Here is a 144,179-nt window from a genome sequence, read left to right on the forward strand (position 1 = left end):
CCCATGTTATTTTTTGTAAAATATACTACAACAAATACAATATTAATAGTGAGACTTTAGAAGTTTACCATTAGTGATACCTGATAAAATTGCTGGCTTTCCTCACTTCTGTTTTCTAGCATTGTACTGGAGGATTTAGCCAGAATAAAACAATAATAAGAAATATAAAATGAGAAAAATAAAACTTGAAAAAAAAGATATAATCATTTTTAGATGGTATCATTGTCTACATAAAAAAAAAAAAAAAAAAATCCAAGAACATCAGCAGACCACTGGAATTAACGAGAATTCAGCTAAGTTACTAAGCATAAAACCAAAATACTAACATAAATATAGGTATATAAAAATCCGGATTCTCACAGTATAATAAAAATAAAGATTTAACAATAAAATAAGAAATTAAGAAATGATTCTATTGATGTTAGCAATGAAATATATATGAAAACTAAAAATAAATGTTAGAAAATGAGGTCTAAAGAGAAAAAAGAAAAAGAAGCATTGTTGAAAGACATCGAAGTAGATCTAAATCAAAACAGAGTTAAATTCTGCCTATGTTTAGGAGATATTAACCTATAAAAATAAAATTTAAGTCAAATAAAAATTAAGTATGAAATTGAAGAGGCTAAGCATAGAAAGGAATAAACAAAAGGAAGGAGAAGAGACAAAGATAAAAGCTGGAGTTGTTCTAATTGAATATAATGTCCTCCATTTCACAAACACAAATACATTTGTAAAAAATGGGAAAGTTGCCGGGCGCGGTGGCTCAAGCCTGTAATCCCAGCACTTTGGGAGGCCGAGACGGGTGGATCACGAGGTCAGGAGATCGAGACCATCCTGGCGAACACCGTGAAACCCCGTCTCTACTAAAAAAAAAATACAAAAAAACTAGCCGGGCGAGGTGGCGGGCGCCTGTAGTCCCAGCTACTCTGGAGGCTGAGGCAGGAGAATGGCGTGAACCCGGGAGGCGGAGCTTGCAGTGAGCTGAGATCCGGCCACTGCACTCCAGCACTCCAGCACGGGCTACAGAGCGAGACTCCGTCTCAAAAAAAAAAAAAAAAAAAAAAGGGAAAGTTCCTATTCCTATATACACACACACACACACACACGTACTCCAAATCAGCTGTCCTAGCTTGCTCTGGCATGCCTGGACAGCACTAGACAAGCCCCAACCCATAGTGCATGCCATTCCTTATTTGGTGATGCTTCCTTAACTATCCTTGGGCAACTTCCTTTTCTTTCTTTCTTCTGTTCCCCTTACCTAATTAAGAAAGTTTTAAACTAATAGCCAATTGGGTAAAGTGTAAAATGTGAGATCCTATTCCAGTCAATGGAAACTAGAGTCAATGGAATCCTATTCCAGTCAATGGAAACAGTAGGGTAGATGCAAAAATACATACGCATTTTATAAATAACTCTGTCTCTTTTGTTCAGTGTGCTCTCATGGCTGGACAGCTACTGAGTAGCACCCTCTCTGCAGAAAGTAAAGCTCGCCTTGCTGAGAGATCATTTGTTCCAGCAATTCAGCATTCATTCTTTTTTTTGTGACACCAAAAACGTCATTCCCAACACATTTTATAATATAATGGTCAATTTTCTAGAAAAACATTACCTATAAAAATTGTCTAAGGAAAGGTAGAAAACCTGGATACAAAAATAATTGTGGAAGGAATTGAAAAGTTAGTAAATTATTCATGTCCTTCAAAAGTCTCCAAATAATGCTGATTTCCTCTGAAAGCTCTATCAAGCAGATAGTTTCTGTCATTGAGATTCTTTCAAACTCTGAAAAAGATGAATCTCTTAACAAAGTATCATCACAAACTAGGGTAATCTTGATGCACTCTCCTCATAAGATTAACACAAAAGGAAATTATAGGCCTGTGTTTTTTAATACTACAATCTACTTTCCCCAGAACTACATTAAGTTTTATTTTTAAAATTTATATTCCTAGCCTCCATCCTACTTCTGTAGAATCAGAATCTTTGGGATGGATGAGAATGAGTAGCTGAGCAGGGGTAAAGCTCAAAGAGATATACTTTTTTAATAGGCTTTTAAATAGGTTTATTATTTTGTAACAATGTATGCATACTGAGTTTTAGCACCACTGCTATAAACAAGTTTAAGTAATAAATACAGTATACATTCTATAAAATGTATGAAAACCAAATACAGCATAGGGAAAGCTCTGGAAGAATACATAATAAAAATATAAATAATGATTACCTCTAGACAGTGCTATGAGGAATTTCCAAAGAACTCCAATAAATTGTTTATGTATTGCTTGGGGTAGAATATTAATATAACCCATATTGTTATTATTAGTCAGTCCTAAGTTGAAGCTTGAAAATACATTTTTACCCTGGGTTTTATATAATAATATTGATTGTAACTTAATTTGAAGTGTCTAATATAGACTGAAACAAAACATTCTTGCATTTCCACAGATTAAGGTTATATAGGGGAGAAAAAATATTGGCATTTTGTGGACTTTAAAATATGTCAGATCTAATTTTTTCATTCCCATTTTGTGGAACTAGAATCAATAATGATCTATGTAAATTGACTTAAGTCAGTCCTGTAGCAGGGGAATAACGAAAATGACATTCACCATTTAAATGCCTCTTCTGGCTCCAATTAAAAAATTTCCCATTACGTTTAAGGTTTTACCAGCAAATGAGAAATCTCTGTATATTATTGATTGGATTGTATACCTTCATAATGAAATGGAATAATTTACATTCTCAAATGTTTTGAAGTACCTTGAAATAACTATGATGAATATTTGCCCAATCAATAATTATTTCAGATTCTTCTTCCTGTGTTTCCAATGCAGATTTTTTGTGCTGATCTCCTTGTTTAGCTTGATCATTCGGAGAGGGACTGAAGCTGTCATAAGAAGAACTGATACTGGTCTCTGGGCTAACTATCTGCAACCCGCCATTTACATAACAACTAAGAAGCCCAAGATAGTTAAAATTGCGTTCACTTTACTTATTACCCCATTATTATTTCCTAATTGGGCAGCATATTTTAGTGAAATATTTACATGCTTTCTATTAGATTTGCATATAGCCCCCTCCTACTCCCTCCTTTCCACCCTGGCTACCCCCAGCACATTATAGTAAAGATGACATTTTACTACCTCCGGAGTGGTTAGAATCACTGCAGATAATCTAGTCTGTAAATTGTCATCTTTACAAAAACGATTTGAAGAAACTTGTAATTTAGGGTGGGTTGGAATAATTTGTTTCTTCTAAAATCATAAAGGTATTTAGATTCTTGTAAAGTGTATAAAAAATTGTCACTATCATTTTGCCTAGACACATGGCTTTCTGAGATCACCGTTATTTGGGGGAGTGATTACAAAGGCAGTTATAAATAAGAAAATGAGAGCATTAAATGTCGTGAAAGAAAAATGACTGCAATGCCAATGCAAGAATAGGTGTTGCTTTGGGAGATAGAAAAAGACTGATTTTTCTGTTTTAGGGGGAGGCAGCAGGTATGAGACAGATGAGGCTAACAAGGCCAAGTCAGGTTGCTCTAGAGGGCATGCTTGGTATTAACTTTATGAGCAGAGACAAGGTTATATAACTCTACAGATTGGTGAAGGATTTGTAGAAACGATCCTGAGTACACACAAGTTTTGCCCTGATTACACTGGGCTTTCCCCTGATTAACTGGGCTGAGTGTGTTTATGTGTGTACTTCTCTGTTTTCCCTCTCTCAAATATACAGTACAATCTTTATCTGAACAGCAGTATTAGAGCCCCCAGGAGAGTCAGGTGTCAACGTAGCCAATGATGCTGACTAACCAACCATTATGCTCATCTAACAGTGAAGTAGGTGATTTTGGAGCAGCAGACTTGCAAGTATCACATCATTTAAGTTTACAAGGCAGCAGTAGTCAGGAAGATATAAATTACTCTAAGCTAGGCATTTTATATGAATTTTCTTTGATTCTTACAACAATCCTGCGAAGTAAGATTTTCCAAGTTGTATAGATAGCTTAGAGAGGTTCAGTAAACTGCTTAAGGTTACACAGACAGTATGTGGTAAGATTAAAATTCAGACTTGTCTTTTGCCAAAGTCTTTGTGTGTTTCATTCTTCAACACTGGCTCACCCCTTTCAGTGAATTATTTAATCAATAACTTAGTATCCAAGCTTTTTTATTTTTAATAAACTTATAAAGTGCCTGCAATATTGCTCAATTGTAACATAACTGTCATATATTTTAGTCTTTGAGGTAAACTTTCACAGAATTATTAGCAGTTATTTAAAGCAACACGTTCCAAAATATATATTAGATTGCTCATAATTCAAACTAATGTATCTTGTTAAAAAACCAATATAGGCAATAAAAAGAATCAACATTGGCCCTTCAAACTTAACATGCATAAATATAAGTAAGACAGACGATTACCAGATGGGAATGCAATCTTAGCGACATAATTGAAGCACAAAGCAATGTACAAAGCGCATCTGACTTTGTAATTCATTCAATTTCATGACTCTCAATGTTTCAGTCACACATATGTAGCCAATCACACATAAGTCACAATGCTGATTTTCAAATAACCTTTTTTTGTCTACACTACTAAACCCAAATTTTGAAAATTATTATTAGATCTCTTTTCATATTCAATTCACATGTGAAAATAAAAAATGATTTTTTTCTCCTTATATGTGCCTAGTCATTAGCCCAATTGAGCCAGAGAATATATGTGAGATTGGTTAAATTATCAAGGAAAATGATCCTTGGCATATGTGGTATCAAGAAAAGTTTTGAATTTGTTTTAATCACTTGCTTTCTTGATTATAATTATATAATGATTAAAAAACCCAAAAAGAAAATAGAAATCATCTGGAAGTCTAATCACTAAGATTATAATTTTACTTGTCATTTTTTTAACCTATGCATGTCTGTGTATAATGCCATGTTTTATGACAGAAGTAATGTATTTGTAGATTATGTTGCATTTTTCAAAAAACTTTGCCTCAAATTACAAAGGTCTAAATGATGGACTTAGAAGTAATGTGAATGAAACGAATGGATAAGTACGGGCATACTTATCACCTGAACACAGATGAGGTGGAAAGGGAACCATGTATGAATCCCAGGTCTATGATTTAATGAAGTGCATTGATAGTAATATCACTCACTAGAAAGGGGAAGTCTAAACTGAGTGGTGACAATAGGTCCTCGGGTAGAAGGACCTATGAAATAAAGTGAGAAGTAGTAGTAGGAGTTTGGTCTCATAGAAGACAAATGTGTTGAACATGTAAATTTGGTAGTTATTTGCATTCAGAAGACATTAAAGTATGAAAATGAGTATTATCAACTTAGGTAAGAATGTAGAGAAAGAAGCGACATTGACAAAAGATACTGAGAAAAAGGTACCAGTGGAGAAGGAAAATTAGGAGAGAGCATTTTCATAAACATGAAGAAAGGAATGTTTCAGGAAGGGACAAAAGAAAGTCAAGGCCTTTGAATGCTGTTGATAGCTCATGTGAAAAGATTACAGAGTAGCCCCTGATCAGATTTAACACCATAGGGATTGAGATTAACATCACTAATATGCATAATCCTAGTGACTAAGCACTTTTAGTTCTATCTATGTTATATACTAGATAATTTTAAAACACTCTTCCTGTTAATGCATGAAATTACTACATAAAATATTACAAAAGTAATTAAAATACAAATGTGAGTTCCAAGAAAGTATGATGCTGGAAGTATCTAGAAGTCATGGCAATGAAACTGAATCACAAATTGAATTGTAAAACTGAGTACACTCTGCAGTTGCTCTGTGTGTGTGTGTGTGTGTGTGTTGTGAGGGAAAGAGATTGTGTTAATCTCAAGTATAAAAGAGTTTGAGTCTGGGAATTAAGGCCCTTACACATAGCTAGAACACATGAAGTAAAAAGGTACACTAATAACAATCTGTCAGCAGCAAGAAAAGTAAAAAAACTCAGTTGCTTATTTATTTGCATTAGCCACATTTTTGCATACAATAAAACCCTCTCAGAGAAGTCTCACCCACAGGTCTAATCCCTACAGAGATTTGTATTTCAAATTCACTACTGTATGTTCCAGGAACAAGAGGGTGAAGTTAGTGATTAAGTTTGGACCCTGTTAAGACAAATAGGCTTATTAAAATAATCAGTAACAACAACAAAAGTACAGCAAACAACTAATGTAATAGAAAATGAATGGGAAAATAAAATGTAATTGAATAAAGGGAGAAAATGAGAACAATAAAAAATGAAAATAAAAAAAGTAAAGAAAAAGCACAGTAAACTAAAAGTGAAAAAACAGAAGATAAAAAAATAAATTCATGTATATCAATAAGTAAACATGTTAATTAATGACCATAAATTTTCAAGTTATACAAAAACAAATAAAATCTTGTTACATGCTGCTTGGAAGAGACAATTTTCAAACCTAAAGAAAAAGCTGAAAGTAAATTTATAGGAAAAGATATTGTTAAAAGAAAAACTTCGGCTGATTAAATTTAAAGTAGTTTGAGCAATGAACAATTTGCTAACTGGGCAGTCCCCAGAAATTACAGCAGATTCAGAGAGACTCCAGTGCAGCCATGTGGTGGAAAAAGATTTATAGACAAAACAAGGGAAGTGACGTACATAAATTGTAAATGAGCTACAGAAACAACTGGATTGGTTACAGCATGGTATTTGCCTTATTTGAACACTCAGCAGTATATGAGTGGGTGAACTATGGCTGCTGAGATTGGTCAAGACTCAGCTATTGTTGCAGGTGTATACTCCTTAGTTAGGTTTTCAATCTTGTCTACCTATTAAGTTAGGTTGTAGTTCATCCGCAAAGACTCTAATATAAAAGTAGAGAGTCCCTCTCAGGCCATTTTAGTTTGCATTAACAATTTCCCTCTTTTGGTCATTTTCTCAATTTTGAGAAGTTTTAGTCATTGATATCACTACTACCATCGTAAATGTACTTACTTGTTATTGAAACCCAATAGGAAACAGCAGAACAGCGAGTTTTGCAAAGGTAAGAAACAGGACTGAGTAGAGGGTATCTCCTTGCTGGAATGTCCCACTTACAGGAGAAAAACAAAACTTGATCTATGTAAGGGTAAACTGAGGCTGGAGCCAAACCGGGAATGAAGACACAAGGCAAATGGCAGTGAGAATAGCTTTTATTAGGGCTTGTGGGCGAGGTTCCTCGGTCTAAAGGTGTGGGCCGAGGAAGTCACGCTGAGGGAGGAGGGTAGGGGCTTCTTATAGCCTGAGAGGTAGGGAAGCTGGTTGTGCAAACAGGGCCTGGGGGGTCTTGAAACTACTAGGGCAGGAGTTGAGTAAGGGTCATGAGGAAGGGGTCTTTGGAAACTGTTAACCGAAACTGCTGTTTACGAACTTGTGGAATTCAGGTGACCTGCAGGTCATGGGGGAGTGTGGTTGCCCAGCCGGAACTCTGACGCATGTAAGTCTGTGGGTGTGTACAAGGGTGAAGGGAGTCTTTAACAAAAGGCCTGTTACGCCGGGTAATGCCGCCATGTTGGGTCTAGATTCCTGCCTAAAAATCTGCACTAGGTTTTATGTGTTTCCTTAAAGTCTTAGTTTGATTACGTCACATTTAGCATGAGCAACTCCATTTCTGTTTGGTGTGGTCTGTTGGGGCCTAGTGCATGAGCTCAATCCAAAATAATAGCCTTCCATAATTTTGTTTTAAAAAATTCCCCCTTTTTATTAAGGTCCTCACGTAGGTGAGAGAGTGATCAAAACATAGGGTCCTAGCACCACTCTCAGTTACCATCATTTTGGGTTTCCAGTCTCAGCATGTCATTCATAGGTTATGGGGTCCTCATGATCACACATTTCTACAACTGAATGAAAGATATATTATATTGACAACATTTTTTAAAGCCTGAATGCATAAGACCATGTAAATTTGCATCCAAATACAGGAAATGAATCTGGTAATACTGTAATTATAAAAACAATGGACTCACACTAGGAAATCTTATCCAAGTAAATGACATGTAAAAGCTACAATTAGCAATTATTGTCCCTGAATCTGCTGTGATTCTGAGGGCTGCAAGATTATTGACTATTTGAATAAAGAACTATTATGCTTGCTTGAATAAGCATACATATATATGTGTGTGTGTATGCATACATATGTGTGTGCATATATATATAATACATTTATTTTATAATTATAATACATATTTTTATTATATATATACAAGTGCACACATACTCAGTAATAAGAAAATGTACATTCTTCCTGAGCACACATGGATTTACCAAAATTGGCTTTCCATCAGGCCACAAAGAATATATCAAAACCACAAAATAGTATCTGTCATACAGACCAGTTCCTGTGTCAAAGCTCCCTCCCCTCTAATATTTTCTAGTAAAAGAATGGCAATATAACTGTGAGGACCAAGGAAGGGCTTTCTCCTTGGCCCTCTGAAGGGCCTCTGAAAAATCAACTTGCCAAGGCAGTAAGAAAAAAAAGCATACAAATTTATTTAAAGTGTATACAGGGGAAACTTTGGATGAAGACCCACTCCCCAACAAGGTTCAGAAGCTTATATACCATCTCGAGGTTACAGAAAGAATGCAGACTCAGAGCATGGCCAAGGCAGAGAGGGTTGGCTGGCAAAGGTGGCCTTGTTCTGTGACTGAAGCCTCACAGGCAGTAGCCCTCAAAGAGAATCGATGGTAAATATTTCCTTTCAGACATGTAAAGATGTCAAACTCTCAGTCTTTCCTAGATCCTGGAAATGCCTGGAAAGGAACATCCAGGCTGCATTCATGAAGGTTATCTACAGATGCAAATTTCCTCCACAAAAGACAGCTTTGCAAAGCCACTTCTGTTTGCTTCTATTTCAAAATACTTCGAATAAACATATTCATCACTTCTCAGCCTTTTGGCTAAGATCAAGTGTCAAATAAACATTTTCTGGGGTAAAAGTTTGATTTCCTTCCTAACAAAGGAAGAATCATGCTAGATATTTGGAAATCTTTAACATATATATGTATATATAGTTTAAAACCAACAGTGGGTTAGAAAAGGTAATACTATGGGTATTAAATATTTAGAAATGAATAATATAGAGATACCGATTTAAGTATTTGAGGAAACTAATAAGGCAGTAAAAACAGGAAAATTTATAACTGTAACTATAGCAGAAAAGCAGAAAGACTGAAAATGAATGAGTTAATTGTTTAAATCAGGAAACTAAAAAATGATCAAGTGTAAAGTATAAGGCAAGAAATAATGAAACAAATATCAAATATTCTGAAAATGAAAACAATAAAACTATTTGGATGATCAAGTAAACCCAAATGTGATTCTTTGAACAGACTCACAAAATAGTCAAATATCTTAAGATTCATAATGAAATAACAAAGAGGCATGAATATGTGTTATTAGGGTGGGAATAGGGAACAAAGCTACAGAGTTACAAAAATATATAAATACATTTATTTCATGATTCCCAAAATTTGAATAAAATTTACATGTTCTTGGAAATCTACAACTGATAATGACTTGCCCAAGAAAAAGAAAATCTAAATGTAAGTTCTGTCATTACAGACATTGACTCTATATATAGTCAAAAAGTTAGTCATAAAAATATACATATGAACATCATCGTTAGAGTTTTACAGTCAATAACTTCCAAACATTGAAGACAGAAAACTTCAATTTAACACACAATATTTCAGGTAATATGAAAAGAAAGAACACTTCGTAACTTATTGGGTGAGTCCAGTGTAATCTTGATAACAAAGACAAAGACCATACAAGAAAGGAAAAGTGTACTCTGTCACATGCATCTGTATGAAGAGACCACGAAACAGGCTTTGTGTGATCAATAAAGCTTTTTAATCACCTGGGTGCAGGCAGGCTGAGTCTGAAAAGAGAGTCAGTAAAGGGCTGTTGGATTATCATTAGTTCCTAGAGGTTTGGGATAGGCAGAGGAGTTAGGAGCAACTTTGTTGCGGGCAGGGGGTGGATCTCACAAAGTACATTCTCAAGGGCAGGAAGAGTATTACAAAGTACCTTCTTTTTTTTTTTTTTTTTTTTTTTTTTTGAGACAGAGTCTCGCCCTGTCGCCCAGGCTGGAGTGCAGTGGTGCAATCTCGGCTCACTGCAAGCTCCGCCTCCCGGGTTCACGCCATTCTCCTGCCTCAGCCTCCCGAGTAGCTGGGACCACAGGCGCCCGCCCCTGCGCCCGGCTAATTTTTTCTATTCTTAGTAGAGACGGGGTTTCACCATGGTCTCGATCTCCTGACCTTGTGATCCGCCCACCTCGGCCTCCCAAAGTACCTTCTTAAGGGCCAGGGAGGATATTGCAAAGTACCTTCTCAAGGGTGGGGAGGGTGTATCCTACAAAGTACATTCACAAGGGTGGGGGAATATCACAAAGTACATTATCACAAGGGTGGGGTAGGTGTATTGTCACAAAGCCAATTGATCAGTTAGGGTGGGGCAGGAACAGATCACGATGGTAGAATGTCATCAGTTAAGCCAGGAACTGCCTATTTTCACTTCGTTTGTGGATCTCCAGTTGCTTCAGGCCATCTGGATGTATATGTGCAGGTCACAGGGGATACGATGGTTTAGCTTGGGCTCAGAGGCCTGACATATTCCAAATTTATTTGTGAACCTAGATACAATAATACTTTTAAAACAGGTGTTAATCCATGAATAGTAATTTATTACATTTAATAAATATTTGTTCTTGGTCATGTAACTGAAACACAGGTTCAGCTACTCTCCACTTGCAGAGTCTAATTAACAAGAGTCAGGACTGTTATAAAGAAAGTGACTTTTTATTCCAAAACTAGCTTAAGAGAAGAAGTACAGAATTCCTGACTTAAGGTTACCACTTTGCCTTTGGAGCAGAAAGTGAGGATTTTGTAAGGGGGGCTTGGAATGCATGGCACGCAGTGGAAGGAACAAGCAAATAGGGGGTTCATGTAACTCTGTTTGGTGCTTTATCTACCAGGTGGTCGAGCTGGCGCCTTCACGGGCAGAACTAGGTTGTAAAAGTGGCTGAAACTCTCCAGATGGGAGAGCATTTCATGGGGAGCATATTTTGGGTTGTAAATTGACTGTTGTCTCTCAAGGGAATCTCCTGGTGGGAGGCAGTTCTGCTCTGGAGCTTCTAAGCTCCTAGTTAGAGGAATTTGCCTTGTAGGGAGTTGTCTGGTAGGTTAAAAGGTTATATTTGCATTTGTAAAGAGCTAAGTATGAAGTGGGGAACAAAGCAAAAGGAGAAAAAATAAAAGTCAAACAAATAATTTAAAAAACCCTCATTCTCTATCTCTTAGAAACATGAGAAAACTCTGTTACAGTTTGATGACTAAGTACAACTTCTCTTACCAAAGTCCTTGGGCTTAGCTTAGAATTAATGATGAGTGTAAGCTAGCCTAAAGCTTTTCATGCTTTCCCAATCAGAATTTGAACCCTGAAATCGTTATTAAGGTTGAGATTTGTTTTCTACAATATTGTTTAATAGGCTATTTTCATCTCTGGCCCCTGCCTCTTGGAAAAAGGGAGGTTTAGTGGAATCCTTCTGGGAACTTTGTTCATCTGTGTATATGAAGTAATGACTCACAGACCAGCTGATCTCTTCCTCCAGTGCTTTCATCTTCCCTGTGTCTTTCAGAAATCAGTAATTTACAAATATCCATTTGTACATATTAATTTGAAATCCAGGGGAGTTTGAGTTAAATTCATCTTGAAATTAATAATTATTGGAATCCTTAGCATATAGACACATGCAATTTATTTAAAAATACTTAAATATAGACACTGCCATGGTCTGTATGAGTTAATGAGTTAGTTAAGTTTACACCAAATTCTAGGTGAATTTGAATGCCGTAATCAGAATGATCACCTCTTGAATATTGTTGCATCTGCTTTGAGTGAATCTTTTGATGTAGTTGTGTAACCTAAAAACAAAGAGCAGCCAGGCGCGGTGGCTCATGTCTGTAATCCCAGCACTGTGGGAGGCCAAGGCGGGTGGATCACGAGGTCAGGAGTTCAAGATCAGCCTGGCCAAGATGGAGAAATCCTGTCTCTACTAAAAATACAAAAAATTAGCCAGGCGTGGTAGTGGGCACCTGTAATCCCAGCTACTCAGGAGGCTGAGGCAGATAATTGCTTGAACCCAGGAGGCAGAGTTTGCAGTGAGCCAAGATCGCGCCACTGCACTCCAGCCTGGGCGACAGAGCAAAACGCCATCTCAAAAACAAAATCAAAGCAACAAAGAGATAGAATTATATCGCGTTCATGGAAAGATTATGCTTACTGTTTTGTGCTTACTTGATAGCAAATGTTTTTAAAATAATTTTATGTGACAGAATTTGTTATGTGACTTGCTTTCCTATGGTTATCACACTTTTAAATTTCTGCCATTTAGTTATCAGAAAGAATGACTCAATTGGCATAAGCCAGTCTGCAAGTCTGGCCTTCAAAGAATAGTAACATTTGGATTTATTGAAAGGTAAATAGAAGTAATTCCTGATAAACAGAAGGCAAAAGTAAAAGCTAAGAAGTGTACATATGTTTTTTGGATTAAATAAGATTTACCTTTATTCTTTTTTTTTTTTTTTCCCCTTTTTTTTGAGACAGAGTTTTGGTCTTGTTGCCCAAGCTGGAGTGCAATGGTACAGTCTTGGCTCAACGCAACCTCTGCCTCCCAGGTTCAAGTGATTCTCCTGCTTCACCCTCCTGAGTTGTTGGGATCACAGGCATGCACCACCATGCCCGGCTAATATTTTGTATTTTTAGTAGAAATTGGGTTTCACCATGTTAGCCAAGCTGGTTTTGAACTCCCAACCTCAGGTGATCTGCCTGCCTCGGCTTCCCAGAGTTCTGAGATCACAGGCATGAGCCACTGTGCCTGGCCTACCTTTATTCTTAAAGGTTATTTTAGTTGGATATAGAAATGTAGTTTGAATTGAAGTGTTTCATTTGTTTCTCCTTTGAAGGAGGTTTTTTTTTTTTTTTTTTTTTTTTTTTTGGAGTATGCTTTTAAGTTTATTTAATTTGATTTTTCTGTTTCATAATTTCACTATGGTATGTCTGAGTGTGGGATTTATTTTCTCATTTACCTGGGTTTGTTGAGTTATCTAAATCTGTCGGTTAGTATTTCCCACATTTCCTGGAAAATCTCTGCCTTTATCCTTTCGAATATTCTTCCTGCAAAAGTATTTATCTTTTTTCTTTTTGGGGATTCCAGTTGTAACTTCTCACTGTTCTTTCTTGCACTCTCTCTCTCTCACACACACACACACACAAGCACTTGTTATCATACTCACTCTCTTCCTCTTTTTTTCCACTCTCCATATTTTGTAGTTCTGTTTCTTTTGCGTATATTTTGACTTATTTTATATTTCACTCATTTCACATTAGCTGTAAGTTCCTGCTGAACCCACCTACTAAATTGTTAATTTTGTTAATACATTTTTTTCAGTTTTCTAATTTCTTTTTTGTTTGTTTGTTTGTTTTTTCGAGAAGGAGTCTTGCTCTGTTGCCCAGGATAGAGTGCAATGTCGTGATCTCGGCTCACTGCAACCTCCGCCTCCTGAGTTCAAGCGATTTTCCTGCCTCAGCCTCCCAAGTGGCTGGGATTACAGACACGCATTACTACACTTGGCTAATTTTTTGTATTTTTAGTAGAAATGGGTTTCACCATGTTGGCCAGGTTGGTCTGAAACTACTGACCTCGTCATCTGTCTGCCTCAGCCTCCTAAAGTGCTGGGATTACAGGTGTGAGCCACTGCACCTGGCCTGGTTTTCTAATTACTGTTTAGAGGTTTTTTTGTCTCTAACACTTTTTATAGTTTCTGATTTCTTGTCAACGATTTTATTTTCTTGAACATAAAAACATCATCATTTTATATTTCCAATCTTTAATAACTCACTCTCTACTAAAACATTATTTCCTGCTTCTAAGTATCATCTCTCCTATCCAAAAAAAAGAGCCTTGTTTTTTTTGTTTTTTTTTTTTTTGAAGTCTTTTTTTTTTTTTAATACGTTAAGTTCTGGGATACATGCGCAGAGCATGCAAATTTGTTATATAGGTATATATGTGCCATAGTGGTTTGCTGCACCCATCAACTGTCATCTACATTAGGTATTTCTCCTAATGCTTGGGGAGTTAGGGGAAGAAACTCTTTTTTAATCATCCTTTTCCTTTAAGCATCACTCTATTTTTAGCTCACTGTTAAAATTTGTAAACTTATACTTTATATTAATCACATTTGTTTATTTCTCAAATAATTATTTTTCCCTGCTTTCAAGTTTATAATCTTACTGTTTTTAGTTCTACTCTGAAAACTCATTAATAAAATATTTATAATGGAAAATATTGATGTTTAAAGAAAATGCAACAAATGATATTTATATTCTTGATTTTTGGATTAATTCTATTGATTTATTTAAAGTAAAAAAACACATATGGTTGTTTAGCAAATTAAAGGATAAATCCATTATCTGCAGCCAGTACTCAAGTGGCAGAGGAGCTCACACCCTAAAAAAACTGACAGGTAGCATGGCTGCAAATGCAAGTAAATACAAAGGATCTGCGATGCTGAGCAAGAGCTTACTCATCTGTGATTATGATTAAGCACCATCTGCTGGGTGCTTAGGTGGGAGAGAGAGCAAGAAATTTGGAAACATATTTGAGAATATTATTCATGAAAATTTCCCCAATCTCACTTGAGAGGTTAACATACAAATTGAGAAAATTCAGAGAACCCCTGTTAGACACTATACAATGTGACCATTCCCAAGACACATTGTCATCAGATTCTCCAAGGTTGAAATGAAAGAAAAACATATTAAATGCAGCTAGAGTGAAGGGGCAGGTCACTTATAAATTGAACCCACCAGGCTATAGTGGACCTTTCAACAGAAATCTTACAAGCCAGAAGAGATTGGGGGCTTACATTCAGCGTCCTTAAAGAAAAGGAATTACAAGCAAAAATTTCATATCCTTCAAACTAAGCTACATAAGCTAAGGAGAAATAAAATCTTTTGTAGACAAGCAAATGCTAAGATAATTTATTGCCCCCAGGCCTGTCTTACAAGAGATAATTGAGGGAGAGCTAAACTTGCAAATTAAAGACTGCTGCTGACCATTACAAAAATATATTCAAGACAACAGACCACTACCACTATAAAGTACACAAACCAAGTCTACATAGCACCCACCTAACAACATGATGACAGGATCAAATCTGCACTTACTGATGTTAACCTTGAACATGAATAAGTTAAATGCCCTACATAATAGGCACAGACTGGCAAGTTGAATGAAGAAGCAAGACCCAACTGTATGCTGTCTTCAAGAGATACATCTCACATGCAAGGACACCCATAGGTTCAAAGTAAAGGGATGGAGAAAGATCTACCAAGCAAACAGAAAACAAAAAGAAGCAGGAGTCAATGTTCTTAGACAAAACCAACTATAAACCAACAATGATCAAAAAGAATAAAGAAGGACATTACATAATGATGTAGGGTTCAATTCAACAGAAGACTTACCTATCCTAAATACGTATGCACTCAACACTGCAGCACCCAGATTCATAAAACAAGTTTTTAGAGACCTATGAAGAGACTTAGATAACCACACAAGAATAGTAGGAGGCTTCAATACCCCACTTACAGTATTAGACAGATCATCAAGGTAGAACACTAACAAAGATATCTGGGACCTCAATGTGACACTTGACCTGACAGATCTAACAGATATCTACAGAACAGTCTACCCAACAGAGGACTACTATCCAGAATCTACAATAAACTCAAACAAATCAACAAGATAAAAACAAACAATCACATCAAAAAGGGGGCTAAGTACATGAATAGAAATTCTCAAAAGAAGCTCTACAAATGGCCAATAAAACATATGAGAAAATGTTCAACATCACTAATTATCAGGGAAATACAAATCGAAACCACAATGAGATACCACCTTACTCCTGCAAGAATGGCCATAATTAAAAAATTATAAACAGTATATGTTGGTGTGGATGTGGTAAACAGGGAACACTTCTACACTGCTGGTCGGAATGTCAACTACTACAACCACTATGGCAAACAGTGTGGAGATTCTTTAAAGAACTAAAAATAGAACTACCATTTCTCCAGCAATTTCACTACTGGCTATCTACCCAGAGAAAAAGAAGTCATTATATGGAAAAGATACTTGCACATGCATGTTTAAAGCAGCACAATTTGCAATTACAAAAACATGGAACCAACACAAATGCTCATCAATCAATGAGTGGATAAAGAAACTGTGAAATTATATATATATAGCATATATATGTATATTTAATATACATATATATATGATGGACTACTACTCAGCCATATAAAGTAATGAATTAATGGCATTTGTAGCCACCTGGATGATGTTGGAGATTATTATTCTAAGTGCAGTTGGAGATTATTATTCTAAGTGCAGTAATTCAGGAACGGAAAAACAAACATTATATGTTCTCATTTATAAGTGGGAACTAAGCTATGAAGATACAAAGGCATAAGAATGACACAATGGACTTTGGAGACTCATGGGGAAAGTGTGGGAAGGGGGTGAGGGATTAAAGACTACAAATAGGGTACAGTGTATACTGTTCAGATGATGGGTGCACCAAAATCTCACAAATCACCACTAAAGAACTTAGTCATGTAACCAAACAACATCTGTTCCCCAATAAACTACAGAAATAAATAAGGAAAAAAAGAGAAAAACTCAAGACCAATATTCATGATGAACATAGATGCAAAAATCCTCAGCAAAATACCAGCAAAACAAATTTAGCAGCACATCAAAAAGCTAATCCAGCATCATCAAGTATGCTTTATCCTTTGGTGCAAGTTTGGTTCGATATATGACAATCAATCTACATGATTCATTACATGAAGAGAACTAAACAAAAACCACATGACCATCTCAACAGACACAGAAAAGGCTTTGATAAAATTCAACACCCATTCCTGTTGAAATCTCTTAATAAACTAGGCACTGAAGGTAGATAACTTAAAATAATAAGAGCCATCTGTAACAAACCCACAGCCAACATCATACTGAATGGGCAAAAACTGGATGTATTCTTCTTTAGAAGCAGAACAATACAAGATGCCTTCTCTCACCACTCCTATTTAACGTAGTAATGGAAGTCCCAGCCAGAGCAATAAGGAAAGGTAAATAAATAGAGGGCATCCAAATAGAGAGGAAGTCAAACGATATCTCTTTATAGATGATATGATACTATACCTAGAAAACCTCATAGTCTCTGCCCAAAAGTTTTTAGATCAGATAAACAACTTCAGCAAAGTTTCAGAATGCAAAGTCAATTTACAATAATCAGTAACATTTCAATGCATCAGTAACATCCAAGCTAAAATCCAAATTAAAAATGCAACCCTGATGGTCATGGTGTCTCATGTCTGTAATCCCAGCACTTTGGGAGGCCATAGTCGGAGGACTGCATGTATCCAGAAGTGTGAGACCAGCCTAGGCAACATAGTGAGACTCCATCTCACTGAGAATATGAAAGAAATGAAACATTAGCTGGACATGGTGGTGTATACCTCTAGTCCCAGCTACTTGAGAGACTTGGGACCCTGAAGTGGGAGGATTGCCTGCAGTGAGCTATAATCATGCTATTGCACTCAGCCTGAGTGAAAGAGAGAGAACTTGTGGGGGGAAAAAAGCAATAATAATAATAATAATGCAATTTCATTGACAATAGCTACAAAAAAGAATAAAGTACCTAGAAATACAGCTAACTTAGGAGGTGAAAGATCTCTACAACAAGAATTACAAAACACTGCTAAAAGAAATCAGAGATGACACAAACAAATGGAAAAGCATTCCATGTTCATGGATAGGAAAAATCAATATTATTAAAATACTACACTGCCCAAAGCTATTTACAAATTCAATGCTATTTGTATCAAACTAGCAATGACATTTTTCACAGAATTAGAAAAAAAAATGTAAAATTCGTTTGGAACCAAAAACGAGTCTGAATAGCAGAGCAACTCTAAGCAAAAAGAACAAAGCTGGAGGCATCACACAATCCAACTTCAAACTGTAGTACAAGGCTACAGTAACCAAAACAACATTGTACTGGTCCAAAAGCAAACACATAGACCAGTGAATAGGTTAGAGAACCCAGAAGTAAGGTGACACACCTATAACCATATGATCTTTAAAAAAGATGACAAAAACAAGCAATAGGAAAAAGGCTCTCTGTTCAATATATGCTGCTGGGATAACTGGTTAATCATACACAGAAGATTAAAATTGGACTCACATCTTTCTCCATATACAAAAATCAACTCAAGATGGATTAAACACTTAAATGTTAAGCCTAAAACTATAAAAACTAGTGAAGCATATCTAGGAAATACCACTCTGGACATCGGCCCAGGCAAGCAATTCAAGACAAAGATTCCAAAAGCAATTGCAACAAAAACAAAAATTAACAAGTGAAAACTAAATAAACTAAAGTGCTTCTGCACTGGGGAAGAAATTGTGAAGATAGTAGGCAGACAATCTACAGAATGGGAGAAAATATATACGAACTATGTCTAATATCCAGAATCCATAAAGAACTAAAATCAATGAGTGAAAAATCAAATCACCCCATTAAAAAATTGGCAAAGGATGTGAATGGACACTTCTCAAAAAAAGATATACATGTGGCCAGAAGCATATTAAAAAATGTTCAATATCACTGATCATTAGGGAAATGCAAATCAAGACCACAATGAAATACCATCTCACAACAGTCAGAATAGTTATTATTAAAAATTCAAAAAAAAAATAACAGATGCTGGCGAGGTTGCAGAGAAAAATGGAATGCTTATACACTGCTGGTGGGAATGTAAATTAGTTAAACCACTGTGGAAAGCAGTTTGGTGATTTCTTAATGAACTTAATACACAACTACCATTCAACCCAGAAATCCAATTATTGGGTATATACCCAAAGGAATCAAAATTGTTCTCCCATAAAGACACATGCAAATGTATGTTTATCAGAGGAGTATTAACAATAGCAAAGAAATTGAATTAATCTAGATGCCCATCAATGAGGGACTGGATAAAGAAAAGGTGGTACATATATTATATATTATGTGATACATATATTATATACTCTGCAGCTATAAAATAATGAGATTATGCTCTTTGTAGCAACATGGATGTTGCTGGAGGCCATTATCCTAAGCGAATTAATGCAGGAACAGAAAACCAAATACTACATGTTCTCACTTATAAGTGGAAGCTAAACATTAAATATATATGAACACAAGGGAGAGAACAATAATAGTGGGGCCTAATTGAGGGTAGAGGGTGGGAGGAGAGTGAGGATTGAAAAACAACCTATCAGGTCCTACGTTTACTAACTGGGTGGCAAAACAATCTGTATGCCAAACCCCCATGACACACAATTTACTCATGTAACAAACCTGCACATGTACCACTTTAACCTAAAATAAAAGCTGGGAAGAAAACTTTTTTCAAAAGGATATAGAAATATATAAATATAAAGTTACTTTTCTTAAATAAATCTTCAATTTGGTTCACACTCTCATAAATCTATGGGAAAAATGTATACGTGCACATACTGGTTCTGCAAAGGAACATTTACTAACAAAATACAATCATTTGCTTCCCCAGGTATCCTAGCTGTCTTGCAGTTTGGCAGGCCTTGTGACTCATTTGAGACAATAGGATTTGATTGACAGTGAATTGTTTGTGTCGCCTACCTACTTTCCCATGCTGCTGTGGCATGTGTGGAGGCTGCAGTTTGTGATGGAGGACAACTGCACTGAAAAGCTGCCAAATTAAAGTTTTACTTTTGTTTATCCTAACACATTTCTCACATTTGTGTTATTTGTTATTTAGCATGTCACAGCAGAAATGCAACATTGATAACAATGTAGAAACTATACGTATACAAAATGTTATGTACGTTAACAATCGTACTAACTGTTCAGTGATTAAGATAAAATATTTCCAATATAATATGCTATATTTTGTATCCAATACACACACATATGCATACACACATGTGTGTGTTTTACTGTGTTTTAGTTACATTTTAAGAACTTGTTAAGTTTTTGTTTATTGTTTAAACATTATGTTCTTTCATATTTAAAATTATGGGATAGAAGTTCCTGTTTAGTGCCTTCATAGATAACTTCTGATTTTGAGAAGTAAATTATCAATGTAAAATGAGGGAAGCCTTTATATGCAGACGTATATAATTCTTTATTATCAATTCCAGTTGAATGTCCTTATTGTTCAGAAACCCAACATTTCTTGAGTTTCTGTCTCTATAATGTGCCCATTTTAGGTGGACATCAACCTTTGACCTTTGTAACATTGCTCTCTTGAGTTACCTCTACATAGCTCTGGCTTTTTTCTCTTTCTGTCTTGTCTTCTAGTATTTTCTTCATCTCTTTCCATCTAAAACTCAGCAGCGCTCCAAAGGTTCTTTTCTTAACCTTTACTTTTTTTCTTTCTTTGTTTAGCAATAGCCTCTGCCTGAGATATCAGCTGTATATGTACAATATAATGATATCTATTTCCTTCATATTTGCAGCTGTCTTCCAGACATCTCTTCCAGATTTCATAAACCCTTCCTTCCTACTTGCATGTAAAGCTCGGTTATCTGTTAGATGCTCATGATATTTTCTATGAATTTCTGCAACCACGTATAATGTTTCATCTGATAAATCTTTAGAATATTTAAATATTTTAAAATATAAAGTATCATATATTTTACCTAGACCATGAGCTATAGATATAATAAGTGTACTTTTTCTAGAACTTTGAGGATAGAATCTTATTTGTTCATACTTCATCCCAAACCTCCCAGTATATAATACAGTTTATAAATGACACAGTCAGTGCTCAGTTATGATTAAGTTATACATAAATCATTAAGTTTAAAATCATCATAAAACATGGTTACACAAGGTTTGTTGAAAATTTATATATGAAGACCACTATGTCTTAGGTTCCTTGGGACTTTTCTAGTGTTAACATTAAAAGTTCAGGTTTAGGGAAACTTCTGTATCTCAGGCTAACAAAGACTGTTGGTCAACCATGGTATGTTTGTGTGTGTGTATGTGTGTGTGAGTCGTATTTACTTTGTTTAAAATTGATAGTAGGCCAGAATTGGGGAGGCAGAGATAGCTGAAACTGAAAAATAGGGAGCAGAGAACATAAATTTATTTTTCTGAATTAAGGCTCAAAAGTAAGAGATAATGAGATCAGAGTGAATGGAGCATGGTATCAAGTGTTCAGATGGCTGTTGGTCTCCATAGTTTGCTAGAGACAATAAAAAAGGAATGAAAGACTAAAAATAAAGAACAATTCACTTAATATAGCAGTAGAGACTCCATCACTGCTTTATCAAAAAGTTATACATGGCTGTAGCCCTCAGATGTTCAGGAAGCAGAGATCTGGAAAGAAGGAGTTTCCAGGAAGACCAATATTGGCATAGATTGAATTAAGAATCTTCTTCTTTGTCATATGGAAATACCTGATGTTTTTCCTTATAAAAGTGATTTAACCCTGAAATCTATGGTAGAAGACTTCTATTTCTATATTTCTACATCCTGTTGGAAAGAACTATCATAAAATCCTTACTGACTTAAATTGTCTTGACTCAGTTATAGACCGGGTCAATTCCAATTGTGCAACTGTTTTTAGTGAGCAATGGTGGCACAGGGGAAAAGCCAGCAGATGTACAAACTAACAAATGACTTTATTGGCATCGAGGTAATCACTGCAGCAGGTATAAATCATTAACACCTAAACTATTGGCCTTATTGAGATCTAGTATTCTCAACACTTTTTCTGTTGTCCTCTTAACTTGCTCTCCTATTTGCATAACGAGAAAATCTGTAAAAACAAAACAAACAACAACAACAACAAAAAACTCCATTAATTTCCTAGCTGTAGAGAGTAGAACACTTATGTTGGCTGAGAGAACAGTCTATTCTCAGTAAGGCAAAATATTCTGGGAGGAGTTCAGTAGGTCAGGGCATGACGGGTAAATTTGATGGCTTGCCAACACCCACGGATACTAGCAGGGTGAGCTCTTTGGTGAAAGCAGGCTCCAAGGCTGTCAGAAACAATCATATTCAAATACAAAAAACAAAATTTATTCAGGACCAATTAGATTAGTTATCATTTTGAAGTAACATGACAAGATTTACAAAACTTGCTGGCATATACAGGCCAAAATGAGTATCGCCTTTGAAGATATTCCCTTCCCTCAATTATGCTATTGTACTGAAAATTTTCCTTGGAGAAAATTCAATCATACTTTAGCACAGTCTTTAAAAGAAAAAACACCAATGCTGATAGATCTTCATTTAATTCACACATTGATATTGTTAGGATCCTGAGATCAAGCCTGACTAAATCTGGCTTGCTAAAATTATTTGCTCTAAAGCAGGGCTTCGCAAACCTCAACACTCTTGACAATCGGGGATGAATTATTATTTGCTGTGTGGGGCTCTTCTCTTCATTGTAGCATGTTTAGTGACATCTGTGGCTTCTACACCTTTGTTATAGTAGCACATGGAGTACCACTCGGTTGTGATAAACAAAATGTCTCCAAACATTTCCAGATGTCTTCTGGAGAGCAAATTTACCCTTCGTTGAAAAATCACTGTTCTCGTAGAATAATCTTTCATGTTGAAATTAAATCAATCAATCAATCAATCAAACAAACATTAAAAAAGAGTCCTCCTGTCATCCTTCTGATTAGGCAGTGGGAACAGATCTGGTTTTAAGAGACCTGAATATAACACCCAAGAGTAAGAAGTAGTGACTTCTAATTAAGTGAAGAAGTGAATATTTACTTAGAAGGAGAAAATAAACCCCTACGAATTATAAACTTTAAGTAGCTGTCGTATACCACAAAAATCACAAAATCTAAATAAAAATACTATATTTATTAATTTACAACCTGGCATACATCTGTAATATACTATTTTTAAAATATTTTGGCTGAATAGTTAGCACTTCAGCTGGAACTTTTCACATGGCAGTAATTCTTTTTTTACTATAAAATAATTGTTTATTGGCAACAATTGTTTGCTATAGAGATAATAGGGAAAAAAGTAATACTTTACCAAATTTATTTTCCATTATCTAGATATTTTCAATGCTGAGAGCCTTAATACTTGCTCATATTGCACATCTCATTTTGTATTTGTCTCATGCAGTTGGGTGAGTCAGCACACTGAGTAGTAGTAGAATTTCTGAAACTCATTCCTATATCAGCATGGCTAGCAATAACTTAAACATGCACACAAGTAATTGGAAATCATAATGGAAGTCTATTGATTTAGAATGCTCAAAATATTTAGCATTTTCAGAGTAGATTTCTGTCTTTTTTTATTTTTTAGACAGAGGTCTTGCTCTGTCACTCAGGCTGGAGTGGAGTGGCAGCATCTCTGCCCCCTGCAATCTCTGCCTCCCAGACTCAAGCCATTCTCCAACTTCAGCTTCCCAAGTAGCTGGGACTACAGGTACATACCACCACTCCTGGCTATTATTTTTAAATTTTCTTTGTAATTTTTGTAGCTACAGGATTTTACCATGTTTCCCAAGCTAGTCTTGAACTCCTGAGCTCAAGTGATCTGCCCGCCTTAGCCACCCAAAGTGCTAGAATTATAGGTGTGAGCCACCCTGCCTGGCCAGAATAACTTTCTATTTCTTCTGGTAGCAAATCTCTCTTTGACGAGGAGAACCTGTTCCGTGTGCTTTATATATGAAGCATATTCCCAGGATAGAAACATCAGCTAGGATGTGGAAATCAGAATGTTCCACTCAAATAGCCAACATAATTGATATGAGATAGACAAAGGTCACAGGTTAGATTTTTGGAAATTAGAGGATCCTATTAATTAGTACCTCCTTTTCTTCTAGATTCAAAAGCAAAAGAGAGATAGACCAAAGGTTATTGTTTTTTTCTTCATGCCTGTCTTCAATACAGAGTAAATGAGGGGAAAGAAAGAAGTCAGGAATGTTACCATCTTTTAATCACATTGAGCTCTAATAATTCTGTCAACAAAAGCAAAGGCAAAAGAAAAGGTGTCCAGAAAAGCAGATCTCAACCTTGGTTCCACATAATGAGTGAGTACCTAGGCTATGGACATACTGATTAAATAGATGCGGTGAAGTGCTGATATTACCTCTTTAATCGGGTGAAGGAGTCAATATGAAGAGATACTGGATAGGTGTTCCCTGTGGTGAGGTCATAAAAGTGACACATTTTAAGGTGGCCTGCCATTGAGGTTCAGTTTTAATTCATTATGCATGCAAATTGCTGTCATACTTCTATCAGATAACTGGGGCATGGTGTGGCAAGAAGAAAATGGCTTTATTTCTGTAGGGTGATATATGAATTAGAACATACTTTCTCATTTTATTGTATAGATAATCATGCAAATATCAGGTGAGCAAATTATCTTAGCAAATTTATGTGGTAAATTTGGGAGGGGGCATCTATCAAAGTGAGTGGCAAATGATTGTTCTGTTGTTGAATAAGTATGCTATTAAGAAAACCTTACAAGGTTTCAAAGAAAGTGTTTCTCTTTAGTTTTCATATGTAGCATTCATATCTCAATCCAGGTGATTATGCCACAGTCCGGTAATACTGAGAAGCAACCATCAATTTTACTCTGAGTCATGTGATGTGTGGTAAGAGATCATCAACTCTGTGAACGGGTAGGTAATTTTACTTCCCCTTTTCCATATCTGGTCAAATGGTTTAAGTGAAATTCTGTCAAAATTAAAGGATGAAGCATCATGAAACAGTGGAAAGATTATAGGAATGGGAGGTGACAGAATACTGTTGCAATTTTGCCTTTGATTTTAACTAGATTTATGAATTTAATCAAGCCATTAACCATTTTGAGTACAGTTTTTACCTATAAAAATATGGTATTAGATATCAAGATGTTTAAATTCTCTTCCAACTCTTACATCTTCTACTTTTGACTTATTCTATAAGATTTGCCTAACATTAACATATAGCTTTATTCAAATAATAAAAATAAGATATTTACACTTACAGAAAAGTTTATAGAATCATAAAATGAGATCATTTTCCCCATCATCACTTTCCATAACTACTAGTTTTGCTTATTTTTCTCCAGAACTTTTAAATTTTGGCTTTGAAAGTCTTTTCTTTCAAAATTATATGTTTTATGTAGCTGTCAAATTTATTGGCATTAAGTTATTTATAGTTCCATTATTTGTAAAATCTGGATTGTAGTTATAGTTATATTCAGCTTTTTCAACAACACTTGTTTTTAATCCTTCCTCCTGCTGCTCCCCTCCCCCCCAACTTTGTACTGACAAAGGTTTGACTAATTAATTGTTCTTTAAAGTATCACAATTTGGTTTTATTGATTCTCTTTATTTTTCCTTTATGTTTGATTTATCTTTCCTTGAGTTTATCCTTCTGCTCTTTTGCTTGCCTGTAGAGTTTACTTGTTCTTAATCTGTCTTCTTTCTAAAGAAGAAGACAGATCTTCTGTTTTCCTCTTTAAGACCCCTTTAACTATATTCCAAAACTTCTGATTTGTAATATGTGAGATATGTTATTATTCCCAATTATTTGCCCCTTCTTATAGAATAATTTTATATCTTCACCCACTTGTATGTGATTTAAGATGATTTCATTTGGGGAATATACCTCTGTTCCAATGATATCAACTTGTCCATGAGACTTACTGTATTAGCCCATTTTCACGCTACTAATAAAGACATACCCCAGACTGGGTAATTTATAAAGAGGTTTAGTTAACTCACAATTCAGCATGGCTGGGGAGGCCTCAGGAAACTTACAATCATGGCAGGAAGGGAAGCAAACATGTCCTTTGCATGGCAGCAGGAAGGATCAGTGCCAAGCCAAGGGGGAAAAGCCCTTTATAAAACCATCGGATCTTGTGAGCACTCACTGTCATGAGAACAGAAAGAGGGTAACCGCCCCATGATTCAATTACCTTCCACTGGGTACCTTCCATGACATGTGGGGATTATGGGAACTACAATTCAAGATGAGATTTGGGTGGGGACACAGCCAAACCATATCACTTGCTAAACAATTAATTAGATATTGCCTCTCCTAAACTTCCAATGTTCTCATCATTTCTCTTATTTCCCATCTCTTTGCCGCTTTGTCTACTATCCTGAGAGATTCTGTCAAGATTTTCTTCAAACCTGTCTGTTGAATATTTTCTCCCACTTACGCTATCTTTCAGTATTTTATCTAGGGAATGTAAGCATGCTTACCTGCATTCTAAAAGCCCAGTAAAGAAAAATTCTGGATTTCCCAATATTGATATATTACTTTTCACTCAGCTGCTCAGTTTTAGTACTATAACCCTGCTTTCCACTATACCTGCTGTGCCCCAATCTAGAGATTTTTGTTTTACAGTCTTTAGAGAATAATTTCAGGAAATCTCTCAGATATTCTTTCAGGTGATATTCGATGCCATATGTTGCAAATGAAGTTACTTTTCTGCTTCCCCACTGCTAAGTCAGTTATCTCTGTCCCTGCTGTTTTATGATTTCTAAAATGTTGACATTGTCTTCTTTCTTATTTGACATGTATACAAATCATTTTCGGGGATCATTGGAAAGAAAACTGAGTAAAGGTGTGTGTTAGATTTGCTATTTAACAGTAATTAGGTAGGGAAGAGCGAAGCAAGATGGTAAAATAGAAGGCTCTACGAATCATACCCCTCCCCAACGAGGATACCAATTTAACAGCTATCTACACACAAGAAAATTATATTCATAAGAACCAAAAATTGGGTGAGCACAAATAGTACCTGGCTTTAACTTTGTATTGCTGAAAGATGCACTGAAGACGTAGAAAAAACACTCTTGAATTACCAACACCACCCTCCCCCCCTCCCTGGAAGCAGAGGCACGGTGAGGAGACTATTTCTGTTGCTGGGGAAGGGAGAGCTCAGTAATTGTGAGGCATTGAACTCAGTGTTATCCCGTTAGAGTAGAAAGGAAAACTGGACCAAACCCGGCCGACACTCACCTACAGAAGGAGGGTTTAGACCAGCCCTGGCCAGCGGGGAATTGCCGATTCCGGAGGTCGGAACTGGAGTTGCAGCAAACCTCAACACTGGGTAAAGTCTGGTAAAGTATGCTGGGGCTCTAAATAAACTTGAAAGACGGTCTAGGCCACAAGGAATGCAAATCCTAGGGGAGTCCTAGTGTTTACTATTGAACAAGGTTGGGAGACAGTGGACTGTGGGGACACCTGACCTACTGAGACACCAACTGGGGTGGCTAAGGGAGTGATGGTATCACCCCTCCCCTACCTAACCCTAGATTGCACAGCTTGCAGTTCCAAAAGAGATCCCTTCCTTCTGCTTGTGAAAGAGTGAGGAGGACTTTGTTTTGCATCTTGGATACCAGCTAAGTCGCAGCAGGATAGGGCACAGATCAGAGTCATAATGCCACCTTTCCAGACTGTAGCTCACGGACATATGTAGACACTCCCTGGGCTAGAAGGGATCCCACTTCCTTGAGGGAAGAAATTAGTCCTGGCAGGACCACCTGCTAACTGAAGAGCCCTCAGTCCCTGAATAACCAGTGAGGGAAGAAATTAGTCCTAGCAGGACCACCTGCTAACTGAAGAGCCCTCAGTCCCTGAATAACCAGTGCCAGGTACTACGCTGAGGACCTTAGGTGAAATTCTGAGGCTTGGTGGTTTTAGATACCAGCTTGGCCATGGGGGTGGGAGTGGTTAGAGCACCGAGCAGACACTTGGTGTCCTGATTCCAGGACTTGATTTTTGGATGGCCTTTGTAGACCTGTACTGTGTGGGATGGGAGCCCATTGCTCTGAAGGGTGAGTCCCAGGCCAGGTAGCATTCACCACAAGCTGACTGAGGATCCCCTGGGACTTAATGAAGAATGGGAGAAAATATTTGCTAACTATATTTGTGACAAGGCTAGTTATCGTCATCAGATAAATGACCATCAGAGAAATGCAAATCAGAACTACAATGAGGTATCATCTTACCCCAGGTATAATGGCTTATTTCCAAAAGACAGGCAATAGCAAATGCTGGAGAGGATGTGGAGAAAAGGGAATCCTCATACACTGTTGATGGGAAGGCAAATTACTACAACCACCATGGAGAACAGTTTGGAGGTTCTCTTAAAAACCATGAAGAAGAGTTTTCTTCTTTCTACTTAGGATAGCTTGGGTTATTCGGAGTCTTTGCACAAGGGATTAATAACTAGAATATATAAGGAACTCAAATAATCCCCTACAAAAAAACTAATCATCCAATTATTAGCTTTTGGGCAAAGATGTGAATAAGAAATGATTTGAAAAAAAATGGGAAAAAGATTTGAATAGATATTTCCTAAAAGGAGGCATGCAAATAGCAAACAGGTATACGAAAAGGTGCTCAACATCACTACTCATCAGAGAAATGCAAATCAAAACTACCATGACCTATCATGTCACCCCAATAAAGCCAATAAAATGGCTTAATTTCCGAAAGACAGGCGATAACAAATGCTGAAGAGAACGTGGAGAAAAGGGACTATGTGTACACCTTTGGTGGGGATGTACATGAGTACGACCACAGTGGAGAACAGTTTGGAGATTCCCTATAAACTACAAATACAGTTATTATATGATAGAGTGATCGCACTGCTACTCATGTACCCAGAAGAAGGGGCATGACTACGTGGAAGAGATACCTGTTCTCCCATGTTTGTCGCAGCAGTGTTCTCATTAGCCAACATTTGGAAACAACCTAATAGGCCATCAACAGAGTAATGGATAAACATAATATGGTACATATACACAATCGAGTACTATTCAGCCAATAAAAAAGACATAATTGTTGTCATTTACAACAACAGAGATGGAACTGGAGATGATTACGTTAAGTAAAATAAGACAGGCACTGAAAAATATTGCATGTTCTCATTTATTTATGGGATCTAAAAATAAAAACAAATGAAATCATAGACATGGAGAAGAGAATAATGGTTACCAGAGGCTGGGAAGGGTAGTTGGGGGTTGGAGTTGGGGGGAGATGAGGATGATTAGTGGGTACCAAAAATAGTTAGAAAGAATAAATGAGACTTACTTGATAGCAAAACAGGGTGGCTAGAGTCAATAATTTAATTGTGCATTTTGAAATAACTAAGAGTATAATTGAACTGTTTGTAACACAAAGGATAAATGATTGAGGGGATGAATACGCTATTCTCCATGATGTGTTTATTATGCTTTGCATGCCTGTATTAAAACATCTCATTTACCAGATCAATATATATCACCTACTATGTATCCAGAAAAAAATTTAAAACCGCAGCAACTAATTAGTTATCTTCTTCTCCAATATTTTTTAAACACATACACTTACTTTACGTTATCCCCAAAGCAGGGTCTGAGAAAGGATTTGTGTAAAACCAATGTAAGTAAAAGATAAAACCGTGAGGACAGAAGAATGGTCACTACTTGTTAAGAAATCATGAGGCAGGAGAGAGGGACAAATGGCAGAGCAGTGGATATTTATTGCACAGTGCATCTACTCTGTATGACACTATAATGATGGATACATGTTTGGTATATTTGTTAAAGCCTATAGAATGTACAATACAAAATATGAACCTTAATGTAAACTATAGATTTTAGATAATAATAATGTACCAACATTGGTTCATCAGTTGTAACAAATATACCACATTAATTCAAAATGTTAATAATATGGAAACTGTGTGCTTAGGGGAGAGTATGAATAGTCTGTGGGAAGTTTGTACTTTTTAATTAATTTTTCTGTAAACCTAAAGCTGCTCTAAAAGATTAAGTCTATTAATTTTTAAAAAGGGTACACAGATCGGCCAGGCACCGTGGCTCACGCCACTTTGGGAGGCCGAAGTAGTGGGTGGATCAGGAGGTCAGGACATGGAGACCATCCTGGCTAACACAGTGATACCCCATCTCTACTAAAAACACAAAAAATTAGCCGAACGTGGTGGCACGCGCCTGTAATCCCAGTTACTCGGGAGGCTGAGGCAGGAGAATCACTTGAACCCGGGAAGCAGAGGTTGCAGTGAGCCAAGATCGTGCCACTGCACTCCAGCCTGGGCGACAGACAGAGTGAGACTCCTTCTCACACACACACACACAAAGGTACAGATCTTGTTCTGGCAGGTGGTTACTTGTGAATCATTTTGCGATTTATTTTACACTTTCTGAGGAAGTCCAGATTCCTCCAATCCGTAGCTTTTCAGCAGTTTTTACAAATGCTGTTGGTCTTCAATGAGGCTCTCCAGTTTAGCAATTCAGAACCGAAATGTCTGAGCTTCATGTAAGCTCTGGTATTTGTTTTATTTGTAGCTTCCTTGCAATTACTTTCCCTGTAGTATACTTTATTTGACCTTGTGAAGTCTGACTTTACCCATATGTAACATGTTACTTAGACAAAGTTTCAAGGTTACCCCTCTTCAGATTCCTTAACTTCTTTTTGTGATTATTATCCATGGTGTGCCAGATTAAAACATCTCATGTACCCCATAACAATATACACCTACTATGAACCCAGTGGAATTTTTTTTTTTTTGAGACGGAGTCTCGCTCTGTAGCCCAGGCTGGAGTGCAGTGGCCGGATCTCAGCTCACTGCAAGCTCCGCCTCCCGGGTTCACGCCATTCTCCGGCCTCAGCCTCCCGAGTAGCTGGGACTACAGGCGCTGCCACCTCGCCCGGCTATTTTTTGTATTTCTTAGTAGAGACGGGGTTTCACCGTGTTAGCCAGGATGGTCTCGATCTCCTGACCTCGTGATCCGCCCATCTCGGCCTCCCAAAGTGCTGGGATTACAGGCTTGAGCCACCGCGCCCGGCCGAACCCAGTGGAATTTTTAAAAAAGCAAACAAAACAAAACAAACAAACAAACAAAAACCAACTAATTACCTCCCATTACTCTGCACCACACATTCTAGCCACCTTCGCCTCCTCAAACATTGCCTAGGTGTTCTGAATGCTTAGGTACCTTCTCCTTGTGTTATGGCATAAGAAGTACCTCTCGGTGAAAATCTAGGGCAATAATAGGGTTCAACTATTTCTTTTCCTTCTCTAAGGAATCAAATTTATGGAGTTCACATTATACTTTGTTCAATGTTATACATATCTATTTGATGGCAGGAGGCCTAGTCTAATATACCTACTTCATCTAGGTTGGCAGAATAAGTTTTAACAAGTGATTTACATTTTAAATGGATGTATATTTTAATTCATAACAGTTATGATACTTTTTTTCTTATCTACTTGTTTTAAAATTATTTGTATATTTTGTTTTTTAATATCTTGTTCCATTTTAAAGAATTGATATATCTCTTGGAGCATTTTAGGAACACATTGCAGTTTTATTTCATCATTTCAATATTATGTAGACTAAAATCATCTTCTGGTTGTTGACTATTTTTCATAATATTATATTTTTCTATATGTTGTATTTTATTATCTATTTTAATTTATTTTAGATTCAGAGGGGACATGTGGAGGTTTACTGTATGGATATAATGTGTAATGCTGAGGTTTGGGTTTCTACTGAATGCATCTCCCAAATAGTCAAAATTTTACCCAAAAGGTAGTTTTTCAACTCTTGCACCCTCCTGTCCTCTCCACTTTTTGAGTCCTATTTTCATCCTTGTATCCATGTGTACCAGTTATTTAACTCCTATTTATAAGTGAGAACATTCATATTTGATCTATTTCTGAGTTATTTCACTTAGCATAATGGCCTCCAGCTACATTCATATTACTGCATAAACAAAAACATGATTTTATTCTTTTATGGCAGTGCAGTACTCCATGGTAAATATTTACCACATTTTCTTTATCCAGTCAAATACTGATGGGCAATTATTTTGATTCCAGGAGACTTCGCTATTTTGAATAGTGCTGAGATAAAATATGAGTGCAGGTGTTGTTTTGCTAAAACAGTATCTTTTCCTTTGAGTAGATACCTAGTAGTGGGATTGCTAGTCGAATGGTAGTTTTATTACTTTGAGAAATCTCCATATTGTTTTTCATAGAGACTGATCTAATCTACATTCTCACCAATAGTATATAGTCATTCCCTTTTTTCTGTATCTTCATCAACTTGTCCTTTTTTTTTTTTTAACTTTCTAAATAATAGCTATTCTGACTGGTTTGAGATGGTATCTCATTGTGGTTTTCATTATAAGATCTAATGGTTAATGATCTTGAACATCTTTCCACATATTTGTTGGCTGGATGTGTGTCTTCTTATTTGCTTTTTGCTTGTTGATTTGTTTGTTTCCTATAGATTCTGGATATTGGTAGACCTTTGTTGGATGCATAGTTTGCAAATATTTTCTCCCATTTTGTAGATTGTCTATGTACTCCATTGGCCATTGGCTTTTATTTATTTATTTATTTATTTTTTGCTGTGCAGAAGCTCTTTAGTTTAATTAGGTCCCACTTATAAATTTTTATTTTTGTTGCAATTGTTTTTGGAAACTTAGAAAATATTATTTACCAATGCTAATGGCAAGAATGGTATTTACTAGGTTTTGCTCTAGGATTTTCATAGTTTGAGGTTTTATATTTAAGTTTTTAATCCATCTTGATTTAATTTTTGTATTTAGTAACATACAGGCATCTAGTTTCATTCTTCTGCATATAGCCAGACATTTTCCCCAGCACTATTTATTGAATAAGGTATCCTTTTCCCATTTATTTTTGTTGATTTTGTCGAAGATCAGTGGGCTGTAGGTGCATGTATTTATTTCTGGGTCTTCTGTTCAATTGGCACGTGTCTATTTTTGTATTGGTACCATGCTATGTTGGTTATTATAGCCTTCTATGGTAATTTGAAGTCAGCTAACGTGATGGCTCCAGCTTTGATCTTTTTGCTTATGATCGCTTTAGCTACTTGAGCTTTTCTTGGTTTTATATGAATTCTAGAATTGTTTTTTTTAATTCTGTGACATTGTTAATTTGATAGGAATAGCATTGAATCTGTGGATTGCTTTGGGTAGTATAGTCATTTTAATAATAATGACTAATACTTGCCATGGGCATGGGATATTTTTCATTTGTTTATGTTACTTATAATTTATTTCATCAGTGTTTGGTAGTAGTTGTTGTTGTTTTTAACTTTTGTTCTTTGCAGATGTCTTTTACCACCTTTGTTAAATGTATTTCTGGGTATTTTATCTTTTTGTAGCTATTTTAAATAGGTTTGCTTTCTTCATTTGGTTCTCAGTTTGATTGTTATTGGCATATAGAAATGTGACTGCTTTCTGTATGTTGATTTTGTATCCTAAAATTTTACACAGTTGATTTATCAAATATAAGAATTTTTTGGAGAGACTTTAGAGTTTTCTATGTATAAGGTCATGTCATCAGCAAACAGAGATAATTTGACTTCTTTTCCATTGTGGATGTCTTATATTTCTTCCTCTTGTCTGGTTGCTCCGGACCTCCAGTACTATGTTGAATAGGAGTGGTGAGAGTGGACATACTTGTCTTGTACCAGTTATTAGGGGAAAATGTTTCAACATTTCTCTATTCAGTATGTTGTCGACTGTGGGTTTGTCATATTAAGGCTCTTATTATTTTGAGGTATATTCCCTTATTGCCTAGCTTGTTGAGGGCTTTTTTTTTTTTTTCGTGAACCAATGTGGGATTTTATTAAATCCTTTTCTCTGAATCTACTGAAATTATCATATAGTTTTTATTTTTAATTCTATTAATGTGGTAAATCACATTTTTGATTTATGTTTGTTGAACACTCTTTACATTACTGGGATAAAATCTATGTCATGGTGATGAATTATCTTTTTGATGTGCTATTGGATTTGTTTTGCTAGTATTATGTTGAGAATTTTTGAGTCTATGTTCATCAGAGATATTGGCCTGTAGTTTTCATGTTTTGTGGTGTCATTGCCAGATTATGTTAACAGGATGATACTGGTTGCATAGAATGAATTAAGGAGAATCTCTCACCTTGATTATTCGGGAATAGTTTCAGTAAGATTAGTACCAGCTCTTCTTTGTAGATCTGGGAGAATTCAGCTGTGAATCCATCTGGAAATCTACCATTGGTTGGTAGAGTTTTGCTAATACTGATTCAATTTCATTATTTGTTATTGATCTGCTTAGGGTTTCAATGTCTTTCTGTTTCAATCGTTGGAGGTTTAATGTTTCCAGGAATTTATACACTTTGCCTAAGTCTTCTAGTTTATGTGCACAGAGATATTCGTAGTGGTCTCTGATAATCTTTTGTATTTCTATGGTATGATTTGTAATGCCACCTTTATCATTTCTGATTGTGTTTCTTTGAATCTTTTCTATTTTTTCTAAGTTAATTTGGCTAGCAGTCTGTCAATTTTGTATATTCTTTGAAAGAACCAACTTTTTGTTTTTTTGATTCATTGTATGATTTTTTTGGTCTCAATTTTATATAGTTCTGTTCTGATCTTTGTTATTTATTTTCTTCTGTTAGCTTTAAGTTTGCTTTATTTTTGTTTTCTAGTTCCTTGAGGTGTGATGTTAGCTTGCTAATTTGAGATTCATCTTTTTGATGTAGGCATTTAGTACTATAAAATTTCCTGTTAACATCACTTTTGCTATATCCCAGAGGTTTTGGTATGTTGTGTCTGTATTTTATATGTTTCAAAATTTTCTTTTATTTCTGCCTTAATTTCTTTGTTACACAAATGTCACTCAGGAGAGAGTTGTTTAGTTTCCATGTACTTGTGTGGTTTTGAGAGTTGTTCTTAGTATGTATTTCTAATTTTATGCCATTGTGGTCTTCAGTGAAACTTGTTATTATTTCATTTTTTTGAATGTATTGAGGCTTGCTTTATGGTAAAGCATAGAGTTAATTTTATAGAATGCTCCATGCACAGTTGAGAAACATGTATATTTTGTGGTTGTTGGCTTGAATATTCTATTACATCCATTTGGTCAAAATTCTAGTTTAAATCCATAGTTTCTTTGTTAGTTTCCTATGATGATGATCTGTCTAGTCCTACCTTCTGTCAGTAAGGTGTTAAAATTCCCCACAATTATTGTATGGCTGTCCTTCTAATTTCTTAGTCCTGATAGCATTTTTTTACAAATCTAGGTACTCCAATGTTGGGTGTGTATATATTTAGGATGGTTAAATCTTCTTATTGAATTGAACGATTTATCATTACAGAGTTCCCTTCTTTACCTTTTTTTTTTTTTTTTTTTTTTTTTTTTTTTTTTTTTTACTGTTGTTGGTTTAAAGTCTGTTTTGTTTGATAAAAAGTACAGCCACTGCTACTATTTGTCTTCCATCATTTGGGTAATATGTCTTTCTCCACCTTTTTACTTTGAGCCTGTGGGTGTCATTACACATTAGGTGTTTCTCTTGTAGGCAGCAGATGTTTCACTCTTGTTTTTTAATCCACTTTGCCCATTTGTATCTTTTATGTGGAGCCTTTTGGCAATTTATGTTTAAGCTTAGTATTTATATGTGAAGTTTGTTCCTGCGATAGTGCTGTTAGCTATGGGCTTTGTAGTCTCAATTGTATACTTTCTTTATAGGGATCTGTGAACTGTGTACTTATGTGTGTTTTTATGGTAGTAGGTATCCTCCTTTCATTTCAATGTTTAATTTTTTTTTTTTTGAGCATTTCTTGTGAATTGGCCTAGTAATGGCAAATTTCCTTAGCATTTGCTTTTCTAGGTTAGGCTTTATTCCTCCTTCATTTATGAAGCCTAGTTTAGCATGATATAAAATTATTGGTTGGCATTTTTTAAGAGGGCTAACTATAGGCCCCCCCGCCCCAACCGCCATCCCAACCTGTAACTCTAATCTTCTTTCTGAGAAGAACTGGCATCTGATATCCCTAGTTAGCCATCTTGGAAAAAGAAAAAAAAACTTTTTTCTATGTGTTTTAGAATTTTGTTTTTAGTCTCATTTTGACTTTGAAGCAATTTATTTCTCATTGATTGTTTAGTGCTCATGTTTATTTTTTCATTCCTGTGTGCTGTGTTTATAACCAACTCCTCTCCCAGTCAACACACATTTGTTGTCTCAAGTTAGCCTTCTGGTGTTCCTGGTTCATAAACAGATCTTATTAACTTCTTTGAATAGGGGTAACCACACTGTGAACAGAGTAGAGATGTCATCTGTCTAGTAACTGAGTTTTTGTTTTATTCCATTTTTGGCTCAGTTTGGTTCATTGCTCAAGTGGAGGTAATGTTTGCTTCTTTTTCTTTCTAGGTATAAACCCAACATAAGCCTCAGTCACAGGGATACAGTGGTTTTACTTGTTCTTCTTCTTTTTTTTTTTTGACAGAGTCTCACTCTGTCGCCCAGGCTGAAGTGCAGTGGTGTGATCTCGGCTCACTGCAACCTCCGCTTCCTGGGTTCAAGTGATTCTCCTGTCTCAACCTCCTGAGTAGTTGGAATTATAGGCATGTGCCACCATGCCTGGGTAATTTCTGTATTTTTTGCGGAGACAGGGTTCTCCCATATTAGTCAGGCTGGTCTCGAACTGCTGACCTTGTGATCCACCTGCCTTGGCCTGCCAAAGTGCTGGAATTAGAGGCATGAGCCAGAGCGCCCGGCCTACTTGTTCTTCTTTCATGAATGAAAAAGTCAGATCTCAGCCCCTCATTTTCTAAAGCCAGACTCTTACATAGCTAATTTTGTACTTTTTACCCCACAGAAGCCAAACTCTTAGTCATTTCTTTCTGCGTGCAGGCTTGTGGCAGACTTGTAGCCATCTCTTGATTTTTGTCCTGCTTCACTTTTCTGTTCCATTTCTGTTTACAGAGACCTTTGGCTTATTTCAGATATCATCTGTGTTATTTGAATATTTACTTTTCTCTCCTTGCCACATACTATGAAGTATTAACTTAAAGCGTCATCGTGAAGAAATTTCACATTGTTTTTCTGAATCCTTCAAGGACCACATTATCTTAAAAAATAATGTCAGACCTTTAATAATGTTCAAATTTAACTCTTAATCTGTATGTCAACAGCAGACCCTAATGTCCTCAAAGGTAATGATTATATCTTATGTATCCTAACTTCTGAAATGTTCACTTAAATTGTACTTTTCAAGCTATCATTCCGGACAGTGGATTTAAAATTTACCAATTTTTCTGTTAAGCTTGAATCTACTATATTGACTTCTTTCACCTAAAAGCCATCTAACCTGTTCAATACCACAAGAGAAACAGCAGTTCAATGCAAGAGAAAGAGCAGATTCTAAAATATGTTTAATGAGACTAATCTTACAAACAGCACTGTCATTAAGACGTGAAATCATGATGTCAAAAATGTAAATACTGGTAGTAGATATACTGAAGCTAGATGTCACTGTTCGTGATTCCCTGACTACTCCAAATTTATTAAAGAACATAAAGATATTTTAAACCTAGTCCTTTTCACTTCACAATACCATCTTCAGCTAGAAATTCTTCACAATGAAGCCAAAGATTTGGATTGATTAACTTAAGTAAGGCATTACAGTTTAAAATTTTGATGTGTTATTTTCTATCCACAAATATTTATGGATTATGCTACAGATAAGTTACTTGGCATTAGTGATTAAAAGATGTATAAAGGACCACTTATATCCTAAATAAATTCAAGATTTGTATAATATGAACACGTAAGGGCATAGTCACAATATTTGGAAACAAGCACTAAATAAAAAACATTATAGGATCTATCAGGCTAGAAAAATTATGCCAGGGAGCATAAATTATGTCAAGTACTCTCAGAATGGATTAGCTGAGAAATGTAAATTTAATTTTTCAGGTGAAAAAGGATGTATATAATATACTTTGATACGTACACATGTCATAATTTTAATCCAAAATTGAGTTCCTTATTCATGTTTGATCACCTTAGAAGACCTCAGATTATTTTCATCTCAAATTGGTATATAGTCAAATATCATAACCACTTTAATTTTAACCTAAGGAACATTCAAATATCAAGTAAATTTACAGCTTTTAAAAATTTATATTTGTGTAATATTTAATATGTACAAAATGTATATTATTTAGATGTAACTTATGGCACATATAATAAAATGAGTACCTGTGAGGCTATATTTATGAACTAGAATACTATAAACACAACTGAAGCTACGTAAGTTTGTGTTTATAATTTTTTCTTTTAATTTTACATGTAGAAATATATTAATATCTTACATATGTATATGTAATATATGTGTGTTTGTGTATATGCATTCATGTATGTATTAACTATATAATTAATTTTTGCTTGGTTTTGGGCATTATACAAAATGCTGTCATTTTATGATGGGCTTCTATGATTTTTTTCTTCAATATTATATTTTTATAATTTAATCACATTAACCTGTGCCATGCCAATTTATTTCCACTGCCATATCATATTTCATGAAGTGAATAATGTATCTATTCTTTTGTTTATATATATTCGCATTGTCTGCTGTTTTTGTTATTTTATTTTATCTTTTGCTATTTTAAATTATACAGCTATTAACATTCTATAAATGTCTCCTAGTAAACATGTTCAAGAGTTTCTCTAAGTTATAATCCCAGTAGCGTTATCGTTGGGTCATGGTAGATTGTGTAAGTGTTCAGCTTTATAAGATAATCCCAAATTGCTTTCCCAAAGCTGTTTTAAACTCACATTCTCATCAAGAGTACATAAGAGTTCCTGTTGATCCGCAGATTGCCAATTCTTATTAGACTTAATCTGTTCAATAGAATGTGCATAAAATTGCATCTCACTTTAGTCTTGGTGTGCATTTCCCTGATTTCAGATGAGGTCGAATAGCTTTCCCTATGTTTATGGGCCAATTGTATTTCCTATTTTGTAAAAATATTTTATTTTCTATTTTTGGTGTGGGTTTTTTCTTGATTCAGCAAAATTCTATATATTTTCTGGATGTAAACCCATTGACACGTGATTATGTTCTCCGTGTTTGGTTATTTGATTAGCTGACTACTTCTCTTCATGCTCACAGATTCTACCCTAGTGAATGCACCATGATCTCTTGCCTGGAATATTGCAGCAGCTTTCTAACAGACGTTTATGCCTTTCTTTAGTCTTGTTTATGGTAGAACAGCCAGAAGGATCTAGTTTTATGTGAGCAGATAATTTTACTCCTTTCCTAAAATGCTCTGATGACTCCTCATTTTACTCAGAAGAATCTAATTCAAATGATTTAGTATGACTGCAAAAGCCCCTGTGATCCGGCTTCCAGCACTGTTTGACCTGTTTCCTCCACTCTCCTCATACATCCTCTTCTAGGCAGGTGGCCTCCTCACTGTTTTGGACACATAAAGCATGCTGTTATGCCAGCGCTATTTCACTTGCAGTCCCTCTGACTGGCACGTGCTTCCCCAGATGACTACATGGAAAATCGCTTTCTCGCTTCATTCAGGAATGCATGCCAAAAATGTTTCAGTGAATCTTTGCTGGTTACCTGAATATAATAACTCTTCTCCAGTGGCTCAAATGCTCCCTCACTTCTTAATGATCCCCTCCTCACATAGCATACATACTGTTTATCTTATTTCTTCTTTCTTTACATTCTTTCTAGAATGCAAAATTCACCAAGGCAGGGATTTGTTTTGATGGCTGTTATGTATCCAATGCCTAGAATATATTATTTGGTACTAGGTACTCAGTAGATACTTGTCGAATGAATAATTAAACAAAGAGAAGTTATTAATGTTATCGTAGCTTAATTGGTAGGTATTTTATGGTTAGTGTTACTGTGCCTTATTGAAGAAATAATTCAATAGCCCGAGTTTATAAAGCTATTGTCCTAAAGTTATGCCTTTTACATTTAATTTGTTCATTTTCATCTTCTACAATAAATTTTGTCTCCTTATATATAACCAATAATTTTAGCATTTTTATTAAATCTTTCCTCTTTTCACCCCTTATTACAATGCAATCTCTATTTTGTTGCTTCTATAGCTGCATAGGTTTGCTTCTGGTTTCTCTATTCTTTACCACTGGACAAATTTGATTTCAGAGTGTCATTACCACAATCTCTTATTCATAATAACTTTATGATAAACAACCTTGATATGTGCTTAAAAATACCTCCATATTTTTCTTGAGAAATGCTTTGGCCATTCTTCTACTTGTCTTCTTTTATTTTTAGAATTTGTCAGAACACTCAAAAACCCTATTAGATTTTATTTAATCTACAGATAAAATAGGGAAGAATTGGCATTTTTATGACTGAGTTGAACTATTAATGAACATGATATAGCATTCCACTTATTTACCCTTCAACTTACTTAAATCATGTTTTATACTTTTTGCTACATTTTTCTTACTATATAATATATTAATATAATATAATAACTAAATTATATTTAATATAATTTTATTTTTTATATAATAAAAATAATAAAATTTTATTTTATTATATAATAATAAAATTTAATCATAGATTTCTTATACTGATTTTTTTGCTATGTAATGCCCTCTTAAAGCTATTGGTGATTAGTGGCACTAGTTTTCTATGCAGCGTATCACATGTACTGATGTAGCAGCTTAAAACAAAACACATGTATACATAGTTTTCCTGGGTCAGTAATTCACATATGACTTGCCGTGATCATTTGCTCAGAGTCTCACAAGGCTGCAAAGTGCCTGTGGGTTTCATTCTTATCTGGAGGCTTGCCTGCAGATGAATTCACTTTGATGCTCACTGAGAATTTTGACAGTATTTATTTCCCCATGTAGGACTTGGGGCCCAATATTTTGTTGGCTGTCAGCTGGATGTGACTGTCAGTTCCACAGGCTGCCAGTAGAACCCAGATATTTCCCACAGTTCCTTACCACGTGGCAACCTCACTTAATCAAGCAAATAAGGAGAGTGTGAGTAAAGAGAGTCTGCTAGAAGAAAGTGTCATGTAATATTACTCAGTCATGGAAGTGACGTCCCCTCACCTGTGACAATTTCTATGGGTTGACAACAAGTTATAGGTTCAGCCCACACTCAGAGGGAGGGATTATACACGGGCATGAATACCAGAGGTAGGAGTTATGTAGGTTTCTCCTAGAGTCTGTCCATCACACTAGGATATACAATGTGATGGATTTTGGAACATTATTGATATGATCAGTCACCTTGTTAGGCCAATATGTACTCTTAGTAACTTATGTATAGATACATTAAAGTTTTCTGTATACATCACAGAAAATCGTAAAAATAACTGCTTTGTTTTCTTCTCTAATTCTTAGTTTTTAATTTTATATTTATTCTTACTGTACAGTATAAGTGATCATGGTAGAGATGTTTGACTTGTCTCTGATGTTAAAGAAAGTGATGCTTACGTTTTTCAGTTAAGATGAATAATTTCTATACATATTTCATACACACCCTTTTATTAGGTTAAAGAAGCTTTTATTATTAGCTGCTGTAGACTTTGTTTGAAATTATAATTGAGTTTTATATTTAATCAGAATATATTTATGAATCTGTTGTAATATAGTTTTTTCTTCCTTTAAGCTACAAATATGATACATTTTCATTAATACATTTTCTGATGTTAAATACTTTGGCATTCCTGGGACAAATACACTTGTTAATGATGGGTGCACACACACGTACCCACACATAAACAGACTATTTGTATTATTTTACTATTGCTGTTGCAGCAAATTACTAAAAACTTAGTGTTTTAAAAACACGCATTTATTATCTTACAGTTGCAGAGATCAAAATTCTGAAGAGCATGTTACTATGCCAAAGTAAAGCTATCAACAGAGCTGTGTTCCTTCTGGAGGCTTTAGTGGAGAATCCATTTTCTTGTCTTTTCCAGCTACTAGAAGCTGCCTGCATTCCTTGGCTCTTGGCTCTTTCCTTTATCTTCAAAGACAGCAGCATAATGTCTTCAAATCTCCCTTGTGTCTGAACTCTATTTCTGTTGCCACATCACCTCTGACTCTGATCTTTCTGCCCTCCAGTTTTCTTATAAGCACCCCTGTGAATTCATTGGGCCCACCTGGTCCATCCAGGCTAATCTTCCCATCTGAAGATTCTTAACTTAGTCACTTCTGTAAAGTCTCTTAGTTACACACGGTTGCATACATACTGGTTCTGGATACTAGGACACGGACATCTTTGGGGTCCGTTTTTCTGTCTCTTGAACTGTTAGATTCAATTTGCCGTAACATTGTTTAACATTTGTGTGTCTGTATCATTAGTTACTGAATTTTCTTTACTGTTTCCATTCTAGTCTAATTTTGGAATCAAGTTTACACTGGCCTCATTTAATGAGCTAGAGAATCTTCCCTTATTTTCTATTACATAGAATAATGTATAAATTCAAATTATTTATGTCTTGAAAGTTTAGTAGAAATTATTTGTAAAACTGTCTGGCTCAGATGTTTGATTTGTGAGAGTATTTAACAATTTCTGTTTCTTCAGACTTCATATCTCTTCTTGAATAAGTTTCACTAGCATTTTCTGAATATTCATTCATTTCATCTGATTTTTCAGAACTTAAGTGACAAAAGTTGTTCTTGATACTCATTTTTAATTATTTGCATGTGTCTAGTTATGTACCCTTTTTGTTATAAATCTGTTTATATATGCATTTTAAAAAATTTAGTCAGCTGGACAAATTTTGTTACTCTTTCACTTACCTTGTTAGTTTTTCAAATAACCACTGTTGACTGAGTTTCTCTATTCTATTTTTATTTTATTTTATTAAATTTTGCTCATATCTTTAATACGTTTTTCTTTATGATTTTTGTGATTTACTTTCTGTGATTTCCTTATGATTCTGCCTTTTTTCCCTAAAATTACATTACGTACATTTCGCTTATTAATGTTTTAAAGTCTGTATTTTTAAAATATGAACATTAAATGCTATGAAAAAGTTAAATGCTATGAATTATTTTCTAAGTTATACTTAATTACATAACAATTATTTCATTTAACTGAAAATGATAACTATCATTTAAAAAAATACAACTTTGCTAGGTACAACATTACAGAGTAATAGTGACCTTTACAGTGTTAAAAATCTATACGTTTCTTTTTTGCTATTGAGAAATCAGGTGTCAGTCTATGATAATTTGTGGTTCTTTGTTGATGATCTGGCTTTATGCCGTTTATTCTTCTTCCTCTCTGGCTCTAAGCTTAGATCCTGCCTCTGTCTTTAGTGTCTCTAGTTTTAATAAAATATATTAAATTTTTTTATATACATTGTGGCTTATGTACCCTTTGAAAAGTATCCTTTATTAGTTTGTTATTAGTTTTTAACAAATAAAACTCAGATTTTATAATTTCATGTATTTCTTCTCCTTTATTTCTCTCTCTTTTTTTTTTTTTTTTTTTTTGAGATGGAGTCTCACTGTGTCGCCCAGGCTGGAGTGCAGTGGCACGATCTCAACCCACTGCAACCTCCCCTCCCAGGTTCAAGCAATTCTCTGCCTCAGCCTCCGAGTAGCTGGGATTACAAACACCCATCACCACGCCAGGTTAATCTTTGTATTTTAAGTAGAAATAGGGTTTCACCATCTTGGCCAAGCTGGTCTTGAACTCCTGACCTCGTGATCCACCCACCTCAGCCTCCCACAGTGCTGGGATCACAGGCATGAGCTGCCGCACCTGGCATCTATTATTTCTTTTTGAGATTTCTCGTTGTTGATTAGAATTAGACTTTTAATTCGCCAACTCTTACATTTAGTTTTATATTTTACATATTTTTTCCTCTCTGCTGCACTCTGGGTATTAATTATTTCCATTCATGAGTTTGTACATTCTCTTCTTAGCTTAATTTGTTAGTAACCCATCCACTTAGATTTTCCTAGTAATAATCCTATTTTTTTCTAGAAGTTCTACTTGATTATTTTTCAAATTTTCTTCTTCATTTATTGTAGATTCCTGTTGCTTCATCATTTGTTACTTTTATTTCATATTTTTAAATTGTACACATTTATTTTATGTTTCATATTTTAAATCGCTTACATTCTAGGTCAGTTGACTTAGTAGAACAATAAGTCAACTGACCTAGAATGTAAGCGATTTAAAATACAATTGCTGGCTAGTTTCCTTGTTGGTTTCATAAGTTTTTATTGTAAATGCAATTTTGATTGATTGAACTCATGGGGATCCCTGTAGCCTAAGTGATGCTCTCATTCCTTTACTTCTTCTAGGAGGTATGGGGCGGTGCTACTGAACAGGAGACACTTTAGGGCCCTTTCAGTGTCCCAGGTTTAGTGAGGGAGGAGGAGTTTTAAATACAGTTCTCCCATTTTGCCACTGACTTGCAGCTTAGTCTTTAGATAATAGCATGTATTGTATAATTACCTTCAGGATAATGCCACATTTGCATTCATTACTGTTCCTGCTTGTATATTTGCCTTCCAACTCTTTTTGAAAGGAGGGTTGATAATTTCCTTTATTTCCTGCTAGTCATAATATGTAGTAAGATTCTGTTTCACACGGGGTCTAATTCCACATTTAAAATGCAAGAAGCTCTACCGCCTTATGATGAAAATAAAGAATAAAAATAATAAAAAATAAAATGGAAGAAATTTAAAGAGTGTTTAGTCTACCATACAATCAGAAGTAGAAGGTTAAAACAAGAAATAACTTTTTAGAGAAGTCATTCTTCTTTATTCAGATATATAATCTATAGCTGATTATTTAGATTGCACCCTTCTTTTCTAAATCTTAAAGAAGTCACTAGATTTTTGCTTGAATTTTAGACATATAAATTGTTTTAAAGATGTTCTCATTGGTTTTTCAGCTATCAGAAAGCAAAGGAACTATGCTTTTTAAAACCCTATTTGCTGATACTATGAGTTTAAAAAAATTATTTCAATTTTTTTTATATTGTCTGACTAGGGAAAATTGATTTTTATTCGTAAGGCAATAGAAACAGTTGTAACTTTTTGTTCTTTATCATTTTGAAATTATTGAAACAGAAGAAAATTAGATTTTATGGTTGAGGTTATGTGTTAAAGGGTGATGGAGGAGTAAAATTAAATAACATATAAAATATAGACTGCCTGTGCCTCAGTTCAGTGCTCATGAATTTGCTGGTATAAAATTTCATGAAGATATATGTTTTGTAGATTTTATATGATCTTTTAACAATCCTTTTTTGCTAAATCTGAGAGCATGTGTATTAGCTCCTACAGAGAACAAAATCAATGTAGACCATATAAAATATAACATCTGATAATAGCCTGATGTAGCAGTACTTTATCATTATTTTATCCAAATCTACATTCAAGGAAAATAAATCATCTTGGGTGATGAAATACTTGATTAAGGCTAAACTTGTTTTTCTGGCTCTGTTAAGTATGTGACATGTAATTTGTGACCACGGCTAAATGTTTGTGCACTACAAATGAAAACAACACACCAATAATACTTGAATTGAGAAAATACCTAGGTTTTTAAAAATTTTAGGCTTTAAAAATTAATGTTTTCTTTCTTTATGAACACTTCACAATTGTTAACCCATCACTAAATGCAAATGATCTGATATTTGCAGATCATTTGTTGGCTCATTGTTGGCTCTCATCATTGTTGCAGATCAAAGGTTGGCTTCCATTGGTCTCTCACTACTATTAGGCTTTTGAATTATGATATGAAATGCACTGCTTTTAGAATTTTCTTACATATAAAAATATCAATTTAGAATGTCTCAATTACACAGAAACCATAGTGATTTATTATTTTGTAAGACAATATTGGCACAACTATTTCTAATATGACTTCATAGATGGCATTTTGTTTTTTCACATCCAGGATATCCAGGAAAATAAAAAGTAGTAACCTAATTGCCTTAATTATTCAACATGGAAATAATATTTGAGTTTGAAACTTTGAAATACTTCTAAATTATTTCTTTATCTTAACAAAGATAAAGAAAATAAATAAAATAATTGGAATCATTAGAAAACCTAACAAATCCTTACAAACTAAGGGAATGAATTATAAGATTATTCAAGAGAGTTGAATTATTTTTTTCAAGAGTCATGATTGCTGTAAGTGCTTAAACCACTTATAAGTTGCTAAGTTGAGGTTTGGCTTTAGATACAATAAATATGATATGAAATATTTCTTTGCATACAAATAAGTTATATGCTAATTTTCCAAAAGCTTGTGTATGAGGCAGGTTGACATTCTCTACATAAATTTGTTTACATTATTAATTTCTTAGGATAATACTTATTTCTAAAATGAGGAAAAGATTGTGTGTGTGTGTGTTCACACATGTGTGCATGCTCACGTAAAATTTTCTTCAATCATGGCCAATTGATTATACATGCTGAAATGATGCAGTTTGAGTCAATATGTTGTATGTAGTATTTTTATTGATGCCTGGTAATATTTACATATTAAAAAATCTGTGGATTGACAAGAGATCTTTCTGAATTCATTATAGTAGCAGTTGCCACATCAAAGTTAAGACATCAAAATCATATTGAATAATGTATGTTTATTGCCCTTGCAAAATTAAAACTCTAGAGACTTATCACAGATATTAAAGATAAAAATCGAACCAAGTAAGTCTCAGAATTTTTATAGAAAAGTTTATTTTTAAAATTCAAAGCAGAAATAATTTTGATTTGAGTTAGGTGCCTTATAAAATAAATCAAGAAAATAATTGTATCTATTCTGAATATTTGAAAATATTTTTAATTATTGGTAGAGAGAATTTATTTACATGTAAATACTTACAGCACATGTACAATAGTATGTTTTCTTTCCAAGTTTCTAGTAGAGTCAAAGGAAAACAAAATGTCAACTTTTTGAAAATGTGTTTTATTTCTAACTTAAGAATTAATATTGTATATGTCATGGTGGCTGACATCTGTAATCCAGGCACTTTGAAAGGCTAAAGCACAAGGATCCCTTGAGCCCAGGAGTTCGTGGCCAGCCTAGGCAACATAAGACCCTGTTTCTACAAAAAAAAATTAAAATTAAAATTAAAAAAAAAAAAACCAGCCAGGTTAGGTGGCACATGCCTGTAGACCCAACTACTCTGGAGGCTGAGGGTTGACGATTGCTTGAGCCCAAGAGGTTAAGGCTGCAGTGAGCCATGATCATGTCATTGTACTTCAGCCTGGGCTACAAGGTGAGACCTTGTCTCAAAAACAAACACAACAAAAAACAAAAACAAAAAAACAACAAAAGGATTAATAGTGAGTAGAATTAGGATATCCTGATTTTAGGGGTTCTGTAATTCATTAAAAATTCAAGAATTCTACAATTTCTGTTTCTACTCAGTTAAGACTGGTATTCAAGTTGAGAGCCCTGAGTCCTGTCTCCAAAGAGTAATATTTGAGAGCTGGTGTTTCCTACACCTAAATCGGGTGTAGAGAAAAGAGTGTCTTTCCTGAATCAGAATTTGCATTCCCGTAGTCTATGGCACTTGTCATGAATCTAAATTTCTGGAAACAATTACTAACAGCCTCAATTAAGAACTTTCTGATCTTAACTTCCTCTACATGACTTTTTTTTTTTTTTTTTTTTTTTTTTTATCTTTGAGGTTTTCAGGAACTTGTAGTTTATCAGATTCTGAGTCTTGGCCCTTGCTTCTGCACTACACTATGTCCTTTATTTTCTTTCCTTTCTACTTCTCTTCCTCATTTCTATTTTTTAAAAGAGTAATATCTTGATAAAATTGTGCTTCTATTAAACATGTTGATAGAAGTGTGCTTGATAAAAGCATACTTTAGCATGACATCAGGAGACTGAAGTTTATATCTTGTGTGAATTAGAACAATCAGTTTTACTTCTAAGGGATTTAGCTTCTTTATGTATACAATGACAGAATTGAACTAGTTTCTACCATGTCCCTTGTTGTTCTACAACAATTTTTTCCTACAATTGCCATTTGTTTTTATAGGTATGCTGTTTTCTAGCTTGCAATAAACTAAGATATACACTAAGTCTACATTTTTGAATGTGTTGGCAATTTTTTTGCAATATGGAATTATTTAAATAAGCATTTTTGGTAAATGGTTTTGCTTCAACTTGGTGCAACTCTATTTTCATCATAACTGTATCTCTTATCATTTTTACTCTAGAGAAGCTTTTCCTTGACCTTCTGTGTATTATGCTTGATTTAACTTTTTTGAGTTATTGCCCAAATGTATGTCTTGTATCTCTTTCTCTTTCATCAAGACCTGATATAAGAGCTGGGGTAGTTAGAAGATGAAGCCCAATATGAACCCTTGAGATTTTTAGTATCTTTTATTGCACTCATTTCTCTGAGAGAGACAGAGCAGTTAATTGAGAGGAACTTGGTTTCTATGTCTGGGAATATTATCATACCTGGACTTTATAATAATGCTCTTTAAAATGAGAAGCATAAACAAGATTGTTTCTAAGGTCTCTCTTAGAATGGAATTTCTATTCCATTATGAGTATAGAGGCCTCAATTCTAGATCAAGCCCAAGAGCAATAAGCCACATGCATGTGAATGAATTGTCCAAAAAAGGGAAAATGAAGTGCTACAGGACCAAAATTTTAGAACTCCTAGTCCACAACTCTTCTATACACCATGTCAAACTTTCTATTCTGTATAATGACTTGGGGTCTAACTTTAACATTAATGAGCAACACTCCTTTACATTTAAAGAGATCCATGAGGGTTGGAGGATAAATATTCCTTATTCAAAGTACCATTTTTTCAAGAATTATTGAATATTATAGGTTATCTTTGCATGAAGATTTTTCTAATCCAGTAAGTCAGAGAAATCTGAGTCCTGCTTATTTCTCTTTGCCATTTTGACCTTGATTCTTCAGGAGTGGAAGTGATATCCTAGAGAGCTTCCTGTTTCACTTCTGTTCCCTCAAAAGTCCCTTGTCTCTGATCCAAACTTCACTAGTGTATACCATCTCCATGCACAACTTGACCTCATGTACAATCTAAATTTAGTTACTCTCTTCTCTTATCATCCGGCCCAACCATCCCAGATCCAAAAGTCACTTACCTGAATAGGTACACAATGATCCTGCAAAGACCAACGGTATACCTTCCAAATATTTTGTAGTCAGTCCTTTGTGGAAAGCATTTCACATAATAATACCTTTTCAAACTCATTTTATAAATTAATTTTTTTATTTTTATTTTTTGTTACATATTGCAAGCAACCTAAGTGTTCATCAAACTCATTTTTTTTTTCCTATAGTTCACTCAATTTTCCCACAGGTCATCTGTCAGACGTTTGTTTTTAGTTATTATCCAACTATGGCACCAGGAAATTTTTTTTTTTTTTTTTTTTTTTTTTAGATGGAGTTTCACTCTATCGCCCAGGCTGCAGTGCAATGGTGAGACCTTGGCTCACTGCAACCTCCGCCTCCCAGGTTCAAGCGATTCTCCTACTTCAACCTCCTGAGTAGTTGGGATTACAGGCGCCCACCACCATACCCTTCTAATTTTTGTATTTTCAGTAGAGACAGGGTTTCGCCATGTTGGTCAGGCTGGTCTCAAACGCCTAACCTCAGGTGATCCGCCCACCTCAGCCTCCCAAAGTGACTAGTAAGATATTTGAAAAAAAAAATCATCTTAATATAAAGGGAACAGAATGTTTACTTCTTATAATGACAACATGTCATTATGAACACATCTTCATTGTTGAAAGCTGATGTGTCTAATAATGGTTAAATACGTATTTTCATTAGCGCTTCCACAAAAGCTATCTGATAGCATTTAATATGTTTTCTAAATAAACTCCAATTACCGATTTTCATGAGATGCAAGATAGTCTAGTTTTGCCAAAGAAGACGAAATTCAGCAATGTTTACTATGATGAAGAAGAGAAGTCTTCCAAAGCCTGCAAAACACTTCATAACCTCAGTCTACAATGGCCAGTGAGCTCAGCAGTATCTTTATATATGTACAGTGGTACTGTTTACCGAGATGTGATAATTTATATATTTTATTAGGACGTATTAAAATGCATATTTGAAATATTCACACAGGATTAAATACATCAACTTTATTTTAAGATTAATCCAGGAAAGAGTATTGTCATTGTGGAAGATGAGTGGAACTAAAATCTATTTTAATGTTTTATGAAAACATTATTAAAAAATCCATCATTAGTTGCATTCTCCCTCAAGTCACTAAGCTCAGTTAAAATACATTAAGCTTACTTTAAAATCAATAAAGTATTTTAAAAGGTTTTTTTCCCTGGCACCAGGCAAAAGTGAGATGTATTTATTTTAATCTCCCTTAAACGTCAGTACCTAATCCATCATTTGGGCTCATGTATTCCTGAAAATATTATTTTGTTGAATAAAGTGTCATTTCAAAGTGTACGTTTCAATTATTTCCTAGAATCATAGGAAAATCTTTCTCTGTCCTACGTGGGCTTTTATATTGTTTTGTTTGTATATTTTTCAAGGTGGTAATTTTTTTTTTTTATTACCTGTTGTAAGGATCCATATGGACCCAAAATTGAATCAGACATTGAAAACTCGCAAGACTCAAGAAATCTGTAGGGACACAAAAGGACAACCATTGAACTATTATATGCTTACAATCACATGAAGTATGTAAAGTGGTCAAATCATAGAAACAAAATAGAAAGGTGGTTGTCAAAGACTGGGAGTAGGGAGGAGGGAGAATTACTGATTAATTAATCAGTTTCACTTTCAGTTTTGCAAGTTGAGAAGGTTTTAGAGGTTCTAGATCTGTTGAACAATAACATGAATACACTTAGCATTAAGGAACTGTACATGTTAAAAACAATTAATGCAGTAAGTTTAACATTATGTGTTTTTTAACCACTTTATTTTTTATTTTTATTTTTATTTTTTTGGGGGAGGAAGAAAATTATAGGGAGTGACCACTTCCTTAACCATGGGAACTCTTTTTTTCTCATGGCATGTCTCAGATTTTCTTGTTGATTTCATTTTCTTCCCTAACTCATTCTTTCTTCTACTTTTATTATCATGTATCTACTCCCTAGTGTCCGTGTCCTCATTCTTTTGGCTTATTAGGAACATTCATAGAACCAATTCAATCTACCATGTTTTTGTCTGTAATTTTTAATTTCTATTGCTAATTTTTTTTCTGTTTTGCCCAATATAATTCCAGAGACACAATATAGTTGCCGTAGCCCATTGTCTTCTCTTGCACATCATATTTAGTTGGCTATTTTATGGAGTAACTACTCTTGGCTTAGAAATCAAATGCTGATTCATTAAAAATATTCAGGTGAAATGATTTGAATAATCATTGCAGGGCTTTCTCTTAAGCATTGGGTGGCAACATTTCTCTTAGAATATATTGTAGTTGCAGTGGGCTCTGTAGTTGACAGATCAAGGTTCACCTGTTTTTGTTTTGTTTTGTTTTGTTTCTTTCTTCTCCTTATTCCTTGGCTTTCCCTTCTCAGTCAGCTTCATTTGTTTTCATCCTGTCCTCACAATTCTTTTATGACTCCCTGCTTCTCACAAGTAAATGTTTCTTTTCTCAACCATTCATTATAATTCTCAAGTAGGAGGCTCATGTTTTCTCTTTAGCTTCTAAAAATGGTAAAGATGATTCCTGGCATTTTTCCAGTCATGTTGCCTCACAATAATTCACAAGACAATGTCTCTAGAAAGTGGTCTGAAGTAATTCCTCTGCTTATTTTATTTTTATTTTTTAATTTTTATTTTTTGAGATGGAGTCTCTCTCTGTCTCCCAGGCTGGAGTGCAGTGGCAACATCTCGGCTCACTGCAACCTCCGCCTCCTGGGTTTAAGCGATTCTCCTGCCTCAGCCTCCTGAGTAGCTGGGAGTACAGGTGTGTGCCACCACGCCCAGCTAATTTATTGTGTTTTTAGTAGAGTCGGGGTTTCACCATGTTGGCCAGGATGGTCTCAATCCCTTGACCTTGTGATCCACCTGCCTCTCCCTCCCAAAGTGCTGGGATTACAGGCATGAGCCACCGCGCCCAGCCTCCTCTGTTTATTTTTAATGTCATAACAGACAACCCTGAGTAGGTCATCTTAAATATATAATTTATTTTCCCCTTTAACACCTATTTCCCTATTCAATATTAAATAATTTATCTAACCTTTTTATTTCTTCATGGAGACTTATGAAATCCTTCTCACCTTTATCACATTGGATTTTATTTTATTCTCTGTGGGATCTAAGAGCCAACTGTAGGTATAGTGAGTTTACTCTTTCTTGCACTCAGGTATCATATGCAAATATGTTTGTTTGTAGTTTTAAGGTCTAGTGTTGTCAATCTAAAGAAATGAAAAGATCTTTTTCTCTTTAAATTTTTAAGTCAATTATTGGTCGAAAGCAATTCCTTCTTGCCCTCACTGAACCCATAAAGCAAAATGTAGACATTTGTAGTGAATCTATATGTCCCAAATAACTATACTCACTTAAAATTTATATACATATTTTCAACATGTAGTTAATTGTGAGGAAAAAACTATAAAGTTCTAATCTTTCTATCATAATTAAATATGTTAACTTGAACAAGCCAGTTAACCTCTGTGTTTCCATGTACATTTGTAAAATTAGCCTCTGAAAGATTTTCACTGTTGACCCGTCCACAAGGTGGAAAGACAAAATCCTCTGGCATTGACTGCCCAATTTTACTTTTGAGTGCAAATTATGAAATTTTCTTCCAGTTCATAAAGTCATCTATTTTCACTTTGGACCAAAAGACCGAATATATGCGAGATACGCAATTGAAGTAGTATCTAATAGAAAATTAAATCTTTTCTCCTCTTGTGTTAGTGCATTTTAATTGTTGTTGTATAAATTTGTTCAACAGCAATGAGTCTACTTTAAAATTCAATCTAAAAACATCTCCACCCAGAGGTGGGTCATTGGGGTCTCATTCTGCTTTAACACAATGTGATCGGACAGCGAGAAAATTTGTTTTGCTATCCATTCAATGAAGGATATAACTCTTTCTGAGCTTTATCTTCTGTTAGATATGATACTGATCTTTGCCTGGCAGATATAAGATTTAACTTGGTTTATTTTTATAAATGTTTAACACACTTTCTCTTTCAAGATAATATTTATACTTACTCTGTTAGACAACTAATGAAAACACCAAGAAGCGTAATATAATATGTGCTTTGCTTACTAACAGACCCTCAAAATTGAGTAAATGCAGCACACCTAGATGAGCTAAATGCATTTTTTAGCTTCTATGATGACCTGTCATTCTAAATACTGTATTTCAGTTGCTTTTATCGGTAGTATTCCCTTCCCCTTGGTCTCTCTAAATGAGGTTCTCATTTCAGTGTGGTCACAAAAGCAATTTCCCATGGTTTCCTGCAGACTCTCAAGCTGCAAACATTATTAGGATTTTTCCATATACATTATAAACCTTTCTGCAGCATAACAGTGAATCATCATAATTTTGTTATGCCAAATCCGCAGGTGATGGAAACAATAAAAGGGAGACCAAGAAAAGACTCAGTACATTTTACCCTAATGATTTCTGACCAGTTTGACAGCTCTGTAAAATTTTAAGAAATGTGCTTATTTTGTCCTTCTCACAGCCTTCCACCATTGCCTTTCATCTCAGTGCATGAATATAGTGAGTATGTCACCTAGCCCCTTTACTCACTTTCTTCCTTTAATTTGAGACAAGGTCTTGCTCTGTTGTCCAGACTGGAGCTGGAGTGCAGTGGTACAATCATAGCTCACTGCAGTCTTGAACCCCTCGACTCAAGCAATCCTCCCACTGAGCTTCTTGAGTAGCTGGAATTGCAGTTGGGCACCATCAGATCCAGCTAATTAAAAAAAAATTCTGTAGAGACAGAGTTTCACTATGTTGCACAAGCTGGTATTGATCTTCTGGCCTCCAGCAGTCACCCTACCTTGGCCTCCTAAAGTGCTGGGATGACAGGCATAAGCCACTGTGCCCAGCCCCCTCTACTTACTTTCTACACTGCTCTATGTCAATTTCATCGAATGTATAACAAAATTAAAGAGAACTTGGAAAATAGGGGCAGAGTATGACACTACAATCTTAACGTGACCATTGTTTGTATTTTTGCGTCAGTTCTGTTCTAGACCTTATCTATACAAATAACTGTTTTGACATGGTCACAAGTAGAATGTTCATATTGTTTCCTTTTAATATCTTTACTCAACATTACATAGTATGCATATTTTAGGTTGTTGTGTAATAATCATAACTATATTTTATTATAACTTTTTGTTTCCTTGATTATTTCTTTGGCACAACCCCAATGAACCGCTAACTAGTCATATGATCTGTTTCAAGGCTTTTGAAATGCATAGCAAATTTACTTTCATGTCAGAATTTTTATTGTTGCTTGCCAAACTCTGCATGACAATACCTAGTTCATGTATTCTCTGTAGTACTAAGAATTAGGTTTCACATATTTAATAAGAATAAATTATATCTGTTTTAAATGCATATTTTTAATTAAAGCAAGGTTACTAGTTCACGGACATCTTTATGGTTTTTTTTTTTTTTTTTTTTTTTTGAGATGGGGATGGGAGTCTCACTTTGTCATCCAGGCTGGAGTGCAGTGGTACAGTCTTAGCTCACTGCAACCTCTGCCGCCCCGGTTCAAGCAATTCTCCTGCCTCAGCCTCCCAAGTAGCTGGGATTACAGGAGCCTGCCACTGCATCCAGCTAATTTTTGTATTTTTAGTAGAGACGGGGTTTCACCATGTTGACTACGCTGGTTTTGAACTCCTGACCTCATGATCCATCCACCTCGGCCTCCTAAAGTACTGGGGGTTACAGGCATGAGCCACCACGCCCAATCACAGACATCTTTTTAGTATTTGTTATATATTATTACTGAATAGTCTGTTCTATTTTCTTGCTTATTTAAGCACTGATTTCTCAATATCATTCTATGAAATTTTGTATGTATTTTTATATGATAATTCTGTTAAACTTACTTCTGCCACAATTCCTGAAATGCCATGTATAAATTGTTTAGTTTTTTAGTTTTATGTTATTTTAGAAATATTTTATATTTAAGTGGTTAATCAGGACCTCCTTTTTTAATTTTACAATAACTCTTAGAAACACAGATTCATTTTATTCTACCTACAAGTTTTGTTAAATCTGAGATGCTACAGGAAAAATATCAGTATAGAGGAGGATTTGGAGTTTCTGCACAAAGTATTTTAATATCTAAGGAATATGTAGAAGCCAATGACACAGTTCATTATTTTATATTTTATTTTGAATTATTATTTAATAATATCACTTCAGATATGACTAACTGAGAATATTATTATTTCCTTATTGCAGTTCAAGAGGTCATTTATACACAACAATATTTGGATGAGCTAGTTACAATTATTGGTTTAAACAAAAGGATTTCTCTCTCATGAGTATCGTATGGAACAGTAACATTCCTCTCCTTGCAGTAGTCCATACAGAATAACTCCATCACTACAAAAGGCTAAAGAACTCTATAATGTGAAATACCACCCTGCCCCTCAAAACCAGGCTACATATCTTAGACATCACTTTGGGTAACTAACATTCATTTCAAAAGCAAAACAACAACTTTAACCTGAATTCCTTTGGAAAACTATTTATTTGATACATAATATTTTACATATCTATTGGATACAGGTGATATTTTGTTACATCATAGACTGTCTAATGATTAAGTCAGGGTATTTGAGGTATCTCTCACCTTGAGTATTTATCATTTCTATGTGTTGAGGACAATTCAAGTCCTCTCTTCTAGCTACTTTGAAATATACACCACATTGTTGTTAACTATAGTCACCCTACTCTGTGCCAAACATTAGAACTTACACCTTCTATCTAACTGTATGTTTGTACTTATTAACCAACCTGTCTTCATCCCCTTCTTACCTCCTCTATACTTCGTAGCCTGTGGCGACTCTCATCCTATTCCCATTACATGCATTAGATCAACATTTTTAGCTCCAACATGTAAGTGAAAATACTCAATAATTTATTTTTTGGTGTCTAGCTTATTTCACTTAACATAATGACCCCAGTTTTATCCATGTTGCTATAAATGACATGATTTCATTTCTTTTAATGGCTTAATAGTGTTCTATTGTGTGTGTGTGTGTGCGCGCGCATATCACATTTTCTTTATCCATTTATCTTTTGATGGACATTTAAATTGATTCCGTATTTCTCTATTGTGAACAGTGACATAACAAACATGGGGGTACAGGTATACTTTGCATATATGATTTCCTCTTCTTTGAATAAATACTCTGTAGTGGAGTTTCAAAATTACATGGTAGTTCTATTTTTAATTTTTGAGAAAACTTTATTTTTTTCATCCTGGCTCTATTATTTTGTGTAGATACCCAATAGCAGCATATAAGAGTTTTCATAGTGGCTTTATTATTTATTCTTATACCCAATAACGGTGTATAAGAATTCCCTTTTCTCTGTATCCTTGTCAGCATCTGTTATTAATGGTGCATGTCAGAATTTTTATTTCAGTTTAAGAATAAATAATATGGAAATAAAATATACTAATAATTTATACTCTTCAGAGGTGGGGTCATGGTCTTTAATTTACACAACGGGCTCTCTAAGTGATGCTGTTGGCAAATTCTAGTAAAGAATGATTACTACAAAATATAGTGAAATAGATCATGTGTACAAAAAACTTTACTTATAATCTCTAAATTAAATATAAACGCCTCTCATAATTAAGTGCCTCACATAATCCAAACTTCTACTCCTCTTGACTGAGGCTTCCACTTTCCACTAGACTGCATTTATATCCCCATCTTCATGAGTTGAGGGGCCATTTGCTTTTCATCATTTCAGTGAATGTGAGTTGTGAGTAGGTTAAATGAAAGTAGGCTGATATTCTGGAAGAAACCTTTAGAATATATTTAAACTTAAAAGTTAATTTTACTTAAGAATAAACTATAGCCCAGAAATGAAAATTTATGTTTCTAAAAGTACCGTTGATGACCACTTAACATTGACTATATACTCATAAATATACATATCACAACAACAAAACATCTCTCCTTACCATTAAAATATACCCTTAAAGGTAAATATTCAGTGCAGGTTTGCCAGGCACTATTTATTGGGTAACTCATAATTTGAGTAAGAGTTTATATAGAAAGTATCAGGGACAGACATGACAACATTTAAGAAAATCCATTTATCATATATTTCCTGGACCATAATGAAAATTTCTTTCATTTGATTCTCTTGATAACAATTTTTCAAGCAAGTGTTTTTCCTAGTTCTCTTTAGTATGGGAATATTTAATAGATGGTGGTAACTTAGAATTTCTACATTAACAAAAAAAACCCTTCCCCCACCAACACACAGACACATTCTCCAGTGATTTTTTAACTCTCTATTCCTTTCCCTTTCCGTCTCCTCACACTTCAGAACATTCCCAGCTCCTGCAGCAACCCTGGCTTTTATCTTACTTTCTCTCTTAAGAAAGGCTACATTAGGGAGTCCATTAATTTGTGACCATCACAAACTCACTGACCAGGGTTGTTGACTCAACCCAAATAAGGTAGGTCTGATTGGTAAATAAGCAAGCAATTGGGGAGTTGTACTAACTTCACATTCAAAAGGTATATATGACTTTATTTTTGCTATTTCTTCTACTGATAAGTGGGTTTGAATTATTATTATTTTTATTTATTTATTTATTTATTTATTTATTTATTTTTGTGAGACAAAGTCTCGCTCTGTCGCCCAGGCTGGAGTACAGTGGCGCAATCTCGGCTCACTGCAAGCTCCGCCTCCCGAGTTCACACCATTCTCCTGCCTCAGCCTCCCAAGTAGCTGGGACTACAGGCGCACGTCACCAGAGTCGGTTAATTTTTTGTATTTTTAGTAGAGACGGGGTTTCACCATGTTAGCCAGGATGGTCTCGATTTCCTGACCTCGTGATCCGCCCGCCTCGGCCTCCCAAAGTGCTGGGATTACAGGAGTGAGCCACTGCGCCTGGCTGGGTTTGAATTATTTTTATTACTAAATATCATAGGATAAAATCAAAAGCCTGTTACATGAGACAGACAGAAATTGAATTCCAACCCTGGCATTTAGTAGCTTTATGACCTTGGGTAAGTTATTCATTTTTAGTTTCTGCTTGCTTATCTTAAATAAAGGAACAATATGATCACCTTTATAAAGTTATAAAGTTGGAAAAAACGTGCATTCATAACTTCCTAGCACAATGCCTGGTGTATGGAAGGTACTCATTAATTAAGGGTTTTCCCTTTGTAGAAACAAGGGTTGGTGACAGATTTATGTTAATAAATGTAGCCTGGACAAAACATATAGGACCACATCAACACCCATGTTGCAGCAGTAATTTGTTTCTTTTTATATTGTTAAATAACATTCCGTTTTATTAATAAACCACATTTTAAAATTCATTCATCAATTTTTAAACATTTAAGTTCGTTCAAAGTTTTACTACTGTAAATTATGCTTCTGTAGAATATCTGTATACGATTTTGGCTATATACCTGGGAGTGGAATTACTGGGTCAAATGGTAACTCTAAATTTAACCTTTGAATTACTGTCAGATTGTTTTGTAAATAAGCTAGCGTATATTACATTTTAGATTTCCATCAGCAGTGTATGAGGGTTCCAATTATCCACATTCTCACTCAAACTGGTAATTTTCTACTTTTTAAAATTATAGCCAGCCTAGCAGATGTGAAATGGTATCTCACTGTGGTTTTGATTAGCATTTCCTTGATGGCTACTCTTGTTGAGGCTCAGTTTATGTGCTTATTGGCCATTTATATACCTTCTCTGGAGAAATGTTTATTCATATATTTTCCCATTTTAGAATTTTCTTGTTTTTTTAATATATGTTGTAAGAATTATGTACACGTCTATAAACGAATTTTTTATCAGGTGTACGATTTGAAGATATTGACTTTAATTCTGTGGGTTGTCACGTCACTTCCGTGATGTCTTTTGAAGCATAAATTTTTAAAAAATTTTTCTTATGCCTTTACTTCTTCTACTTGTTTTGGATTCAGTTTATTGTGTTTTTCAGTGTCTAAAAGTGGGAGATAGCATCACAAATAGCTACATTAACCTTCTAATTTACCACTTATTTTCTGATCATGTTAGTCCATTTTCTGTTGCTATGAAGAGATACCTGAGACTAAGTAATTAATAAAGAAAAAAGTGTTATTTATTTGTTATTTATATTTTTTAATGACGGAGTCTCATTCTGTCACCCAGGCTGGAGTGCAGTGGTATGACCTCTGCTCCATGCAACCTTTCCTCCTGAGTTCAAGTGATTCTTGTGCCTCAGCCTCCTGAATAGCTGGGATTACAGGCATGTGCCACCATGCCCGGCTAATTTTAATAGAGACGGGGTTTTGCCATATTGGCCAGGCTGGTCTCAAACTCCTGGTCTCAAACGGTCCTCCCACCTCGGCCTTCCAAAGTGCTGGGTTTACAGGTGTGAGCCACCGCCCTTGGCCAGAAGAGGCTTATTTGGTTCACATTTTTTTTTTTTTTTGAGACACAGTCTTGCTCTGTTGCTCAGGCTGGAGTGCAGTGGTGCAATCTCAGCTCACTGCAGCCTCTGTCTCTCCAGTTCCAGCAATTCTCATGCCTCAGCCCCCTGGGTAGCTGGGATTAAAGGTGCACACCACCATGCCTGGTTAATTTTTGTATTTTGTATTTTTAGTAGAGATGGGGGTTTCACCATGTTGGCTAGGCTGGTCTCGAACTCCTGACCTCAGGTGATCTGCCCACCTTGGCCTCCCAAAGTGCTGGCATTACAGGAGTGAGCCACCACGCCTGGCCAGTTCACATTTTAAACAGGCTATACAAGCATGGCACCAGCATCTGCTTTTCTTCTGATGAGTCCTTGGGAAGCTTTTAGTTACAGCGGAAAAAAAGAGGAATCAGTGTGTCACATGGGGAGAGGGAGAGGGACAAAGAGGTGCCGGGATCCTTTAAAAAACCAGCTTTCCAGTAAACTAACAGAGAGGGAGGGGGGAGGGGGAGGGGGAGCAAGAAGGAGAGGGGGAGGGAGAGGTGCCAGGACCCTTTAAACAACCAACTCTCCAGTAAATGAACAGAATGAGAACTCACCCATTACCATGAGGACATTAAACCATTCATGAGGGAATCCACCCCTATGACCCAAGCATTCCCCACTAGACCCACCTATAACTTTGGAGGTCACATTTCAAAATGACATTTGGAGGGAACAAAATATCTAAAACAGGTCACTGGTTCTACTAATTTATTCACTTGGATTCAAATTACCATCTGGTATCATTTCTGTACTCCAAAAGAAGTTTCATCACATCTACCTCTGTGCTATTACTGAGAAATGTATTACATTTCTGTATGGTTTAGGTCCAGCAATGCAATTACATACATGTTGCTTTATACAGTTTTTAAAACTCAGTTAAGAAAAGAGAAGAAATATTCATTTATATTGCCTTTGATAATTATTTAATTGCTTTAATTGATTTTTTTTAAGGATTTAAATTATGATCTGGTGTTACTTGCTCCTAGTTTGAAGTATTCCTTAGTATTTTCTGTAAGGCAAAGCCTGTTTGCAAAACATTGTCTTAGGATTTGTTTATTTATTTTTTATTCTGCTACTATCTTTCATCTCCATTTTATAAAGATAGCATTCTGGATATAATAGCCGGTTGATAGCTGTGTGTGTGTATATGTTTTTGTTTGTTTGTTTTTCTCTTTGAGCATTTATTGTATCCTCTTAATGCCTTCTGGGCATACATTATTTCTGATGAGATGACAGATGTTAATCTTATTGAAATTCTCTTGTATGTGATGAGTCATTTTTCTCTTGCTGCTTTCTTTTTCTATTATTATTATTATACTTTAAGTTCTAGGGTACATGTGCATAATGTGCAGGTTTGTTACATATGTATACTTGTGTCATGTTGGCGTGCTGCACCCATCAACTCGTCAGCACCCATCAACTCGTCATTTACACCAGGTATAACTCCCAGTGCAATCCCTCCCCCCTCTTGCTGCTTTCAAAATGTTCTCCTTGACTTTGGCTTTCTCTGTTGTTTCTATGATGTGTCTAGTGTGAATCTCTTTGCATTTATCCCACTTGGTTTCTGTAAACTTGTTTGATGGGTAGATCGATTTTTTTTCATAATTTAAAAAATTTTCAGTCATTAATGGCTTTCACTGATTTGGGAGTTTTCCTTCCATTATTTTTATCCTTTTCTTTCCTGCTTCTTTTCTCTATTCCTCTCCTGGAGTATTAAATGTATGCTGATGCGCTGGTCATCCTTTTTCATTTTATTTTCTCTGTATTCTTCAGATTGAAAAATCCATATTAAAGGGTCATTAATTTTGCTCATTGTTTTTTCTGCCAATTCAAATATATTAGGTTGGTGCAAAAGTAATCACAATTTTTGCATCAAAAGGAATGACAAAACCGCAATTACTTTTGCACCAACTTAAAATGATGAACCCCTGTGGTGAATTTATTTCTGCTATTGATTTTTAATTGCAGTATTTCTACTTGAATCATTTTTTTCCTAATTTCTAACTGTTTTACTGAAATTCTCCACTTTATAAGATGTTGTAATTATGACTTCCTTTACTTCTTTAAACATGCTTTTTTTTTTTAAGTTATTCAGATATATTTACAATGATTGCTTGAAGTCTTTGTTTCATAATTTCTGGATCATGTCACAAACAGTATCTGTTGCTTGTTTTTAAATTTCCCTTCACAAGGGTAACACCATTTATTTGCACTTCTCATATTTGTCATTGCTGTTGTTTACATTTCGTCACTTAAGAGAATCTTTCATAGCAACTCTAGATACTGATTCTTCCATTCCCTGGGCCTTGTTTTCCTTGGAGTCTTCTTTTTTCTCGTTTAGTGATGTAGTTGGACTGTTTTAGTGAAATCTATTATTTCTTCAGTGTAAAGCATCTGATATTGATTCACAGAGAATGCACTGTGGACATACACACAGTCATGCCAGGTCGGCAGTGGTTTTAGCAGGACTTTCTTTGGCTGTCTCTTTCCCTGATAGTCCTGTAAAGTGTCTGCCTTTGTTATGTCACATCCAGCTTTCAGAGTCCACTAATTGCTTGCTGATTTCTCTCTATTTTTTTTTTTTTTTCTATGTGATGAAGCACTGGGACATATATTGCTCCACAGACTGATCCAAATAAGCTGGGGTCCATTTTCATAGGTAGATTTTAAGGCAAGTCCTTGTTTTTTCTGGCAAATTGCTGGCCTTTGGTCTAGGTTGTTGCACTTAATTACTTACCACCAAAACGTCCATTGTTTTTGAGAATACTCTTGGGCTTTTTAATGTCCCATAGTCAGTTTCAAATAATGTCATGTCTGTTGGGGAGAGATTCAGATCTCTGTTTTTGTTGTTGTTGTTGTTTGTTTGTTTTATTTTGTTTTTGTACCGCCTCTTTTCTATCAAAACCTTTGAGGTTCTGCTCTGGAGCTGGACACGTGGACAGCAGCATGCTTCTATTGGTGTGACACCTCTGCTTTATGAGAAAAACCTGGAGATGGGACTCGATTTTCTGCTTCTCTCGATTTGTCTCTACCAGTATGGAACCTCTTCTCTACAAGTGTAGTGAGGGAAAGGCAATCAACATCCCAATATTCTTGGCCTGCTTTTCTTGGGCTCAAGCCTCTGTCTTATGGAGGGGGGATGGATGAAGGAAAGGCATCCTCAATCTCTCTACCACCCTTGATGGGATTTACCCTCTGAACATGAAGTTTGCAGGGGTAGTAAGAAATGCTGTCAACCTGCCCTTTCCAGTGAGATACCCTGTCCCTTGTCTGGTGGACCCTCTTTCTTTGTCATATCTGCTTGTGTTAGTGCTTCTGTCATCATGGTATGTTAGAGAAGGAGTAGGTAGGGAATAGGTCATGGCTTAAGTGCCACACAATCTACATTCTTCTTATAGGGCTTTAGTAGATTTTCTTGAATAGATGTTTCTTTATTTAATGTATGTTTTTAGGACAATCTCCAGAGATTTTATTTATAAAAAATAATAGTTTGCACCAGTAATGGCTGTTTCATGACCTGTGTGTTGATGCTGCTATTCTAGAAGTTACCCCTGTTATCTTCCCTAAAACTCACCAATATCTTGAGGTCTATTTAGACTATATATCATAATTTATCACATAGGCAGATATCCACAGATACTTCTTTTATAAAAATTTGGAAGAAACCTATATATGTCAGTTATACTTTCCCAACATTACTTTTTGGCCTACATTGTAGTTTTGAGTTTTATGTATAAGCTTTAATTAGTTTCAAATTAATTAACTGAAATATAGTTTGTTTACTGTTTTATACTGTATAATTTTACTACAATGTATTCATTTTGTGTGAACCACAAATCTTTAACTCAGAGTTCTAGGGCATACATCTAGGTAGATTACCAATGATTTGCACTTTATTTGCATTTCTGTGGTTATTAGTGATATGAAGCATTTTTTTAAATGTGTTTGTTGGTCACTTGTATGTGTTCTTTTAAGAAGTCTCTGTTTATGTCTTTTGACTATTTTTAATGGGGTCATTTGTTTTTTGCTTGTTCAATTGTTTAAGTTTCTTATAGATTCCGAATATCAGACCTTTGCCAGATGCATAGTTTGCAAATATTTTCTTCCATTTTGTAGGTTACCTGTTTATACTGTTAATAGTTTCTTTTACTGTGCAGAAGCTCTTTAGTTTAATTAGGACCAATTTGTCAATTTTTGTTTTTGTTCCAATTGCTTTTGAGGTCTTAGTCATCAATTCTTTCCAAAGTCTAGAATGATGTTTTCTATTTTTCTTCTAGGATTCTTATAGTTTGTTGTCATATATTGAAATCTTCAATTTATCTTGAGTTAGTTTTCCATATGGTGAAAGATATGGGTCCAATTTCATTCTTCTGCATGTCTTGCCCACTATCCCATCATCATTTATTGAATAAGGAATCCTTTTCCTATTGCCTATTTTTGTCAACTTCATTGAGGATCATAAGGCTGTAGGTGTGTGGTTTTCTATGTGCATGTTCTGTTCTGTTCCATTGGTCTATGTTTGTTTTTGTTCCAGTATCATACTGTTTTGGTTAATTGTAGCCTGATAGTATAGTTTGAAGTTGATTAATTGATGCCTCTGACTTTGTTCTTTAAGCTTATGATAGCTTTGACTATTTGAGCTTATTTTTGGTTCTATATGAAGTTTAGCACAGATTTTTTTCCAATTCTTTGAAGAATGTTGCTGATAGTCTAATGAAAGCAGCATGGAATCTATAGATTGCTTTGGGCAGTATGACCATTTTAGTGATACTGATTCATTCAATCCATGAGCATGGAATATTTTTCCCTTTGTGTCTTGTATGATTTTTTAAGCAGTATTTTGTATTTCTCCTTGCAGAAATCTTTCACTTCATTGGTTCGATGTATACCTAGATATTTTATATTTATTGTGTGTAGACTTTGTTTTCAAAGGTGTTTTTTTTTTCCCCTTCTATGCACCCAGTCTTCTAATCAAGGAGAAAGAGAAAAGAACTTAAAGTGAAAAAATTATGTCAGCTGAGCCTGTTACCTTTAAAAGTTTTTTTTTTTTTCCTGAAATACCAGTAATCAATTCAAAACAATTTTGATTTTATAGGATAAAATGGAAAAGATAGAATTTAATGATTATATTATCTAATATAAAGCAGATATAATAGTATACATTTTTATTTGTCTCAAATACACTAAAGTTATTAATAGATCTGTTTATGCCAATGTACTTATGTAAAAAATATACAGAGAATGTAAAGAGAATTAAGCCATTATTTTTAATCAACAAGATTAAGTTGTAATAATTTTCTAACCAAATTTTAAGAACCTATTTCTATAATGGGGAGATTTAAAAAAAAGACTCAGTAAATATGTCAGAGGCTTCCTAAGAACAGTTTCTGTCACACTCTAAATGTATATAATGCGTAAATCTAATTTTTGTTTCCCATGAGGAATAAGTAATATCAAGTTGATATTTAGCTGCTATAAAGTCAAAGGACAAATATTTCCAGTTATTATAGAGGTAATTATATATATTCAAAAATAATTGAGAAAGAAATGCTATATAATCTTTTATGTCTGAGTGTCATACAGGACTGTTCGTGGGTTTTTTTTTTTTTTTTTTTTTTCCTGGAAGAAGGTAGGATAAATGCCACTCTAAGAGGACTAACTAAAGGTAATTAATTCTGATTTATCTGAAAAAAACTAAATATTCGTTATTTTCACCATGTATATATGTGGAAGATAGCTGCAAGCAGATTGCTTTGAAGTAAAAAATGTTATCATTTAAAAATTTAAATCCATTCATATTTCTACTCAAATCTGTATGAGGATGTAATTAAGTATCCACTCCCCACCTTCAATTTATGAAGCCTGAAAAAAATGTTAATAATATACTGCAGATGTCAGACATCTGGACTGAAATTTTTCTTGTGTGGTAGAATAATGCTCCCAGGTATTAAATATTTGCCTAACAGCAATTTCTGGTTTTGCTATTTAGGGACAAAAATATTGGCTTAGAATGATTATTATTAAAAGTGAACTCATTGAGTAATGTCATTCCTCTTCTCATTACATTTAAAATAAAGGCAAAGTCCTTTTCCATCATTTCAAAACTCTATGTGATCTGACTTCTGCTTACTTTGACTTTTTCTAGGACTATCTTTCTCTCACTGATGATGCTCCAGCTTCCACAACTTTCTTTTTACTACTTTAACAGGTCCTTGGAATCTTTGCACTGCCTGGAATGCTCTTTTTATATCTTTGCGTGGCGAACATTTTATCCTTCAGAGCTTGGCTAAAATACCATTTATGTCTGAGATACCTTCCTGCCACTCAATCTAAAATAGACACCCAAGAGTTGATCTTTATATCGTCTTTAACCCCTTGGTGATTTTTATGATTCTTTATTTTATTGTCTGCATGTGTCCCACTGACCTCCCCTCCAGAATTTAAGCTTTCTGAGAATAGAGGCTTTCTTGTCTCATTCATGTTCTTTCTCTAATACCAAAAAAAAAAAAAAAAAAAAAAAAAAATTATGTCTGCCATATAATACAGACTTCAAAAATGTTTACTGAAACAATATATCAATAAAACTTGACAGTAGAAAACAAACAGATGAACTTCAGCAGGAAATCTCAGATTATCAGCTTTAAAACCTTAGAGCTGAAAGTCCCTTAGAGATCAGAGTCTTGATTCGACGCATGGGGATATAATAAGCCTGAAAATGTATGCTTCTACCCAAGGTCACACACCAAAAAGGGCGGAAAACACATGTCTCTGTCATACAAATACTCTTCACTGTTCATTCTCTTAATATTAGCTGTGCCTGAATTCCTGCTCTAAAGAAATAATGTACCTAGTTTCATTGACCAGAAGACTAGACAAGTATTTAGAAATTTATTGAACTAATGATTTCTTTTCACAAATAATTTTATTGTGAGAAAAGAATAAAGTTTTAGAAATTAATAGATGGGAAAGACCAATATTTGTCTTGGTGACTATATTGAAAAAAAAAGGGACAAGATATAATTTAGTCCTTGAAAATGAGGTAGAATACATTACTTGGAACTAATAGAATACAGAACGCAAGGTATAAGGAACAGTGTTAACCAAAACTGACTTAAACATTTTGGGTAGGTGGTGAATTTCAAATGGTTGTTTTTAATCAGATAATGGGAGCGTTCCAGGCAGCTAAAACTTATTTAGATGAAAACATAATAGAAGCAAAATAATTAATTTATAAAGGAAAAAGTTGAGACCTTTTTTTTTTCTCTCCCTATATAACAGTGCTTCTAAAAGTTGTGGGCTGTGCAGCATAGCTATGGATATTGTTCTAATAAATGTCTACTTCTGCCTCTAATGAATGTGAAAGTAATTTAGAAAAAGTTCCCCAGGTAGACTTTGATAACCCCTTGAGTTTTCCCTCCATAATGAAAAAGTTTCTTCTGTTGAATGTGCTTTCCTTAGAGCAAATGAACTAACATTTTATAAATTGGGTTTACATTTACAGAGAAGGACCTCCATGTTAAAGTTATTTGATTACTAAAGAGGGTAGGATATTATAAATAAAATATTTAAACAAGTTAACCCAAAGAAATACATTAAATATTCTTGATTATAAATGCAGAATTATAAATCTCAATGTTGAAAAAATTTCATATGTAATTTTAAATACACTAAAAAAACATTTACCAGTTGCCAACCTACGGGAAAATGTCAACCTTACAATTGGTATATCTACAGTTGCAATAAAGAATAATTCAAGATGTCCAACTATGGAAAATGGTATACAAGACCAAAAAGCCTTCTTTTTTTTTTTTTTTTTTTGGTCCTTAATTCTTTCCATTGTTCTTGTAGTTTGTAGTCTTTTTCTCCAGCGATAGAGATTAATAATTATCATGTATTTGAATGTATAAAGATGTTTATAGATGTTGTGATTTCCTAACATATCTCATGAAAATCTAGGTCACAGAGCCTTTCCTAGCTTTTAATTTTATGTATAAATAATGTTTTCTGGTATCTTTGTGGTCTGCCTTAGAGATCATAGGAGGAGATTTATAATACAGAAATTTGCTGAAAGGATAGGAATAGCAACTATTCACCTCCTATGGAAGTCATGATCTAAATGACCCAGTTTATTGCAATATTTTTCTTGTTTTCCTACTTATAATGATGCCTCAGAAAGACAGAGAGAGAAGACAGAGTAAAAGGGACTATCAGTTATCAATCACTGCATATAAAAAACTACTTCAAAAGTGAATAGTTTCATGCACAACAATTTATCCTTTTTTTTTTTTTTTTTTTTTTTGAGACAGATTTTCACTCTATTGCCCAGTCTGAAGTGCAGTGGCACAATCCCTGCTCACTACAACCTCCACCTCCCAAGTTCAAACAATTCTTGTGCCTCAGCCTCTCAGGTAGCTGAGACCAGAGGCATGCACCACCATACCTGGCTAATTTTTTTTTTTCTTTTTTTTTTTTTTGTATATTTTGTAGAAACAGAGTTTCCCTATGTTGGCCAGGCTGGTCTTGAACTTCTGGCCTCAAGTGATCTGCCTGCATCAGCCTCTCAAAGTGGTAGGATAACAGGTGTGAGCCCCCGCACCCAGTGAACAACTTAATTTGTTCTTCCGTCTGCTGTATAGACAAGACTCAGTGGGGATGTCTTGTATATGCTACACATCATGTTGATTGGAGAGATTTGACTGGGATAGAGTTTTGCAAAATGACTTCATCTACCTGTTTATTGGTTCCTTTGGTGTGACTAAGTTGTCTAGGACCTGGCTGGTCAGTCTCCCTCCCTCTCTTTCTTTCTTTTTTTTTTTTCTCTCTTTCTCTTTCTCTATAGGCCCAAACCATTAAAGTTCTCACTATATTCTCCCTTTCCAGCATAGTCATTGAACAATTTTACATGATAGCTCAGAACTTCAAAAAAGCAAAAGTGGAAGTTACTGGGCCTCATAAGCATATTTTCATTTCTGTCCCATTCTGTAGCTCAAAGCAAGTCTTGAGGCTAGCCCAGGTCAAGGGTAAAATAGACTCGATTTTTTGATAGAAATAATGGCATGTATGTTCAAGGATGCAAGGCGACATTAGTATCTATCTTTGCAAACCATCTACTATAGAAAGAAAGAAGAATGAAAATGAAGAGAAACGTAACAAAACGCAAACCTTGCAAAATGTTGCTTCTCCTTCAATGTTATTCTAGTTAATATCTCCTCTACTCATCAAGTTGTTCAGTTTGGGAGTCTTAATCTTTCTTATTATATCAAACCTTAACTGTACCTCACTAACTGTGTGTGTCTCACTTCCTTCTTCCCTGTATCCAATTCAAGCATGCTCCAGCCATCATCATTCTTCTGAAACTAGTTGTATATCTGTTTCTCCTCCTCCCTTCACTATATCCTTCATACTAGTACACTTTTGCAAAAAGAGTCATCTTTTTAAAACACAAAACTTCGGCCAGGCACGGTGGCTCATGCCTGTAATCCCAGCACTTTGGGAGGCCGAGGCGGATGGATCACGAGGTCAGCAGATCGAGATCATCCTCAATATATTTAGAACAAGATGTTATATACAATTCCAGAACAAAGAGAAACAATGGCTCCTGCTTTTCAGAAATTTTCAATATTGACAAGTTTATATGCAGGAGATTACAGAATTGAAAGATAACTTTTTAAAAGTTCATATGCTGGAATTTCCCCAAGACTTCTAGTACAGCTATTATTGAGGGGAATAAAAATATTCAGCAGTAATATCAGATGAGCAGGTCTCTTGTTGCTTTTTTTGTTTTAGTTTGTTTCTTTGTTTGAAAGAGAACTTTTTTGAAGGCCCTTGAAATACTTTGCAAATTGAATTTCAGAAAATATTTTATCAATTTATTTCCACGCAAGAAATGAGAAACCAACACTGATTTTTGTAATTTTTAATTCCTCTTGAGAAATTGAGTAAAAGTGGTATATTGTATTAGTTTGAACTCATTTACTTAATTTAAATGCTGCATTTTAAATTAATTTATTCAACAAATATTTACAGATTGCCTACTATGTTTCTATCACAGTGCAGGAACTCCAGATTTAATTGGAGAGGAGGTTACAAAACAGACATGGTTCTCGCTTTATAGAAATTTATATTCTAGATGGCAAAAAAAATTAAACTTGGGACCAAAGGGTTTCATAATAACAAATAATAATAAGTGTTGCACAGCATATAGAATAGTGACTTAATCTAATCAGAGGCTGAATGCAATTTTCCCTGTAATTTTATTTATTCTTGTTAATTTGTTATTTAAATTTATTCTTTTGTGAACTAGCTTTTCATTTCCTTTGCCTATTTTTCAATTGGGGTATTTGTCTTTTTCTAATTAAACATATTAAAGAAAATTTAAAGGAGATATAAATCCAGTGTAATGTCCCAACCAAAAGCAAAGACTAAACTATTTATTGTGAATTGCCTTCAGTTCAAGGCAAATATGTGCATTGTATAAGTATTTAGTTAATGGGATGATGCAATTTGAACCCTATTCTTTATCTTTAATAACAATCTGTAATTACTTAATTTGTTTATTTCTCAGTTGTCTCTATTTTCTGCTTTAGTAACAAGAATATAAGTACATATAACATTTTGTTCTTCATGTTTTTTCTGAATGTTTCATAATTTCTATATTTTTTTCCATCCATGAAACATATTAAAACAGGCTTATTAATATTTTTATGATGTCATTTTAGCATTGTAATATATATTTAAAGTATATTATTAAAAAATCAGATATAGAATTAAATTAATGGCAGGTGGGAAGTATAAGCCCTCTTAGAGAAGTATGGGTATGTTATGTTGGTTGCTAAGTTAGAAGTATGGCAGCTCAGAAGATGGTAAGTCAGGGATATTGCATGAATAATTTGGAATTCAAAGGGAATCCTGAAGACTTGGTAGAATAAGAACCTGCAACTATGTTGGAGCAGTACATAAGGTGGTAGTAGAAATTATTTTCTAAGCAGCAGGAGCCAATGAGTATGCATATTGTGAAGGAAAGGCATGGGGCACAGAGCAGAAGCTCTGAAATTCCAAAGTGACTGAAACATAGGATGAGGGAAGAACACTGAGATAAACGTTGGAAAAGAAAATTTGAGGACCACAGTTTGGCCTTGACCCAAGGTGGACAAGACCAACAGAGAGAAATCATCTTCTCATGGAAAGAATTGATCTTTGGAAATATAATTTATTAGACAATTATAAGTTTGAAATGGGAAAAGAGACTAAGGTTTAAAGACCAGCTGTTAGCTAATAAAATACTTCAATATCAAAGCTAGTGAGAAATTAAAACAGTGTGGTGGCAGATTGATAGAGGAGCTGTTAGGAAATAGAGGAATGGTTCTAGGCCTATTACTGAATACATGCAGATAGAGAAAGTAGGAATCAGAGATGAAGTCAGAATATCCACACTTGTTTTTTGGAAGATGATTCCAGTATCAGAGATGGTTTTATTATTGTTGCTTTTGCCATTGTTACAATATTAGCAAGAAAACAAAGCTGTAAGTAACCATGATGTGTAATTTATGTAATTTGAGCAATATTGAGCTTAAGACTGTGCTAAGAGAGCAGACATATGAGTTGAAATCAAGAATAAGTCATAGTCAAAGAATATATAAGCTCATAGCAAAAGCAATTTGTAGTATATTTAGATCTCTAAAATCAAGAAAGACAAAAGGATATCCTTGACCTTATTAATGTACCAGTGTGATTTAGGTGTAAATTTCCCAAATATTTCTGTCATCTGGGAAGATCATAAGCACAAGGCATAAAATATTTTCTTTAGGACGGGTGTGGGGGCTCACATGTGTAATCCCAGCACTTTGGGATAAAAGAAAAACAGGCAAAATTTAAATGTTAAGTTTACTTTTACTGACTTTTTTTTCCCCAAAGGAAAACAGCTTTGAGAAGTCTTGGACTCCTTCTCTAAAGGATACAGCAAGTAGTTTTAAAATCCACAAGATAAAGTAATCTTTATCTTGGCACTACTATTTGGGTGAGCTTAAGAATAAGGATGTTGGTCTTGTATCCAATACTCATGGCAGGAATGCCTAGATGGGAAATTCTAGCTTGATCTATAAGCAGCTAAATTCAATCAACTCCCTCACGTGACACCTTATCTGTAACAGTCATTATATATCCACAGATGATAATATATGTAAGCCAGACATAACGTTATGTTTATGGGAAGACACTGTATTACCAGAAAGGGTTCCAAGACTTTTGTTATTTGGGAGGGGAATGTTTATCTTTATTGTTTCTTTTTTAAAAATAGACACATAGTCCAGCAGAATAGAGAGCCCAGAAATAAATCCACATATCTACAGCCAACTAACTTTTAATAAAGGGGCCAAGAACACACATTAAGATAAGGATTCCATTTTCATCAAATGGTGCTGGAAACATTGAATATACACATGCAGAAGAATGACCTAGATTCCTACCTCTTACTAAATACAAACTCAACTCCAAGTGGATTGAAGACTTAAATGTAAGACCCTATACCATGAAACTACCAGAAGAAAACATAGTGTAAACACTTCATGACATTAATCTGGGCAATAAATTTTTTGATAAGATCTCAAAAGCACAGAGAGCAAAAGAAAAATTAGACAAATTAGACAAACAGATTACATCAAGTTAAGCTTCTACACAGAAAAAAAAAATCAGCAGTTGAAAAGACAACTTACAGAAGAGAAAACGATATTTTCAAACTACGCATCTGATCAGGGATTCATATTCAGAATTTATAAGAAATGCCAGCAATTTAATAGCAAACAAATAATCTAATTTAAAAATGGGCAAAATACCTGCATAGACATGTCTTAAAAGATTAAATACGAATGGTCAAGAGATGTACAAAAAAATGTTCAACATCACTAATCACAAGGGAAATATAAATCAAAGACACAATGAGATATCACCCACACATGTTAGAGGCACTATTATCAAAAATGTGAGGCTGGGCATGGTGGCTACGCCTGTAATCCCAGGGCTTTGGGAGATCGAAGCAGGTGGATCACTTGAGGTCAGGAGCTCAAGACCAGCCCGGCCAACATGGTGAAACCCCATCTCTACTAAAAATACAAAAAAAATTAACCCGGTGTGGTGGAGCATGCCTGTCATCCCAGCTACTCTGGAGGCTGAGGAAAGAGAATCACTTGAACCCAGGAGGCAGAGGTTTCAGTGAGCCGAGATCACAGCACTGCACTCCAGCCTAGGTGATGGAATGAGACTCCATCGCAAAAAAAAAAAAAAAAAAAAGAGAAAGTGATAAGTGGTGGCAAGGATGTGGAGAAAAGGAACCCCTGACACACTATTGGTGGAACCTAAATTAGTGTAGCCATTATAGAAAACAGTATAGAGGTTCAGCAACATAAGCCAGACACAGAAAGACAAATATTGTATGATCTCACTCGTATGCGGAATCTAAAAATAAATTAACTCGTAAAAGTGGAGAATAGAAAAGTCATCACCAGAAGCTGGGGTGGGGGGAAATTGTGGGGTTAGGAAGAGGTTGGTCATTGGCTAAAAAGTTACAGTTAGGTAAGAGGAGTAAGTTCTAGTATTCTATTGCACGGTAGAGTAATCATAGATAACAATAATTTATTACATATTTCAAAATAGATATGAGAGATGATTCTGAATGTTATCACCTCAAATAAATGATAAATATTGAAGTGACGGTTTACTAATTACTCTGACTTGATCATTACATAATGTATACATGTATCAAAACATCACTGTGTACCCCATAAATATGTATAATTGTTACTGGTGCATTCTAAATAAAATAAAACTTTAAAAAGAGTGTAAATAAACAACAAATAATTAAAGACATGAAATACTCTCAAATGAACTAACAAACATACAATTGGGATTGCAGAAGGAGAGAAATGAAAGCGAATGAATAGAAACAATATTTGAAGAGATAATTAACAAAAGAGGTTAATCCAATAATCCAAGAAGGTCAGCAAACTCCCAGACAACAACACGTAAGCAAATAACTCTCACATTTTGGTAACTAAAGACAAATAACAAAAAAAGTCTTACACACAGCCAGAGAAAAGAAAAGATACCATACTTTCAAAGAGACAACAGTAAAAGTAATGACTACAGAACAAGAGGAAAAAAAGAAATTCTGAAGATAAAATAATGCCGTGTATAATAGATTGCTAAGGTTGCTATTACAAAACAGCACAGACTGGAGGGCTCCAACAACAGCAATTTATTTTCCCACAGTTCTGGAGGCTAGGACTCCACGATCCAGGTGTCAGCACGCTTGTTTTCTCTGAGGCTGCTTTCCTTAGCTTACAAATGGCCACCTTCTGTTTGTACTCACATGGCCTTTCCTCTGTGTGGGTGCATCCCTTGCTGTCTCCTTTTCTTAAAAGAACACCAGTCCTACTGGATTAGGGTCCCACATTAATGACTTGGTTTAACTTTATTAATAATTACCTCTTTAAAGACCCTATCTCCAAATATACTCACGTTGTAAGTGACTGAGGATTAGGCCTTCACCACATAAATTTGAAGGAGACTCAGTTCAGCCCATAATACCCATCTTTAAAGTGGCAAAAGAAAATACACTTCAACATAGAATTCTATATCTAATAAAAAAAATCCGGCAAAAACACATGTAGGAAAACACATGTTCAGACAAAAATAGGAGAAATTTTCTTCAGTAGATCTATAAGAATGGAAAATCTAAAGGGAATTCTTTAAGGAGTAGAAAAATGATTCCAAAAGAAAATGCAAAGGAAAGTGAAAAACATCAGAAAAAATAAATACGAAATAAAAAGAAACAAACATTGATTTTATAAAACACAGTGTAATTTGAAGTATATACAGAACTGAAATTAAAGGCAATCATAGGAAAAACAGCTAAGGAGTTTCAAAGTTTCTATAATTCTAGCTGCATTAAGAACATGTCAAAGACAAAATTTACGTTAGATTTTAAAAAGTAAAAGATGCATGTTGTAATCTCTGAGAATGGTAGGAGAATATATATTTAACCAGTCAATGAAAGGAAGATATGGAATAATACAAATATAAAATTAATTGAAAGAAGTACATAAAGGAGAGAAAAGCAGCATAAAATTGATTAATAAACCCAATTTGGTAGTAACTATATTAAATATAAATAAGCTGGCTGTTTCAAATAAAGTATAGCTGCCAAAATGAATTGAGCAAAACATATTATAAGGGATACTCTTTATATGTATGTAATATATATTATGGATAATGTATATTTTATATAATATATGTCATCTATCTACCTTAAAAATGAAAAGTTAAAGAATAGAAAAAACATGTATACAAACACTACCTGATAAGAAGATGGTATAACAAAACAAATGTCAGACAAAGGAGACTTTACTGGAAGAAGCAGTACTAGAGGTAAAGAAGGATTCTCTATAATGTATCAATATAACATTAATATAATGCCATCAATATAACATTAATATATAGTAATCTTAAATGTATATACATACAGAAATATAGTTTGAAGGCATTTAAATTAACTGTTAACATAACAGAAAGGGAAAATATAAGAACTGACCAGCATAAAGGGAAATAAGACACTTTTCTCCATAACTGAGAAAATACAGACAAAATGGCAATGAAGATGTGAAATATCTGAGTAACACAATTGACAAACCCAACCTAACTCACTTACATACTACGTAGTTATAAAGTCTTGAAACATATGTAAATCTGAGGGAAGGAGAGGGTTTGAAGAAAGATCTTTCCATGCTGGTAATAAAATATTTCCAAATCTGGAGGCTGGTTATATGGATACTCTGAACTTTCTCTGTGTGTGTGTGTGTGTGTGTGTATTTGTGTGTGTGTATGTATACATATAAATGTATATTATTATTTGTTGTATTTTAGTATTTATATGATTATATTTATATAATTTTATTATTTTATTTATAGTATTATAAATGTACATTATATATAGTGTTTATGTACAAATTTATGTTTTATAATATAAAATATATAATACAATATATAATATATTGTATGTTATTATATTATATTATATATTATACATTATATAATATATAACATATATTAATATAATGCCATCACTATAACATTGATATATAATAGTCTTAAATGTATATACATACAAAATATGGTTTGAAGATATTTAAATTAACTGTTAACAGAATATATATAACATATATATTTATTATATATAACATATATATGTATATAAATAGAGTCAATGTAAATACAACAATTCATAGAGACTTCCATGAAATCTACTTTAAAAACTATTCCTAACCACAGAACAAACTCTTTCTGGTCCATGTTTGGTGACTTTCCTTTATTTGAAAATGTATTGATTTAACTCTATGAAAGCACTTAAGGGTCACACAATTACTCCTAATTTATAAAAGTTATTTATTCCCGTGGTGGTAGAATTGCATTCTTCATACATTATGCTACCCTCTTATCAACAGTTCCTCTGTAACACCCCGTTCCCCATTCTAACGTGAAAGATAATGAATAGAAAACGCTGATGTTTTCTAAACCAGTCACATATATTGCCTAATTATGAGAAAAAATGGAAGTGGGCTGTAATCCAAATTTTTCTGTGAGAAAACAGATTCAGAAGACACAGTTAACTCATTTTAAGGTAATGAAGTTGTAAAAGCCGTACTGGGACACAAAGCTACTTCACCCTTTCCATTTAACTTTACTTTGAATATGATAAAGTCATTGAGCTTCTGAATTAATGATTAATAATGGCTTACTAGCTATTAACATCTAGTGTAGGTAAAGTTCATATATCAAAAGGAATGTTTAGTACTAGACTGAAGATACAAATGGCATGATAATGACAGGAACTGATTTAGGACTTGTGAGTTAAATTCTAAATCCAGGCCAGGTGCAGTGGCTCATGCCTGTAACCCCAGCACTTTGGGAGTAATTGAAGAAGGACGGTAGATTTGACCCAGGAGTTCAAGACAAGCCTGGGCAGCATGGCAATACCCCATCTCTACAAAAAGTCTTAAAAATTAGCCGGGCATGGTGGTGTATGCCTGTGGTTTCAGCTACTCCGGAGGCTGAGGTGGAGAGATCATCTGAGCCCAGGAGGTGTGGAGGCTTCAGGAAGACGTGGTGACATCAATACTTTCCAGCTTGGAGGACAGAGCAAGACCCTTTCTCCTAAGTAAATAAATAAATAAAATAAAGAATGTCTTTCAGCACCCTGAGGTTGTTATCTCCAAACATCTGGGAATTCTACCTACCTATATACACAGTTAGCTTGGTCTTCTATGAATTTATGCTATGCAATACCTTTGAAGCATAGCTTAATTGGTTGTAAGCCTCAACTACACACACACACATACTAACTTCCTCATAGATTAAGTTAATGCAATTTCTTGACTCTTATTTTTAATGAGAGAAGCTACTTATAAATAAGCTATTAGGTGAGTTATTAAGACATAGTATCATTTATTACTCAAATTAAATTCAGGGTGTTATTAAGGTTTCATGAAAATTGGAATTCTGTATTCTATTAAGAAATTTGGCTTCTAAGAATCCCAATAATTTTGCAAGGCTCCTATAGATAATTGGGATTTATATATTTTTTTCTGTAGGAAATGTTACCTGTGGGTCATCAGAGTTATTTTGAGTTTGTACTATTCTTGAATTAATTAAATACTCTTGATGTTTCTTCATCATTATGAAACTAAGCTGTTGTGGATATTTTTCTTAACCTTTTTTTGGGCAGCATATTTATGTCAATGATACATTTATGTTTAGCAGTTAGAGTGTGAATCACCCATAAACCTATTGTTAAGAGACAGGATGTATAGCGACTGAAAATCTATTTCCGTACTGGTGGTTTGCCTGTGATTTCATTTTATTTAATCTATTGCGATATATTAGGTTGGTGCAAAAATAATTGCAGTTTTTGCCATTAAAAGCGACGATAAAACCACAATTATTTTTGCACCAAATTAGTACTATCAAAATAATAATAATAACTGTATGAATATAAATACAAAGCAAAAATAAGAGGCTTAATTCTTGGTTTCATGAAAGAACTGTATATATGCAAAGTGACTCACAAATGCTGAAGTAACTGAGAAATCAAAGCAGACAAATCCAGTTTGTTGGTAAAGTGTTTTGTTGGGGGAATTTACAGAGAGAAGCATGGTCTTAGGCGACAGCAAGACGAACAAGTCTCCACCCCATTACTTCCATACCCAGGGCTTCTATACCATAGGGAAAGGGCATAGGCTCTCCAGCAAGACAATTAAAGGCAAACTTCCAGAATAAACAAGCATGCTGTATGCATCATAGCCTATAATTTGTGCAGTAACATCAAGGGTGAGATAGTCTTACCCTAAGGACAGTAAATACAGTAGAAATTAGGAGGCATTCCTGGGACTGGGCCTAATCAGAAGTCAACATGGCAGATTAGCATCTAAGATGGATCCACTTTTGTCTCCTCAATTCTCCATGTTGAAAATAAAGAAAAATTTCTCTCTTCTCCTTTTTCTTAGAGCACTTACTTTAGAAAACTTGTAATTACATAAGTACTTTCTCCCCTCTTTGAGATGTATGTAAATGCTTTTGAAAACTAGATAGGCTTTTATGACCTAGGCAAGTCTCTCTCAACAATATGGGAGGTACCTCCTTGAAATGCCAACATCAAGAGAAACAGCAGCCCTATATCCTAGTTATTATAAGAGGGTAGGAGCCTTACTTTAGTAGGTGCCTTACTCCAAGTTACAAAATTACATTTTTTTCATAAAAATATAAAAGTGTGTTTTTTCATTGAGTACCATCAATTAGCTAACACCAGTCACCCCAGTTACCAGGTATGTTAGTCTGTTTTGCATTGCTATAAAAGAATACCTGAGGCTGGAGTAATTGATAAAGAAGAGATTTATTTGGCTCACAGTACTGCAGGCAATATAGGAAGCATGGCACTGGCATCTGTTTTTGATGAGGGCTGCAGGAAGCTTTCACTCATGGTGAAAGATACAGGCAGCTTGTGTTTCATGTGGTGAAAGAAGGAGCAAGGGAGAGAAAAGCAGATTCCAGGCTCCTTTTCAACCATCAGATTTCTCTGTAACTAATAGGGTGAGGACTCACTCATCATGAGAACTCACTCATCACTGCAAGGACAGCACCAAGTCAGGGCATTCCTGAGGGATCCACAACCATAATCCAGACACCTCCCACCAAGCCCCACCTCCATCACTGGGAGTTACATTTCAACTTGAGATGTGAAAGAGACAAATATCCAAACCATATCACCAGGTGAATCTAGACTGAATCATGTGTGACGAATGGTGCTATCAAATTTTCTTGGGGATTATCTATCGTTTATCTTTAAAGTATGTATGTAATGGGTTGCATTTGTTTGACTATATAAAAGGGTGAAATTTCTTTCTGTTTTTGCAGACTCTCAGTGGATTGCCTGTGATGTGTATTATATTCATGTTCAGTGTTTATTCAACAATAAAATTGTTCTCATTTTTTACTACATTTATGGACATTTGGTGGGGGGGAGTTGGGAGAAGAGTTTTGTAATTGTATTTTCCCAAACAACTCTCTAGATTATTTTTAAATGTATAGTGTTTTGCAAAAATGAATAAGTAGATGGGCTGCCAGGTCTTTTATCCTACCTACTTTGAACCAGTCAATTTGAGAACTGAGGTGTTCTCAGTCCTTGCCTCCCCAGTTTACCCATATATTTCTCTTCTCTATCTTTACAAATATCCTCCTTTTTCCAACATTACCTATAGAATCTTTGCAGTGACCCAAAGTTTTGCTGAAAGCACTAGGGAGAGACTTTAATAAAATAGAAGGAACTTTCGATGTGCTGTGTTCTATTTAGCTATGACAGATTCCTTTTAGCTTTTCCTTTGACTTTAAGTTATTGCATAAATCATTCTTACAAAAATCATACAAATACAGGTGTTTAAATGACAGCCTATGGCTTATACCCTGTTAAGAGATTCATTTTGTTCATAGGTTGGTAAGAAGAGAATAAAAAAAACTATTTTAAATATTTTGATGAAAGTCAAATGAAAAGGTAGGATTTGATTTTCAATTTTTTATTGCCTAACAAACCCTTTTTTGGTAATGGATCTATTTTAAAAATGAGTTCTGTGACCATTATGTGCCACTATCATTGTTGCAGCAGACTGAGTCTCCTCTAAAAGTGGAATTAACTTAAACTATGAATATTTTAATACAAAGTTCTCTCTTGACTCATTTAAGCAGTACAATTGGCATTTTTAGCAAAACTATTTTATTTCGTATGTATTTCTTATCTTGCTCAATGACCATTCTCATTTGGTGTGTCCTTGAATTAATTCAAAGGAAAGCAGTCTTCTTTCACAATGAAGTTTCATATTTCCTCTAACTTGATCAGTTCTTTTGAGTGCCTACTGTATGTCAGGTGTCATCCTAGACACTGAGAAAATGGTATGAAATAAAACAAACTTTTATTTTACTGGTTAAAAAAAATAGGTGGTTTATAGTGAGTTATTACTATTTGGAAGAAAGGCCCCAGCAGTGAACTGTTCTAACAATGAACAACTGGCAAAGGAGTATTGCTGTCCTTCATCCTTCCTCATTAAATATTTGGTTTTTGAAGATGATATGTATACAGCAGTCCCCCATAATCTGCAGTTTCAGTTATGCAAGTCAGTTGCTGTTCAAAAGCAAGTGAATTCAGTACCATATTTTGACAGATAGAGATTATATTCTCATAACTTTTATTACAGTAGATTGTTGTTTATTTTATTATTAGTTATTGTTGTTAATCTATTACTGTGCCTAATTTATAAATTAGAATTTATTGTAGGTTCGTATGTATAGGAGAAAACAAAGTATACATAGAGTCTGGTTTTACTTGTGGTTTCAGGGATTTACTAGGAGTCTTGGAATATATCCCCTGCAGATAAGGGGATACTACTTTATTATTTTGTTATGGTTGCCATAACAAAATACTGCAGACTGAGTGGCTTACACAGCAGAAATTTACTTTCTCACAGTTTTGGAGGTTGGAAATCCAAGATCGAGATGTGGACAAGTTTGATTCTCCCTGCCTTGCAGGTGGCCACTTTCTCACTGTGTCCTCAAAGGCTCTTTCCTATGTGCCCTGCAAATCCTGTTGCCTCCCTGTATGTCATTTCTTCTTATATGGATACCAGTCGGGTTTAATTAAAGCCTACCCTAAAGGCCTTATTTTAACATAGTTATCTCTTTAAATGACCTATCCTAAAATAATTTACATTCTGGGGAACTGGGAATTACTAATAGTACTGGGGGTTAGGGCTTCAACATATGGATTACGCGGAGCGGGGAGGGCCTGCATATATGCACAAATCAATGACTTTCCATATAAATATCAAATATTCTGCATAGGTGAGTATTTTAATTGGATCAATTAAATATTTTTGAAGCTATTGAAAATGTATTTGTGTTATTAGTAAAGTATACATCTTTAATGTATATTTAAAACATAGAGACTCATATTACACAAGATTGTTAAAACATTGTGCTGTCCAACAAGGACAACACTAAACGCATCACATTTTCAGAAGATTGTATAAGTAACTGAAGGCAAAGATAACTTTTTCTATAAGATGTCAACAACTGATAGTAGAAATTACAACAATGTTTTAAAAATAGTCCATTTACAATCCACTCATTATTTCCTCCAGGGAGGGAAATCTGCACACCTTCTCCCTGCCGGCTCATGTTCTGGTGTAACGTGTTCAGTGCTGAAATTCTTGCAAGCCTGTTGTGAAAAACCCTAGAGGAAAGCAAGTTGCACTAATCCTAATGTATTATATGTATTCTGGTTTTCAAGATACCAAAGCATGGCATGTGTCTTGGAAAGGGATTGCATTGTAACCTAGCATGCACCCAAATTATACATTGCTTTCTTGTTGTTCGGCCTTTAAGCCAACTTGAGATGTTGCAGGATGTGCATTGGTGCTGCTTGCTTCAATTGAGTATCAGGGGCATCATATAAATAAATTACAAGTGGGTACCTAGTGTTTGTACCGATTTTCCATTGCCTACTATCTGAAGGAAATAATAGAAACATGTGCTCCCAAGTCTATTGCTCAATATATTCACATAGTGAAGTTAAAATGTTTGGTTAGAAAATCAATATTGTTATACTAAGCATCAAGTACAGTAAACTAGGAGAATTGTAAGAAGCTGTGAACTCACTTAAAATCAATGTGTATTTAAACCAGGGAGTAACAAAATAGATAAAAGTACAACTCTGAACAGTAACCTAGGAAGAGTTAACCAGCATCCCAGCTTCTACCACTGCAGGGATAATCAAAGAAACACACAAACAAATAATAAGAGCATATAATATTTGAGGTAGCATTAAGATTCATCTGTAGTAAATTTAAGGACATTGACTGCTATGCAGTATTGGCAACTATATTAAGAATCCTCTGTGCAGTGAATACAATACCGAGCACAGAAAAAAAAAATGAGAACGTAGATCTAGAACTCTACTTTGCGTAAGTAACAAAATTTAAATAAAAGGTGAAAAAATACTATTGCCTATCAGCTCCTCTTGAAACTTTGGAAATATGGCATATAAGAGAGTCCCAAGAAAATTAAACTTTTAAATAAACACACCATGACTGGTAGCACAAATATGCTAAATGGCTTGAGTGTGTGACTAGACAGCAATCCAATGGCATGTATAACGTATTTATTGTAGTAATGTGTTGCTTACAATAAAGTACGCCAGGAATAACATCCAGGTAAAACAAGAAGTTCCAGAGCTCATCTAAAGTTCGTTACTAGAAAATGGTCAATGACTAATCCAAGTTCTATTAAAAAAATGGGGCAAGGTGAGTTAGCTTAAGGATGCACACTTTGAATCGAGTCATCAAGGTTCAGATAATGATTCGGACACCACTTATATTCTGTGATATTAGGAAATTATTCAACCTCCTTGTGCCTTAATATTTTCTTCTGCCATAGAGTCTCTGAGTGAATTAAAAAGTGTAATCTATGTGGATAACATAGATGATCACATTGCAAGGCATTGCAATTCTTATTATCATTGCAGGAAAGATAGTCTCTAATTGGAAATGGGTGTGAAATTTTACCTTGGTAGTCATTTTCTCAGAGAGACGCTGTCTAATCCTGCTGTCTAAATGATCTTCAATTTTGTTACATCTTCTTCAGTCCGTTACTCAAGTTCTTCACAATATTTATACATTTGTCCCTTCAGATTATTTGTGTTATTTTTCTTTTTTGGGGGAAAAAGTTGTCTTTCCTTACTTCTTCCCTCCCCTCCCTCCTTCTCTCCCTCCTCTCTCTCTCCCTTTCTCCCTCTCTCCCTCCCTCCCCCTTTCCTTCCATCCTTCCCCCCTTCCTTCCTTCTTTTCTTCCTTCCTTCCTTGTTTTCTTCAATTCATCCTTTCTTCATTTTATCTTTCCTTCATATCTTCCTTTCTCTCTCTCTTTCTTTCTTTCTCTCTCTCTTCCTTCCTTCCTTTCTTTCTTTCTTTTTCTTTCTTTCTTTCTCTTTCTTTCTTTCTTTCTCTTTCTTTCTTTCTTTCTTTCTTTCTTTCTTTCTTTCTTTCTTTCTTTCTTTCTTTCTTTCTTTCTTTCTTTCTTTCTCTTTCTCTCTCTCTCTCTCTTTCTTTCCTTCAATTTTTTTCTTCCTTAAAGAGTAAGCAAAATAATTTGGGTAAGCACTGAACAAACATTGTTTCTAGCTCTTTTCAGGAAGCCTGCCATATAGTAAAGTGCTCAAAAAATGCTAGATCAATTAATCAAACAATGCAAGATGTGCTAGATAATGGACGTTGTGTACATATATGTATCAACAAGATCACCCCTATTTTGAAATTGATGTATTGGATTGGCTTCACTTCATGTCAGCACACTTTCCCCAGGTAACAGCTATTATTCTTTATATATTTACACACCCGTGTGTGTGTGTGTGTATGTGTTCTAAGAGACAGATTCTGCAATGTACTCCAGGCTAGTCTCCCACTCCTGGCCTCAAGCAATCCTCCTGTCTCAGACTCCGAAAGTGCTGGGATTACAGGTGTGAGTCACTGCATGTGGCTAGCTATTCTTATTTTATTGCAATGTGTAATCAAATAAGAGGTAGCAATGTTTTCATTTGACATTCTTCACAAATAGTAGATCATTAGCAGTTATCTACTCTTTTTTTGTACCCGCAATATTTGTGCTTCTGATTTATAATTCACTAGCCCTAAAGGAAAAACAAAAAAACAATTTGTAATTTTGTTGAATTTGTTAATGTTGGCCACATGTGCAGTATGTGAATGTTGCTTACCAGCTTTGTGTCATTTTTCTAACAAAGTAATTCTCCTGCAGATATGCCTATTTTGTTCCCAGTGGAAAGTATTATTAAGTGAAAGACAAAACTTTAACACGTATAGAAGATAAAATAAAACAGTGGTGAATAAATTATGGACCTTGAACAAAATCCTGTCTACCACCTGTTTTTGAATGGCCTTTGAGTTAAACAAAGTGTTTACATTTTTAAATGCTTGAAGACATGTAGCCAAAATGCATATGGAAAGAGTTCAATATCACTGGTCAGTAGAGAAATGCAAACCAGAACCACAATGAGATATCATTCTCACACCAGTCAGAATGTCTGTTATTAAAAACTCAAAAAATAGCAGACGCTGGCAAGGTTGTGGAGAAAAGGGAACACTCACAAACTGTTGGTCTGAGTGCAAATTCTTTTTTTTTTTTTTTTTTTTGTGAGTTTCCTGCTTTTTTTTATTTTATTTTTTTGTTTTGTTTATTTTTTTTAAATTTTTTATTATTATTATACTTTAAGTTCTAGGATACATGTGCATAACGTGCAGGTTTGTTACATATGTATACCTGTGACATGTTGGTGTGCTGCACCCATCAACTCGTCAGCACCCATCAACTCGTCATTTACATCAGGTATAACTCCCAATGCAATCCCTCCCCCCTCCCCCCTCCCCTGATAGGCCCTGGTGTGTGATGTTCCCCTTCCCGAGTCCAAGTGATCTCATTGTTCAGTTCCCACCTATGAGTGAGAACATGCGGTGTTTGGTTTTCTGTTCTTGTGATAGTTTGCTAAGAATGATGGTTTCCAGCTGCATCCATGTCCCTACAAAGGCCACAAACTCATCCTTTTTTATGGCTGCATAGTATTCCATGGTATATATGTGCCACATTTTCTTAATCCAGTCTGTCACTGATGGACATTTGGGTTGATTCCAAGTCTTTGCTATTGTGAATAGTGCCGCAATGAACATACGTGTGCATGTGTCTTTATAGCAGCATGATTTATAATCCTTTGGGTATATACCCAGTAATGGGATGGCTGGGTCATATGGTACATCTAGTTTTAGATCCTTGAGGAATCACCATATTGTTTTCCATAATGGTTGAACTAGTTTACAGTCCCACCAACAGTGTAAAAGTGTTCCTATTTCTCCACATCCTCTCCAGCACATATTGTTTCCTGACTTTTTAATGATCGCCATTCTAACTGGTGTGAGATGGTATCTCATTGTGGTTTTGATTTGCATTTCTCTGATGGCCAGTGATGATGAGCATTTGTTTCATGTGTGTGTTGGCTGTATGAATGTCTTCATTTGAGAAATGTCTGTTCATATCCTTTGCCCACTTTTTGATGGGGTTGTTTGTTTTTTTCTTGTAAATTTGATTGAGTTCTTTAAACCATTGTGGAAAGCAGATGGCAATTCCTCAGAGAGCTAAAAGTGGAACTACCATTTGATCCAGCAATCCCATTACTGAGTATACACCCACAGGGGTATAAATCATTCTATGATAAAGACACATGGATACAAATGTTCACTGCACCACTATTCATAATAGCAAAGACATGGAGTTAACCTAAGTGCTTACCAATGACAGATTGGATAAAGAAAAGTGGTACATATGTACCATGGAATACTATGCAACCAGTAAAAAGAAGGAGATTATGACCTTTGCAGGAACATGGATGGAGCTGGAGGCCATTATTCTTAGCAAACCAAAGTGGAAACAGAGAACCAAATTCTGCATGTTCTAACCTATCAGTGGCAGTTACATGATGAAAACTCATGACCACAAAGAAGAGAACAACAGACACTGGGGTCTACGTGAGAGTGGAGTGTGGGAGGAAGAAAAGCAGCAGAAAAAATAACTATTAGGTACTAATACCCACCCACTACCTGGGTGGTGAAGTAAGCTGTATAAAAACCACCGTGACATGAGTTTTCCTATATAACAAACCTTCACATATACCTCTGGACCTAAAATAAAAGTAAAAAAAAAAAAGGTAAAATTTACCAAGTAATTGCAAAATAAGAATGATTTTAATTAAAAAACTTAATTTTAAAAATCTGCACCAATTGATTTATAAATGATTTCTGCATTGATAGTTACCATTTTTATTTTATTCTAGAACAAATTTATTTCTGTGAAATTCATCTTTAAATGGCTCTCATTTTCAGTAGAGTTTTAGAAATTTATAACACATAGATTTTGAAAATATTCTAATTTTTAAAATCACAGGAACTTAAAAGTGTAAGCAACATATTATGCTGTTTAATTTTAATATGAATAATGTATTTGTTCAAACTAGTTTTTTATCTTATGTGAAATGTTGTAATCAATCTTTTTCATTTTAATCCAAATACATTTTCCAAATAAGTTATTGTTCATTAATTTTACTGCAATACCTATCTTCTAAGTAAAGAGTTGTAAAGTCCAGAGACTCTTTTTCCTGAGAACAGTCTCATTAATTCTAATAGCAGTGACTTAAATATCTGGCTACCAAGGGATTTGATCTTTTATGCCAAAATTTCTCTCAATTTATTTCCACATTTACAAGCAACTAAAATGAATGTTTTTATCATTGCTTTGTCTTTGTGAGTCAAATCACTTTTGTTTCCTAAAATAACAATTTTATAACCCTGAGTTGTGTCAGTTTCTAAAGTTTATGGAAATAAAAAATTCCCTTTTATGAAAAAAAGAAAGAAAAATTTCAAAGGAAAATAATATTATGTGACACTTGAAAGCTATATGAAATTCAGATTTCATTATCCATATACACAGTTTTATTGCAACACAGCCATACTCATTTGTCTGCATATTGCCTGTGGCTAATTTTGAGCTACTTTAGCAGATTTGAGTAGTGGCAGCAGATATCATATGCCCCATAAAGCATAAAATATTTAATGTCTTTGGTACATAATCATCGAATAGTTAAAGAAATTTGTTGATCCCTCAGTTAATATATGATAATATGTAGGGGAGATGAGTACTGTAGGAAATGAGACTCTATAGAAGGTTAGAATATTTTACAGTTCATGAATTCAGGACCTTGGAAAGGTCTTGGACAGTCTAAGACGTGGAAATTACAAGGCAGAAACAAGTGCAGTGAAGATAGGACAAAAACAAGTGATAGTGACGTAAGTTTGTTCCTGTGTCAAAGACAAAATAATTGGGGACTGTAGAGTACTTCTAAATGGTAATTACATGAGCTCACCCCAACTCCACTGCTCTGGGTGTGTGTATCAATATGCTTTAAAAAACTGAATTTTTACATTTCTAGCTTTTGTACATTTTATATTCAGAACATAGCAAATTTATCATCGAAGGATAAGGAAACAGTGTGGCTACAATTCGAGAAAACTGTCAGGACTTAATTTCCTAAACATCAGTGTAACAATGAGTTCACAAAGTAGTCATTCGACATATTAAGAACTTCTATTTTTAATACTTATTAAATGCCAAAGTCTAAAAAATCACCACAAGTGTATCAAAATTGATACTCTTTAAAATATATGCTAATTTGTTTTACTAGAGTAATCATTTTGCTATTTATGTGTCCCATAACATCATGTTGTATACCTTAAATATGCAAAATAAAATTAATTTTAAAAAGATTTGTTAAAATAAATATAAGAGCTTATAGTGATTGTGACAATGGGTAACTCAAAATGATTAAAACCCATAATTATTTGGTTGAGACTCATAATTCTTTAGAGAACACCCATATATATGTGTGTGCATTTATTTCTCAAATATAATAACTTGTCTACATGTTTTTGTAATATTTGTGAAAGAAAGAAATAAAGGCTCAAGCTATTAAAAGCACAAAGGCAGAAATAACAAGACTATATAAATGGAAAGTTCACCAATTTTTCTCCTAAAATAACTTCTTTTACTACCCTAGCAAGTTTTTTGCCTTAAAGGAATTAATTTCTTCCATCGAAGAATCTCTCTCTCTGCCTTTTTTCTCTGTCTCTCTCAATTTCTTTCTCTATTTTTCCTCCCTTGCTCTTTCCAAGCATAAACTGACGAATTATTTTTGGAATAACATACGAGGTTTGTCACGTATCTTATTATAGAATTACAATAACTGAATCTAAAATTACTGAAGAAAGCCTCTACTTTACTTACGGTTTGAAGACTCACAAATCATCGTACAAAAAAGCACCAATTTAAATCATTGATCAAGCACTCTGTTCTACAGAGTGACAACATATGGATTGATATCTACTTCGAAAATGATTTGTGAGGTCTCGGAAAAATAATAAAGTAAAACAAAGACATGGCAATTATAAATTTAGTTCTTGCAATTCTGTAATTAGATTTAAATTTTATGGAATTAATGATGAAAATCAGTCAGCTAAAGAAGTGATTTTTAATCTTTCACAAAATCAAAATAACGCTTTTTACAAATGAAATTTTATACACATTCTGATACATGAAACAAATAAAAGAGGAAACGTTTTGGTTGAAATACATGAGTGTTTCCAGAGCATTGTCCCTGCTGTCAATCTAAGGCAAGTCTGCAGAATCTTAGGACTCTACTGTGTGTAACATGAAATCACAAAACTAAATCAATCCATTGTAATCCCATTTGTTATGTGGAAATATATTGTACAATAGCAAAAAAAAAAAAAAAAAAAAATGGCAGTGTTTATCTAGTTGATTATTTTTATTATCAGTCCTAAAACTTTGTATCCTTTTACTATAGATAATGTTCACCATTGAGATGGAAGTTACATACTTCTAAACTTTCCTATCCTACAGCTGGGGTCAGCAAACATTTTCTATAAATGACCAGATAGTAAATATTTTAGGGTTTTCAGTTTATGGAGTCTCTGTTACAACTACTCAGTTATGTCAAAGTAGTTCTAGAGATGCTATAGATTATAAATAAAAGAAAAAAGTGTCTGTGTTCCAATAAGAATCTGTCTCCAAAAATATACAATGAGACATGATGTCAGCAAGGGGCCTGTCCCTCAACTGAAACATCGAAAAATTAAGCAAAACTGTCTGAATCAATTTTTCCCAATGTCTGAAAAATATTCAAAGAGTATGCCCACACACTAAATGCTGAATCAAGGAAAAGACAACTTAAAAATGACAGGAAATCTTTGTGATGTTTTTACTTAACCTTGCCTCACCTACTTCCCTGGCAGTCTTGAAGACAGCAACCCACATTCCCAGTGTAGAACACTGGCCCTAGGTTATGATGTGAGTAAAGCACAAATTATTAAAAACTCTTGTGTTTAGATAGATTTCATAAAAAAAATAATAATAATTTGTGTTTGTCTGTTTTGACTTGTCTGAGGGTTACCTGAACGAATGGCCCGAGGTACTTGTTTTTGTTTCACAGAACTCAGAATTCTCTCGGTGCAGACCACAACCATGCAGAGGATATTTCTTCAAAACATTATAAAGCAATTGAACAATTCATTGCCAACTGCAGAAAAACATTACAGTCAAGGGAAACAACAGAAAAGCTGAAGCCTGGGAGGAAAAGCTGGAGAGAGTTTCTTTGGGAATTAGGGAGTTGAAAAGCGCTTTCATATACCAGAGAACACAGAAAGGAACACACGAAAACAGAGTAGGACACGTGCCCAGACAAGACAGAAGGCCCAAAGCTTTCACCTTGCACTGAGCCCTGGGTTCAGGGCAGCAGGACGTGAAGGCTTAGAGTTGAAAACGGCCAGATTAAGCATTAAAATGATGCATCAGGGGTGGAGCAAGATGGCCGAATAGGAACAGCTCTAGTCTCCAACTCCCAGTGCGAGCGACACAGAAGACCGGTGATTTCTGCATTTTCAACTGAGGTACTGGGTTCATCTCACTGGGGAGTGCCGGACGATCGGTGCTGGTCAGCTGCTGCAGCCCGACCAGCGAGAGCTGAAGCAGGGCGAGGCATTGCCTCACCTGGGAAGCGCAAGGGGGAAGGGAATCCCTTTTCCTAGCCAGGGGAACTGAAACACACAACACCTGGAAAATCGGGTAACTCCCACCCCAATACTGCGCTTTAAGCAAACAGGCACACCAGGAGATCATATCCCACACCTGGCCGGGAGGGTCCCACACCCACGGAGCCTCCCTCATTGCTAGCACAGCAGTCTGTGATCTACCGGCAAGGCAGCAGCGAGGCTGGGGGAGGGGCGCCCGCCATTGCTGAGGCTTAAGTAGGTAAACAAGGCTGCTGGGAAGCTCGAAGTGGGTGGAGCTCACAGCAGCTCAAGGAAACCTGCCTGTCTCTGTAGACTCCACCTCTGGGGACAGGGCAATAACAAACGCAGCCGAAACCTCTGCAGACGCAAACGACTCTGTCTGACAGCTTTGAAGAGAGCAGTGGATCTCCCAACACGGAGGTTGAGATCTGAGAAGGGACAGACTCCCTGCTCAAGTGGGTCCCTGACCCCTGAGTAGCCTAACGGGGAGACATCCCCCACTAGGGGCAGTCTGACACCCCACACCTCACAGGGTGGAGTACACCCCTGAGAGGAAGCTTCCAAAGCAAGAATCAGACAGGTACACTCGCTGTTCAGAAATATTCTATCTTCTGCAGCCTCTGCTGCTGATACCCAGGCAAACAGGGTCTGGAGTGGACCTCAAGCAATCTCCAACAGACCTACAGCTGAGGGTCCTGACTGTTAGAAGGAAAACTATCAAACAGGAAGGACACCTACACCAAAAGCCCATCAGTACATCACCATCATCAAAGACCAGACGCAGATAAAACCACAAAGATGGGGGAAAAGCAGGGCAGAAAAGCTGGAAATTCAAAAAATAAGAGCGCATCTCCCCCGGCAAAGGAGCGCAGCTCATCACCAGCAACGGATCAAAGCTGGATGGAGAATGACTTTGACGAGATGAGAGAAGAAGGCTTCAGTTCATCAAACTTCTCAGAGCTAAAGGAGGAATTACGTACCCAGCGCAAAGAAACTAAAAATCTTGAAAAAAAAGTGGAAGAATTGATGGCTAGAGTAATTAATGCAGAGAAGGTCATAAACGAAATGAAAGAGATGAAAACCATGACACGAGAAATACGTGACAAATGCACAAGCTTCAGTAACCAACTCGATCAACTGGAAGAAAGAGTATCTGCGATTGAGGATCAAATGAATGAAATGAAGCAAAAAGAGAAACCAAAAGAAAAAAGAAGAAAAAGAAATGAACAAAGCCTGCAAGAAGTATGGGATTATGTAAAAAGACCAAATCTACGTCTGATTGGGGTGCCTGAAAGTGAGGGGGAAAATGGAACCAAGTTGGAAAACACTCTTCAGGATATCATCCAGGAGAACTTCCCCAACCTAGTAGGGCAGGCCAACATTCAAATCCAGGAAATACAGAGAACGCCACAAAGATACTCCTCGAGAAGAGCAACTCCAAGACACATAATTGCCAGATTCACCAAAGTTGAAATGAAGGAAAAAATCTTAAGGGCAGCCAGAGAGAAAGATCGGGTTACCCACAAAGGGAAGCCCATCAGACTAACAGCAGATCTCTCGGCAGAAACTCTCCAAGCCAGAAGAGAGTGGGGGCCAATATTCAACATTCTTAAAGAAAAGAATTTTAAACCCAGAATTTCATATCCAGCCAAACTAAGTTTCATAAGTGAAGGAGAAATAAAATCCTTTACAGATAAGCAAATGCTTAGAGATTTTGTCACCACTAGGCCTGCCTTACAAGAGACCCTCAAGGAAGCACTCAACATGGAAAGGAACAACCGGAACCAGCCATTGCAAAAACATGCCAAAATGTAAAGACCATCGAGGCTAGGAAGAAACTGCATCAACTAACGAGCAAAATAACCACTTAATATCATAATGGCAGGATCAAGTTCACACATAACAATCTTAACCTTAAATGTAAATGGACTAAATGCTCCAATTAAAAGACACAGACTGGCAAACTGGATAAAGAGTCAAGACCCATCAGTCTGCTGTATTCAGGAGACCCATCTCACATGCAGAGACATACATAGGCTCAAAATAAAGGTATGGAGGAAGATTTACCAAGCAAATGGAGAACAAAAAAAAGCGGGGGTTGCAATACTAGTCTCTGATAAAACAGACTTTAAACCATCAAAGATCAAACGAGACAAAGAAGGCCATTACATAATGGTAAAGGGATCAATTCAACAGGAAGAGCTAACTATCCTAAATATATATGCACCCAATACAGGAGCATCCAGATTCATCAAGCAAGTCCTTAGAGACTTACAAAGAGACTTAGACTCCCATACAATAATAATGGGAGACTTCAACAATCCACTGTCAACATTAGACAGATCAACGAGACAGAAAGTTAACAAGGATATCCAGGAATTGAACTCATCTCTGCAGCAAGCAGACCTAATAGACATCTATAGAACTCTCCACCCCAAATCAACAGAATATACATTCTTCTCAGCACCACATCGTACTTACTCCAAAATCGACCACGTAATTGGAAGTAAAGCACTCCTCAGCAAATGCACAAGAACAGAAATTATAACAAACTGTCCCTCAGACCACAGTGCAATCAAACTAGAACTCAGGACTAAGAAACTCAATCAAAACCACTCAACTACATGGAAACTGAACAACCTGCTCCTGAATGACTACTGGGTACATAACGAAATGAAGGCAGAAATAAAGATGTTCTTTGAAACCAATGAGAACAAAGATACAACATACCAGAATCTCTGGCACACATTTAAAGCAGTGTGTAGAGGGAAATTTATAGCACTAAATGCCCACAAGAGAAAGCAGGAAAGATCTAAAATTGACACTCTAACATCACAATTAAAAGAACTAGAGAAGCAAGAGCAAACACATTCGAAAGCTAGAAGAAGGCTAGAAATAACTAAGATCAGAGCAGAACTGAAGGAGATAGAGACACAAAAAACTCTCCAAAAAATCAATGAATCCAGGAGTTGGTTTTTTGAAAAGATCAACAAAATTGACAGACCACTAGCAAGACTAATAAAGAAGAAAAGAGAGAAGAATCAAATCGACGCAATTAAAAATGATAAAGGGGATATCACCACCGACCCCGCAGAAATACAAACTACCATCAGAGAATACTATAAACACCTCTGCGCAAATAAACTGGAAAATCTAGAAGAAATGGATAATTTCCTGGACACTTTCACTCTTCCAAGACTAAACCAGGAAGAAGTTGAATCTCTGAATAGACCAATAGCAGGCTCTGAAATTGAGGCAATAATTAATAGCCTACCAACCAAAAAAAGTCCAGGACCAGATGGATTCACAGCTGAATTCTACCAGAAGTACAAGGAGGAATTGGTACCATTCCTTCTGAAACTATTCCAATCAATAGAAAAAGAGGGAATCCTCCCTAACTCATTTTATGAGGCCAACATCATCCTGATACCAAAGCCTGGCAGAGACACAACAAAAAAAGAGAATTTTAGACCAATATCCCTGATGAACATCGATGCAAAAATCCTCAATAAAATACTGGCAAACCGGATTCAGCAACACATCAAAAAGCTTATCCACCATGATCAAGTGGGCTTCATCCCTGGGATGCAAGGCTGGTTCAACATTCGCAAATCAATAAACATAATCCAGCATATAAACAGAACCAAAGACAAGAACCACATGATTATCTCAATAGATGCAGAAAAGGCTTTTGACAAAATTCAACAGCCCTTCATGCTAAAAACGCTCAATAAATTCGGTATTGATGGAACGTACCTCAAAATAATAAGAGCTATCTATGACAAACCCACAGCCAATATCATACTGAATTGGCAAAAACTGGAAAAATTCCCTTTGAAAACTGGCACAAGACAGGGATGCCCTCTCTCACCACTCCTATTCAACATAGTGTTGGAAGTTCTGGCTAGGGCAATTAGGCAAGAGAAAGAAATCAAGGGTATTCAGTTAGGAAAAGAAGAAGTCAAACTGTCCCTGTTTGCAGATGACATGATTGTATATTTAGAAAACCCCATTGTCTCAACCCAAAATCTCCTTAAGCTGATAAGCAACTTCAGCAAAGTCTCAGGATACAAAATTAATGTGCAAAAATCACAAGCATTCTTATACACCAGTAACAGACAAACAGAGAGCCAAATCAGGAATGAACTTCCATTCACAATTGCTTCAAAGAGAATCAAATACCTAGGAATCCAACTTACAAGGGATGTAAAGGACCTCTTCAAGGAGAACTACAAACCACTGCTCAGTGAAATCAAAGAGGACACAAACAAATGGAAGAACATACCATGCTCATGGATAGGAAGAATCAATATCGTGAAAATGGCAATACTGCCCAAGGTAATTTATAGATTCAATGCCAACCCCATCAAGCTACCAATGAGTTTCTTCACAGAATTGGAAAAAACTGCTTTAAAGTTCATATGGAACCAAAAAAGAGCCCGCATCTCCAAGACAATCCTAAGTCAAAAGAACAAAGCTGGAGGCATCACGCTACCTGACTTCAAACTATACTACAAGGCTACAGTAACCAAAACAGCATGGTACTGGTACCAAAACAGAGATATAGACCAATGGAACAGAACAGAGTCCTCAGAAATAATACCACACATCTACAGCCATCTGATCTTTGACAAACCTGAGAGAAACAAGAAATGGGGAAAGGATTCCCTATTTAATAAATGGTGCTGGGAAAATTGGCTAGCCATAAGTAGAAAGCTGAAACTGGATCCTTTCCTTACTCCTTATACGAAAATTAATTCAAGATGGATTCGAGACTTAAATGTTAGACCTAATACCATAAAAATCCTAGAGGAAAACCTAGGTAGTACCATTCAGGACATAGGCATAGGCAAAGACTTCATGTCTAAAACACCAAAAGCAACGGCAGCAAAAGCCAAAATTGACAAATGGGATCTCATTAAATTAAAGAGCTTCTGCACAGCAAAAGAAACTACCATCAGAGTGAACAGGCAACCTACAGAATGGGAGAAAATGTTTGCAATCTACTCATCTGACAAAGGGCTAATATCCAGAACCTACAAAGAACTCAAACAAATTTACAAGAAAAAAACAAACAACCCCATCAAAAAGTGGGCAAAGGATATGAACAGACATTTCTCAAAAGAAGACATTCATACAGCCAACAGACACATGAAAAAATGCTCATCATCACTGGCCATCAGAGAAATGCAAATCAAAACCACAATGAGATACCATCTCACACCAGTTACAATGGCGATCATTAAAAAGTCAGGAAACAACAGGTGCTGGAGAGGATGTGGAGAAATAGGAACACTTTTACACTGTTGGTGGGATTGTAAACTAGTTCAACCATTATGGAAAACAGTATGGCGATTCCTCAAGGATCTAGAACTAGATGTACCATATGACCCAGCCATCCCATTAATGGGTATATACCCAAAGGACTATAAATTATGCTGCTATAAAGACACATGCACACGTATGTTTATTGCAGCACTATTCACAATAGCAAAGACTTGGAATCAACCCAAATGTCCATCAGTGACAGATTGGATTAAGAAAATGTGGCACATACACACCAATGAATACTATGCAGCCATCAAAAAGGATGAGTTTGCGTCCTTTTTAGGGACATGGATGCAGCTGGAAACCATCATTCTTAGCAAACTATCACAAGAACAGAAAACCAAACACCGCATGTTCTCACTCATAGGTGGGAACTGAACAATAAGATCACTTGGACTCAGGAAGGGGAACATCACACACAGGGGCCTATCATGGGGAGGGGGGAGGGGGGAGGGATTGCATTGGGAGTTATACCTGATGTAAATGATGAGTTGATGGGTGCAGCACAGCAACATGGCACAAGTATACATATGTAACAAACCTGCACGTTATGCACATGTACCCTACAACTTAAAGTATAGTAATAATAAATAAATTAAAAATAAAATAAAATAAAATAAAATAAAATGATGCATCAACATAGAGCCAATCTTGTCAGAATAGGAAAAAAATATTGTTTTCATTTTTTTTCTTTTTTTTTTTTTTTTGGCTTCAGTTGTTTAAGAAAATCTCTGTTAAAACACTGGTACACCACAAGCTAAACCAACAGAGAATTCAGAGACCATACATAAAAAAAAATATAGACTTTCTGAAAATACTTTTAAAAAGTCACTACAGAAACTATCACAACCCACAGAAATCAAATTACAAAAAAACCCAAGGAGGGAGAAGAATCAGATTTTCAGAATTATTTCATTGTAATACTTAATATGTCCAGTTTGCAATAAAAAATAAAATAAAAAGTATCGGAAAGTATAGTCCATTCTCAGGAGACATGAACAAAAACTATCCCAAGGAAACACAGGTATTACATTACTATACAAGGATTTAAAATCAATGATATTAAATATGCTCAAAGAGCTAAAATATACTGTGTACAAATAGCTAAAGAAAACCAATAGGACACCGTATAAAAAATAGAAAATATCAATAAAGAAATATATATTATTTTAAAAGAATCAAACAATAACTCTGGAGCCAAAGCAAATACAATAACGACAATAAAAATTTACTGGAGAGTTTTAAAAGTAGATTTGAAGAGACAAAATAAATAAAATCAACAAATTTGAAGATAGGTCACAATTACCCAGTGTAAGCAACAGAAAAATGAAACAAGGAAGAAAAATAAGAGAGCTAAAATACCTGTGTGATACCTAAAACACACCAATGTAAACATAAAAGATGTCTCACAAAGTGGAGAGAAAGAACAAAAACACAAACAGTATTTGATCAGAAACAATATTTTCAATAATGGATACAACAACTTAGCTGACACTCAATACTTAAACAGACGTAAACAGAATGCTTCACTCAACAACAGCAGAATACACATTTTTCTCAATTGCACATGGAACATTCTTGAGAATAGCCCATACGTCAAGTAAAAAATATATTTCAATAAATGTTGAAATATTATGATATTTCAAAGTTTCTTCCACAAGCATGATAGGATGGGACTAGAAATTAATAACGGAATGAAAACCGGAAAATTCACAAATATGTGGAAATGAAACAACACACCCTTAACCAATGAGTAAAATAAGAAATCACAAGAGAAATTTAAAAGTACTTAAAGATAAATGAAAATGCAAACACAGAATACTAAAATTTATGGGATTTAATAAAAATTAAGCTTAGATGGAAATGTATAGCAATAAATGTGCATAATAACAAATAGAAATATCTCAGATCAATAACCTGATTTTATACCTCAAGGAACTAGAAAAATAAGAGTAAACTAAATCTAATGCTAGTAGAAGGAAGGACATCATAAAGATTACAACAGACATTCTAAGAAGAGAAAATAGAAAAACAATAGACAAAACGAACAAATCCAAAAGTTGAGTTTTGACAAAATTGATAAAGTTTTAACTAGATTGACTTATAAAGGAGAAAAGACTGAAATAATTACACAGTCAAAATGTTAATTATAGATTAATAAATACACAAATTGTGGTACATAAATACAATGAAATATTTGTCAGAAATAAAAGGAAATGAAGTACTGATATCTGTTATAACATGGATGAACCTCAAAAATATGCTAAGTGAAAGAAGCTGGGCAGAAAATTCACTACTATGTAATTGGATTGATATGGAACATACAGAATAGGTAAATCCATATAACCAGAAGCACATTGGTGGTTGCCAGCATCTGGAGGAAGGGTGAATGGAGAGTGACTGCTTAGTAAGTGCAAGATACCTTTGGGAGGGTGATGAAAATGCTTTACACTTGATAGAGGTGGTGGTTTGCACCACATTGTGAACGTATTCATTGCCACTAAATTGTGTCCTTTAAAATGGTTAATCTTATGTTACATGACTTGCTCTTCAACAAACAAACAACAAAAAAATTGACAGCTAGATTTGACTCTTAGGCATACTTTGATGATTCCAGCATTAAATGTGTGTGTGTGTGTGTGTGTGTGTGTGTGTGTGTGTGTGTTGTAAACACACATACATACATATATACACAAATACACATATAATAAAGTGTGTTTGCCTCTATATATGTATGTATATACACATATATATATACACACACATTTTTTCTCTGAACTAGAATATTTCAGAACTATGTTGTATTTTAAAACGTGTTTTAGCCATAGTCTAGTAATATTTGGAGTTCACTTTTAATGATCAATAATAAGTATAAATTCTGAAAGATAAAGGTTCTGGATAGTTTAATGAAAGGATGGCTATGGCCTTATACTCCCATTTTATTTTTGATACTTAAGGTATTATAGGTGCTACAGTTGCATTAATGTGTTGCATTTATGGGGATTTTTCCTTCAATGAAGGAGCACATAATATGCTAACGTTGTAGTGGGCTCTAAGAATAATTATTTAATTTTCTATGAAGTATATGACTTCTTTTCTTAATAATTTTTTATAACTTTTGATTAAATGTGGTCAAAACTTCTATGAATACTTAGAGTGTGCACTCTCTTCTATTTTCTAAGAAGCATATATTGAATTCAAGAGAATGCAGGCTTCCCAGGAGCTCAATAAATAATAATCTTCTTCTCTTTATTTCTTTTTGGAATCAGGAGTTACATCAGAAAAAAACTGTAATAATTCATTTAGATATAATGGTATTTGAGGAGGAAAATTAAACAAAATAAAATTTGAATATTTATTACAGTTTTTATCTTATTCTTTTACACAAAGTAAAAAACAGCAGAGTTGAAGATGGCAGAATTTAAACCAAAGAATATAGCTCATCTTTTCTTTAAACATAGATAGTATTTTAACCACATAAAATGTATGAGAACACAAACTTATCAAAACATCTGAACACCTATCTATAACAGATATATATATATTTCTTGGGGCAAATATATGAATGCAGAAAGAAAATCAAATAATTTATATCTCATATATCATTGCAAAAAAAGAACAAATATTTAGGATTTTATATTCCTGCTGTTGAAGAGAAATATTATGTTCTTTAGAAGTTTTTATTCATATTTGCAGTTTTTTGTTTTTATTATGAGTACAGGCATACCTCATTTTATTGTGCTTCGCTTTACTGGGTTTCACAGATACTGCATTTTTAACAAATTTAAAGTTTATGACAACCAGGCATTGACTAAGCCTATTAGTGCCATTTTTCTAATAGCCTATGCTCACTCTGTGTCTTTGTTACATTTTGATAATGCTCACAATATTTCAAATATTTTCATTATTATTATATCTGTTATGATGATCTCTGACTAGTTATTTTTGATGTTGCTATTGTAATTGTTTTGAGATGCCACAAATTATGCCCTTATTTGATAGATATTGTGTGGTCTTCTCTCCGTTCCATCAAGTGGCCATTCCTCAATCTCTTTACTTCTCCTTGGACTTCCCTATTTTCTGACACGCAACAACATTAAAATTAGAACAATTAATAACCCTGCAATGGTCTTTGGGTGTTCAAGTAAAAGAAGAGTCACATATCTCTCACTTTTAATCGAAAGCTAGAAATGATTACACTTAATGAGGTAAGCAGGCCTAAAGCCTAAAGCCAAGATAGGCTGAAGGCCAAGACAGGCTGAAAGCTAGATTTCTTGCATTGAACAGCCACTTTGTGAATGTAAAGGAAAAATTCTTGAAGGAGATTAAAAGTGCTGTTGCAGGGAACACACAAATGACAAAAAGGTAAACCACACACACACACACACACACACACACAGAGGCTTATTGCTGATATGAAGAGTTTGAGTAATATAGATAGAAAATCCAAGCAGACACAGCATTCCCTTAAACTAAAGCCTAGCCAGACCAATGCCCTAACTCTCATCAATTCTATAAAAGCTGAGAGGTGAGGAAGCTGCAGAAGTAAAGTATGAAGGTAGCAGAGGTTTGTTTATGAGATTTAAGGAAAGAAGTTGGCCAGGTGCAGTGGCTCAAGCCTGTAATTCCAGCACTTTGGGAGGCCAAGACGGGCGGATCATGAGGTCAGAAGATCGAGACCATCCTGTCTAACACGGTGAAATCCCATCTTTACTAAAAAATACAAAAAACTAGCCGGGAGAGGTGGCGGGCGCCTGTAGTCCCAGCTACTCAGGAGGCTGAGGCAGGAGAATGGCGTAAACCCAGGAGGCGGAGCTTGCAGTGAGCTGAGATCGCACCACTGCACTCCAGCCTGGGCGACAGAGCGAGACTCCGTCTCAAAAAATAAAAGAAAAAAAAAAAAAGGAAAGAAGTTATTTCTAGAATATAAAATTTCAAGGTGAACTAGCAAGTGCTTATGTAGAAGCTTCAACGAGTTATTTGGAAGGTCTAGCTAAGATCATTTCTGAGTGTGGCTACACCGAACAACAGATTTCCAGTGTAGATGAAATAGCCTTACATTGGAAGGACATGCCATCTAGGATTTTCATAGCTAGACTTAAGTGAATGTCTGGCTTTGAAACTTCAAAAGATAGGCTCACTTTCTTGTTAGGGGTCAATCCAGCTGGTGATTTTAAGTTGAAGCCAATGCTCGTTTACTATTTCAAAAACCCTAGGGCTCTTAAAAATGATGCTAAACCTACTCTGCCTGTGTTCTATAAATGGAACAACCACACCTGGGTGACAGTATATCTGTTTACAGCATGGTTCACTGAACATGTTAAGTGCACTGTTGAGATTTACTGCGTAGAAAAAAAAATTCCTTTAAAAATATTATTGCCCATTGACATTGCACTTCATTACACAAAAGCTCTAATGAAGATATGCAAAGAGATTAATGTTGTTTTCATGCCATTCTAGATGTCCTTAAGAACATTTGTGATTCATTGGAGAAGCTCAAAATGGCAACATTAACAGGAGTTTGGAAGAAGTTGATTCCAGCCTTCATTGATGACTTTGAGGGGTTCAAGATTTCAATGGAGGATGTAACTGCAGATGTGGTGGGAATAAGATAATTATAGAAGTGGAGTCTGAAGATATGACTGAATTATTGCAATTTTGTGATAAAACTTCAATGGATGAAGACCTGCTTCTTATGGGTGAGCAAAGAAAGTGGGTTCTTCAGATGGAATCAGCTCTTGCTGAAGATGCTGTGTAGAAGTGACATTGTTGAAATGACAGCAAGGGATTTTGAATATTACATGAGCTTAATTGTAAAGTAGTGCCAGGATTTGAGAGAGGATGGTCTCCAATTTTGGAAAAAAAAATCTGTGGAGAAAATGCTATTAAACAGCATAGAATTCTACAGAGAAATGTTTCATGAAAGGAAGAGTCAATCAATGTGGCAAACTTCATTGCTGTCTCACATTCAGAAATTGTTATAGCTGCCCTAATCTTTAGCAACCACCACCCTGCTTAGTCAACAGCCATCAACATCAAGGCAAGACCCTTTACCAGCCAAAAGATTGAAATTTCCTGAAGCCTCGTATGACTGTTAACATTTTTCAGCAAAAAAAAAAGTGTTTTTAAATTAAGGTACTTTTTTTTTTGTTTGAGATATAATACCTTTGAACACAATAGACTACAGTATATGGTAAACATACATTTTATATGCATTGAGAAACCAAAAAAAAATGTGTGGCATGCTTTATTACTGTATTCCCTTTATTGTGGTGGTCAGGAACTGAATCCCCTATATCTCTGAGGTATGCCTATATATTTAAAGCCATTTAAAGTATTAGACAATCACTGTATGTTATTTAATATACTCAATTAGCTGTTACTACCTTCGTATTTAAATTTTTTTTTAAAGTAATCCTAAGGAAAAAGAACAAAACCAGAGGCCTCATATTACTCAACTTCAAACTATGCTATACAACTACAGTAACCAAAACAACGTTGGACTAGTACAAAAACAGACACACAGACAAATGGAACAGAATGGAGAACCCAGAAACAAAGTTACACATCTACTACACCCATGTGATCATCAAAAAAATCAACAAAAATAAGCAATGAGGAAAAGACTCCCTATTCAATAAATAGTGATGGCATAGCTGGCCAGTCATATGCAGATGCATAAAACAGGACTCCCTGGCCGGATGCAGTGGCTCCCCCTGTAATCCCAGCACTCTGGGAGGCCAAGGTGGGTGGATCATGAAGTCAAGAGATTGAGACCATCCTGGCTAACACGGCGAAACCCCGTCTCTACTAAAAATACAAAATATTAGCCGGGCGTAGTGGCGGGTGCCTGTAGTCCCAGCTACTTGGGAGTCTGAGGCAGGAGAATAGCATGAACCTGGGAGGCGTAGCTTGCAGTGAGCTGAGATTGTGCTACTGCACTCCAGCCTGGGCCACAGAGCAAGACTCCATCTCAAGAAAAAAAAAAAAAAAAAAAGAAAAGAAGAAATTAACTCAAGATAGATTAAAGATTTTAATGTATCTGCCTCCTTGGAGCAATAGTCAGCATCTCAGTCTCATCATCTGAATATTTAAATGTAAAGCCTCAAGCTATACAAATTCTGGAAAACAAACCTAGAAAATACCATTCCAGACATTGGCCTTCGGAAATAATTTATGGCTAAGTCTTCAAAGGCAATTGCAACAAAAGCAAAAATTGACAAGTGAGACCTAATTAAACTAAAGGATTTCTGCACTTCAAAAGAACTATCAAAGGAGTTAATAGAAAACCTACAGAATAGAAAAAACATTAACAAACTATGCATTCAATAAAGGTTTAATATCCAGTATTTATAAGAAGTTTAAACAATTTGACAAGCAAAAATCAAATAATCTCATTAAAAATGGGCAAAAGACATGAACAGACACTTTTCAAAAGAACATATACAAGTGACCAACAATCATATGAAAAAGTACTCCACACCACTGATCATCAGAGAAATATAAATCAAAACCACAAGGAGATACCATCTCACACCTGTCAGAATGGCTATTATTAATTTTTTTTTCTTTTTTCAAGGAAACACAGATTCTCTGCATGGCTGCAGAGAAAAGAGAATGCTTGTACACTGTTAATGGGAATGTAAATTAGTTTAGCCACCATCGAATGCAGTTAGGAGATTTTTAAAATAACTTAAAACAGAACCACTACTTAACCTAGTAATCCCATTACTGGGTATCCAAAAGAAAATAAATTGTTCGACTGAAATGTCACATTCATTCGTATGTTTATCACATATTTATAAGAGCAAAGACATGGAATCAATCTGGGTGACCATCAATGGTGCGTTGATTAAACAAAATGTAGTGCATATACACCATGGAATACTACACAGCTTTCAAAAAGAACAAAATCATTTCCTTTGCAGCAGTATTGATGTAGCTGGAAGCCATTATTCCCACTTATAACTAGGAGATAAAGATTGGTTATTCAGGGATATAAAAATGATAGACACTGGGGACTACTAAAGAGGTGAGAGAGAGAGGAAGCCAAAAGTTGACAAACTAATTTTGGGTGCTATTCTCAGTTCCTGGGTGACAGGATGAATTGTACCCCAAATCTTCGTATCATACAAATACTTAGGTAACCAAACTGCACATGTATCTTAAAAACTAAAATAAAGGCTAAAATTATAAAAAAAAGAAAACTATAATCTTTTAATCTGCAAAAAAATGCAATTTAAAAAATTTGTTTCACTATATATATTTATATATTCTACTTATATGTTTCAGTTATCCTCTTTCTACTTTCTTCATGATTTAGAAATTGATGTATTGCTCACAAATTATTTCATTATAAGACCCATGCTTGATCATAAAGTCAAATAGATGATACTTTAGCAATCAAATTACCTTTTTGTTGTTTTATTAATTACCATTTATTACTTTTGCAATCCCTGAGGCATTAGAAGTACTTTCTATGGTTCCTAGATTTTATATCACAAAGCTCATGTTTTTCACAATTCAGTAAGTCCTCAGGGATATACGACACTCATCTACAGTCTTGTAAGGAATAGTACAAAGCTTCATACTAAGATGGCAAAATGTACCCACACTTCCCAGCTCTGCTCCGAGTTTCTCCTGATTATGATCAATAAGATATAAAAATGAGGGAAATCTATTGTTGGTCCAAAGGGAAACCAACCACATAGTTGTCTACTTGTAAGTACACTTGGACACACGAAGGGGAGCCTGTTGTGGGGTCGGGGGAGGAGGGAGGGATAGCATTAGGAGATATACCTAATGTAAATGAAGAGTTAATGGGTGCAGCAAACCAACATGGCACATGTATACATGTGTAACAAACCTGCACGTTGTGCACATGTACCCTAGAACACAAAGTATTAAAAAAAAATGAGGGCAATGTAGCTGGAGAAGAGGCAGAGAGGAAAGCCACAGATACCAGTATTTCTCCATCTTTTGCTCCTGCTTTCCTGTTGCCTCCATTTTCAGGTAGATTTCTGCAGAGATTGCCATCACCAGCAGTCTCATGTCCTATTTGATGAGTAATTTAGTAGAAACAAAATGTTCCCTTCCCAATATTTCTAGCAAAATTTGGAGAATGGCTTCATTGGCTTAGTTTGGATTTCAGCGCTGACTTTTGAGTAGACGAGGGATGTTATTTCTCTAACTGCTCTGGCCTAGGTTATGTGTCAACCCCTGTGGCGTAAGGGTGGCATTCCCCCTTCCCAAACTGTGAAAACTGCAAGTAGGAGTAGGTGGAAAATCAAGTGGCTATTTCTTAAAGTAAAAGGGTATGGAACCTAATCAGATTCCAGAAAATCAAGTGGCTATTTCTTAAAGTAAAAGGGTATGGAACCTAATCAGATTCCAGAAAATCAAGTGGCTATTTCTTAAAGTAAAAGGGTATGGAACCTAATCAGACCCAAACAGCAGATGTAAACTTCAAGCTGTTACAGTTTTAAATATTCTCTAGTCAGTGTGTGCAAATGAGATAGTTGGCCGAAAAGTCATTGAACACATTTTATAATCTTGATTTTGTCAATAAGAGAAAAAAATAATAAACAAGAAAATGGGTAAAAATGATAACTAAATTATTACTTAGTTATACATATATGTGTTCACCTATAGGTCAAAATGACAAAAGCAAAGATTATTTATTGAGTTAATGAAGTTTACTTTTGTTGAGAAAAGATAGCTTATGTATAAAATATGTATGACATTGTTCTCAAGTTTAATTTATGCAGATGTGGGCTCTTGGTTATGAATAGTTCCTAATATAGATTACATTTGGGCTTTAGTCTTTGTAATATATTCTAGCACTGCAATTGAATATACAAAGGATATAAATGAGATACTAAGCACTGCAGGACTGAGAGCAAGTCAGTGCATTAAATGCTAAAGCAGAGCTAAAATTGTGAAGAGGTTTTGTCAGTTATGCTTATTGTCAGGTTTTCGATTTTATTAGATCTGCCTAAAATATGTTAGATATTCCAGAATTTTTAAATGTCTGAAAAATGTCAGCCAATTGCAACACACTTGCAATGTAACACTTGCTAAAAATCAAGACAGATTAAAATCACAACAGCTTTGGCATTATATCACGTATTTCTGATTCAACTGCTCTCCTCTCTTTTGTAATAGATGCTCTTTCTCATCAGAAAATGTCCTATTAGGTAGGAGTTTAAAACTGTATTTGTATAAATAATTAACACAGAATCACAGGGGAATATGCAAACTAAAAGTAGATTGCACTGGCTTTCTTGCATCATTCCTTTATCAACATTTATTTAAATGCCATAACAGAAGTAGTTCCTTATTCAAAAATTGCTTGTGCTCCAAATATTGGGTATAAATAATTTTGCATAGTAAACATTTAATCACTTAGAAGTGATTTATTACTGGCAACCAACTTTTCAGATTTACCAACAATTATGTGAATACGAATTTGTTGAATACTTAATTTCTGCCAGGCATTATTCTATACACCAGGGATATAGCAATTAATTAACAGACAAAAGCATTTGAACACTTAGAGCTTCCACCCTACTGGAGTAAGATAGACAGTGAACATATAAATAAAACAAATAATATCTCAGCAAAAAAAAAAAAAAAAAAAAAAAAAACAATGTAGAAAATACAACATTTTATATAAAATAAACAGAAGAATAAAATATGCACTGTTAAATATGAGGCTACAAATATAACCCACAGTAGAGACCTAATTAAGTTTACCTTGACCTTTGTCTGTGTTGCTAGGATTACTTAATTATGAAAAGGTACTCGAGTCATTAAGCCTGCTGACACTTTTTTGAGAACAGTTTCCTTTTTCTTTTTTTCTCAAAATTTTTATGTCTATGTGCTTTAGAATATCTTTTATGAGTTGCATGGCACTGAATATGTTTTTCATTAATATGATCAGTGCTGGCTTTTAGCCAGGGAATTTAATTTATTTATATTTATTGGTTACTAATACATTTAAATTACTTTTTGTCATTTGTATCCCGTGCTTCACTAACCCCTTTTTCTACTATTTTTTATTTTTTTGTGTCTTTAAGAAGTCACTTTTGTAAAATTTCATTTTTCCCAATTAATGATATGAAGAATATGTACATTATTTCTCTTATGTTAGTGTAATTCCTAAAAATTGGATAAACATAACTAAAAGTTTATGTATTATTTTTCCTGGCACAATTGAAAGAACTTAAAATACTGTATGTCTGATTCTTCACTTTCTGGATTACATTATTGTTGTCTAATGTTCCCATCCTGCCTTGGCTTTTCTGCTATCCACAAAATTCACCATATTATATTTATATTGTTAGTGTTTGCTTGAATGCACATATATTTATCAATGTCTTTTCCTCTTTTTACTAATTGCATCTCAGCTCTCCTCTGGTTTCCTGTTTGTTTCCTCAGAGAACCTTCTTAAAAACTTGTTTATGAACATCTGTTGATGGTAAAATTTTCACTTTCTTTTAGCCAGAAAATGTCTTTATCTCAACATCTTACGGTATGATGGAATAGGTACTTACATAATTGTGGCACAACAGTTATTTTCTCTTAGTATCTTGAAGACAGTATCACACTGTCTTCTGATTTCCAGAAAAATTACCCAACAGTCAAATTGTCTTCTTTCTCAGATAGTCTGTTTTCTCTAATGGATTGTAAGATAATTTTGCCTATGTCATTAAGCTTAGCTCTAATATGCCTACATGGGGTTTTATTTATTCTGGTTAAGTTTACTGTATATCTTCAATCAGAAGAATCATGCCATTAGTTTATTATGGAAAATTCTCATCAATTATCTCCTTAAATACTCCTTTTCCCCACCCTCTACATTTTCTTCTTCTGAATTCTGAATAGACTTATAATGTGTCCTTTATATCTTTTAGCATTTCTTTTCCATTTTCTATATCTTCTTCCCTGGATGCAGCATTCTTCATAATTTCTCCACATTCATCTTTCAGTTCAGTTGAATTCTCTTTTTGCTGTATCTAATCTGCTTATTGAACAATCGGCACAATTTCTTAATTCCAATGAATATCACCTTCATGGTAAGAATTATTTATATCTATTTCCTTTCTAAAACCTCACAATTCTCATTTTACAATTATGTTTTTGAATTACCTTTTATGTTTTTAGTTATTGCAAAATTATTTTTTATGGTTCTGGATCTCTTTTTTTGTTTGTTTCTGAGGACACTTATAAGGCTTTATGTCTTTTTTTAAATGTTTGATTATGAACTTATCTTTGGAGATGGGAGCCACATGGTTTCTATGGGAAACCTATTTGAGTTATAAGTTAGAGAGATGACCTTGTAGAGGATATCTGTGTTTATTACTGCAATACTGCTAGTACTATGTGACCATTTCTCAGTACGGAGATGCCCTGATCTTTCAGAGAGAGTACATGAAAATACAAACTCTAGTATAGTTTCATAGTTTGAGATCTTAGATTTAAGTCTTTAATCCATATGGATTTGAATTTTCTATATGGTGAGAGGTAGGGGTTTAGTGTCATTCTTCTGTATATGGATATACAGTTTTCCCAGCACCATTTATTGAAAAGACTGTCTATTCCCCAATGTCTGTTCTTGTCATCTTCTTGAAAATGAGTTCATCATAGATGCATGAATTAGTTTATGGATTCTCTATTCTGTTCCATTGGCTTATATGTCTGTCTTTTATGACAGTACCATGGTGTTCGGTTACTATAGCTTTGTAGTATAATTTGCAGTCAGGTAATGTGATTCCTTCAGATTTGTTATTTTGGTTTAGGAGAACTTTGGCTTTTCTGTATCTTTTGTGGTTCCAGATAAATTTTAGGGTATTGTTTTTTCTATTTCTGTGAAGAAGGTCATTGGAATTTGATAGGAATTGCATTGACTCTGTAGATTGCTTTGGGTAGCATGGACATTTTAACAATGTTAATTCTTCTAATCCATGAACATGGGGTATTTTTCCAACTTTATGAGTCTTCTTCAATTTATTTCATCAGCATTTTACGTGCTTCATTATAGAGCTCTTTCACTTCTTTGCTTAAGTTAACTCCTAGGTATTTATTTGTGGTCACTGTAAATGAGACTACATTTTAAATTTCTTTTTCAGATAGTTCAGTGTTGGCATATAGAAATGTTACTGATTTTTGAATGGTGATTTTGTATCCTGCAACTTTCCTAATGTGTTTATCGGTTTTGATAGGGTTTTTTTTGGTAGAATCTCTAGGATTTTGCAAATATAAGATCCTATCATCTGCAAACAAGGATAATTTGACTTCTTCCTTTCCCATTTGCATTCCCTTTCTTTCTTTCTCATCTGATTGTTCTAGCCAAGGCTTCCAGTATTATGCTGAATAACAATGGTGAAAGTGGGCATCATTGCCGTGTTCTAGATTTTAGAGAAAAGACTTTCAGTTTTGTCCTATTCAGTATGATACTAACACTGTGGGTCGATTATATATGGCTTTTATTATGCTGAAGTGTGTTCTTTCTGTGTACAGATGATTTCATTTGAAGATTTTCATCATGAAGGAATGATGAATTTTATTCAATTTTTTTCAGCACCAATTGAAATGATCATATGGTTTTTGTCCTGTATTCTGTTGATATGATGTATCACATTGATTGGTTTGCATATTTTGAACCATCCTTGCATCACCAGGATAAATCCCAATTGGTCATAATGAATGATCTTTTCAATGTACTGTTGAATTCGGTTTGGTAGCATCTTGTTCAGGATTTTTGTATTACTATTAATCAGGGGTGTTGGCCTGCTGTTTTATTTTTATAATGTACCTTTGTCTGGTTTTGCCTTTTTCTGGTTTTTGGTAATACTAGCCTCATAGAATGAGTACTCCCTTCTCCTCTGTTTTTGGAATAGTTTGAGTAGTATTGGTATAATTTCTTCTTTAAATGTTTTGTAGAATTCAACAGTAAAGTATTCGGGTTCCAGCATTTTATCTATTGAAATACTTTTTTTTATGTCTTTGATCTAATTATGTGTTATAGGTTGGTTTGGGTTTTGGATTTATTTCTAGTTCAATCTTAGTAAGTTGTATGTATGCAGGGTCTTATTCATTTCCTCTAGATTTTCCAATTTATTGCCATACATTTGCTCAGACTGGCCATTAATGATCCTTTTATTTCTGTAGTATCACTTGTGATGTTTCCTTTTTCATCTCTACTTTTATTTATTTGGGCCTTCTCTCTGTTTTTCTCAGCTAGGCTGGCTAAAAGTTTGCCGATTTGTTTTTTTATCTTTTCAAAAAACTAACTTTTCATTTATCTGATCTGTTGTATGTTTTCTTCATTTCAAATTCATTTATTTGTGCTCTAATGTTTATCGTTTCATTTATTCTACTAATTTTGGATTTTGTTTTCTCTTCCTTTTCTATTTTTTTAAGGTGCATCAGTAGGCAATTCATTTGATGCTTTTCTTCTTTTTTGACATAGGCAGTTATAGCTATAAATTCCCCTCTTAGTACTGCTTTCACATTATCACACTGGTTTTCATATGTTGTGTTTCCATTATCATTTGTTTCATTTGACATTTTTTAAGTTTCTTTCTTAATTTCTTCATGGACTCATTGGTCAATTAGAAGTATATTCTTTAATTTCTATTTTCCAAAATTCCTCTACAAGAAAAATTGGAAAAACTCTACAGGACATTGGTGTGGGCAAAGATTTATTGAGTAATACTTCACAAGCACAGGCAACCAAAACAAAAAATGAAAAAATGGGATCACATCAAGATAGAAAGCTTCTGCACAGCAAAGGAAACAATCAATAAAGTGAAGAGATAAGCCATAGGATGGGAGAATATAATGGCAAACTACCGCTCTGACAAGGGATTAATAACCAGAATATATAAGAAGTTCAAACAACTCTGTAGTAAAATACCTAAAAATCTGATTAAAAAATGGTCAAATGACCTTAATAAGACCCTTCTCAAAAAAACACATACAAATGGCAAATAGATATATTAAAAAAGGTTCAAAATTGTTGATCATCAGAAAAATCCAAATCAAAGTTATAATGAGATACTGTCTTATCCCAGTTAGAGTGACTTTTATCTAAAATATAGGCAGTAACAAATGCTGGAGAGGATATGGAGAAAAGGGAACCCCCCTGTACACTATTGGTGGGAATATAAATTGGTATAACCACTATGGTGAAGAGTTTAAAGGTTCCCCAAAAAGCTAAAAATAGAGCTACCGTAAGATCCAGCAATCTCATTGCCAAGCATATACCCAAGAGAAAGGAAAATAGTAGATGGAAGAGATATGTGTACTCCCATGTTTATTGCAGCACTATTCACAATAACCAAGGTTTGTAAGAAACCTATGTGTCCACCAACAGATGAGTGGATAAAGAAACTGGTTCATATACACAATGAAGTACTATGGAGACATAAGAAAGACTGAGATCCTGTCATTTGTGACAACATGGATGAAACTGGAGGTTATTCTGTTAAGTAAAATAAACTAGGTACAGAAAAACAAACTGCACATGTTCTCCTGATTTGTAGGTGCTAAAAATTAAAACAGTTGAACTTATAGAGATAGAAAGTAGAAGGATGGTTACTAGAGGCTGGGAATGGTAGGGTGTTGGTTAGTGGAGAAGTGGAAATGATTAACGGGTACAAAAGTAGGTAGAAAGAATTAATAACATCTAGTATTTTATAGTACTACTTTCAATAATAATCTAAGTGTACATTTAAAACTAGCTAAAATAATATAATTGGATTGTTGATCACACAAAGGATAAATGCTTTAGGAAATGGATACGCCGTCACCATGATATGATTACTCCTCATTGTGTGTCTGTAATAAAGTATCTCATGTACCCCATAAATACGTATACCTGCTGTGTACCAATCATTTTATTTTAAAAAATTTAAAAAATCCCACGAATCTAGGTAAGAGCAGGGATGTGACTTAGATTTACAGGTGACATATTTTTACTATGGACAGTCAGGCTGAGAGAGCCAAATTTTCTCACGTCTCTCTTTGCTGTCAGGTAGATATTTCTAATATACATCTTCATAAATATTCATGGAGCTCATCTTCATATACAGGTGTTGGTTCCAGTGTACACCTGTGGAGTTACATGGATTCATCTCTTGATACTCAATTACTCCTAAAACCAAGCACTTTGTCAAGATAGTGAAATGTTGCAAGGGCAGGCATAGTATCATATCATTAGTTTATTTCTATATACATTTTTTACTCATTTTAAAATCTTTTCTGAATTCTTCCTTTTTGGAGTTTATGCAATTAAAAGATCATTTGTTATATTTCACCCAGCAATTTTAAATATTTGGTAACAGGACATAACTCATGATATTTATTTGTTTATATTGTACCAGCTCACATTGCTGTGTAAGTTATATTATCTGTTTGGGACTTTTGAGAGAGTCAGTAGGTGTCAGGGAACCCCTAAAGAAAGTACCACTATCCGAGATACCATACCTGACCATTGATCACACAATAATTAGTTCAACCACTTAATCACTCAATCAAAAAATATTTTATATGCCGGGTGCAGTGACTCACGCCTGTAATCCCAGCACTTTGGGAGGCTGAGGCGGGTGGATCACGAGGTCAGGAGATCGAGACCATCCTGGCTAATACAGTGAAATCCCGTCTCTACTAAAAAAATAAATAAATAAATTAAAAAGTTAGCTGGGCATGGTGGCGGGCTCCTGTAGTCCCAGCTACTCGGGAGGCTGAGGCGGGAAAATGGCGTGAACCCGGGAGATGGAGCTTGAGGGGAGCCAAGATGGCGTCACTGCACTCCAGCCTGGGCGACAGAGACTCCATCTAAAAAAAAAAAATAATAATAATAATAATACAATCTAGCGCAAATAGGTATTGATGATAAAATGCAGTGAAAAAATAGTCATGACTTATTTACTCCTTGATTTTTTTGGTATATTGGGGGAAATGAAAATTAATTGAATAATCATACAATTACATGTATGTTGAGGAAGTGACACCTGTTGACTATTATCAGGAGTAGGAGTCTGAGCACTTTCGCCCACTGCATCTTGATATCAGAATCATTGAGGAAAAAAACAGTCAAGTACTGGATGAAACCACCCTTTGCTCATAAAGAAGAGGCAGAGCCACTTCAGCTTTAGTAGCAGGAGTCAGTCCTCTATGTCCAGCAGGTTCCTCTGATAACCAACACTGGGTGATTGGCCTGCATGAATACCTCTTGTGCTGCAACAGAAGAATATCATACCCTCTTTGCAGGCAGATATAGTAGTGGGGTTGTCCAGGTGGCATATGACACACATGCTTAAGCAGGAGCAAAGGATTACATATTGAGCCCGAAACATAGAAAGCTATTCCCATAAGTATAGTAAATGGGGGAGAAAGTTTTTTGGGGGTGCTTAAGTATCACTCCAACATGTTGTAAAAATTATACTTGGAAAAGCGTATAAAATTAAGGGATTATTATAGTCACAGGTCCTAGAGACATGAGGCATGCCATTCCATGTAGGACCACATGGGAAAGACACTAGGGCAAACAAGAAGCGGAAGACTGTGAAGTTTGTTTTTTTCACATGATATTGATTGGAGAATATCAACTGCATTTAGCTGGCAGTGCTATTTGGTTTGATGGTTCAAGAAGCCTTCACTCATGAGTTTCATGAATCAGTGCCGTTCCTTATGATCTCTCTTTCCATGTGGTGTCCCTACTATTCAGTAACCTAGCCCATGCTTCCTTAGCATGGTGTTATCTACCTCAAAAAGGGTTCAAATATGGCATGCTCTAATATACAAGGAAGTGTCAGCCTTAGCTTGCTAATATTTCATTGGCCAAAGCAAGTTACATGGTTGCACCCAGAATCAGTAGGAAAAGGCTACAAACTGACGTGCATTTCAGCAGCATGGTTTATGAATGATCACCACGTAAGCATCTACCACAGTGAAGATTGTGGAAGAATGCTTCATGCATTTAGAAATGCCTGGACAAAGGCTCAGAGGCAGAATAAAGATCAATGAACATGAAAGAAGGCTAACATGGTAAAAGGAAATTCAGACAGAATGTGGGTTATGGAATGAAACTAGACTAAAATGTAGAACTCAGACTTTGTAACACTCGTTGGGCTCATAAAGGATCTTTGCCTTTATGCTAAAATGCAGTGGAAAGTCACTAATGTGTTTCAATAGCAAAATCTAACATTTTCTGAGGCTGAGCCCTTTGGAGGAGAAAGGCACGTGTAGGAGCAGATCTACTGCTCTAAAAGCTCTTTAAGTGTTTCAGGTAAGAGTTACTATTGCCTTGCTATAGACGGATATAAGTAGATAAATTCAAGATGAATTTTTAAAGTGATATTGACTTTTATTCAAAATATAGAGGTAACTCTTAAAACTCAACAATAAGAAAACAAACAATTAAAAATTGGGCCAGTTATCTTAACAGACACCTGACCAAAGAAGATATATAGAAGGCAAATAAGCATATGAAAATATGTTACACTTCATGTGTCATAAGGAAAATGCAAATTCAAACAACAATGAGATGCCACTGCAGATCTATTGGAATGGCTAAAATCCAGAACACATACAGCATCAAATGCTGGTGAGGATGTGGAACAACAGGAGCTCTCATTTGTTTCTAGCACGAATGCAAAGGAACAGCCACTTTGGGAGACATTTCGTCTGTTTCTTACAAAACTAAATATGCTCTTACCCTATGATCCAACAACCCCTCCCTTTGTTCTTGACTCAAAGGAGTTGAAAACTTACATCCACTCAAAAGTCTGTAAGTGAATGTTTACAGCATTTTTATTTATAATTACCATATATTGGAAGAAACCAAGATGCCCTTCAGTGAGTGAATAGATAAGTAACCTGTGGTACATCCAGACAATGAAAAATAATTCAGTGATAAAAGAAAAGAACTGTGAAGTCATGAAAAACATAAAGGAAACTTAAATGCATTTCATTAAGTAAAATAAGTCAATCTGTAAAGATTACAGCATGTGTGATTCCAACCATATGATATCCTGGAAAAGGAAAAACTATAGAGACAATAAAAAGTAGAGTAGTTACTGGAGATTACCAGACAGGAAAGCCTGCATAAGAGGATCCCAGAGGATTTTTAGGGCAGTGGAACTAGTTTGTATGATACTGTAATGGTGGATAAATATCATTACATATTTATTCAGACCTATAAAATATACAACAACAAGAGTGAACACTAATGTAAACTATGGTCTTTGGGTGATAAAGATGTGTTAATATAGGTCCATCAGCTGTAACAAATTTACAGCCCTGGAGGGGAATTTTAACAAAAAGGGAGCCTATGCATGTGGACCAGGGAGTTAAATGGGAAATCTCTGTACCTTCCTCTTAATTTTGTTGTGAATTTAAAAGTATTAAAAATACAGTCTCTAAATTGAGAAAAAAGAGTGACATTGATAAATGATTGTAAGAATAACAAATATCTTAGTAATTATTCTCAGGATTCTGTCTGGAATAACTGGATGGATAATGCTACTATTCAGTGATATAAGAAATCCTTGGAATAAACCAAGTTTTGGTTGTGCAAATCTGAGTTTGATTTTGGATATGTCAAGTCTAAGGTGTCATAAATCATTTGAGATGAGATGTTAAGTAGACATTTTGAAATATCGGCCTAAAATCTCAGAAGATAAATCTGAATAAAGAATAGAATTTTATGAGTCATTCACATATCAATATTAATGGTTAAAATGGAAATAGATAAAATATCTTTGAAAAATAACATAGATGAAAGCAAATTTCCATTCAACGAGAATGAGTCCTGCCTGAAGCATTTCAACATTCAATTGCCAGGTAAGTAATGCCAAATCAGTTCATGAAGGAGGAACCTGAGATATAAGACGGAAACTAAATCAATTTTATGTTACAGAGGCAGGGACAGAGACATTTTTCATCACTCCTGGTAAGAAAAACACTTCAGCAAAAGAGGAAGTAAGATTTGGATAGAAAAATAGCTATTTATTATAACGTGTGAAAGTCATTGGTGACTTAAACTGAGCCATTCTGATAGATGCAAATTGAAGAGAATTGAGGTTGGAGAAGTAAGAGATCACTCTCTAAGCTCCTTAAACTATTTTGAGATATTTAACTTTGGATGAAATAAATAAGGCAATATCTGAAAAATGTGTGAGCTTAATTGAGGGTTTTATTTGATTTTTAATGAAAGATAAATGGGAATATTTAAAAGCTAATTAAGAGAGTGCATAATTATTTAAAAGAAATCACGTGAGTTTTCTGAAAAAGTGAGAAGAGCCTGGCACATTGTGAGTGCCAAATAAACTTTATTCATCATCATTGCTGTCATCATTGTTGCTATAACGTAGAAGCATCTGTGGATGGAAGCTCCCTTTTGCAAGATGAAAGAATGAGGATGAGTACAGATGTAGACACTATGCAGATGAAGTGTTCCAGTCAGATGGCTTCTATTTTCTGTGTAAATTTGGATGCAAGCTAGATGTAAATATTTAGGAAATCATGAGAACACTGTTTTCATGCATTGGCTCAGTAGACATTTATTGGGCATCTGCTATATGTCAAGCGCTAGCCACTAGGGATATCATGATGTGTAAAAGCAGATGTCTAGTAAAGTTTGATAAACACTCATCAAATCAAATTCACTCCTAATTATGATACATGTTTGTGAGGAAGTACACGCACTGCTCTGAGTGCATATAATGAAAGACCTAACAAAATGAGAGACGTTGGTGAAGACTGCCTTATGTATGCAATGTTTGAATTGAGGTGAAAGTAGGAGGCAGTAAGATGAAAAGCATTTTTCAAATGAATATTTTTATTGCGACAAATACATACTAAGCACCTGTGCCAGATACATTGTTAGGCACTGTGGATCATGTAAAAAATAAAATAAAAAAAAATGACACTTTCTGTATGGTACAGTGGAGATACTGCACTGCTATTTCCTTTCTTTGGAATGCTTTTCTGCTGAATATCTGCATGGCTGTTTCCTTCACTTCCATCAGATTTTCACACATAATATCACTTTTTTTTTTTTTTTTTTTTTTTTGAGATGGAGTTTTGCTTTTGTTGCCCAGTCTGGAGTGCAAAGATGCGATCTTTTCTCACCACAACCTCCACCCCCTGGGTCACCTCCACCTCACCTTCAAGCAATTCTCCCACCTCAGCCTCCCAAGTAGCTGGGATTACAGGCATGCGCCACCATGCCCGGCTAATTTTGTATTTTTAGTAGAGATGGGGTTTCTCCAGGTTGGTCAGGCTGGTCTCGAACTCCTGACCTCAGGCGATCCACCCGCCTCAGCCTCCCAAAGTGCTGGGATTACCAGCACCCTACTAGATATCACTTTTTTAGTAAGCCTTTTCTACACACTCTGAGGCTTCCTATCCCTCACCCCTCCTTTATTTACCTACATTTAACACTCAACATATTTTGTATCTCTGCCTTGTGTATTGCATGTCTCCCTGTTTGGAACGAAAGACTCATGTAGATAGGAATTTTTGTCTGTTTTACTCACAATTATATCCCTGATGTCTGCATTAGTGATAGACAGAGTTTGCTACTCCATAAATATTTATTAAATGAGTCAAGTAATTATGAATACATTGTATGTTATAAAGGAAATTCTAGCTCTAAATGATAGAACCAATACAAAGAATATCTTTACATGTAATCTTCACTTTAATTGTTACTGCCATGATACTACATTAGAATATCTTTAATATTCATAAAAGTGTTTACTAAAATTTTGCCTTAACCTTCCCAGGGCTTCTTCACACCATTTCATAAGTACTTTAAGTTTAAAGGCAGCAATTTAATTAAAAGAGGCAACACATAATGAACATTCACATCCAAAGATTATAAATCAAACCTAAATCATAGAGTCCTATTATAATTCTATCTGTACATCTTCATAAAACACCCTGACATTGAAGAGAAAAATAATAGATAGACTTCCCAAAGTAGGAGCTGTTGTGTTGATCCTTAGTGAATTACCGCCTGTAATTCCTTGTAAATCATAGCATATTGCCCAAATACTCTGGTTTCATAGCAGAATAGCCTCTGAATTTTTCGTGGCAGGATTTCTCTCTTTTGTTCTATGGCAATCATACTCTGCTTTACAAATTTTTGCATTGCATATCCTTTGATTAGTCCTACGGGATTTATTTGGTATTTATTTATTTATTTTGAGATGTGGTCTCACTCTGTCATCCAGGCTGGAGTGCAGTGGCATGACTAGAGTACTGCAGCTTCAACCTCCTGGGCTCAAGCAATCCTCCCACCTCACCCTCCTGAGTTGCTAAGACCATAGGCAAATGTTACCACATCTGGCCATTTTTTTTTTTTTTTTTTTTTTTGTAGAGACAGGGTTTCACCATGTTGCCCAGGCTGGTCTCCACCTCCAGGGCTCAAGTGAGTTGCCCACCTCGGCCTCCCAAAGTGCTGGGAACACAGGCAAGGGTCACAGCACCCAGCCAATTTTGTTTTTAAATAAAATACTTAAGTTCCAAAGTAATTTAAAAACAAGACTGCTTTCAGTATGTGAAGTAAATTAAGGACTCTATTTTCATTTTCCCCTAAAACAGATCAGTTACTCTATAGTTTAGGTCAAATGTCACATTATTTCTAGCCACTCAACCTTGCCCTGTCTGTGGGTAAAATTATCTGATTATTTTTTTCCCAGTTACTTTTTTACTGAGTCTTTTTTTCCTTTAAGTTTTATGGCAAACATATATGTTTCAAAGGCATTTTCAAAAGTGTGCACTTATTATGTAGCTCAATTTCTTTTGTATAACAATAATATTAGTATGTCTTTATTCAGTTTATACCAGGAAATATCTGTGATGCTTCTAATAGGAATATAGGGGGGAAGAAAAAAACACTTTTGTTTTTTCCTACTCTCACACAACAGCCACACAATTCTGCAGCAGGCACTAGCTGAGTGTCCTTCAATTCAATTCCATTCTGACACTATCTACCTGGAGACAGTGTTAGATTCCACAGGTTCAGGGCTCAGTCCCACAAGACTCCCCCGGCTTCAGATGCCTGTTTCAAGTAGTAGGTCGTCACCTATACTTATTACCAACTGGCCACAAATTGGGGGTTCCGGTGATTTCCTCCTTAGGTTCAATTTATTTGCTAGAGTGGCTCAGAGAATGTAGGGGAACATTTTCCATAGATTTACTTTTTTAGTATAAAGGATATTACAAATTATACAAATGAAAATCCAGGTGAAGGGATGCATAGGACCAAGTATGTGATATGCCCTCTCCAGGTGTGCCACCCTCCAGAAACCTCCACATTTAGCAATCCAGAAGCTGCCAAGCCCAATCCTTTTGGGTTTTTATGGAGGGTGTTTTGTAGGCATGGTTGATTAAATCACTGGCCATCAATTAGTATCTCAAACTTCAGCCCCTCTTTCTTCCTCAGAGGTTGGGGTGGGCCTAAAAGCTCCAACCTCTAATCACATGGTTGGTTTTCCTGGCAACCAGCCTTTATCCTGAGGCAATCCAGGGATTTAGCAAGAGTCACCTCATTAGAACAAAAGGGCTATCACCTAGGAAATGTCAAGGGATTTAGGAGCTCTGGGTCAGATGTTCCTATTACTCAGGAAATTACAAAGTTCCTAGGAGGTCTGTGTCAGAAACCAGGGGGCAGAGATCGAGAATATATTTCTTATTATATCACAATAGCACAGCTTTCTTTTATTAGGCAATGAAAGCCAGGTGATTTTTCAAAATTTCCTTTTGATCTTGGCCTTCAGGATTCCCAGGGCTAAATTTATCTCAAATACAGTAATAGCTCTATATTTGCTGTAACTCAATAATGTCCTACTGTATATTTTTGAAATTTCCTTGTTAATTTTCTTCTGATGTACATTTTGTCAATTCTTATGAATTCTACTGAGGACTTTACGTATATGATATTTTTAAATCCTCAAAAGAGCCATGTAAGAAAGACATTATCCTCATTTACCAGTAAAAACATATCGGCACAAATATTAATGAAAACACAAGTAAATAAAACTGTGTGTGCATCTGTGTGTGCACGTGCGTATATGCGCATGTGTGTTTGTGTGCATGTTAAGGTACTGGCAGTGATGTTTATCTACAAATTCTGGGAATTGTAGATAAAAATAAAATTAAAATTAACGGGAATAATTACTTTTCAATTTCACATGAAATAACCCGTTAATTTGATAATGCATTGTTACCCACCTCAAGTAAGCTGTTGTTCATGACATTAATGTATAAATATATCTCCTTAAAAAGTGACAAAGTGACACGTTTTCATTTTTAGGTTGTTCCAACTCTATCAGAGACAATCCTAAATTTTTTGTTTTAGGTTGTTTCAACTCTATGAGAGGGAGTCGTAAATTTTTCCTTCATAATGTCTTTTGTGTAACTGTATACCAATTCTTTATTTCAAAATAGTTGCAGCATAGTATAACTTCTATTTTATATCACTCTCTCTCTTATTCTTTTTTTTTTTTGGTTCTCCTCCAGTATTCGTGTTATTGAAATGCAGTTACCCACTCTTAGACTTGTACTATCATCCTGAATATATAAGCTTCAATCATTCTGGCATTTTCATTTATTCAAATTACATACTCAAGTGTAATTGATTCCCTGTTCCCTTCACTTGCTTAGAGCTAGAGATTTCTTTAAAATACAGATTTTATGATACATCTCCAGCTCCTTGTTACATTTTTTAATACACTAAGGCCCCAAGATACAATTAAATAATTTGGGCAGAAGCTGAATAGTCCCCATGTGTAAGTCTTATTTGGAGTTCTGTGAAGCATTTTAAGCCAAGAGATTTCCTAAAAGCTTTTTCCTTTGCTTTAATTTGAATGGTGTTATTAAGAATGGAAGAGGAAGAATTAATTACTTGTGTTTGCTATTTCCTTTGTATTCAATAATCTGAAGAGAGGAAATAGTAGTAATTAACATTCTTTTTAGATGCCTTTAATAGTCATGTGTAAAAAAAAATCAAAATTGTGAATTTAGAACAAAACTTAATATTCAGATGAAGAGGCAATGGGGTGAGATTTTTCTAGAAATAAGCAGTTGTATTTGAATATCAATCTACTGTGTGACACTAGTTAACTCCTCAATGTCTGTAATTTAATAAGCTGGTTTGTGTGTGTGTTTGTTTTGTGAGAAATATAATAGTAAAATAAGACCTGGCTTCAGAACTCCCTTGCATTCATCATGCTTCAGTTCCAAAATCTGTGCAATATGCCTGCTTTCTAATGTATTTCTCATTGATTCCTTCTTTTGGCAACACTACTGGTTTGAGACATCTGCTTCAAGCATTCTTAAAATCCTTACCTTTATTTATCCATCTGCTTTTCTCCCTGTGCAGCTATCTATACACTCACCCTAATGTAGTATCAGCAAGGTACCTGCTGTAAATACACTGGGCAAAGTACCACAAAAACTTATATTTGATATATATCTGAGATAGGTCCACTCACAGAACAATATCATCTCATTACGGAAGTACAGGAAAACAAAAATAGCTGCCATTTGAACAGGTTCTGAACTAGGTGTTTTATACATCATCATTTTTAATTCTCAGAAAATCCTGTAGATGCTATTATTTTCATCATTAACACAAATTCTAAGTCTGCAAGATAAAAAGAGCTATGGAGACTGGTTGCAAAACCATGTGAATGCACCAAACACTGCTGAACTGTACACTTAAACCAATTAAAATTTTTTAAACCTAAGAGAGTTTACAATTTAAGTATTTTCCCCAATGTCACAACAAGTAAGTGCAAAATCTTGTATTAAAATTCAGGTTTTTTTTTTTTGAGTTTGACCTTTTTTTAATTTTATTTTTAAATTGACAAATCATAATTGTTCATTCAATGAGTGAACAATTCATTGAATAATTGTTCATTCATGGGGTAGATAGTGATATATCAACATATATATATAATATATAGAGGTAAGATCAGGGTAATTAACATCCGTCATCTCTAACATTTATCATTTCTTTGTGTTGGGAATGTTCAATATCCTCCTTCTAGCTGCTGGGAACTCCATAATATATTCCTGTTAAGTGTAGTCACCCGACAGTGTTATAGAACACTAGAACTTACTGGCTAGTTGTAATTTTGTATCTTTTAACAAATCTCTCCCTATCTCTCTTTTCCCCCTACACTTGCCAGCCTCCAATGTCCTCTGTTCTACTTTTTACTTATATGAGATCAACGTTTTTGAACTTATGAGTGGAAACCTGTGGTTTTTAAGTTTCTGTTCCTGACTTATTTCACTTAACATAGCATCCCATAACTCCATCCATGTTGCTGCAAATGACAAGATTTCATTCTTTTTTATAGGTGAACAGTATTTCATTGTGTATATATACCACAATTTCTTTATTTATTCATCTATTGTTGGACACATAGTTTGATTCCATATATTGGCTATTGTGACTATACTACTACTGCAATAAACATGGAGACACAGATATTTCTTTGATATAATGATTTTTTTTCCCTTTTGATAGATTCCCAGCATAGAGATTCTGGATCATATGGCAGTTCTATTTGTAGATTTTTGAGGAACCCTCATACTATTCTCCATATTAATTGTACTAGAAATGGTTTTCCTCATTCTCACTAGTGTTTGTTTCTGTTTTTCTTTTTGATAATAGTCATACTAACTGGGATGAGATTGCCATTTTGATCTGTACTTGCCTGATGATTAACATTGTTAAATATGTTTTCATATTTTTTTGACCATTTTTGTGTCTTCTATTTAGAAATGTCTTTTGGGATAATTTTCTCATTTTTTTAAATTGGATTGTTTTTTCCTTTTTCTTTCTCTGTCCTTTTCTTTCTCTTTCTTTCTTTCTTTCTTTCTTTTTTTTTTAAATTTATTTATTATTATTGTACTTTAAGTTGTAGGGTACATGTGCATAACGTGCAGGTTTGTTACATATGTATACTTGTGCCATGTTGGTGTGCTGCACCCATCAACTTGTCATTTACATCAGGTATAACTCCCAATACAATCCCTCCCCCCTCCCCCCTCCCCATGACAGGCCCCTGTGTGTGATGTTCCCCTTCCTGAGTCCAAGTGATCTCATTGTTCAGTTCCGACCTATGAGTGAGAACATGCGGTGTTTGGTTTTCTGTTCTTGTGATAGATTGCTAAGAATGATGGCTTCTTTCTTTCTTTCTTTCTTTCTTTCTTTCTTTCTTTCTTTCTTTCTTTCTTTCTTTCTTTCTTTCTTTCTTTCTCTCTCTCTCTCTCTCTCTCTCTCTCTCTCTCTCTCTCTCTCTCTCTCTCCCTCTCTCTCTCTCTCTCTCTCTCTCTCTCTCTCTCTCTCTCTCTCTCTCTCTCTCTGTTCAGACGGTTCAGTTCCTTGAGTACTCTGGATATAAATTCCCTGTTAGGCAGGTCATTTGCAAATATTTTCTTCCATTCTGTAGGTTGTCTTTTCTGTCTGTTGATTGTTTCCTTTGTTGTTCAGAAGCTTTATAGTTGTTCTTACAGTTCGATAGAAGCAATAAGACCTAGTATTCCACACTTAACTGAGGTAACTATAGTTTATAACAATCTATTGTATATTTCAAAATAGCTAGAAAGGAATAATTTAGATATTTCAAGCACCAAGAAAAGCAAAGATTTAAGGTTATTGATATCCCAAGTGCATTAATTTGACCTGTGCAAATTATATGAATGTATTAAATTATCACATGTACTCCCAAAATGTGTACACTTATTAGGCGTCAATAAAAAATAACTTAAAACTTCAGTTCAGTTAGGTTTCTCTTTCCACTGCATTTTCCTACTGAGTAACATTATTGCCACAGAAGGGGCATTGACACTACTTTGGGAGTTTGGACAAGTAATGGATAACATTTTGGCACACTTTCTCATTAGAATCACTACTTTGTATTACAATTATTTCTGTACCAGCCTCCTCCACAACATCCTGGATTTCCCAAAGACAGGGACTTTGTCTTGTTCATCTTGCTGTTTAATACCTTAAGATTTTAATTGGAACACTGCAGTGTTTAACCATCCAATGTGAGTGACTCAGCAGGATCTTGGAGGACCTGATGCTAGAGATAGGCCCTAGAACTCCATGAGGCACAGAAGACAGGGGAAGAAGAGGAAAAAGTCTAGTTGAAAGGAAGTACTTGAAAATGACAATGTGAACATGAGACGACCACAGAATATATTAAAAGTAAAAATCTGTCACCTCAAGTGGAGAGTGCATTTAGATGGCGGTATAGTTTGGCTTTGTGATCCCATCCAAATCTCATATCTAATTGTCATGTCTAATAGTCATTCTACAGTGCTATAGAATACTGGAACTTATTGTCTGGTTGCAATTTTATATCCTTTAACAAATCTCTCCTTATCTCTCTTTTCCTCCTACACTTTCCAGGCTCTAGTAATCTCTGTTAGGGGAGGACCTGGTGGGAGGTGGCTGAATCGTGGGGGCAGAATTCAGCCTTGCTGTTCTCATAGTGGTGACTGAATTATCAGGAGATCTAGTTGTTTAAAAGTGTATAGTGTTTTCCTCTTCGCTGCTCTTCCATGTAAAGATTGTACCTGCTTCCTTCCGCTTTGCCTTCTTACATGATTGTAAGTTTCCTGAGGTCTCCCCAGCCATGCTTCCTATATGGCCTGTGGAACTGTGAACCAATTAAATCTCTTTTCTTTATAAATTACCCAGTCTCAGGTAGTTCTTTATAGCATTGTAACAATGGACTAATACAGAAAATTAATGCCACAGAAGTGGCACGTTGCTATAAAGATACCTGAAAATGTGGAAGCACCTTTGAAACTGAGCAGAGGCTGGAACAGTTTGGAGGGCTCAGAAGAAGAGAGGAATATGTGGGAAAGTTTAGAACTTCCTAGAAACTTGTTGAATGGTTTTGACCAAAATGCTGAACAGTGAAGTTCAGGCTGATGAGATCTCAGATGAAGATGAGGAACTTCTTGGGAACTGGAGTAAAGGTCACTCTTGCTATACTTTAGCAAAGAGTCTTGAGTCATTGTGCTACTGCTCTAGGAATCTGTGGAACTTTGAACTTGAGATAAAAAGATTAAGGATATCTGGCAGAAGAAATTTCTAAACAGAAAAGTGTTCAAGATGTGACCTGGCTGTTTCTAAAAGCCTATACTCATTTGAACAATCAGAAAAAATGACCTGAAAGTGAAACATATTTAACAGGGAAGCAGAGCATAAAAGTTTGGAAAATTTGCAGCCTGACCTTGCAGTAGAAAAGAAAAACCCATTTTCTGAGGAGGACTTCAAATCAGTTGAAAAATTTAAATAAGTAAAGAGGATTCAAATGTTACTAGTCATATCATATCAATAGAATAATGTAATAATCTATTATTGACAAGACAATGGTGAAAATGCCTCCAAGGCATTTCAGAGACCTTCATCAAAGCCATTCCCATCACAGGCCAAGAGGTCTAGGAACAAAAAATGGTTTCATAGGTCAGACCCAAGACCCTGCTGCTCTGTGCAGCTTCAAGACATCATGTCCTGCATCCCAGCTGCTCCAGATCCAACCATGTCTAAATGAGACCAAAGTATAGCTCAGGTGATGGCTTCAGAGGGTGTAAGCCCCAAGCCTTGGTGGCTTCCACATGGTGTTAGGCCTGCCGGTGTGCAGAAGGCAAGAATTGAGGTTTGGGAGCCTCCATCTCAATTTTAGAGGATATATAGAAACACCTGGATGATCAGGCAGAAGTCTGCTGCAGGAATGGAACCCTCATGAAGAACTTCTATTAGGAAAGTGCGGAAGGGAAATGTGGGGTTGGAGCCCCTACATAGAGTCCCCAGTAGGGCACTGCCTAGTTGAGCTATGAGAAGAGGGCTACTGTCCTCTAACCCCAGAATGGTAGATCCATCGACAGCTTGCACTGTGAACCCAGAAAAGCCGCAGGCAGTCAATGCCAATTCATGAAAGCAGCCACAGGGTCTTTACCTTGCAGAACTGCAGAAGTGGAACTTCCCAGGGCCTTAGGAGCCCATTCCTTGCTTCAGCATGCCCTGGATGTGAGTCATGGTGTCAAAGGAGATTATTTCAGAGCTATGAGATTTAATGACTGCATAGGGCCTGGGGCCCCATTGTTTTGGTTGATTTATCTCTCTTGGAACAGGTCTATTCACCCAATGCCTGTATCCCCAGTGTATCTTTAGAGTAACTAACTTGTTTGTGCCTGTACAAGCTCATAGGTGAAACAAATTTGCCTTGTCTCAGATGAGACTATGGACTTGAACTTTTGAGTTAATGCTAGAATGAGTTAAGACATTGGGGAACTGCTGGGAAGGCATGGTTGTGTTTTGAAATGTGAGAAGGACATGAGATTTGGAACATGCCAGGGTAGAATAGCATGGTTTGTCTCTGTGTTCCCGTCCAAGTCTCATGTCTAATTGTAATTCCCAATGTTGGTGGAGGGACTTGGTGGGAGGCAACTGGATCATGGGGATGTACTTCCACCTTACTGATCTCTTGATAGTGTGTTCTCATGAGATCTGGTTGTTTAAAAGTATGTAGCACTTCCCCCTGTGCTCTCTGTCTTCTGCTTCACCATGTAAAGATTGTGCCTGCATCCCCTTTGAGCTCCGCCATGATTGTAAGTTTCCTGAGGTCTCCCCAACCATGCTTCCTACACATCTTGTGGAACTGTGAGCTAATTAAACCTCTTTTCTTTATAAACTACACAGTCTCAGGTAGTTATTTATAGCAGTGCGACAATGAACTAATACACATAGGTACCGGGAGACATAGATATAAGTCAGAACACAGTAGACCTTAAATGCTATAAGTTTCAACAGAATCAGACTCACTGAATTGTATGTGCTATACCTGATTACCCACTTCTTGGTTCAAAAAAAATCTAGAGTAGTTTCATTAAGCAGACCTTAAATAAAACAACTCAAAATAAATTAGTATTAACAGATAATCTAAATGTTACTCTACTATAACCATGGAATTCACTCTGAGAATTTTCCAGATAATATTATGAAACAGTTAGTGATTGTAATGATAATGAAAGATCCTTAGAGAGAGTAAATTGCTTATAATATTTAGGAAGTAAGAGACACTGTTAGAATGTGAGCTGTGGACTGCATTATACCATAAAATATGATACCTTTTAATTATTGAAAATATTTTTTAAACTACACTTTTCTAAATCTTCAGAATAATAACTAAAATGTATTTATGCAGATTATTTGAGAACCTCATGTGTCTTCTGAGTAATCAAAGAAATACTAAATTATTTGATATTACTTAAAAATAGATTCTATACTATTTCAGTTCTCTAAAAAACTGGTATTCCACACATGATATCTATGCCATATATATTAATTAGAATATTTAATCATTCTGAGAACTTCATTCTTTAAAGTTGCTGAGTGTTAAAATTTTCACTCTGCTCCTCCCACATCAATATCTGATATATTAAATTTGGGGAGTAGATTCAAAGTCATCTGCAAGATGTGAGCAGTATCATCTTGAATACCTTTCCTTTCTGCAAAAAACTTGTTTTCTAAGTTCAGACTGGCATGCGAATCCATCTATATCATCTATGGCATGGTCATGACCATTATATAATTATGTATGGTTTGCAGAGATTATTATATTTTTAATTTTTTTATGTAAATGTCTTTGGTTTTCATGAGAAGTTTAAAATATTTTTAAAAATCATAATCCATTATTGACACGAAACTTAACTAACCATTCTCAACATGCATTTCTCTGTGTTCATGTTTCAAAGAGGCTGATTTATTTGAGCTATTGTCATTTCATTACTTCGAGGCTTAGAAACTGTTGTTCTGTATTTCCTTTACCTGTACATATCTAATATTTAATCTTTAATCAGTTATTTTCTTCTATAACGATAGATATCAAAGCATTTAAGAAATGGTCAGAGTTACGACCCGGCTTTTATCAATGAGAGAAATTAAATGTATATTGGATTGAACATAAGGGACTTATAAGGAATTTTTAAAATTCAAATAGAATTTTAATAAAAAAGTAAAGGAGGTATAATCACCACATGAGACCTAGGAAGTCAAAGGAATCTTATGTAAAAAAAAAATTATAAAGTAGTTGATCAAGGCATTTTTACCTATAGTGTAGCAAGTAGTTACTACTCAATTAATAGCCACATACCCTTCTTCTATGTAACTCAGCTCGCTTTCAGTTACACAGGGCCAAGGAACTAGTCCAGATCAATGGACCATCGGCAAAAGTGACATATGTCATTTATGGGCTTAGTCACAGAAAACCAATGTCAATTTACTACACCCTGTGTTCTGTTGAAAATCCCAAAGAAGCTGAATGTTTCTAACGCTACCACAGCTGGGTCATGGAAGAGCTTTCTTTACCCTGGAAAACTGAGTGACTTTGAGCAGTAAAGCCCTGTTACACACAGTGCAGCACGGAGCAAGCCACATAATAAAATGTTCATGCATTCAGCCACTGAATTTTCGGAGTTGTTATCTCAGCATAGCCTAACTTAACCTCATCAGAAGACAAATTGGTACTAGAATTGGAGTGATTATGTAACAAAACATAAAATATACAGTGTTGGCCCTAGTAAAACTAATATATAAAGCTGAAAAGATGATGATTTATGTCATGCAGTAGTAAAACGTTTGATAGAACGCTTCCTTGTGGTAGTCTAGAAGGCAGATGTTCTTCCTGTTTTAATAGAATTAGAATTTGAGAGAACACACTTCCATATTGCCTGAAGGAGATGGGCTCAGAGGAGTGGCCAGGATGCCTGAAAAAATACAAGATCATATTATAGAAACTTTGGCTGCTGAAATTTTGGAAAAACAAAGTATTTTAAGGCCTTAAGTTGTTGAAAGAAAGGAAGGAAGGAAGGAAGGAAGGAAGGAAGGAAGGAAGGAAGGAAGGAAGGAAGGAAAGAAAGAAAGAAAGAAAGAAAGAAAGAAAGAAAGAAAGAAAGAAAGAAAGAAAGAAAGAAAAGAAAAGAAAAGAGAGAGAGAAAAAGAAAAAGGGCTAAGAAAGGCTTTGAGTGCCTTAGGGAAAAGATGAGATTCAGACTGTAGCCTCCTCACTAAATCCAATAATCTCAAAGTGACTGGCACTGAATTGAGAGCAGCTGGAGGGTGAGAAAGCAAATCTATACAGCAGATCTGTGAATTGTATTCTGAAAAGAGCATGGGGTATGATTGTTAGTAGGCAAAACTAACTGAATAAGGTGAATGAGAAGGTTACTAAGTTTTGGAATAGTTAATTAATACCGAGAAAAAAAGTTATTCTCAGGAAGAAGAGGTGATGATGAGCAGATTTGAAAGGTTTATATCACTGAAACGGTACTAGCTAAATATTGTCATTAGGACCTGTCCTCCTAATTGCTATATTCAATGGCAGTGAAGTGGATACTTTAAATGGATAATATCAGGTTATTGGTATTATGCTGATATTATTATGGTTATTAAAGGTCAAGAACCATATAGAATGAGGGATTCACCTAATTAGTCAAGAGTGCATGTCATCAATTTGTTACTTGTCATTTAAAACTTAAACTTTTTTTTGGTAGACTAATAGTATGGCAGAAGAGCAAATGAAGGGAAGTATATTTATTACTCATGTTCTTTAAGTACATAGCCACTCAGCTGCCCTCACAATTGAAGCCATTAAATATTAAGTTCAATCATTCTGAGCTCATCTTTGAAAACCAACAGAGAGGTGGGGTGAGACTGAAGCAACAATTCCAATAAAATTCCTAATGGAACAACAAACAGCAAGCAAGTTCTCAGACTTATGCTGAGCTTGATTTGCAAACTCATTTTCATTTTCTCTTTATATAGTCATACAAAGTGGGTCAAAGAGTGCAAAGGTTCATGGATAAACTAATGCTTAGTGGGCTTTACTGAGTTTATCTTGTTAGAACTGATAGTATCGTAATAGGAAAAAAAAATCCCTTCATGGTTTAAAAGGTAAGATAAAGGAGACAGCTTTTTCAATTAATCACTGCGTTATTTGATGGAGATATAATTTCTTCTCTCTGTCTCCTTCAAGTAAAGGGGGCTGGTAGCACGCCCCATATCTTAGCACTACCGGGGAGACAGATATTATGATTTCATATAATTATATTTTTATAGAAATCAAAATAGGACATTCTCAACAAATGTTCTCACCTCAAACTGTTCTTTGCACCCTTAGAAACTACTGCCAGACTTTCAAAGCTGGCATGTGCCTGAAGCATCTCATTAGATAGTAAGACTATCAACCACTCCATAAAGCTATAATAGAAACAAAATCCCAAAACTTGAGATTCCTTCCCTGACGGAGTGATCACTATAGTTTTCTCTCCTTGCAACAAATGAAGTTAGGCCTAACACCATTGGAGTAAAGATGCTCGAGTTTCTCTGCAACTATTATGGGAGGAAAGACGTATGAGTGAGAAAATGAAAAGACATTCTGTGAGTGGTAACAAAATGATTCAGAGTACTTACCTCTGAATATCAATAGAATTGCAGTTTGTTGAAGCAGGACGTATCAGTTACTTTGACAGGGACAGGGAAGACTCTCTCTTTGCCCAGCTTTTGAGTTCCTAATCCTGTTTGACAGCCATATAATTATAGTAACAATAATAATATTTCATATATGTTGAATTTGTTCCTTATGCTGGTAATACAAGAATCATTATCTTCATTTTGAAGACAAGAAAACTGAGGCTCAGAGAAATTAAGTAATTTATCTAAGGTCTGTTAGACATCAGTGGCAGTACTGGGCTTTAATCCAAGTTCTATTTGGATCAGAGTATCTTGCCCATTAAAATTTGGAGGCTCGTCCTCTTACATCTGTGTTAACTTCTAAATTGTCTATATTTAATAGTTTTGTGCACCTATATATGTGCATCTTTGGCCTTTTGGGAAGAGGGTTCATCTTTTACATGCAATTTTTAAAGAGTGGTATCAGTTCAAAACCGTATCTGCTCGAATATTGGAAAAGGAGAATGATTTTCATCAGTCTTTATTGATTCTATTAAATGTTTGCTGCTTCTATGAGGTCTCTCAACTATGCCTGCATGTGACTGTCCATTTGCAATAAACCACTGCAAAATCTCCTGTGTTGAACAGGTATTTTACATGTTCATTCCCTATCGATTAGCAATGTTTGCTCACAAACACTGTGCCAGTTTTGTCTTGTTCTACTTTCCTTCTTTCTATATATTGCTCTTCTATACAGTGAGGAGAACACATCATTACATATTCCAGTTTTGAAGTCTCTCCTATGAGCAACTAAAGAAACTCTATTTGCAATAACAATTTTGCATTTTACTTTTAAGTTGAATTTGAAACATTCGTGTGATTCAAAAATCAAGATATTAGAAAATCTGTACATCGAGAAGTCTTTCTCCAAGTCTTGTTCCTTTTCACTGTGTCTGACCCTACTCCTTGCTTTCTACAGACAAGAATTGTAGGCTGGGTGCAGTGGCTCATGCCTTTAATCTCAGCACTTTGGGAGACCAAGGTGGGCGGATCATGAGGTCAGGAGATCAAGACCATCCTGGCTAACACAGTGAAACCTCATCTCTACTAAAAATACAAAAAGTTAGCCGGGTGTGGCGGTGGGCGCCTGTAGTCCCAGCTACTTGGGGGGCTGAGGCAGGAGAATGGTGTGAACCCGGGAGGCGGAGCTTTCAGTGAGCTGAGATCTCTCCACTGTACTCCAGCCTGGGCGACAGAGTGAGATTCCATCCAAAAAAAACAAAAAATTGTATTAGTTATATATACATATTTTCAATTTTTCTTTTTGCAAATATGAGAGAAAACCAATATATATTCATTTATTTTTCTTCATTACTTACTCAGTAGTAGAAAACTACACTGTTATTTTAAACAACTCTCAATATTGTCATTCCTAGGCTCATTTTATTTGCGTTTCTGTTATTCATGATCCCTCCTAAATTTCTAAGTCAGATTGTATTTATTATTGTTCTGTCTTTGACAGAGCTTAAAGATTACTTAAGACATGAAGATTTTCAGAACAAACACCAACTTTTATATTTATTTTTTGTTTGTTGGTTATGCTTTCTTTTGTCTCATTTCTAAGTCTTTGGATGGATGAAAAGCTGCATGTAAGTAATTATGTTAATAGTGCCTTCATAAATTGATTTACAGAATAGGAGATTCAAATTTTAAAGATATATAGCCATAAAACTTTATTGGAAATAGTGAGAGCAAGGATCTTAACATATACCGTCCCCTTTATATGTGAAATAATGACATATTAAACTTCAGAAATTCTCAATTCTTTATATAAGTTAATTTATATTTGGAATCTGTTTAAAAAAATAGTATGTGCAGTATTTTCCCCAAGTTACCTAGAAATCTGATTAAAATTGTCAAGAATTAGTGCTTTTCTTAGCACAGTTTGGCTAAGAGTATGTAGTCTCAGGATAACCAGCAGTAAAATAAATATTTTGAATCCACCAATTATATTCAATATTGCAAGCTTTGTAGAGTAAGTGCTGATTTCACTGCCTGTTGACTTCAGTTGTTGGTGGGATATGTAAGTAGAAACAATTCCAGGAGAATTTCACTTTGTCAATAGATCTCTTGGAAAAATCTATATTCTCGGTAAATCCAATGTATCACATTAACAAGAGATTATTACAAACGGATTAAAGCTATTAATAATAGAATGCAATTTAGCTTAGAGTCTGTATAATATCCACGCGTATCCAAGATATAGTCACAGGAAAATGAAAACAGACATGAAATTTTTAAAAAAATCTATCAATTGGCAGTTATTTGTCAAGAATCTCAGGTATAAACTCTGCAGCTAAAGGTCAGAAGAGTTTTTGGTTTTTTACTTGCTATTAAAACTTAGTGGTGATATACTGAGGCTGTTCACACTACTCTGATTAAGGAAGCAACCTTGGAAGATAGAAATGTCAGAACTAGAAACAAGGTTCATGAATACTAAAGGATTTTTATATTTGTGTAGTATGTTAGGGGATTAATTTTTATATCTAAAAACCCTTTCCTCTAGAAATTAATCTTTAAAAATATAGCAAATCCCTGTTGAGTCTTAGAAAATATGACATTTCCAAGTATAGATTTCAAATGAGTCATTCATGTTAAAAAATGTCTCTGTAGTCAAAGAAGAGACACCAGATAAGTAAAATAAGGTCTCTGCAAAATCTCAGTTAAGACAAATTTTGCTGTAATGAGTAAAGTGTCATTTTTTGCCCCTCTCTAGAAATGTAAGTACTTTTAATCTCCCCTTGGCTCCACTGTGGTATTTAAAGATGACTTTCCCTTCTTTGAGAATGACTTCAAGTGATGTGTTTATGTCTTTTGCTGTCTGGAATGTGCCTTTTCCATCTCACACCAGATGGTGAGACTCTATCTGTTTCAAGTTTCTCTTCATTGCTACCTCCCCCGTAAAGACTTTCTTAATATCCTTGAATTGGATATGATTTCTAATTCTTCTTAACTACCGGAGAACTGTGTTTGCACATTTTTTGGAACTCTTGAAATACTCAAATGTACACCTCTTTTTCTACCTTAAACTCTAAACTACTTCAATGCAAGTGCAGTCTTATACATTTGGCAAAATAATTTATACCTATTAAGAGCCCACAGAATGGCTAGTAAATGAGTTGACTTGAATATAATTCAACATTGGTCAACATGGGTGTAGTAAAGAGAGGAACAGTGTTTTATATTTGTGCCATTTATGCATATGACTTTGATCTTTAGTAAGCTTTAATCTTTTTTACAATGACTCAATTTTGATATTGAATAAATATACGTACATTTAATATCCATAAGAGGACTGATGAGTACTTTAATACATTTTGAGATAAGTAAAAATTTATAAAATATACAAAAATAATTGGTCAGTATATAATTTACAGTTTCCAATGGATCCCTAATGCTTTGTAAATAATCTACTTGATCACTTTTTGTGGTTGAAATTTATTTTGGGTAAAAATATAAGGTCATTGGCAAATTATTGTTGAGCACACATGATATGCCCAGTATATTCTAACTGAAGTAAATGATGGAATAGGAACCCACAGCATTGAGAGCCACTTATTACTGATCACATGCAGATTCAGATCTATAAGAAAAGGTATCCAAGTCCAAAATCCGTGATTCGAAAAAATAACAAAATACATTTACCAAAGGTCTGTCTTATAGATTTGTGCTGGGTGACTTTTTATGAAATATGAAAGAATTAAAATACATATTCTTACCTGCTAGGCAATTTTTCATTTTCTTAGCCTAGAGCTACTTTGAAATATGAAAGTTGTGTGTACTTTTATGTTTTTCTTCTAAAGCGTAGTTTTATTCCAATTATAATAACTATCAGTATGCAAAGTCATGGAGTCAAAAAAGAGAAGAAAATGCTTCTATTAAACTTTCATTACTGTCTCTCATAGATTGAAACTAGAAAGTTTGGTGGCTATGTGTGAATTGCTTTTACTTCATATTTATGTAGAAACATTTTTGAAAATGTTAGTGATCTAACAATAAGACACCTGAGAGTATAAAACAAGACCATGTTGATTGGATTAGAGGCAAAGCTAAAGAAGTAATAGCCTCATTATTTTTGTGCTAAGCATCCGCAGATTAAGTGACCCTTGCATCCAGCAGCTGAATAAACTTTTTTGCTGCCATTGCAGAGTAAGACATGTTGCATGCATTTTCTACAGTTTCAAAAGTGGGTATATTTTTCATGCCTGTTATTTTGACATAAGCCTCAATTTTAATAGTATTTCAACAAAAATATATTTTGGGGGGATTATTTTTATTATTGATAAGATTCTGACAATGATTGATGATTTATACTTCTAACCCATTCATAAATGCTTCAGTGCTTTGATTGCCTTTGGAAATAAAACTAAGACCTAAGGTGAAATATTCTACTCTTTTGAAGCATGGCTTGGACCTATAAGAACAAAATTCAAATCAATAGCAACATAGCTTCAGTGTTACAATAACTGAAGAAGTGGTTATCATATTTTACCTCTTATATACAAATCTGATTCCACAAAATGCATTTAGATAATTGTAATGCATGCTCCTTAGTTCTTCATGTGGTATTTTGAGGAACAAGCTAGATGTAAAATTGATATCAGATGGTCAAAATAAAAATCATTGTTCTACTTCAGTGGAATAATCTTGGTTGCTCACTTGATTTTATCTTACCTTCCATAGAGTAGTTAGAATTGAGCATCATCATTTCTTTAGGTCAACAACATGTAACAGATATAATTTTGATTTCAATTTTTATAAATAACAGAAAGAGAAGAATTTTGTTTGGAAAACGAAATAAGTAGTGTTAATATTTTCTAAGAAGAGGAGAGGTTTGACTATGGGATAGCAAATACATAGCAGTTTTGGTTTGGACATGCAGGGTGGAGGTCCACTTTGGAAATGTACATATTTAAGAATCGTCAGTGAATATATGGTGTTTAAAGCCATGTGGATAGATGAGATAATCTGAAGAATAAATGTAGATAGATAAAAGATAAAATCTGAAGGCAGAATTTTGTGGGAATGAAACATAAAGAGGTCAATAAAGAAGGAGGATCTTGGTCTGGCACGGTGTCTCACATCTGTAATCCTAGCACTTTGGGAGGCGGAGGCAGGCAGATAACGAGGTGAGGAGACTGAAACCATCCCGGTTAACACGGTGAAACCCCGTCTCTACTAAAATACAAAAATTTAGCTGAGAGTGGTGGCATGCACCTGTAGTCCCAAATACTCGGGAGGCTGATGCATGAGAACTGCTAGAACCCAGGAGGTGGAGGCTGCAGTGAGCCGAGATCGCACCACTGCACTCCAACCTGGGCGACAGAGTGAGATCCGTCAGAACAAAACAAAACAAAACAAAACAACACGAGGATGTTTTACATATATACCCAGTAGTGGGCTGATTGCTAGATCTCATAGGAAAAGAAATCAGTATATTGAGAACATAGCTGCACTCCCATGCTTACTGCAGTATATTCACAATAGCCAAGATACGAAATCAACCCATGTCCAACAATGGGTAAATGGATGTATTAGTCTGTTCTCATGCTGCCATGAAGAAATACCTGAGATTGGGTAATTTATAAAGAAAAGAGGTTTAATTGACCACAGCATGGCTGGAGAGGACTCAGGAAACTTACAATCATGGGGGAAGGCACCTCTTCACAGGGCATCAGGAGAGAGAATGAGTGCCAGCAGGGGAAATGCCAGATTCTTAGAAAACCATCAGATCTCTTGAGAACTCACTCACTATCATGAGAACAGCTTGGGGGAAACCACCCCCATGACTCATTACCTACAACTGCCTCCCTCCCACGATTTGGGATTATGGGAACTACAATTCAAGATGAGATTTGAGTGGGAACACAACCAAACCACAACAATGTATAAAGATAATGTGGTATGTATGCGCAGTGGAATATTATTCAGTCATAAAAAAGAAACTTTGTCATTTGTCACAACATAGATGAACTTGGAGAACATTATTTTAAGTGAAATGAGCCAGATACAGAAACACGCTTTTGTATACTTCATGATCAGATACTTCACGGCTTCAATCACATGTGGAATCTAAAAAAAACAAAAAAGTTCATATCATGGAACTGTGATTATCAGAGACTAGGAGGAGGAAATGGTGAGAATGAGGACAAGTTGGTCAATGGGTAAAAATTTACCATTAAATAGGAGAAATAAGCTTAGGGTGATTTTACTTAGATAACATGGAGGGATTGTTAGGCAGTGCTGAGACTTGATGAGATTTGTAGTCATGAATTTAAAGTGATACCTTTCAGAATGGCTGTGTATACTGCTCTAGTTGCATTTGGATGTATGAGTAGAGGCATAGTGTAAACACAAGGAATGTGTGCAATCAGGGTAAAAGTTATGCAGGGCAAGGAGGGTAGATGTCAAGGGAGTTGAGAGAACATGCAAGTTAATGATGATATTGTTGGAATATAGAATCTTCTCTGGATAAAAACGATGCCAAACTTACAATGGAGCTAACATAGTAGATAAGTGGGTTGAAAGTCCTAGTGAAGTTAGAGAATTTTGGAGCTAGAGATAGTAGAGCAAATGAATTGGAAATATAGAAAAAATAGGTGGAGAACAAGATACTTAAAATTGGCATAGCTAACATGTCAGGAATTTTGGCGTAATCAGTGATGCAAAGTCTGGTCGTGATGGTGAGATAAAGAGGGTTGGAACTGAAGAGGTTAAGGGACTAAGAGATCAAAGTGCTAAACAGGAGTAGTATAGACACAAAGACAGCAAGCCATGTACTAAAACCTTCATTGGCGCTTATTATATATTACATGTATGTTAACAAAGAGGTTAATATATGTGTTCCTTAATGAAGGATGGCTGATAATGTCAGTGAGGAATACCTAATGTTAGGTATTTCTAAGAGGAATGGAGGGAATAGAAAAATAAACAATGGCCTGGAAACATAAGCTAGGATCAAGAAACACATGAGTCTGGGCCCTGAGATACAATAGAAATATGAGAAAACCAACTCATCTCTTGAAAGGCTTCCAACTAATACAAGTATGCTAAAGGGATGATACAAGGACTTTCACCAATGACAAACCAGGGGTCCCAGAAGTATGGAGAAAAGCTTTTGCTTAGGTTAGGAATGGGAAATGAGTCAGAACAGTGTCTATGCAAAGCCACATAGGAATGAGGATCTAGATGAAGGTGTCTGACCTCTTGTAGTGATTGAGATAAATAGGAATGTAAGGCCCAATGTGATTAGTCTTTGCTGGACTCTTTGCCAAAAGTAAGTTGTCACTTTCTTGGGATTGGTCTGTATCCAATGTGTTGACACCAGATGAAAATTACTGGGGTCAAGGGGACAAGAAATATAGGTTGGAAAGCTTACCAGGAACACTAGTAGCTCTGAAGAACTCTTTAAAAACTGATCTGTGAAATGTTGGGGCTTGAGTAAAAAACCATTACTATATATGTGGAACCAAGGCAACCTTCTTCAATCTTTCTGGGAGCATGTTGGTGGAAGAAAAATTGAAGGACGATCTTACCAGGATCACTTGGAGTCTATGTTGTAGATGTTGTTAAGGTTTAAGGTTAGGGGAAATCTGAGAAGGAGAGAACATATATTTCTCTATAGAGTCTGAGTCCTTGACTTTCACTGATAACAAATACTTTACCTTGTTGGAAAATGTACATGATCATCCCTTTTGCCCCTGCAGATATTTTTCTTCTTTTCCCACCATGCTCTGTGCCCTGAGTGGCTGATGTGCATGAATTGCATCCTTTGTCTTCTAGATACTATATGGGCTTGGCCAACAGACGATTGGAGACAAAGAGGAAAACAAGCCCACAGTTTTATTTTCCCTGTTACTCTCCCATGGGATTCTGCATGAGTGATTGTGTCGCATAACTGAAGAACACATAATCTATTATTTGGCCTTCTACACACAGCTTTTTTACTCTCCATTATCTGCTAATTGACCTTTGCCTTTGTTCCTTCAAGCCACCAGGTGTTCATATGTTCCACTACTTCTAGTCCTGGAATACTGTATTATACATTGTGGATTCCCTACACTCTGCATACAGCTTTGCAAATAGTTTTCTTAAGTTACTTAATTTGAGTATAGTGTTTCCTATTAGAAGAATGGTAAATGCAATACCATAGTTATTTTCTGTTTCTATAACACAACATTACATATTGGGTAATTTACAATTAACAGACCTTTACTGGCTTATGATTCTATAGGCTGGGAAGTCCAGAATTGAGGGACTGGCATCTGGTGAAGACATTAGAGCCCCATCATCTCATAGCAGAAGGTAGAAAGGCAAAAGAGGGTGTGTGAGAGAGAGCACGAGTGCACACAGGAGAAGGCCAAATTTGTTCTTTTATAAGAAATTCACTCTCGTGATAATGGTGCCAAGCAACTTATAAAGGTGATTTTCCATGACTCAGACATCTCCCATTAAGTCATAATTTCCAATACCACTGAATAAAGGATCAAGTTTTCAAGACATGAACTTTGGGGGCCACATTGAAACCATAGCATGCAGCAAGTGGTATTAGGGGCAACACCAAGAAAAACCTTAAGTGAGATTCTGGGATTGGGTGTTTCATATATTTGAGAAATGATAGATAACCTTTTTGCTATGGAGAAACGGGGATGAATAAACCACAGTATGTGATAGCATGCATATTTGCATGTGACATTCAACGAAGTCAGGTGGAAGCAAAAATGTTTGGAGATCAAGGGCTGTGGTGATCTGTTACTACTGCCACATAGTGGCTATAGATTGTGGCCTCAGCTGGCTATTATGAAGGCTATACAGCACAACCACCCTTTGACATATTGATGGTTTTTGATTAGATAGTCAATAAAGCTTGTTGAAATAATTACTCATACAGAGTTGGAACTGCACAGCAATCATTATCTTATTATTGATTCGACTATATGTTCGTTGCTTTAGGTGGGGTAAAGGTTTTGGTGTTTAAGCTTGTAACATCATCTGTGCTCTGGAACCTCAATTAACCTCATTCAATTCTGATATAAGATGTTAAACTGAGGCAATTCATTACTATGTAAACAAAATTTACCAGCATATATACCAATGATAAATTAAGAAAATGTCGCACTTCCTGTGCTATGGGTAACATTGAGCAGCCCCATTAAATTATTAGCTTTAGTAGACTGTTGCACAACAAACTTTGTTGAAAAGGAACTATCTATCATGTTAGATGTAATTTCTTCTGTTTCTCTTCCCATTTTCTCCCTGGTTCCAGAAAACTAGAAGGTAGTATGGTACAGTTTGGATACTGACTCATCCATCTATCTCTCCAGGACAAGTTAATTTACTACATCTAAGTCATGTTTTTCTCATCTACGTAACTTCATCATTATAGTGCCTTCTAGTGTTTTGGCAAGAATGAAAACAGGACAATGAATATGGCCAGCGAAGTGTCCAAACAATATACAATGTGCCGTGACATTTCTACCCATAACCCCTGCCCCAAATTTTACCTTGGGAAAATCACTCAAGCTTTATCAAGGTCATTTATGACTTATGAATAGAATAAATTAGAACACATAGATTGATAATGCTGTAATAAGTGGGAGAAAATAGAAAGAGAGAATCTGGCATTCTGGAAATTATACAGTCTTTTAAAAATACTTAAGAGCGGGAATCATTTGTTTTGCTAGAATGTTTATCTGAAATTACAAACATGTCATTTAGGCATTGTTATGGGTTAAACTGTGTCTCCAGAAAAAAAATGGTATGCTAATTTTAACTCCCAGTACCTCAGAATATGATATTATTTGAAAATAGGGTCATCGCAGATATAGTTAGTTAAGATAAGGTCATGCTGGAGTAGGAGTGGTCGCTAATCCACTATGAATAACATCCCTGGGAGATGATTATGTGAAGACAGACACAGGGATAACACCCTGTGATAATGAAGATGAAGATTAGAGTAATGCAGCTGCAAGCCAAATAACACCAAAGGTTGCTGGCAACTACTGGTAGCTAGGAAGAAGCAAAGAGGGATTCATTCTCCTTACACATTTCAGAGGGAGCATGACCTTGACAACACCTTAATTTTGGACTTTTAGACTCTGAAATAATAAATGTTTGAAATAATAAATGTTATTTTAAACCACTGCATTTGTGATGCTTTGTTATGGTATCCCTAGGAAACCAATACGGACCTAAAGGTTAGATACAAATACAGTAGTAGAGATCAGTGGGAAATATCTTTTAGCACTCTGCCTAGCTGTACAGAATCACTCACATAGGCATGGTCCCCCACCATTTAAGGAGGTGACAATTGCAAACACAAAATATATCCCACATGGAACAGAGATTATAGCATTTCTCTGATGTAAAGCATGTGGAATTTGGTTAGTTTTGGGTATTTTTCTTTAATTTTTTTCTGTTTTCTCCCTATCATTTAACTAATTAGATAATGGTTTCAGATATCTTTCTTATTTCTTATCACGACTATTATTCAGTCCAAATGATGATTTAGGCAACTTTAAAATATTTGATTATAGCTTCCTCAAAGACAATGGCTCAACTCAGCCTACATTCCAAATTTAGAACTTTCAAAATAAATAAAAATTAATGGCTCTGGTGATCACCAAAAAGAACAATAAATACATTTATTAATGTATTTACTTTTTTGAGATGGAATCTTGCTCTGTTGCCCAGCTGGGAGTGCAGTGGCGCGATCTCGGCTCACTGCAACCTCTGCCTCCTGGGTTCAAGCAATTCTCTGCCTCTGCCTCCCGAGTAGCTGGGATTACAGGTGTCCACTACCATGCCCGGCTACTTGTTTGTATTTTTAGTAGAGATGAGGTTTCACTATCTTGGCCAGGCTGGTCTTGATCTCCTGACCTTGTGATCCACCCACCTTGGCCTCCCAAAGTGCTGGGATAACAGGCCTGAGCCACTGCGCCCAGCAATACGTTTATTATAAAACTTACTATCTTAATAAAGATATGATGTTTTATAGCATTCCCCTCTTTATTGTTCTTCATCACCATCAGAAAAACTCACAAAAGAAAGAAAGTGTGCATTGTTATACTTAGAAAATAATTTTCAAAGTGGGGGTACGTTGCTAAATATGCATGTTGTTTAGGTCAGACATATTGAAGAGTCATGATTTGAAGATAAATATTAAAACATCTTTTTAATTAGTTAAAGGCATTTCTGCAAATGACTGGGGATCATTCGTGTGCTGACACTTATGCTGACACTAGAGTGCTTTTTGGATGATCTTCATGGGAGAATGTTCTCAAGATAAGTGCACTTTGGAGAAAGTACAATAGTGTCAATATTGCTAAATTATAAAAGGTTTAATATAGTTTCCATAGGAAAAATCCTGTGGAATATTCCTGGCAAGATAATTTGGGATGATAATCAAGCCACATAGACTAGAAGCGCAGTCAGGAAGGAAATCAGATGTAAATGGGAACCACAGGAATCTGAATCATTTAAGTATGCTTGCTTTAGTTACAAATGGACTGAGAAAAGTGTTTCTTTAAATAAAAAGCAGTTTTCCAAGGGAAAGATTAAATATCCTTAACACAGAATAAGAATAAAGAAACAAATGCCAAACATTCAGCTACAACAAACTGTGAAATTAGTTTTCCTCTGCCTAATGGAGAACAAATGGTTTTCCATGTTTATTACTTATCAAGCACATTCCTCAGGGAATAATTTATTCCCACAAAAGCTATGAATGACCATTTTGTATTAGGCTTACTTCACCAAAATAGCAGAATTCTAGCTTCCATACTTTTAATTTAATAATAATGTGCAGTCTTTTACAAATGCAGATGATAAAGTAGTTTTTAACAGTATTTTCCAGGCCAGGCTCCGTGGCTCATGCCTATAATCCCACTTTGGGAGGCCAGGGCGGGCAGATTGCCTGAGCTCAGTAGTTCGAGACCAACCTGGGCAACAAGGTGAAAGCCCATCTCTACTAAAATACACACACACACGCGCACACACACACACACACACAATTAACTGGGCATGACAATGTGAGCCTGTAGTCCTAGCTACTTGGGAGGCTGAGGCAGGAGAATTGCTTGAACCCGGGAGGCGGAGGGTGCAGTGAGCCAAGATCATGCCACTGCACTCCAACCTGGGCAACTGAGTCAGACTCCATCTCCAAAAAATAACAAAACAAAAAAATCCCCAGGATTTTCCAGGACAATGCAACCCAGAGCGTGGTGTACAGACTAGGGCAGCTCTGCAAGTTATTTGTTACCAGGATGCGGTTAGTACAAAAATTACAAGTTTAAAAAACTTATCTAGCAATTGGACATTCTCACAATAGCTAAGCCTGTGGTCAGTGGACTCTTCTTGAATAGGTTCTAGACCAATTCGGGGTTGTTGAACTTAAGTGATGAGTTCCACACAGCAAGAATTACATACTAATCATGCACAGTTGGACCATGTATTTGTCTGTGCCACGAAAGAAAAAAATATGTCTGTATTATACATAGTTTGAAAAGTACTAGTATACTAGGAATAGCACGGAGTTTGAAGTCATAGAGATCTTGATTCAAATCTAACACTACATTTTTTTAAATCTCATGTGATCCTGAAAGAGTTTCTTAAATTTAAAAATGAGGATAGTAATATTTATCTCACAGGATCATTGAGATCCTCATATGGAGTAATTTGACTGTAAATAGCACAGTTATTCACCAGTAATTGTTTGGTATCCAACTAATTTTATTTCCCGCACTTCCTTTTCCACTGAGGAGGACAACACTATCCTACCCAGGATGGCTAAATCTAGTTTGTTTTTGGAAAAACAACATGATTTATAATGGAATCAGTAAGGTGCAACAGTCAGTAACTCTAGATTAAAATTACCTGTACAATAATAGAGGAACCATAGCATATTACATATCTGTCTATATGTAAATAAAGAATCTAACATTTATATGATATTTTGTTTTATTTTATTTTATTTTATTTTATTTTTTGAGACAGAGTCTTACTCTGTCACCCAGTCTGGAGCATAGTGGCACAATCTCAGCTCACTGCAACCTCTGCCTCCCGGGTTCAAGTGATTCTTGTGTCTCAGCTTCCCAAGTAGCTAGAATTACAGGTGCACGGACCATGCCAGAATAATTTTTGTATTTTTAGTGAAGACGGGGTTTCACTATGTTGGCCAGGCTGGTCTCGAACTCCTGAACTCAAGTGATTCACCGGCCTCAGCCTCCCAAAGTGCTGAGATTACAGGTGTGAGCCACTGTGCTCAGCTTTAAATCATCTTTTTATCAGAGTCAAATAAATGCATCACCAACCAGGTCTTCTGAAATCCTTCCTAACATATTTCCATGAACTTTATTTTTCCTTCCAATCAAGCTGTGAGCATTAGTAACGGTATAATGTTATTCGTTTTGCTCCAAACCACTACTTAGTTCACGTGAAAATGTGAATAAAATTCAAATGTATCAGATTGATTAAAACTTATCAGGATTGCCCACATTTTCTATATATTTTTAGATATTTCTGAATATAGACTCCAATGTTCACATATTTATTTACTCCTCGCTTGTATTATGTTGATGCACATGTAAAATTAACTGATTGGGGCCAGGAACGATTGTCACAGTCTATGTCAATTAAAGCTCATTTTAGAAATATAAAGTACTTATCAAGAAATGCAAGACAATAACCGGAAGCCTAATATGACCAAAACAATACAAAATTTGACTAGTATGTAAAGATGAGATCATCATGCAATCTAAGAAGAAGCAAGGCAGTCTCCACCAATGAGAGGGACTATCAACTGTGACTCCCAGTCCTGGAATGCCAACTATGTTAAATTTAGCAATACACAACTTAGAAGCCTGAAGGTAAAGTTCGATGAATTCATATGACTTTAAGATATCTGTTAAAGTCAAGAGAGCTCTAAGGTTACTTATTTCTTTCCTCTATAGGTCCTACTCTTTGTCTTGAAAACAAATATTGTAACTCATCTGAGTAAAGGGTGTGAATAGGAACTTCTCAGAAAAAGAAATACAGATGGCGAAATAAATATATAAACCATGTCCAATATTTCTCATATTAAAAGAAAAAATTAAAATGGTAATGACATTTCTCACGTTTTACATTAGTAAAAATTAAAATGTTCGATAAAATAAAGTACGGGAAGTTCTAGTGAGAGACTGAAATTTTCACCATGTTGATAGGTCCAGTGGACTAGTGAATGTTTACGTTTCTCTAAAATTTAACTATTGAAATCCTAACTCTCAGTGTGATGGTGGTGGAAGATGGGGCCTTTGGGAGGTGATTAGGTCATGAAGGTGGAGCCTTCATGAATGGGATGGGTGCCCTTATTAAAGAAACCCCAGAGCTCTTACCACTATGTGAAGACACAGCAAGAAGATGGCCATCTATGAACCCACCACATC

This window comes from Macaca fascicularis, chromosome 16 (genome assembly GCF_037993035.2).
Source record: "Macaca fascicularis isolate 582-1 chromosome 16, T2T-MFA8v1.1".
Lineage (NCBI taxonomy): Eukaryota > Metazoa > Chordata > Mammalia > Primates > Cercopithecidae > Macaca > Macaca fascicularis.